Source organism: Anomaloglossus baeobatrachus, chromosome 5, assembly GCF_048569485.1.
Source record: "Anomaloglossus baeobatrachus isolate aAnoBae1 chromosome 5, aAnoBae1.hap1, whole genome shotgun sequence".
Classification (NCBI taxonomy): domain Eukaryota; kingdom Metazoa; phylum Chordata; class Amphibia; order Anura; family Aromobatidae; genus Anomaloglossus; species Anomaloglossus baeobatrachus.
The window spans coordinates 443,702,936-443,847,114 of record NC_134357.1 but is presented as its reverse complement, the minus strand read 5'-3'; the positions used below and the strand labels follow the sequence as shown (position 1 = coordinate 443,847,114).

Below are 144,179 nucleotides of genomic sequence, written 5' to 3'. Positions count from 1 at the left end.
CCTGCACCCTGCACTCCCAAACATCTCACCAAAAACCCCAGAGGCCGGGGCTGTCCCTCCCAGTATTGAGACTGACACCTTGCTGCTCCACATCATCTGCCCCGGTACTCCTTCCAGCAGCAGCGGTACTCACATTAACGCAACCCAAAGGTGGCGTCACAAACTTCTCCCCTGTAAATAATCCCCTTTCAAGGATCGGAGTGTTTTGCCGGACCCTTCGAGCCACGACCACCCTGGATCCGAGCACTCCGGTCTGCGTCGGGGCGACACAATGGCATCCTGTAGATGCCATACTGTTGGCAACCCCTTTTGTACCCGACCCTAGCCCAGCCCCCAGTGGGGAAGGGGCAACCCATGTGTGTATGTGGTTGTGTATGATGAAACTGGCACCAACCTCCTTTGGATCCATGATCAGCACCACACCCTAAGTGGAGTGCAGTACCCTGTGGCGACCTGAGCCTCAGGGGCGCCACAGATACAATGATACATAAAGTTAACCTAAACAGGGTAAACAGTCAAGTAAGATATCAAATATACAACTGCACAGTAAAACAAAGAAAAAGGCAGCAGATGGGCGGGAAATGCTTTTGCCATACCTTCTGGTCGGAGAAAGTCCTCCTTCCTAACAGTAATAAAAACCCCAGCACACAAATGGACAGCCCAATACCATCAATATAAATATAGATAATAAAAACTCCGGGAGTTGAGGGTCCTCCCTTCCTTCAGTCATGTGTCCCCTTCACTTAGTACTCCGTGCAGTTCAGTCTTGTTGGTGACATCAGATCTTCCTTCATGATGACTAATATTGAAATAAACTTGAATAAACAGTGATTTCATTTGATCAAGACTTTTTCAGAAGTTTGCAGAACCTAAATTATCCAATCACCCAACAGAATTGATCAGTGGAATGGTTTGTCCCCCAAATATGTTAGTAAGGTTGATTTTGAGGCGACCTCTGAAGATGAGATCAGTTTTAAGGCCTCTGAACGCTTCCAAATACTTTGGGTGAGTGGATATCGGTGGTTTATTACCCAACGTAGATGAAGTCAAGAAAGACTTAAAAAAGTTAGGCCACGTACCTGTGACGCCCTGGACCCCAGGGGTCACAGGTAACAACACCTACCACATCACACCCACACCCCCATTCCTTGTGAGGACACACCCATCACCCGAAAGGGTGACCTGATGCCTCCCTCAGGGCTAGTAGAGCACACCAGGTGAGCGGAGTCAGGCAGAAAGGCACGCCCACCTAGGAGACTACTGTCCTGAAGCAGGAAACAAACAGAGTTCTTTTAGGAGAGGCGTTGAAAGGAGGAGGTAGGAGAGGAGGTGGAAAAGTGAAGGAGTAAAGCTGTCAGGGACCCGGGTTGGAGCCTGGGACCCCCGAAAACGTCAGGCAGGCAGACGGTGGTGGCCGCCTGCAGGAGTACCGGTGTAACGACCGGCGGAACCGTAGGGACCGGGCCAGGGTTGGAGCCCGCCGGACCTGAACCGGGGAGTCAACAGTTATCCAGAGCACCAGTAACCGGGTACTCAGACCACGTCCTAGCTTAGAAGCCACTGAGTTTAGGCAAATTCACTGATTGTGTGACGCCCTGGACTAGCCAGGTAGTCACAGACATAACGACACACACACCCCCTCCCCTGGACAGTTCACAACAGTCAAACAAAACCCTTGTTGCCTCCCTCCAGGGTCTGATGTCCACACCAGGTGGGGCGGAGCCAGGCGGTTGGCCCCACCCACCGAGCAGTTCACAGGCCTGGAGGCGGGAAAAGTAGTTAGTTAAGTCTGGAGGTGAAAGTGAGAGGACCAGAAACTGCAAGTGTATGGGTTGGAGCCCAGGCACTGACAGCAAGGTTTGCAGACGGTGGTGGCCGTCTGCAGGAGTTAGCTGATCTCTGCGGAACCGTAGGACCGGGGTTGGCCGGTGGCCCACCGGTACCGAACCGGGGAGCGGAGTGAAGTTAAGCACACAGGCAGGGCCATCGGACCCCGACTAGGCTTGGAGCCGCCGACAACGGTCAAATCCGAGAGTGACTGGAACCCCAGGGGATTCCTAACACCCAAGTCCCGCTAGAAGGCAACAGTCCACACCGTGAGGATATACAGCCACCGCCACAGGCTAGAGATCCAAGGGCCAGCGAATGCGAGCAAAAGGGCTCCTACGGTACCAATACGCCGGGGAGCGGACTACCGTTGGGAAGCCATCGGAGTCGACACATTTTACACAGGTGCAGGGAAAGACAGCCACCATCACCTGTCTGGGGAGAGCAAAGACACTGCAGCCGGCTGAGGGACCCGTATATCCGGCCGTTTGCTTTACCAGAGACTTTGTGACTTTCTGTCTGAGTGAGTACAACAGTGCCATCCGGCACCGCGCCGCGCTGCCCCTTTAACCCTGCATCCCAGCTATCCAGCCTCCCCGCACAATCACCGGGCCCCGGGAACACCAACCCCTACCCACGGAGGGGACAACACCCTAGCTGCTCCCTACCATCGCTCCCGGGATCCCCGTCATCAGTAGCGGTGGTGCCATCATCACCACGTCCCGTGGGTGGCGTCACTAACTATCTCCCCAAACAAACCACCCCCTTTTCACTCACGGGTGAGGAGCACCGCTCGAGTCCCCGGGTCCGGCCCACCGCTCGAGCCGCCGAGCAACAGCAGCAGAAGCCCCGGACCTGAGCGTGGCAAGCGCGCCCCCTCCGCCCGCGACAATTGCAGTCTGGACCTCACGGGTTCATTCTCACCCAAAGTCCCTAAAGAAGGCAAAAGCCCACCGATATCGGGTGAGAGCCACCGCCAAGGGCCAAACATCCGATGGGCCAGCGCCTGCGGGCAACCGAGGGCTCTTCCAGCAGCTAAACGCCGGGGAGCGGGCTACCACTGCCCAGACAGGGGAGCCAACAACAAAGAAAGAGAAGGGGCAAGGGAAAGGGACCACCATCAGACTCACAAGGGACACAAGCAGCCGGCCCGAACTTTAGTTGACCAGTGAATTAATAGTGAGTACACCAGTGCCATCCGGGCACGGCACCGCACCGCAGCACAGCACCTTGCACCCCGACATCATCATCCGCCCCACCGGGCCCCGGGACACACCACCCCTACCCACAGAGTGGCTAACATCTAGGCTGCGGCCCCAACACCGTTCCCAGGAGCCCCCTTCACTCTCGCCGCAGCGGTGGTGCATCCCGTCACCACGACCCGTGGGTGGCGTCACGACTCATCCAGCGACAACGCGGCCCCCCTGGCTGCGAACCCCGTCCTACACCGCCAGCCTCCCCACTGCCTCCCCTTAACAGAGCAACGTGGCACCTGGTCCGGAGGCGCTCGAGCCACCGACAACCCGAGCCCGGACCTTGAGCGGCTCGGCCCAGCAGGGAGCAGCCGAGCCCGCCCAGGGCGGTACATACCTGACATCAATCTTTTCAAGGAGTCGGTGGAAGAACAACTGTGAGTAAAAAGATCCATAGGATGAATGAGGTATATACTGTAGAAATAAAAAGAAGGGGTAATAGTCTAAGGGGTACATTGCACGTTGCGACATCGCAGGTGCGATGTCGGTGGGGTCATGTCGAAAGTGACGCTCCCGACATCGTAGTGTGTAAATCCTAGATGATACGATTAACGAGCGCAAAAGCGTCGTGATCGTATCATCGGTGCAGGGTCGGAGAAAACCATAATTACGCTGCAGCGATGGTACGATGTTGTTCCTCGTTCCTGCGACAGCACACATCGCTGTGTGTAAAGCCGCAGGAACGAGGAACATCACCTTACCTGCCTCCAGCAGCTCACGCCGGCTATGCAGAAGGAAGGAGGTGGGCGGGATGTTTACGTCCCGCTCAGCTCCACCTCTCCGCTTCTATTGGTCGCCTGCCGTGTGACGTCACTGTGACGCCGCACAACCTGCCCCCTTAATAAGGAGGCGGATCGCCGGCCACAGTGAACTCGTAGGGGAGGTGAGTGCGTGTGAAGCTGCCGTAGCGATAATATTCGCTATGGCAGCTATCACTAGATATTGCACCTGCAACGGGGGCGGGGACTATCGCGCTCGGCATCGCAAGCATCGGCTTGCGATGTCGCAGCGTTCAAAGCCCGCCTTAGGTGAATGATACCCGTAATAATGATAAGGTAGAAGTATATGTAAAGTGGTGCCAGCTATAATAAATAAGCATGAATGAAAAATGAAATGCTTGACATTTAACATATTTAAAGTGGTGAAATGATTCACACATAGCAGAGAAAAGCATCTAAAATATTTACTTTAAACAATGTTACAGCATGGTCCAAGTGCATGGTAGCAACCAAAGTAAAGGGGGACTCCTAGTGCCGGACAAACCTGACACGCGTTTCACACAGCATGCTTCATCATTGGCTTTATAATTTGCTGCATATGACCTGTTATTAATGTGGAACTAAAATGGGAATTATTCCTTTCATTTTCTAAGGTTTGAAGGTAAAGGATGAAGAAGTGTGTCGGCCAGGGCTATGGGGTACTCGGTCCCGGGCCGTATATTTACGGGGGATGCTGTGTCACGGGTGTTTGCTGGCCGTTGCCCGGTTTCATGACCCTGGGTGCTTTTTAATGGGGAGTATTTACAGGGGAGATTAAAGTCATTGGTGTGATGCCACCTGGGTTGTGTTTAAGATGGTGGATCCGCCACTGCTGGGTTGGTTATCTCTAGGGCTGGTGGTAATGACAGCTATGGTGGTAGGCCCTCCACAGATAGGGCTGAGCCCGGGAGATGTATGATAGAGACTTTCGCCGAATAAGGGAGGCCACAACGGGGGTTGCAGTTTAACAGTTCTTTACTCACGGTTGGGCCCTTGGATGACTGGTTCAGATCCCTGTATTTCCAGTGCCAGTTTGATGACTCAGTTGCTCTGTCCCCGGGAGCCCTCAGAGTGGTTGGGTCCCCATAGCTTGAAGCAGGTTTGGGGGCCCCGACTGTCTTATGGCAGTTTCCTCGTCCGTACGGCGGGCAATGTGGACCCTGTAGGGCCGGTCAGTAGTTCCGATCCCTGATCCTCACTTTACTGCTGATGCCCCCGGATTTGTGGGTCAGTGAGGTCCATGAAGGTCCCCTCACTGTGCAGGTATTTGCCAGACCGTATGAAACTGACGCCTGACCTAGGGCCCTGTGCCCTGTCGGTTCTCTGGTCCCAGTGGTACTCGGGTGTACCTACCCTGGCGACCACTCTCCTGTGTCCCCGGGTCACCGTTACATGACCCAGCTCTAGGCACGTCTCTACTGCTTGACTCTCTACTCTTTACTGCATACAGTCCCCTCCCCTTTACTGCTCCGCCCTCTAGGTGGCCATCCCTTTGGTGTTTAACTAGCCAATTACCCCTGGTGTGTAGTGGAAACTGGGATTTTGGTGTGTGCTGATGTAGCGCCCCTGAAGCCATCAAGGTGCTACAAGGTTCTGCATCCCCACAAGGATGCGAAACCTACCCCCTAGGGCCCTGGGAGACTAGTGCAGGTAAACCAGAACCCAGGAAATCCCAATTTTCCCCAACAATCCCTCATACAATGGTGCAAAGCTAGGGTCGGACCAATGGATGGCCGCCTAGAGGTGGAGCCAGTCCAGTCCACTAGTTGACCAGGTGGCAGGGGCAGACTGTGGAGAGTAGTCAGACAGTAGAAGGAGAGGAGTGAAGGTGAACGTGAGGAGACGTTCTGACGCGGGGTTAACAGTAACCTGGTACCCAGGAGAGTAGTTGCCTTGTGGAGTACTCCTGGAACTACACACCGACGGGGTACAGGACCCTAGGACAGGAAAGAGCTCCAAGCCGACTTGTTAACACCTGCACAGCGAGGGGACCATCAAGGAACTCGCTGACCCTAAAAATCCGAAGACTCAGTAGCAAAGGGAGAACTGTGGACAGGACCAGAGACTCCAACCCCACAGGGTTCACGCTACCGTCAGGCGAATAGAAGTGGACAAACCACCAGACGGGGTCCCCCAGTTGCTCTACGCCACTGGGACACATTTACCAGATACAGGTGCAGGGGAAGAAGGTACCAGAGTACTAAACTGGCACTGGGACAAAGGGGACCTGGAGGTGAAACCAGACGGCCTTGGGTAACCAGTTACCACCAACCAGCAGTGAGTAAAAACTAGTTGCACTAAACCTCTGTGTGGACTACCTTCTTCCGGCGCCCGTCACATCATCCATCCTCTGGAGCCCGGCCCTGCTTGCGGAAGGCCTACCATCCAGGCTGCAATTAACACCAGCCCCAGTAGTGACGTTCTGCAGCGGCGGCTCCATATATATAGCCGCAACACCGCAAGCGGCGTCACGTATGAACATTACTTTAATCCCCTGTAAATACACCCCTATTACAAAAAGGGCCCAGGGCACGGAACTGGGCAACGGTGATCCCAGTGACATTCCCAAGATACACACTGCCCGGAACCGAGTACCCCATATCCCTGGGCACAACACTGATGTCACAGGCACTGGTGTTCTAGGTCCCTGGGGGTAGGCCCTGCATTCCGGTGAGGATGCAGTACCTGGTAGTGCCCTGAGTGGTTGTCTTGAAGCTAGTTATTTGAAAGAGGAAACTTTTAGTTTAGTAATGAAAATCTACCACCCCCGTGCCAGCAGCCGGGCTGCTCGGATCCGGATCCACGGTGGCTCGAGGGGTCTCCAGACGCGGGGGTCGTGTGGCCGCTCGAATAAAAAGGGAGGGGGAGAGTATTTACACCGGGCTGTTTGGTTAGAGTTCGTGACGCCACCCGTGGTGCGTAGTAAGATGAAGTACCACCGCTGCGATTGGGAGTACACGTGGCGATGGTGTGGGCAGCTAGGTGTTAAACCCCTTCACGGGTAGGGGGAATGCCCCGGGACTCGGTGATGTTGACGGGGAGGTGCCATTGGGACGGTAAGGGTCATTTTATGTACTCACTCAGTCCAATAACGCTGACACCGACAACTGTGGTAAACCAAAGTTCTTGACACCGCTGCCGCTGAGGGGGAGCACGCCTGGATCTCGTGCCCGTTGGTGTTGCCTGTTAGTCTGTGACTTTTGCCTTGGCACCTAGTTTTCTGTTTGATCCCTCTAGTGTGAAACTAATCGGGTCCCGCTCACCAGCAGGGCTAACTGGGTGAGCTTGCTCTCAGGGTTCACGCTTAGGATTTTCTGGACTATGTAGTGGGAAAGTCCTATCCCCCTCGTTGCGCTAGTACCCCGATTTTGGTGCGGGTGGAGAACGGATCTTGAAGGCTCCGTTCTCGTCGGGTAAATTGTCAGGACGCCTGAAGCTTCTTCCTGACCTAGGGTCCATGTACCCCGTCGTGCCCTGGCCCCTGCCCGGTGATGGCACAAGGCCACCGGCTGTCCTCCTCGACAGTCCGTGCCCCTTGTCACGATCCCCTGCGACCGGGGTCCAGCTCCTACCAGGCCCAGACCACCATCTGCCACCTAGTTGTTCCAAGGAGCCCAGCTCCTGACCTCCTCTCACTTTCACCTCCAACGCTACACTGGCCTACTTCTGACACTCCTGACCCCCCCCCCCTTAAGCAACCCCCCAAGTGGGCGACCCTATTCCACTCAGGCTGTCTACTGGTGTGTCTGGTGGGTGTGGTGCAGAGTGTTCCTAGGATTTTGATTAGCTTGTTCTTGGCAACACCAAAGGTTAGGGACCCGTAACCAAGGAGGAGATGGATACTGCACATTAGGGCAGATTGCACAATACCCTGTGAAGACCTGATAGGCCAGGGCGTCACAAAAACTTAGCTTGGCCTTTTACATACACAGACTACTTAAAGCGGTTGTCTTCTGGAACCAAGTTATCACCAAACTAAAGTATTTGGTTGATCATGTAGTGGGTGGGCCTACCCCCTACTAGTTTAACATAGTTACCCGGCATTGTGATTATTAAAAGTGTTGAATTTTATGTTTTTATGTGATGTGTTAGGGCACCCCCTAGTGGCCGGGTGGGACGGCTGTTGCCACCGGGGAGGAGGAGTCGGCCGGATATCTAGGCGAGGTCTGAATGTGTGTGGGAGAGAGATCCGGGTCAGCGGAGTGCGAGCATCTGCAGCGGCAAGTGTGATTGTGTGAGCGGAACATCAAGGGACACCAGAGGAGGAGGAGGTGGACGTAACCTCAGAGCCTATTCTGCCGGTGTGGGTCCGGTGTATGCTTGGCTGAATAGTGGGTGCCCGAAGGAAGTAGAGTACGGAGGGCATATCCCCACCCGAGGTGACGTTTGGTCAGAGTGTCCCCAGCTCCACTAATATTGCCGTGATCCGCTGACCGGAGTGGTTTTTTACCGGAGTGTCTGTCGAGCTGAGAGATCCGGGACAGCAGTGTGTGCACTTGGGCAGAGTGTGAGCGAAACAGCACGGGACACCGGAGATAAGGAGGTGGACGCAACCTCAGAGCCTATTCTGCCGGTGTGGGTCCGGTGTATGCTTGGCTGAATCGTGGGCGCCCGAAGGAAGTAGAGTACGGAAGGCATATCCCCACCCGAGGTGGCGTTTGGTCAGGGTGTCCCCAGCTCCACTGAAAGTCTACAACTGCCTGTTTCTTTACTGTCTGCTGTTCGGATTATTGGACTGTGCTGAATAAATGTTCTCTTTTATTGCATTCAACTCTTGCCTGAAGTCTTTTTGTGTAATGGAGAACGAAGACATTGACACACACTGTTTTAACTCTAAAGAAGTGATGAAGACAGGGATGAGCCTGCACCATAGTGCTGCCACGACTACACAGCCAGAGGCCTCCCTGCCTGGTCACTTCATGTGGCGTAGTCGGCAGGATACGAGTCCCTTGCCGGAGAACCAGGAGTCTGAAGACCAAGTAGTGCCTGAAGCACGGAATTCGGACTATGAAAGAAGATTCCCAGTCCCGTGGTGGGAAGAGAACCTAGTACCCGTAGCGTTGGACCGGGTACAAGATGGCGGCAAGGAGGCCGTTATCTGTGAGGAAGAGAAGGCGCGGAAAATTGGCGCCAAAAGAAGAGCCTGGGGCTGGCCGGCGCCGAAGAAAAAGGACAGAGTACTCCGCCCAAAGAGGGGAGGCGCCAGCTCCAGGGCATTAAAGACGAAGAAAAGGAAAAAGAAGTACCTCAGCGGAGGAGTCGAGATGATGCGCAAGGCTGGGGGTGGAGTTTGTTCAAGAGCGGGAAACGAAGACCCGCCTCCACTTCCTCCAGTCTCAGCGTCGACACCACCGCCATTACCAGCGATTCCGTTGAGAACCGAGATGGAGAACTTTGGGCAACCTGCGGAGTTGGCGACGACTATGGCCCTCATCAGTCTTGGCCGAGGCCGACCCCGGTTTGCCCCTGCTAACGAGGCCGCGATAGCGGATCTCCCCATTGGGCCGGGAGGCTCTACAAGACCGGACAAGGTCTCTTGGAAGACCTCATGGGACGCTCAAACCGGGAGCACCATTACAGAAGTGAAGGCGACCTATGCTACCCCGCCCATGCCAAGCCGTCCGGGGGTTGCTGTTTTCCCCTGGGACACCCCGCAGCTTAACGCCGCCGCCACACCATTTGTCCCGGTGCAGGAGTCGGCCGAAGAGTTAGCCGGGCGTCTAGAGGAGGACCACCTGGGCTTCTTCTGGGACCCAGTCATCGCCCCGCCGGAGAAGGCGCGCCCCAGTGTTCCGCCCCCGAAGCCTGATCCCGTCCGGGAACGGCTCCTGGCTGAGACCATAGTCCGGGAAATGCTGTCCGGTCCCGGTGGAGAGGATCTGGCCCAGCAGTTTGTGACCGGGGTGGTTGTTAAATTCAACCAGCAGGAGGGGTATGGATTCATCCGTGAAGTAGAGACCGGGGATGACTACTTCTACAACCGAGTTCACCTGGACGTAGAAGGACTCCCCAAGCGACTCCATACCCTGTGGCCGGGCGAGAAAGTCAGCTTCTTGCCGGACAAAGGTAGCCGCGGTCTGTTTGCGGTGTGTGTTTCCCGCATGCCCACCACCCGGGAAGCGGAGCAGTGGCAGGAGGAGATTGCGTGGGAGGAGCAGCAAGAGCGACGACAGAGCCGTACCAGACCGGCCGCGCCTCCTCAACCCCGGCGCGTACCGACGGCTGCCCCGGAAACAGAGGCAGAGCCAGCCCTCGATCCGGAGAGGCTTCCAACCGTGGTGGCGGTGACGCAAAATGTCAACAACAGACCAGTTTTCATGCTGGACGCGTCGCCCGCCGCACCACCACCGTCCCGGGCAGAGACGCCATCACCGCCAAGAGGTGCTGCAGCAGCTGTGCCGGAGGAGCCGTGCTACGCTCCGGTGTCTTTCAGGCGGATCCGCCGCCAGCCAGGACAATCTCTGGGGGCCTATATCCAGGCTCAAGCGGAAGAATGGAAGAGAGCCTGGCCCCCAGAGTAAGCTGTTCGCTCCAGCACCTGTGAAGACCGGAATTGTTGTAAACCGGCAGAAAGTTGCTTTTGTTGAAAAGTTTTACGGGCCTGTTGCCCTTCAGCAAAGACCGGGAGCGCTATTGAAGCCTCCGGGCACCTCCAGCAAAGACCGGGAGCGCTATTGAAGCCTCCGGGCGCACATCTAAGACCGGGAGCGCTATTGAAGCCTCCGGGCACCTACAGCAAAGACCGGGAGCGCTGTTGAGCCTCCGGGCGCTATCCAGAGACCGGGAGCGCTGTTGCGCCATCAAGCGCCCCTCAAGACCGGGAGCGCCGCTGAACTGGTGCCGCTGTTGAGGACTGAACCGAAAGGTTTTTATGTGTTTATGTGTTTAAGAGCCTTGCCGGGAGGCTCGGATTTTTAAGAGGGGAGGCATGTAGTGGGTGGGCCTACCCCCTACTAGTTTAACATAGTTACCCGGCATTGTGATTATTAAAAGTGTTGAATTTTATGTTTTTATGTGATGTGTTAGGGCACCCCCTAGTGGCCGGGTGGGACGGCTGTTGCCACCGGGGAGGAGGAGTCGGCCGGATATCTAGGCGAGGTCTGAATGTGTGTGGGAGAGAGATCCGGGTCAGCGGAGTGCGAGCATCTGCAGCGGCAAGTGTGATTGTGTGAGCGGAACATCAAGGGACACCAGAGGAGGAGGAGGTGGACGTAACCTCAGAGCCTATTCTGCCGGTGTGGGTCCGGTGTATGCTTGGCTGAATAGTGGGTGCCCGAAGGAAGTAGAGTACGGAGGGCATATCCCCACCCGAGGTGACGTTTGGTCAGAGTGTCCCCAGCTCCACTAATATTGCCGTGATCCGCTGACCGGAGTGGTTTTTTACCGGAGTGTCTGTCGAGCTGAGAGATCCGGGACAGCAGTGTGTGCACTTGGGCAGAGTGTGAGCGAAACAGCACGGGACACCGGAGATAAGGAGGTGGACGCAACCTCAGAGCCTATTCTGCCGGTGTGGGTCCGGTGTATGCTTGGCTGAATCGTGGGCGCCCGAAGGAAGTAGAGTACGGAAGGCATATCCCCACCCGAGGTGGCGTTTGGTCAGGGTGTCCCCAGCTCCACTGAAAGTCTACAACTGCCTGTTTCTTTACTGTCTGCTGTTCGGATTATTGGACTGTGCTGAATAAATGTTCTCTTTTATTGCATTCAACTCTTGCCTGAAGTCTTTTTGTGTAATGGAGAACGAAGACATTGACACACACTGTTTTAACTCTAAAGAAGTGATGAAGACAGGGATGAGCCTGCACCATAGTGCTGCCACGACTACACAGCCAGAGGCCTCCCTGCCTGGTCACTTCAATCTGACCACAGAGACCCGCACCCATTGTAATGGGTTTATCCCCTTTACAACGGAACGGGTATATGCATAGTCAACCACCACGTAATTTATTCTCTATGGAGCTGATCATGCCACTCGGCAGCCCATATGGAATTCATGGATCATGCACAAAGCCACTCCATTCTCCATGGGGATGAAAGTTCCCCACTCTGACAATTGTTTCAGATCGCAGTGGATGGACACCCGCCAAATTATAAAATATCATATTGATATGCAATCATTTGTCACCAGACAGCCCCCTTAATGGCAGTAGTACACCTGTAATAGTATATAATGACTAGAGAGATTAGAATTATTAGGAGCAGGATTTTAACCAACATTATTGTTCTTCTTCAAAAGCCATAGAATCCATCTTCTGTTTTATTAAATGTATAGAAAAGGTATTAATAGCGCGTCACAACTGCAAAAGTCTTCAACCCCAGGTGCTCCATAATTTGAGTCAAAGTAATCCACATTAGAAGAAAAGAGCCGGCACTTACGTAAGTCTTGTCTGAAAAATTCTTCACCTTAATTCCTGAAAGCAACATTACTGTAATGTGACTTAAAGTAAATAAAGGTGGAGATTTGTACATAGAAGAAGGGGAGACAGTTATTTTCTTCTTTTCTTCCTTGTTATGTTTGGCTGATCATTCTGTGGACATTACAGATAGTATCTGGTTGTAGATCATAACACGACTGAAGAGCTAATTATGACTGCCCCAACAGAGTTGGCTTTTCTGATGTCCGTCCAAGCCAGGGCATTATATATGGTTATGCCCTCAGGTCAGTAATGTGTTATATTACATACCTATAAAGAGATCCTATTCATTAATTTTTGACAACCAAAATGACACAAGTGCCTGATTATGTGTCGCCCAGGGACAAGGGGTACTCAGATCCGGGCCAAGGATCACTTCAGTAAGTATCACGGTGGCGTGACCCGGTCTGTGATCCCAGGCTCCACAGTAAGAAGGGGATTAGGTAAGGGAGATTGTCCGTGACGCCACCCGTGGTGTGCGGTGAGGTAACGGAGCACTGCCGCTGCCGGTTAATGCATCCCGGGGATGGTGGTGGGCAGCAAGGTGGTGATTTCCCTCCACGGGTAGGGTGTTGGTGTCCCGGGACCCCGGTGAGGTGGTGTAGAAATTGCCGGTTTCCGCAGCCTTCGGTATGCAGGGTGTTTAAGTCCCACACATGGTGCAGCAGCTCATGTTCTTTCCCTGCAGCCAGGTGCCTTTTTCTCCACTCTTTCTCTTTCTTTCCTCCTCAGCCGGGAACGGGGAGTCCCCTGCAGTGATCCGGGATCTCTTTCAATACCGGCGGGCCACTACCCTGCCCCGGTCACCTCAAGTCCCTTCCTCACTAACAGCCCTTTTGGAGCACGCTTCTGTAGCAGCCCGGGAGCTACAACTCCGGGCTCCTCTCCTCTCCCCACACACTCTGCTCCAGCCCCTCCCCTGCTGCTCTGTTTTGCTCTTACACTGGGGGGGGGGGGGTGTCTGTCCTGCTGCACTGGTTTGGGATCAGGTTACCAAGGAGGAGAATGACCTGCTCTTTGCTGGATTTCTGCAGGTCTGTGACACCCTGGTTTTGCCAGGGCGTCACACACCCCCTTGGTAAAACACAGCCCGTTCTCAGGCTGTCTGGGCACCGACATTTATTGTAACGGGAAAAAGAAAGTGCACACATTACAACTATACATTTTCCCACATCGGGAGGTACGTTTACTAAAACTTTAACTATCCTGCCACCCCCCCACCTGCTGTGCAGATGGCCTCCTCAGGGAACTTGAGGACGCTCAACAAGGGTGACAGTCCATAAAACAGTCAACTTTAAACTCGCGGGTAGCCGTCCATGCTCCGCTACCACTGCTGCTGCCGCCACTCCCAGTACGGGGCACGGGTTCCGTGCTCTGCCTCCTGCTTAGGAGCCAGGCCCACTCGGATGCCCTCGGTGCCGGCTTCAACCGGCCTCGCTAACTGCCGAGAGCCCCATTGCTCAGTGGCCTGCTCCTCCTCTCTGCAGGTGCACTCCGGCTGCTCCACAGCCAGGACGGGGTACCTGGGAGCGGCAGGCGCCGCATCTGAGGCAGACTTCCAATCGGGTGCCACCTCCGTTGCGGCCGGGCGGACTGCCGGAGCCGACATCATCACCGTTGCGGCCGGGCGGACTGCCGGAGCCGACGTCATCACCGTTGCAGCCGGGCGGACTGCCGGAGCCGACGTCATCACCGTTGCAGCCGGGCGGACTGCCGGAGCCGATGTCATCACCGTTGCGGCCGGGCGGACTGCCGGAGCTGATGTCATCACCGTTGCGGCCAGGTGGACTGCCAGAGCCGGGTGAGATGTCATCGGGGTTGCGGCTACTGCTTGTCCAGGAACGGAATTAGGCAAAGTCCTGGCGTCCCTGCCTTTACAGTCCTGGTCACATGAACTGCAGTCCCTTCCTACTCCTTCCCCTTGGTACTCGGGAGCAGTCTTTCTAGCAACTTTTAAAGTTTTCCTTTCGCTTCCGGTCCTCTGGAGCTTCCGCCCGCGTTTTCAGGGGGCGGAGCCTCTTTTTCACGCCCGCCGCTCGGGGAAGAAGGCGCCAAGCTGTTGTTTTTGGCGCCTAAAATGGCGGCTAAAATGTCGGACTTCGGGATTTTTCCTCAGCGGGATGCCGCTAACGGACGGGACAAGGCGCACTTCCACCGGTAAGTGGATGGGTTCGATCCTGTTCGTGACGCCAAAATGTGTCGCCCAGGGACAAGGGTACTCAGATCCGGGCCAAGGGTCACTTCAGTAAGTATCACAGTGGCGTGACCCGGTCTGTGATCCCAGGCTCCACAGTAAGAAGAGGATTAGGTAAGGGAGATTCCTCCACCGAGGAGTTAACAGTCCTGGAGGCGGGAAAGAAGGTCAGGGAGATAGTGGAAAGGAGTAGAGAGTGAGAGTCAGGGAAGTAGTAGTGGAGGAACTGACTGGCCGTGTCCGGGTACGTGGCCCGGGCACCTGACAGCAAGGTTGGCAGACGGTGGTGACGGTCTGCAGGAGAGGCAGATTGACGCACAACCGTAAGGACCGGGGATGGGCGGTGGCCCGCCGGTACCGGACCTGGGAGCGAAGAGAAGCCAGCACCATCCGGCAGGGCCTACGGACCCCGACCAGGCTAGGAGTCGCCGTTAAACCAGTCAAATCCGTCAGCTACGGGAACCTCCGGGGTTTCCCAGCAATAAAGACCCGACTGAAGGCAACCGTCCAAACCGTGAGGGAGATAAAGCTACCGCCAGAGCTAGAGCTCCCAGGGCCAGAGCCTGCGGGCAACAAAAGGGGCTCCCTTAGCCAACACACCGCTGGGGAGCGGGTTACCGGTGGGAAGCCATCGGGGCCAAGAACATAACACCGGTGCAGGGAGAGACCGTTACCGCCAACCGACCGGGAGTGACCGCCGCAGCTGTCTGTGGGACTCGTCCATCCAGCCGTTTGTTTTACAAGAGACTCCGTGTGCATTACTGGCTGAGTAAGTACCACCGTGCCATCTGGCACTGCACTGCCCCGCGACCCTGCACCTGGCCAGGCCCCGCAATCCACAAAACAGACAATATCTCCGGGCCCCGGGACTACCAAAATCCCCCTACCCACGGATGAGAGAGAAACATCCCAGCTGCTCCCTGTCATCGCTCCCGGGATCCCCGTACAGAGCAGCAGTGGTGCCCCAACCTCACCACACACCGTGGGTGGCGTCACGAACCGACATCCCAAACCCCAACAAACCACCCTTTTCACTCACGGGCGAGGAGCGCCGCTCGAGTCCCTGGATCCGGCCCACCGCTCGAGCCACCGAGCAGCAGCAGCGCCGGACCCGAGCGTGGTGAGCGCAGCGTCCCCTCCCCGCCCGCGACACATGTAGTTGGCCAAACACATCCCAAATGGCTTTACTCCCATTGAGGAGCGTGGGGACAGCCTTTAAATAGTTTTCTTACATGTGGCTTCAAATAAACTATTGTGCCGCCCCGACGCAAGCAGTCGGGCTGCTCAGATCTGGATCCGCGGTGTGGCTCCGGACCCGGGGGTCTCGCGGACACTTCAAATAAAAAGGGATTTTGGTTGTATGTGGGATTTTCTATATTGTCCGTGACGCCATCCACGGCGTGTGGTAAGATGGGGTACCACCGCTGCTATTAGGAAGCACCCGGGGCGTTGGAATGGCAACAAGTTGTTTTAACCCTCCGTGAGTAGGGGTGGATGTCCCGGGGCCCAGTGTTGCTGTGCTGAGGATGGTGGCTGCAGGGGCCGGCGCGCCCGGTCAGACCGTTGGATGTTAGTGTACTCACAGTCAAAGAAATCACACAAGTCCAGCGGTAAACCAAGGTGCCAGTGGCCGGCCGCCGCAGCCGGGTGTATTCTGGTCCCCCACCCGGGGTGATGGTCTGTGTCACTTTCCTCTGCATGGTTTAGTTCTCTTTGGACTTCCCATTGTGGAACACGGGAGTCTGCTCCCAGAACTACAGGTGGGAGCCTTGCCCGCAGACGCTGACCCGTGGGATCTAAAGAGGCCCTGGCGGATGCCCTATCCCCCGCGGTGGGCTGCTAGTCTGCTCTTTTGGGACTTTTGGTGGGACAGGACCTATAATCCTATGGGGAGATAAGGTATGCACACCAGTGACTATGGAAGGGGAATACATGGAATAGCAGAAACTGCTGTGTGAATACTGACATGAAAAATTCAATAGCTATTTGTAAGAATGAAATGTGAAAAATGGAACCTGCATTACTGCCATGAATATATGAATAAAGAGAAATTTAGCTACTGAATTGATCAATGCAGAAGAGCCCCAACACTACGCCAAAGTATTTCTCTACGTTGGGGTCCCTAGCTTGTGTGTCCTCTCATGCAGTTAAAAAACTTACCGTGTATGGGACGCTGAGACCCAGGCTATATATACGATGTGGATTGGCAATAGGTGTGTATGGGGAGGGTTCACAAACGAAAAACTACTAACATTAAGGAATAACGTTTGGAACTCCATTCTATGTCTGAACTGGGTGCAAAAAACCAAAAAAACATCACTATGGGGAGATAAGGTATGCACACCAGTGACTATGGAAGGGGAATACATGGAATAGCAGAAACTGCTGTGTGAATACTGACATGAAAAATTCAATAGCTATTTGTAAGAATGAAATGTGAAAAATGGAACCTGCATTACTGCCATGAATATATGAATAAAGAGAAATTTAGCTACTGAATTGATCAATGCAGAAGAGCCCCAACACTACGCCAAAGTATTTCTCTACGTTGGGGTCCCTAGCTTGTGTGTCCTCTCATGCAGTTAAAAAACTTACCGTGTATGGGACGCTGAGACCCAGGCTATATATACGATGTGGATTGGCAATAGGTGTGTATGGGGAGGGTTCACAAACGAAAAACTACTAACATTCCGTCCCATACACGGTAAGTTTTTTAACTGCATGAGAGGACACACAAGCTAGGGACCCCAACGTAGAGAAATACTTTGGCGTAGTGTTGGGGCTCTTCTGCATTGATCAATTCAGTAGCTAAATTTCTCTTTATTCATATATTCATGGCAGTAATGCAGGTTCCATTTTTCACATTTCATTCTTACAAATAGCTATTGAATTTTTCATGTCAGTATTCACACAGCAGTTTCTGCTATTCCATGTATTCCCCTTCCATAGTCACTGGTGTGCATACCTTATCTCCCCATAGTGATGTTTTTTTGGTTTTTTGCACCCAGTTCAGACATAGAATGGAGTTCCAAACGTTATTCCTTAATGTTAGTAGTTTTTCGTTTGTGAACCCTCCCCATACACACCTATTGCCAATCCACATCGTATATATAGCCTGGGTCTCAGCGTCCCATACACGGTAAGTTTTTTAACTGCATGAGAGGACACACAAGCTAGGGACCCCAACGTAGAGAAATACTTTGGCGTAGTGTTGGGGCTCTTCTGCATTGATCAATTCAGTAGCTAAATTTCTCTTTATTCATATATTCATGGCAGTAATGCAGGTTCCATTTTTCACATTTCATTCTTACAAATAGCTATTGAATTTTTCATGTCAGTATTCACACAGCAGTTTCTGCTATTCCATGTATTCCCCTTCCATAGTCACTGGTGTGCATACCTTATCTCCCCATAGTGATGTTTTTTTGTTTTTTTGCACCCAGTTCAGACATAGAATGGAGTTCCAAACGTTATTCCTTAATGTTAGTAGTTTTTCGTTTGTGAACCCTCCCCATACACACCTATTGCCAATCCACATCGTATATATAGCCTGGGTCTCAGCGTCCCATACACGGTAAGTTTTTTAACTGCATGAGAGGACACACAAGCTAGGGACCCCAACGTAGAGAAATACTTTGGCGTAGTGTTGGGGCTCTTCTGCATTGATCAATTCAGTAGCTAAATTTCTCTTTATTCATATATTCATGGCAGTAATGCAGGTTCCATTTTTCACATTTCATTCTTACAAATAGCTATTGAATTTTTCATGTCAGTATTCACACAGCAGTTTCTGCTATTCCATGTATTCCCCTTCCATAGTCACTGGTGTGCATACCTTATCTCCCCATAGTGATGTTTTTTTGTTTTTTTGCACCCAGTTCAGACATAGAATGGAGTTCCAAACGTTATTCCTTAAGGACCTATAATCCTGTCCTCAACTGGTGAATTGACAAAGCTGGTGGTTCCAGTCCTTGCTTCAGGGTCCAAGGTACCCCCTCTGTGCACGGTTTCCGGGTCGGTTCTCCAGTGTCTGTACCAGCGGGCTCATACCATTTTTCCGGTCCACCTCGGATCTCCAGCAGCCATCTTCCCGTCTCCTGACAGACAAGGACCACCGTCTGCCACCTAGCCAGCACGCCGGGGCTCCAACCCCGACGCCTTTCCTCTCTGGCTTCCACTTGAACTTCACTTTCTCCTCTCCTCTCTCAACTCCACTCCGCACTCAACTCTGAGCTCAACTCTGAGCTCAACTCTGAGCTCAACTCTGAGCTCAACTCTGAGCTCAACTCTGAGCTCAACTCTGAGCTCAACTCTGAGCTCAACTCTGAGCTCAACTCTGAACTCAACTCTGAACTCAACTCTGAACTCAACTCTGAACTCAACTCCTTTCCTTTCTCCCGCCCCGGGTTCTCTAGAGCCCTAGGTGGGTGTTTTCCTTTTGCCTGGTCCCGCCCACTGGTGTGCCTTTCCTACCCTGGTGGGGGTGACTAGGGTTTTGTCGGCTCGATGTAATCCTGTGAGGGAAGGTGTAGTGTGGGGGTCAACTTGTGTGTGACCACCTGGTGGCGCCAGGGCATCACACTATGATTTGCCTTTAATTCGAGGCAAGAAAATCGCATCACATATGAATTGCTCATGGACAACATTTTTCCAACTAAATGCAGACTCGCATTGCACTCGGACAGCGCTCGTACAACTCTCCGGCATGAGAATCAAACCGATTTGTCATACGCAAGTGTGACTTCAGCCTTACTAGAAGACCGGCCCGGAGGCATCTGCACCTCTACACCCCAGTCCAGCCCACCCCTGGTTCTGTGCAATGAACTGGTGAATTAAGCATGTCTACTATGTCAAATCTCAACAACAGAGTCAAAATCCCTTTATTTCTCACACATAAAGCAAGGCCTCATATAACAAAGGTTGTGATAATTTCGGTTTAGCCATTAAAGAGTTAGCTGTACAGGAATTTGGAGCTGCCTTGCAAAAAGATAAAACTGCAGCTTCTTTGACAAAAATATATTGAAATGATTCAGTGAAGAATCTTGGACATTTTAGATGGGGGAAGATGCCAAATCCTCGTCTTACATCCATCTGCAAAGCATTGATCTTTACGCTTGTAAGAAATTTTGAGGTTATGCCGATATTTTTATTATCCCACAGAGTTCAGAAACATTTAAAAATCCAAGATCCACAAACCTTGAAATGGAGGTCACCAGAGTTCATTTATTATGGTGAACTAACAGCAAAAACCTCCGTGTGGTCATTTGGGATTCTGCTATATGAGATCTTTACACTGGGACAAAGCCCATATACAGGTGAGAAAAATAATGTCTTATGCAGTAGATAAAGTCCAAAAAGTTGATAAATATGCATAACAACAAAAACCCTCACTGTGGCCTAATCCATTCCCGCCTTGATTATTGTAATTCTCTATTAATTGGCCTCCCCCTCACCAGTCCATCCTTAAAGCGCACCAATCACCAGGATTTTCCTATATAACCTAAAGTCAGTGCTATCTGGCTGATTCTACACATACCTTTAGGTGTCAGCTCGGATATATAGTTTTTGACATGCAAGCAAATAAAGTTTGTAAAATGTACAGCTTTTTGATTGACAGCAGCTGCCGAATAGCTAATAGCTGTGGTGGATTTTGATAATGATTCCAATCCCCTTGCCTGTCCGTCTTCCCCCTCTCTTTTATTTATGCTAATTCCATTATAGAAGCGTTTTACTAACATCTTCACTAAGATGGCGTCCGAGTTGGCGCCTGCCCATAGTGTTTATCTCTGGCGCCATCTTTGTGAAGATCGTGTGACCTCAGGTTACTCTTTCTTTGGTTGAGCCTAGAATGTATGGGTTCCTTCCTGGTTAGTGGGCTTGAAAGGCTTGGCTAGTGTGCGTGACCAGCTTGGTTGGTGAGCGTGGCGATGTTTCCTCCTGTCCACTATAATCATGCAAGGGGGGGGCTTCACCCCCTTGCACCCCCGCCACCTGGGGGTCTTACCTCCAGACCCCCGTTTCCATGCCCTCGCATCTTCTGTTCTTGTGACCGCGGGAGCAAGAGCAATGGAGACCACTCCCAGCAACATCTGATCGCACAGCAAAGGACGCAATCAGCTGGAGAGCAGACGCTGACACCAGACGCTGGAGACCAGAACAGAGGAACAAGCAACGCCAGCATGCCAGGACAGCAGCGGTCATCTCACCGTCCCGCATGCAGGATATATGAACATACCTGCAGAACGGAGAAATGAATGCTGCTGTCCTGGCACACTGTCAGATTGTTCCTCCGGTCTGGTCTGCAGTGTCTGGTCTCCAGCGGATCGCGTCCTGCGCTATGCGATCAGCCATTCCTGGGGGCACTTTCTATCTCTGTTGTGACCGCTCTCACGGTAGGGGCTGGGGGCATATACATCACAGTAGGGACTGGGAGCATATACATCACAGTAGGGGCTGGGGGCATATACATCACAGTAGGGACTGGGGGCATATACATCACAGGAGGGGATGGGGGAATATACATCACAGGAGGGGCTGGGGGCATATATATATCACAGGAGTGGCTTGGGGCATATACATCACAGGAGGGGCTTGGGGCATATACATCACAGGAGGGGCTGGGAACATATACATCATAGGGGGGGCTGGGAGCATATACCTCACAGGCGGGACTGGGGGCATATACCTCACAGGCGGGGCAGGGGGCATATACATCAAAAGAGGGGTTGGGAGCATACGCATCACAGGAGGGGTTGGGAGCATATACATCTCCCCAGCCCCTTGTGTGATGTATGTGCCACCAGTGTCTCCTGTGATGTATATACAGCAGTCCCAGCGTCTCCTATGTGATGTATATGCCCCCAGCCCCTCCAGAGATGTAAGTGTCTCCTGTCATTTACATACAGCAGTCCCTGTGTCTGTTATGTGATATATATGGTTTACCAATCTTATTATCACAAATATTTGACTGTACTCCAGACCGAGACATACCTGGGAAAGCAGATGTGAGACCGAACATGACAGCCACACCAAACAGAAGTAGTTCCAACCACCACAGTAGGGGTGAGTTAATTGTTTGACCAAATATAATAGGGTCATTTTCACATTGAAGATTTTGTGCAGCCCCCGAAGGTTAATAGAAATTTCCAAATGGCCCTCGGTGGAAAAACGGTTCCCCACCCCTGCATTAGATCATTGGCTGATCTTGTGATCAGCTCTTTTAGTTAATATTTATGCAAATCAAAAAAGATCCATGGAGCCTCTGTTAGGAGTCTTGACACAGCAAATTGCCAGATATCCCTCCGGGAAGGACCTAGCCAAGGAGTGGCTCTTTTTAGGAGACCACCATAACCACCATATTAAGTGGCCCTTTTAGTCGATATCAAATTCTTTGACGAGTTTAAAGATATGACAAGGGAAATACCAAGGCCAGGTATCCATCCACAGACAGCTGCTTCTAGGTGTTCCCCCTCATCAGTGTGGAGTAGCATTCTGGATAGCTGGGAGCAATGCCTAGTAGACCAGCAAGGCAAAACAATCACTGATCTCGGGGAGACCAGCCAGAGAAAACACTGCCGGCAGCCAACAAAGGCGCTCAACACAGTGAAATCCTAGGTGCATTGCCCCCTGGGAAGTATGCAAATTAAAAAAGGTCAGTGGAGCCTCTGTTAGGAGTCTCAACACAGAAAATAGCCAGATATCACTCCGAGAAGGACCTAGCCAAGGAGGGGCTCTTTTTAGGAAACCACCATAACCCCCATATTAAGTGGCCCTTTTAGTCAATATCAAACTCTTTGACGAGTTTAAAGATATGACAAGGAAAATACCAAGGCCAGATATCCATCCACAGACAGCTGTTTCGGGGTATTGCCCCTCATCAGTGTGGAGTAGGATTCTGGCTAGGTGGGAGCATTTAATCGCGCTGTTGTAGTGGGTGGGCCTACCCCCTACTAGTTTAACATAGTTACCTGGCATTGTGATTATTAAAAGTGTTGAATTATATGTTTTTATGTGATGTGTTAGGGCACCCCTAGTGGCCGGGTGGGACGGCTGTTGCCACCGGGGAGGAGGAGTCGGCCGGATATCTAGGCTAGGTCCGAATGTGTGTGGGGTAGAGAGATCCGGGTCAGCGGAGTGCGAGCATCTGCAGCGGCAAGTGCGATAGTGTGAGCGGACCATCAAGGGACACCGGAGAGGAGGAGGTGGACGTAACCTCAGAGCCTATTCTGCCGGTGTGGGTCCGGTGTATGCTTGGCTGAATAGTGGGTGCCCGAAGGAAGTAGAGTACGGAGGGCATATCCCCACCCGAGGTGACGTCTGGTCAGAGTGTCCCCAGCTCCACTAATATTGCCGTGATCCGCTGACCGGAGTGGCTTCTACCGGAGTGTCTGTCAAGCTGTGAGATCCGGGACAGCAGTGTGTGCACTTGGGCAGAGTGTGAGCGAAACAGCACGGGACACCGGAGATAAGGAGGTGGACGCAACCTCAGAGCCTATTCTGCCGGTGTGGGTCCGGTGTATGCTTGGCTGAATCGTGGGTGCCCGAAGGAAGTAGAGTACGGAGGGCATATCCCCACCCGAGGTGGCGTTTGGTCAGGGTGTCCCCAGCTCCACTGAAAGTCTGCAACTGCCCTGTTTCTTTACTGTCTGCTGTTCGGATTATTGGACTGTGCTGAATAAATGTTCTCTTTTATTGCATTCAACTCTTGCCTGAAGTCTATTTGTGTAATGGAGAACGAAGACACTAGCACACACTGTTTTAACCCTAAAGAAGTGATGAAGACAGGGATGTGCCTGCACCATAGGGCTGCCACGACTACACAGCCAGAGGCCTCCCTGCCTGGTCACTTCATGTGGCGTAGTCGGCAGGATCCGAGTCCTTTGCCGGAGAACCAGGAGTCTGAAGACCAAGTAGTGCCTGAAGCACGGAATTCGGACGATGAAAGAAGATTTCCAGTCCCATGGTGGGAGGAAGAAGTGCCCAAGGCGTTGGACCGGGTACAAGATGGCGGCAAGGAGGCCGTTATCTGTGAGGAAGAAAGGGCGCGAAAAGTAGGCGCCAAAAGAAGAGCCTGGGGCTGGCCGGCGCCGAAGAAAAAGGACAGAGTACTCCACCCAAAGAGGGGAGGCGCCAGCTCCAGGGCATTGAAGACTAAGAAAAGGAAAAAGAAGTACCTCGGCGGAGGAGTCGAGATGATGCGTGAGGCTGGGGGTGGAGTTTGTTCAAAAGCGGGAAACGAAGACCCGCCTCCACTTCCTCCAGTCTCAGCGTCGACACCACCGCCATTACCAGTGATTCCGTTGAGAACCGAGATGGAGAACTTTGGGCAACCTGCGGAGTTGGCGACGACTATGGCCCTCATCAGCCTTGGCCGAGGCCGACCCCGGTTCGCCCCCTGCTAGCGAGGCCGCGATAGCGGATCTCCCCATTGGGCCGGGAGGCTCTACGAGACCGGACAAGGTCTCTTGGAAGACTTCGTGGGACGCTCAAACCGGGAGCACCATTACGGAAGTGAAGGCGACCTATGCTACCCCGCCCATGTCAAGCCGTCCGGGGGTTGCTGTTTTCCCTTGGGACACCCCGCAGCTTAACGCCGCCGCCACACCATTTGTTCCGGTGCCGGAGTCAGCCGAAGAGTTAGCCGGGCGTCTAGAGGAGGACCACCTGGGCTTCTTCTGGGACCCAGTCATCGCCCCGCCGGAGAGGGCGCGTCCCAGTGTTCCGCCCCCGAAGCCTGATCCCGTCCGGGAACGGCTCCTGGCTGAGACCATAGTCCGGGAAATGCTGTCCCGGGCCCGGTGGAGAGGATCTGGCCCAGCAGTTCGTGACCGGGGTGGTTGTTAAATTCAACCAGCAGGAGGGGTATGGATTCATCCGTGAAGTAGAGGACCGGGGATGACTACTTTTACAACCGAGTTCACCTGGATGTAGAAGGACTCCCCAAGCGACTCCATACCCTGTGGCCGGGCGAGAAAGTCAGCTTCTTGCCGGACAAAGGCAGCCGCGGTCTGTTTGCGGTGTGTGTTTCCCGCATGCCCACCACCCGGGAAGCGGAGCAGTGGCAGGAGGAGATTGCGTGGGAGGAGCAGCAAGAGCGACGACAGAGCCGTACCAGACCGGCCGCGCCTCCTCAACCCCGGCGCGTACCGACGGCTGCCCCGGAAGCAGAGGCAGAGCCAGCCCTCGATCCGGAGAGGCTCCCAACTGTGGTGGCGGTGACGCAAAATGTCAACAACAGGCCAGTTTTCATGCTGGACGCGTCGCCCGCCGCACCACCACCGTCCCGGGCGGAGACGCCATCACCACCAAGAGGTGCAGCAGCAGCTGTGCCGGAGGAGCCGTGCTACGCTCCGGTGTCTTTCAGGCGGATCCGCCGCCAGCCAGGACAAACTCTGGGGGCCTATATCCAGGCTCAAGCGGAAGAGTGGAAGAGGGCCTGGCCCCCAGAGTAAGCTGTTCGCTCCAGCACCTGTGAAGACCGGGATGGTTGTAAACCGGCAGAAAGTTGCTTTTGTTGAAAAGTTTTACGGGCCTGTTGCCCTTCAGCAAAGACCGGGAGCGCTATTGAAGCCTCCGGGCACCTTCAGCAAAGACCGGGAGCGCTATTGAAGCCTCCGGGCACCTTCAGCAAAGACCGGGAGCGCTATTGAAGCCTCCGGGCACCTTCAGCAAAGACCGGGAGCGCTATTGAAGCCTCCGGGCGCACATCTAAGACCGGGAGCGCTGTTGAGCCTCCGGGCGCTATCCAGAGACCGGGAGCGCTGCTGCGCCATCAAGCGCCCCTTAAGACCGGGAGCGCCGCTGAACTGGTGCCGCTGTTGAGGACTGAACCGAAAGGTTTTTATGTGTTTATGTTTTTATGTGTTTAAGAGCCTTGCCGGGAGGCTCGGATTTTAAGAGGGGAGGCATGTAGTGGGTGGGCCTACCCCCTACTAGTTTAACATAGTTACCTGGCATTGTGATTATTAAAAGTGTTGAATTATATGTTTTTATGTGATGTGTTAGGGCACCCCTAGTGGCCGGGTGGGACGGCTGTTGCCACCGGGGAGGAGGAGTCGGCCGGATATCTAGGCTAGGTCCGAATGTGTGTGGGGTAGAGAGATCCGGGTCAGCGGAGTGCGAGCATCTGCAGCGGCAAGTGCGATAGTGTGAGCGGACCATCAAGGGACACCGGAGAGGAGGAGGTGGACGTAACCTCAGAGCCTATTCTGCCGGTGTGGGTCCGGTGTATGCTTGGCTGAATAGTGGGTGCCCGAAGGAAGTAGAGTACGGAGGGCATATCCCCACCCGAGGTGACGTCTGGTCAGAGTGTCCCCAGCTCCACTAATATTGCCGTGATCCGCTGACCGGAGTGGCTTCTACCGGAGTGTCTGTCAAGCTGTGAGATCCGGGACAGCAGTGTGTGCACTTGGGCAGAGTGTGAGCGAAACAGCACGGGACACCGGAGATAAGGAGGTGGACGCAACCTCAGAGCCTATTCTGCCGGTGTGGGTCCGGTGTATGCTTGGCTGAATCGTGGGTGCCCGAAGGAAGTAGAGTACGGAGGGCATATCCCCACCCGAGGTGGCGTTTGGTCAGGGTGTCCCCAGCTCCACTGAAAGTCTGCAACTGCCTGTTTCTTTACTGTCTGCTGTTCGGATTATTGGACTGTGCTGAATAAATGTTCTCTTTTATTGCATTCAACTCTTGCCTGAAGTCTATTTGTGTAATGGAGAACGAAGACCACTAGCACACACTGTTTTAACCCTAAAGAAGTGATGAAGACAGGGATGTGCCTGCACCATAGGGCTGCCACGACTACACAGCCAGAGGCCTCCCTGCCTGGTCACTTCACTGTCAATATTTGAGAGCGCGATCTAAGGAGTTTACAGGTGCGGTGACGCCTGTTAGCCCACATATCTGCTGTTCAAATCAGCAGACATGTGCGAGGATCACCACCAGCTCAGCAGCCAGCAGTGATTACCCCAGTATGTCCAAGGACGTACATTTACATCGTTGATTGTAAAGGGGTTAATAAAAGCCTATGGATGCATTTAAATATATGTTAGCATATGTTCCGGGTGATTTCTATTGTATACGTCTGACAGACTTCACAAATGTGAAAGCCCCCTTATTGTGGAGTGAGGGAGATCCTGTGATTGTGGAACCTGTAATTTGGAAACCTCCATGGTACGAAGATGCATTATGTCGCTGACTCATCATTGCTTTCTGCCAATTTTTTGTCGTTTTTGTATGCTTTGTGCCTTTTTTGTTTGCACCCATTTATTTTTCTATTTGTGCTTTTTTTTTTTAGCCTATTTTTTATGTACTCCCCTGTTGTTTGTTTGTTTTGCCGTTTGTAGGCACAGTCTAGCATTTTCAGAATGGTTTTGCCTGACTTATCAGCTATCAAGTAGCAAAATGTGGCGCAATTACAATCCTGCAACCCCCCCTCCCTGTTGTTGTTGCTACGATAGCTGGTCGGTGTTTTGCACACTTATAGTTGAAAGTTCCCACACTTTCAGACAGACAGACTTCTGAGGGAAAAGTTTGTTTATTTTGGCTGAATTGTACTTCACCTCTAAAGGCCGCTTTACACGCTGCGATATCGGTATCGATATCGCTAGCGTGGGTACCCGCCGCCATCTGTTGTGCGACATGGGCAAATCACTGCCCGTGCCGCACAACATCGCCCAGACCCGTCACACGTACTTACCTGCCCGGCGACGTCGCTGTGACCGGCGAACTGCCTCCTTTCTAAGGGGGCAGTTCGTTCAGCGTCACAGCGACGTCACAGCTGCGTCACTGAACCGCCGCCCAATAGAAGCGGAGGGGCGGAGATGAGCGGGACATAACATCCCGCCCACCTCCGTCCTTCCGCATTGTGGCCGGGAGGCAGGTAAGGAGAGCTTCCTCGTTCCTGCGGTGTCACACGGAGCGATGTGTGTTGCCGCAGGAACAAGGAACAACTTCGTTACTGCTGCAGTAACAATATTCGAGAATGGACCCCCATGTCGCCGATGAGCGATTTTGCACGTTTTTGCGACGATGCAAAATCGCTCATAGGTGTCACACGCAACGGCATCGCTAATGCGGCCGGATGTGCGTCACAAATTTCGTGACTCCAACAACTTCGCATTAGCGATGTCGCAGCGCGTAAAGCCCCCTTTAGGCAACTTATCCTTCTAGCGATAAGTTAGATATCCTCTCAAAATGGAGGATGTCAACACCCTCTTTTTGCTCTCAACTGCCGTCTTCCAACTGACTCTTTCCTTCACTGCGTAGATGGAGTTAGCTCCTCCCACTTGCAAGTGACTCATACAGCTGCATTCATTGGCTGACTTCACAGGGGATGCTTAACCCTCTGAGTGCTGACTGTCAGAAAGTTTCACAATATGCTACTGTGACACCCTGGACAAGCCAGGTAGTCACAGATATAGCCCCGCATAACACCAGTCCCCTCACTAGGTAACACCAGCCAACCACATAAAACCCTAGTCCCCTCCCTCAGGGATGGATGGACAGACCAGGGGGCGGAGCCAGGTGGTTGGACACTCCCACCGAGGAGTTCAGAGAGCCTGAGGCAGGAAACACAGTGGAGTTTAGTCTGGTAGTCAGTTGAGTAGAGTGAAGTGGAGGAGGCCAGGCCAGTAGGTCAGGCCTTTGACAGACTGACAGGTGCCAGGGTTGGAGCCCGGGCACCTTTGGCTAGGAGGCATACAGAGGCCTCTGTCTGCAGGAGCCGGGAAGACGGCTCAGTGGAACCGTGGTGGACTGGGACAGGGTAGTGGCCCGCCGGTACCGACCCGGGGAACCAACTCGGAAACCGGAGCACAAGAGGGGGCACTCAGACCCTGAAACGGAGGTCTAGAAACTACTTTACTGAGTTAATTAACTGATTGCAGTCTGGACTTTAGGTCCTTTCCCACCCAAAGTCACTCATAGAAGACAGCAGCCCAACGAGGGGGATAGAAAGCCACCGCCAAGGCTCAGAGATCCCACGGGTCAGCGTCTGCGGGCAAACGGGCTCTTCCGACATCTACAAGGCGGGGAGCGGACTCCTGACGCTGCAAGCGCAGGTAGTCCAACAACTCAAACAGGTGCAGGAGAAAGGCAGAGACCACCAACCGGGTGGGGGAACCCGACTGCAGCCAGCTGCGGGCACTGACCACCATCATCTTGGTTTACTAGAGACTCGAGTGTTTCATTTTAATAGTGAGTACACCAGTGCCCTCCGGCCGCCCATCTCCCTGCACCGCCAAAGCACCCCCAACGGGTCCCGGGGCCACCATCCCTGCCCACGGAGGGGTTAACAACAACTTGCTGCATACCATCTCCCCCGGGTGCCTCGTAACTGCAGCGGTGGTGTTCACCTTCACCACATCCCTTGGGTGGTGTCACTAACTTAAAACACGGCTCCGGCCGTACACCTACGTCCACAAACCGCCAACCCCCTTTTTTTCGGAGTGACCACAGGACCCCGGGTCCGGAGACCCTCGAGCCACCCACTAAAGGTCCGGACCCAAGCGGCTCGGTTGCAGCCGATCACGGGGCGGCACACTACAGTATACAATATACATAGAAAATTACAGCGTATGTGTGAAACATTCTATACTGCTCGTATCACATGGAGATGGCCACTTTGTAGGATACCACACCTGCATGAGATGAGGACACCGCACTTCAAGGGATTGAAGTGTGAGTAGAAGCTGCTTGTACCTCACATTTCTGCTCGCATCATGAAGCAGCAAAGATACAGAGCGACGACTCGTATCTTGAAAAATTCATAACTTGGTGCACTCTTAAGTCAAGGTATTACTGAACCAACATATCACCTAAAAGCAACAAATTATTGGATAATCTAAAAAAATTACAATCTTTATTGAAAAAATACAATAATTTACCGTATTTTTCGTATTATAAGACACTTTTCCCTCCAAAACTTTGGGAAGAAAATGATGGGTGCGTCTTAAAATCTGAATGTAGCTTACCAGGGGATTGTGCAGAGGGGTCAAAGGAGGCAGGGAGATGCTCCGTGCAAAGCACTGTGCTGCCGGCGCTGCTGGTATGTGCGACGCTGATCTGTGCATCGGGCAGTGCCGCTCTGTTCTGTTTGGAGCCGCTCTGTTCTGTTTGGAGCCGCTCCATTCTGCTCTGTGCACGGCTGCTCTGTCCTGCTCGGCTGCTCTGTGCACGGCTGCTCCCTCATGCTCGGCTGCTCGGTGCACGGCTGCTCTGTCCGGCTCGGCTGCTCTGTGCACGGCTGCTCCCTCCTGCTCGGCTGCTCGGTGCACGGCTGCTCCGTCCTGCTCGGCTAATCTCTGTGCACGGCTGCTCCGTCCTGCTCGGTGCACGGCTGCTCCCTCCTGCAAGGCTACTCTGTGCACGGCTGCTCCGTCCTGCTCGGCTGCTCGGTGCACGGCTGCTCCGTCCTGCAAGGCTCCTCCGTTCTGCTCGGCTGCTCCATCACCAGCCCCGCACAGAGCATAGCGGCAGCGCCATCCCAGCACAGAGCAGAGCGGCGTCGCCGGCCCCGCACAGAGCAGAGCGACACCGGCCCCGCACAGAGCAGAGCGACACCGGCCCCGCGCAGAGCAGAGCGTTACCGGCCCCGCACAGAGCAGAGCGGCGTTGCCGGCCCTGCACAGAGCAGAGCGGCGTTGCCGGCCCCGCGCAGAGCGGAGTCGCCGGCCCCGCACAGTGCAGAGCAACAGCGGCCCCGCACAGAGCAGAGTGACAGCAGCCCCGCACAGAGCAGAGTGACAGCGGCCCCGCACAGAGCAGAGCGGAGTCGCCGGCCCCGCACAGAGCAGAGTGACAGCGGCCCCGCACAGAGCAGAGTGACAGCGGCCCCGCACAGAGCAGAGTGACAGCAGCCCCGCACAGAGCAGAGTGACAGCGGCCCCGCACAGAGCAGAGCGGCGTCGCCGGCCCCGCACAGAGCAGAGTGACAGCGGCCCCGCACAGAGCAGAGTGACAGCGGTTCCGCACAGAGCAGAGTGACAGCGGCCCCGCACAGAGCAGAGTGACAGCGGCCCCGCACAGAGCAGAGTGACAGCGGCCCCGCACAGAGCAGAGTGACAGCGGCCCCGCACAGAGCAGAGTGACAGCGGCCCCGCACAGAGCAGAGTGACAGCGGCCCCGCACAGAGCAGAGTGACAGCGGCCCCGCACAGAGCAGAGTGACAGCGGCCCCGCACAGAGCAGAGTGACAGCGGCCCCGCACAGAGCAGAGTGACAGCGGCCCCGCACAGAGCAGAGTGACAGCGGCCCCGCACAGAGCAGAGTGACAGTGGCCCCGCACAGAGCAGAGCGACAGCGTCCCCGCACAGAGCAGAGCGACAGCGGCCCCGCACAGAGCAGAGCGACAGCGGCCCCGCACAGAGCAGAGCGACACCGGCCCCGCACAGAGCAAAGCGACGTCACCTGCCCGGCACAGAGCAGAGTGACAGCGGCCCCGCACAGAGCAGAGTGACAGCGGCCCCGCACAGAGCAGAGTGACAGCGGCCCCGCACAGAGCAGAGTGACAGCGGCCCCGCAAAGAGCAGAGCGACACCGGCCCCGCACAGAGCAGAGCGACAGCAGCCCCACACAGAGCAGAGTGACAGCGGCCCCGCACAGAGAAGAGTGACAGCGGCCTCGCACAGAGCAGAGTGACAGCGGCCCCGCACAGAGCAGAGTGACAGCAGCCCCGCACAGAGCAGAGTGACAGCGGCCCCGCACAGAGCAGAGCGGCGTCGCCGGCCCCGCACAGAGCAGAGTGACAGCGGCCCCGCACAGAGCAGAGTGACAGCGGTTCCGCACAGAGCAGAGTGACAGTGGCCCCGCACAGAGCAGAGTGACAGCGGCCCCGCACAGAGCAGAGTGACAGCGGCCCCGCACAGAGCAGAGTGACAGCGGCCCCGCACAGAGCAGAGTGACAGCGGCCCCGCACAGAGCAGAGTGACAGCGGCCCCGCACAGAGCAGAGTGACAGCGGCCCCGCACAGAGCAGAGTGACAGCGGCCCCGCACAGAGCAGAGTGACAGCGGCCCCGCACAGAGCAGAGTGACAGCGGCCCCGCACAGAGCAGAGCGGCGTCGCCGGCCCCGCACAGACCAGAGTGACAGCGGCCCCGCACAGAGCAGAGTGACAGCGGTTCCGCACAGAGCAGAGTGACAGTGGCCCCGCACAGAGCAGAGCGACAGCGTCCCCGCACAGAGCAGAGCGACAGCGGCCCCGCACAGAGCAGAGCGACAGCGGCCCCGCACAGAGCAGAGCGACAGCGGCCCCGCACAGAGCAAAGCGACGTCACCTGCCCGGCACAGAGCAGAGTGACAGCGGCCCCGCACAGAGCAGAGTGACAGCGGCCCCGCACAGAGCAGAGTGACAGCGGCCCCGCACAGAGCAGAGTGACAGCGGCCCCGCAAAGAGCAGAGCGACACCGGCCCCGCACAGAGCAGAGCGACAGCAGCCCCACACAGAGCAGAGTGACAGCGGCCCCGCACAGAGAAGAGTGACAGCGGCCTCGCACAGAGCAGAGTGACAGCGGCCCCGCAAAGAGCAGAGCGACACCGGCCCCGCACAGAGCAGAGCGACACCGGCCCCGCACAGAGCACAGCGGCGTCGCTGGCCCCGCACGGAGCAGAGTGACAGTGGCCCCGCACAGAGCAGAGCGGCGTCGCCGGCCCCGTACAGAGCAGAGAGACACCGGCCCCGCACACAGCAGCACCCACAGTGAGTATCTGGGTCCCCCTCTATTATACTACTTGCAGTACTCCAGTACCGCCCCTGCCACCTGTGACCCCCGCTCCTCTGAAGGCTCCCCTCCTTGGTAAGACACCACCAGATTATAAACAGACCCCATATTTTTTTTACCTTTTTTCCCTCCGAATTTGGAGTGCGTCTTATAATCCGGTGCGTCTTATAAAACGAAAAATACGGTACATTAAAACTGCCAAAAGGGCAAAAACAAGTAACAGTATATAAGACAAGAATCTACACATAAAAAAGAAGAGAAGTTTAAAGATAAGTACCATATTTTTAGTTTTAAAAGACGCACCCCAAATTTAGAGGAGGAAATTAGGAAAAAATAGTTTTTAATGTTAAAATGAGCGTCTATCTTATAATTGTAGTGCGTCTTATAAGATCTCATCAGCGGAAACGGCTCAGGAGGGTCAGTGGACAGAGGGTCGGCAATACTGCGGGCTCGGGGATGTCGTGGCAGCAGGCACCATTTATCTGCCAGCGGACTGCAGGCTCCATTGAATCGCCCGAGACGAGACTGACTTCAAGAAAATGGCTGCGGAGCCTGTGCGTGCAGATAGGACTCCGTGGCCAATTTCTTGAAGTTCATCACATACATCTGCGCACACGCTGATTCCGCGGCCATTTTCTTGAAGGCCATTGTGTCAACCGTGGGTGATTCAATGGAGCCGCAGCCTGCTGTCAGATCAATGGCCCCCACCTCATCGCCGACCCTCTGTCCTGTGACCCTCCTGAGCCTCCTGCAGTGACACCCCCACCTCTGAGCCCTCATTATCGCCGACCCTTCCTCCTGTGACTCCGCTCCACCAACAAGCCATATCCAGATTATAAGACGCAACCCCATTTTACCCCAGTTTTGGGGGGAAAAGTGCGTCTTATAATCCAGAAAATACAGTAGTTCATTTGGGCAAAAATGCAGCAACAAAGAACATGGGAAAACCCACCACAGTATTGAGAAGAGTAAATCAATGGAGAAAGAGCTAAAAAGCATGGCATAGATGGCATAAATGAGAATATTTTGTAGGAAAGGAGCAAGGGTTAAAAGTAGGAAAAATCTCGTATGATACAACTAGCAATATAAGGCTATAATATATATATAGATATATATATCTATATATATATAATTGCCTTATTCTGTCTGTCTATCTGTCTATCTGTCTATCTGTCTGTCTGTCTGTCTGTCTGTCTGTCTTGCTCCAAAATTGTGTCCTTACGGTGACACAAAGCTGATTGGCCGCTGGGCTCGCCATGGCCCCGCCCCCCGCACAGATTGGCCGCTCGCCCAGGCTGCGCCCCCACATGGATTGGCCGGCCGCTCGCCCAGGCTCCGCCCCCCCCACAGATTGGCCTCTCGCCCCGGCACCCTGCAGGCATTGGCAACTCGCCCACGCCCCGCCCCCCTCACGCAATGCACGCTAGCTCTGGCCCCGCCCCCCCACGCATTCCCCGAACCGACACGGTCAGTGAGCCACGACTACCAGGTGAGTACTGTACCCCTGGGAGCCGACATCAGCGTACGCCGCCAAACCAGCCGACACATACCCTCGCATTGCTGGGGCTGGCCGGCGTATGCTGGTGTGGGCTCCCGTGCGAGCGGGGGACGAGATGCGCTGATAACCATGGTAGCATAGTTACCAGCGCATCAAGGTCCTGCAGCGGCGGAAAATACACACACGCACACACATAACAGCACACACACATACACACACTCATCACATCACACTCGCTCTCACACACACACACCTCACACACACACACACCTCACACACACACACCTCACACACACATCACATCGCATCCACATACTCACAACATCCTGGGATATCGCTTGCTTCTCGGCGGCGATATTGTGCTGTGAGCTTTCAGGACCTGCCGGAGGAGCACATGGCCAGAAGCATGTGGTATCTCCGGATGTTGTGAGTATAAGCGCGTATGTGCAATATCGTCAATGTGTGTGTGCGTGAGTGTATGCGATCGGGTGTGTGTGAGTGTATGCGATCGGGTGTGTGTGAGTGTATGCGATCGGGTGTGTGTGAGTGTATGCGATCGGGTGTGTGTGAGTGTATGCGATCGGGTGTGAGTGAGTGTATGCGATCGGGTCTGTGAGTGTCGGCAGAGGAGCATGGCGTGCTGGAGGAGGCTGGGAGGAGAGAGGCTGATCCTGGGGAAGGCTGGGATGGGTAGGCTGAGAGAAGGGAGGCTGATGCTGGGGGAGGCTGAGGCTGGGGTAGGCTGGGAGGAGAGAGGCTGATGCTGGGGACGGAAAAGGCTGATGCTGGGAGGAGAGAGGCTGATGCTGGGGGAGGCTGAGGCTGGGGTAGGCTGGGAGGAGAGAGGCTGATGCTGGGAGGAGAGAGGCTGATGCTGGGAGGAGAGAGGCTGATGCTGGGGGAGGCTGAGGCTGGGGTAGGCTGGGAGGAGAGAGGCTGATGCTGGGAAGAGAGAGGCTGATGCTGGGAGGAGAGAGGCTGATGCTGGGAGGAGAGAGGCTGATGCTGGGAGGAGAGAGGCTGATGCTGGGGGAGGCTGAGGCTGGGGTAGGCTGGGAGGAGAGAGGCTGATGCTGGGAGGAGAGAGGCTGATGCTGGGAGGAGAGAGACTGATGCTGGGGGAGGCTGAGGCTGGGGTAGGCTGGGAGGGGAGAGGCTGATGCTGGGAGGAGAGAGGCTGATGCTGGGAGGAGAGAGGCTGATGCTGGGGACAGAAAAGGCTGATGCTGGGAGGAGAGAGGCTGATGCTGGGAAGAGAGAGGCTGATGCTGGGATGAGAGAGGCTGATGCTGGGATGAGAGAGGCTGATGCTGGGGACAGAGAGGCTGATGCTGGGGACAGAGAGGCTGATGCTGCGGGTAGAGAGGCTGATGCTGGGAGGAGAGAGGCTGATGCTGCGGGCAGAGAGGCTGATGCTGCGGGTAGAGAGGCTGATGCTGGTGCAGCATGGGGGATGGAGCACGATTGGGGGTGCGCAGCATGGGGGATGGAGCACGTTTGGGAGTGCGCAGCATGGCGGATGGAGCACGTTTGGGAGTGCGCAGCATGGCGGATGGAGCACGTTTGGGAGTGCGCAGCATGGCGGATGGAGCACGTTTGGGAGTGCGCAGCATGGCGGATGGAGCACGTTTGGGAGTGCGCAGCATGGCGGATGGAGCACGTTTGGGAGTGCGCAGCATGGCGGATGGAGCACGTTTGGGAGTGCGCAGCATGGCGGATGGAGCACGTTTGGGAGCGCGCAGCATGGCGGATGGAGCACGTTTGGGAGTGCGCAGCATGGCAGATGGAGTACGTTTGGGAGTGCGCAGCATGGCGGATGGAGCGCGTTTGGGAGTGCGCAGCATGGCGGATGGAGCGCGTTTGGGAGTGCGCAGCATGACGGATGGACCACGTTTGGGAGTGTGCAGCATGGCGGATGGAGCACGTTTGGGAGTGCGCAGCATGGCGGATGGAGCACGTTTGGGAGTGCGCAGCATTGCGGTTGGAGCACGTTTGGGAGTGCGCAGCATGGGGGATGCAGCACGATGGGGAGTGCGGAGTATGGCGGATGGAGCACGTTTGGGAGTGCGCAGCATGGCGGATGGAGCACGTTTGGGAGTGTGCAGCATGGCGGATGGACCACGTTTGGGAGTGCGCAGCATGGCGGATGGAGCACGTTTGGGAGTGCGCAGCATGGCGGATGGAGCACGTTTGGGAGTGCGCAGCATGGGAGATGGAGCACGATGGGGGGTGCGCAGCATAGGGGATGGAGCATGATGGGGAGTGCACTGCATGGGGGATGGAGCACGATGGGGAGTGCGGAGTATGGCGGATGGAGCACGTTTGGGAGTGCGCAGCATGGCGGATGGAGCATGTTTGGGAGTGCGCAGCATGGTGGATGGAGCACGTTTGAGAGTGCGCAGCATGGCGGATGGAGCACGTTTGGGAGTGAACAGCATGGGAGATGGAGCACGATGGGGGGGTGCGCAGCATAGGGGATGGAGCACGATGGGGAGTGCGCTGCATGGGGGATGGAGCACGATGGGGAGTGCGCTGCATGGGGGATGGAGCACGATGGGAAGTGCACACCTCCCCCCAACACACACACACACGCGCGCGCACTGCACAACACACCACACACACACACTGGGAACCACAAACAACTGCCCTACACAGACAAACACACACACAGACAACGCTGCACACACACAACACCCAACACACAAACACCGCGGCACACATAAATATACGCACATACCGCACAACACACACATTGCACAAAACATACCTCCCCCAAAACACACCACACACACACACACCGCGCAACACGCACACACACAACGCTACAGGCACACAGCGCTCCACAAACAACGCAACACACATACAACACCGCTCTCACCCCCCGTCACACCCAGACAACACCCAGAACATGTACAGCGCCCTACACAAACACTTGATAACTACACACAACAACATCTATATATATATATATATATATATATATAACAAAAATCATACATGAACTACACAATACGTAAATTCTAGAATACCCGATGCGTAGAATCGGGCCACCTTCTAGTATATATATAATTGTTTTATTCTGTCTGTCTGTCTGTCTGTCTGTCTTGCTCCAAAATTGTGTCCTTACGGTGACACAAAGCTGATTGGCCGCTGGGCTCGCCATGGCCCCGCCCCCCCCCCCCCGCACGGATTGGCCGCTCGCCCCGGCCCTCCGCACGCATCGCCAGACATAACCTTGCGCTGCTGGGATCGTGACGGAGCCGGTGAACGCTGGTAACCATTATACACATCGGGTAACTAAGGTCCCTTAGTTACCCGATGTGTATCATAGTTACCAGTGTACACCGGCTCCGTCACGATCCCAGCAGCGCCAGACATACCCTTGCGATGCTGGGATCGTGACGGAGCCGGTGAACGCTGGTAACCATTATACACATCGGGTAACTAAGGTCCCTTAGTTACCCGATGTGTATCATAGTTACCAGTGTACACCGGCTCCGTCACGATCCCAGCAGCACCAGACATAACCTTGCGATGCTCTAATCGTGACGGAGCCGGTGAACGCTAGTAACCATTATACACATCGGGTAACTAAGGTCCCTTGGTTACCCGATGTGTATCATAGTTACCAGTGTACACCGGCTCCGTCACGATCCCAGCAGCACCAGACATAACCCTGCGATGCTGGGATCGTGACGGAGCCGGTGAACGCTGGTAACCATTATACACATCGGGTAACTAAGGTCCCTAAGTTACCCGATGTGTATCATAGTTACCAGCGTACACCGGCTCCCGGTACACATGTGCAGGGAGCCGGCATTATACTCCTCTCCCCCCAGGACTACTACTCCTATTATAGTCCTCCTATTATACTCCTCTCTGAGTATAATAGGAGAACTATTATAGCATGGGGGATGGAGCACGATGGGGTGCGCAGCATGGGGGATGTAGCAGGATGGGGGGTGCGCAGCATGGGGGATGTAGCACGATGGGGAGTGCGCAGCATGGGGGATGTAGCACGATGGGGAGTGCGCAGCATGGGGGATGGAGCACGATGGGGAGTGTGCAGCATGGGGGATGGAGCACGATGGGGGGTGCGCAGCATGGGGGATGGAGCACAATGGGGGGTGCGCAGCATGGGGGATGGAGCACGATGGGGGTGCGCAACATGGGGAATGGAGCACGATGGGGAGTGCGCAGCATGGAGGATGGAGCACAATGGGGAGTGCACAGCATGAGGGATGGAGCACGATGGGGAGTGCGCAGCATGGGGGATGGAGCACAATGGGGGTGCGCAGCATGGGGGATGGAGCACGATGGGGGGTGTGCAGCATGGGGGATGTAGCACGATGGGGAGTGCGCAGCATGGGGGATGGAGCACGATGGGGGGTGCGCAGCATGGGGGATGGAGCACAATGGGGGGTGCGCAGCATGGGGGATGGAGCACGATGGGGAGTGCGCAGCATGGAGGATGGAGCACGATGGGGAGTGCGCAGCATGGGGGATGGAGCACGATGGGGAGTGCGCAGCATGGGGGATGGAGCACGATGGGGGGGTGCGCAGCATCGGGGATGGAGCACGATAGGGGAATGCGCAGCATAGGGGATGGAGCACGATGGGGGGTGGGCAGCATGGGGGATGGAGCACGATGGGGGTGCGCAGCATGGGGGATGGAGCACGATGGGGGGTGCGCAGCATGGGGGATGGAGCACGATGGGGGGTGCGCAGCATGGGGGATGGAGCACGATGGGGAGTGTGCAGAATGGGGGATGGAGCACGATGGGGGGTGCGCAGCATGGGAGATGGAGCACGATGGGGGGTGCGCAGCATGGGGGATGGAGCACGATGGGGAGTGCGCAGCATGGAGGATGGAGCACGATGGGGAGTGCGCAGCATGGGGGATGGAGCACGATGGGGAGTGCGCAGCATGGGGGATGGAGCACGATGGGGGGTGCGCAGCATCGGGGATGGAGCACGATAGGGGAATGCGCAGCATAGGGGATGGAGCACGATGGGGGATGGGCAGCATGGGGGATGGAGCACGATGGGTGCGCAGCATGGGGGATGGGGCACGATGGGGGGTGCACACCTCCCCCCAACACACACACAACACACCACACACACACTGGGAACCGCAAACACCGCCCTACACAGACACCCACTCACACAGACAACGCCGCACACACACAACACCCAACACACAAACACCGCGGCATACATAAATATACGCACATACCGCACAACACACACATTGCACAAAACATACCTCCCCCAAAACACACCACACCCACACAAACCGCGCAACACACACACACAACGCTACAGACACACAGCGCTCCACAAACAACGCAACACACGCAACACACATACAACACCGCTCTCACCCAGACAACACCCAGAACATGTACAGCGCCCTACACAAACACTTGGTAACTATACACAACAACATCTATATATATATATATAACAAAAATCATACATGAACTACACAATACGTAAATTCTAGAATACCCGATGCGTAGAATCGGGCCACCTTCTAGTATATAATATCCATATAAATCCGGACCTAATGAATATCTCCGGCTCAATTAAGACTAAAGTACGAATAGATCCACCATCCAAGTGACTGAGACAGAGCCATATTATCCCACACACTGTGTGATCAGCTCTGGCACTATGCTTCGGATGGATCTAGGTTGTTTTTAATCTCATCAGAAGGCATTCACTGGATCAAAATGGGAAATCTGTCTAGATACAGTCGATGAAATAAGTATTGAACACATCACCAATTTTGGAAGTAAATATATTTCTAAAGGTGCTATTGGCATAAATTTTTCTTCGGACGTTGGTAACAACTAGTGATGGGTGAATAGTAACTATTCATGTTTGGATTATACTTACCGAATACTGAGTACTAGTACAGAATTCACGACAAAAAATGCTCGGGTTTCCCATTGACTTGCATTACCGTAGGTTCGTTATTCGTAACGAATACCAGAATAGTACTGTTCCTTACGAATAATCTGAACATGAATAGTTACTATTCGCCTATCACTAGTAACAACCCATCCAATTCACACAGGCAATGAATTCAAACCATAGACGTCCATAAATTTAGTGTGTGTAATAATGAAAAATGACACAGGGAAAAAGTATTGAACACACTTACTGAAATGAAATACTTCATTCAAAAGCCTTTGCTGGTGATGACATCTTCAAGACGTCTCCTGTATGGCGAAACTAGTGTCATGTATTGCTCAGGTGTAATTTTGACCCATTCTTCCACACAAACACTCTTCAGATCATGAAGGTCCCATGGACTCCTTCTATGAACGCTGAGCTTTAGTACCTTTTTATAAATTTTCTATTGGATTCAGGTCAGGTGATTGGCTGGGCCATTCCAGCAGCTTTATTGTCTCTGAGATTTTGTGCAGAAAAATATGTACACATGTGAATTGCCCCAAAGGCTATAATAGGTACGAGCTTTATTAGTGACACGGACAGAACTCACAGGTGAAAAATCGACGTCTGGATAAGTTCTTGGAGGCAGAATCTTCTGGCACAGCTCCCGATGGCAAACAGAGGGTACAGGAGTTGTCACCAAGCAACAAGACACAGAAGGGCCTGATTGCTTCTTATGACTTGATATAAAAGAGAATGGTTTATAATACATAATCGTAGCGCCCCTGAAGCCATCAGGGAGCTACAAGGTTCTGCATCCCCACCAGGATGCAGGGCTTACCGCCAGGGTCCCAGAAGACCAGTGCCGGTAACAACAAAAACATTCCAGTTAATCCCTGTTTTACCCCCAAATTCCCCATAGACTGGTGGCAGACTAGGGTTGGACCTAATGGATGGCCACTTAGAGGTGGAGCTGATCCAGTCCACTAGATGACCAGGTGGGAGCGGCAGACAGTGGACAGTCAGACAAGACAGTGGAGTGGAATGGAGAGAGTCGTCTGTGACGTACGGACGGAGAGAGCGAGTGAAGCACTAACAGGAGTGTGACGGTGACCTGAGGGCCCAGGCGTTTGCTTGCCGGTGGAGTACAGTGGCGTGCTTCTGGAGCCATAGCATCAACGGGGTACAGAATCCTAGGTCAGGCAAACTCTCCAGGCAGACCTAATAAAATCTGCACAGTGAGGGTGTTACAAATCGGTGGCTCCATAGCCGCAAGCAGCTTGCTGCGGTTCCAGTTGTGCCCAGGAGCCGGCTGCCGTTTTTGGCCGTGCCTCGGGTTGTCCAGCTGGCTGCTTCCGCCTCCATGTCTAAAGGCTGCTTTACACGAGAGGATCTATCGTGCGATAGATTGTTGGGGTCACGGATTTTGTGACGCACTTCCAGCATCGCATGCGACGTCGGGCAGTGTGACACCTCCGAGCGATGCAGTATCGCTCACAAATCGTGAGTTGTGTACTCGTCGCTCGGTTTTATAATCTCGTTTAATTTAATTGTTCATCGTTCCCGGGGTAGCACACGCCACTCTGTGTGACACCCCGGGAACGCTGGACAGCAGCTTACCTGCGTCACGCGGTCGCCGCCGGCAATGCGGAAGGAACGAGGTGGGCGGGATGTTTACGTCACGGTCATTTCCGCCTCTCCGCTTCTATTGGCCGGCTGCCGCGTGACGTCGCTATGACGCCGAACATCCCTCCCACTCCAGGAAGTGGATGTTTGCCGCCCACAACGACGTCGCACAGAAGGTAAGTGCGTGTGATGACGCTTTAACGTTTTTGTGTGACACGGGCAGCGATTTGCCCGTGACGAAAAAAGGACGGGGGCGGATACGATCGATTGTGAAATTGCACAATCGGTCGTACCGTGTAAAGCAGCCTTTAGTGTGGAGAGGCGGCTAGTACGCATGCACTCGCCGATTTACTCCAGCCAGAGCCTAAGTCCAGTATTTCGCCTAGTGAGCATGCTCAGCCATTTCTGAGGCTAAGTCCTCGGTTCAGGCTGCTGAGCATGCTCCTACACTTAGTACGAAAAGCCTCTTTGCACAGGTACTTGGACATCGTGCCATGTCTAAGTCCTGTGTTGATAGTCTGATTTCTGAGACTGTTGTTCAGGCTGCTGAGCATGCTCCGGCACTTAGTGCATCAGTGGCTAGGTCCGGTAAGGACCTCACTGGGCATGTCCGTGAGGTGACAGGCTCTGATAGGCCGACACATATCAGGTGTCCTGATGATGTGGCCACTCCGGGCTGGATTGCGGAGGCCCGCCCCTATGACACGGCACCTCACCATTGGTCGTCAGACGATGACTGGTGAGGTGTTTGGGGCGTGGCAGACATGAGGTCATCAGTGATGTGGCGGTTCCGGATAGGCCGCTGGTGATGTCGCTGATGACCTGGCACTCCACTATTGGACCCTGGAGGTGCCATTGTGGTCCACCCTGGGTTTGGGGCGGACCCAGGTTATTAAAGGGGCTGGAGACAACATTGAGGTGCGCAGTCTTCTCATATGCTTGTTGTGAGCACACCTCCATGTATAGAGCCCATTGCGGCATAAGCCTTTGTTTGGAAGCGGTAGGTAGGGTTAGGCGTCCGGTGCTTGTCATGCCAAGACACCCGTGGCTCAGAACATTAGGGTCAGGCGCCAGGCTTCTGTGACGCCCTGGCACAGCCAGGTTGTCACAGAAAGAGTTAATCCTCCTTGGTAATCTGATCTCACACCGGTGCAGCAAGACAAACCACATCCCCCAGGGTAAGAGAAAAGCAGAGCAGAGGGGAGGGGCTGGAGCAGAGTGTGTGGGGAGGAGACAGAAGAGGAGCCTGGAGTTGTAGCTCCCAGGCTGATAGTGAAGCGTGCTCCGAGAGGGCCGGGACAGGCTGTAGTGAGGAAGGGGCCAGAGGTAGCCGGAGCAGGGCGGTAGCCCCTCGGTACCTGGGTACCCGGATCACTACAGGGGAGTGGATTCCCCGTTCCTGGCTGAGGAGAAAGAGGAAGAGAGTGGAGAGAAAAGCACCTGGCTGCAGGGAAAGAACAACAAGGGCTGCTGCACCGTGTGTGGGACACTAACACCCTCGTACCGAAGGCTGCAGACACCGGCAATTCCTAGTTTACCAGTGACTCCGTGTGACTTACTTGTGAGTACGCCCGTGCCCTCGGGCACCGCACCACAGTACTGCGCCCTGCTCCCTGCTTACCCCATCACCGGGCCCCGGGACAACCAACCCCCTACCCACGGAGGGGAGAAATAACATCTAGCTGCTCCATACCATCGCTCCCGGGATCCCCGTCCAAAGCAGCGGTGGTGTTCCAACCTCACCACAACCGTGGGTGGCGTCACGGACAATTTCCCTTACCAAATCCCCTTTTACTGTGGAGCCTGGGATCACAGACCGGGTCACGCCACCGTGATACCCACAGAAGTGACCTCGTGGCCTGGATCTGAGTACCCCTGGTCCCTGGGCGACACATTTGGCGTCACGAACAGGATCGAACCCATCCAGTTACCTGGAGGAAGTGCGCCTTGTTCTGGACTGTCAGCGGTGATCCGCTGCAAAATTTTTAAAGTCGCCATCTTTGCCGCCATTTTGGGCGCGAAAATCTCCCGCCCAGCACCTTCTTCCCCAAGCGTTGGGCGCGAAAAAGAGGCTCCGCCCCCCTGAGAACACGGGCGGAAGTGAAGCTCCGGAGGACCGGAAGCGAAAGGGAAACTTTAAAAGTTGCTGGAAGGACTGCTCCCGAGTACCAAGGGGGAGCAGGAAGAAGGAACCGCAGTTTATGTGACTAGGACTGTAAAGGCAGGGACGCCAGGACTCTGCCAGCATTTGGTTCCTGGAGAGGCCGCCGCAGCGATGCACCGACCCGTTACCCCTGTTACCGGTAGCGGAGCCCGCAGCGCCTGTTGGGGAGGACCCAGACCTGGGGTCCCCAGGCCTCACCTTTGTCACCGCCCTGCCACCGGCCCCGGCAGTCCGCCCGGCCGTGACGGAGATGACGACGGCTCCGGCAGTCCGCCCGGCCGCAACGGCAGCGAAGTACCGGTCCCGTTGACCAATCTGGAACCGTTCCTGGACTGGGGTCAAGGGGTGCTGCCCACTTCCTAGGGGCAGCACCAAGGCTAGGTTGTTTGGGTGGGTGACTAAAGGACCCGTTACGTTGCCATTATTAAAAGTGTTATTTGTTGTCGCAACGTTGAAGCAATGTACATCCCGCTGTGGGAAGATTGAAAATGCATGTGTGAAAATGTTTAAAATGTTTTATTCTTTTCCCAGTTTAATAAATGTTGGTGGCCAGACGGCCCGAGGACGGGCCGTGTTTTACCAAGGGGGTGTGTGACGCCCTGGCACAGCCAGGTTGTCACAGAAAGAGTTAATCCTCCTTGGTAATCTGATCTCACACCGGTGCAGCAAGACAAACCACATCCCCCAGGGTAAGAGAAAAGCAGAGCAGAGGGAGGGGCTGGAGCAGAGAGTGTGTGGAGAGGAGACAGAAGAGGAGCCTGGAGTTGTAGCTCCCAGGCTGATAGTGAAGCGTGCTCCGAGAGGGCCGGGACAGGCTGTAGTGAGGAAGGGGCCAGAGGTAGCCGGAGCAGGGCGGCAGCCCCTCGGTACCTGGGTACCCGGATCACTACAGGGGAGTGGATTCCCCGTTCCCGGCTGAGGAGAAAGAGGAAGAGAGTGGAGAGAAAGGCACCTGGATGCAGGGAAAGAACAACAAGGGCTGCTGCACCGTGTGTGGGACACTAACACCCCCGTACCGAAGGCTGTGGACACCGGCAATTCCTAGTTTACCAGTGACTCCGTGTGACTTACTTGTGAGTACGCCCGTGCCCTCGGGCACCGCACCACAGCACTGCGCCCTGCTCCCTGCTTACCCCATCACCGGGCCCCGGGACAACCAACCCCCTACCCACGGAGGGGAGAAATAACATCTAGCTGCTCCATACCATCGCTCCTGGGATCCCCGTCCAAAGCAGCGGTGGTGTTACAACCTCACCACAACCGTGGGTGGCGTCACGGACAATTTCCCTTACCAAATCCCCTTTTACTGTGGAGCCTGGGATCACAGACCGGGTCACGCCACCGTGATACCCACAGAAGTGACCTCGTGGCCCGGATCTGAGTACCCCTGGTCCCTGGGCGACACACTTCCACCTCCTACCATCCAGTCCTGCTAGTGCAGCTCAGTGGAGTTAACTGAGCTGTGGCTGCTGCGCCACCTGTCCAGTTGTGCCTCCTATGCACATGGACAGCGTACCCCAGGACCCCTGTGGCATTAACAGGGAGTTCCTGGGCTGGGTGTGTGGACCCTGTTCCCCTCATATCGGCTTCCCAGTCAACGCTACCAGTGTGACCACTTGCCTGACGTGTCCTGAACACACGTGGCCAGTTGAGAGCCCTGGTGGCCAGAAACTCTAATCGGGGGACCGCTCGCTCTGACGTGTCATACACATGTGGCCAACAGGGCGCTTTCGCGGCAATCTTCCAGTTAACGATACCTGGTCACCACCCAGCCTGACGTATTCCCTGCACACGTGGTCGGTGTAGCGCCATAGGTACACTGAAATGCTAACTGGGTTGTCGTCTGGTCTGACGTGTCCCTACACACATGACCGGTTCCCAGGTCTCCTGGGTTATCTCAGAGCCACCCAGCTCTGTATTCTCCGCCTAACCTTCGGGTTGCCAGCAGCTCCTTTGTCATCTGAAGCAAGGTGGGCCCCGACTGGCGATTGGGATATTTACAGTACCACCTTATCCTGATCTGCCAGTCCCCCTGTAACAGAAGGGTCTATCAAGGACCTCACTGACCATGAAGTTTGGGACTCAGTAGCAACGGGAGAACCGGGGAACAGGACCAGAGACTCTGACCCCACAGGGTTCATGCTACCGTCATATGGACTACCGTTCAGAGACTACCAGGAGGGGACCCACAGACACTCCAAGCCACGGGGGCTCACCAACCAAAGACAGGTGCAGGGGAAAGAAGCCACCAGGTCACTAAACTGGCACTGAAACGAAGGGGACCAGCGGTCAAAACCAGCCTTTCACGGGTGACCAGTTTCCATCTGACTGTAAGTAAAGGAACCAGTTACACTGGATCCCCTTGTGTGGCCTACCTTCTTTCAACACCCGTCTACATCACCTATCCTCTGGGGCCTGGCCCTGCTTGCGGAGGGCCTAACATCCAGGCTGCCACCAACATCAGCCCCAGTAATGAGAACTGTGCAGCGGCGGCTCCATCTACATAGCCACAACCCGTAAGTGGCGTCACGATATAAACTTTTATTTAACATCCCCTGTAAATATACCTCTTTTAAAAAGCGTCCCCAGGGACACGTAACCGGGCAATGGCCACCAAGTGACATTTCCCCAGCATTACACCGCCCGGGACCGCATATAACTGGGCGACACATAATGATATTTATACGTAATGTGACAGTTTTCAGGATTGTGCTGCTTCTAGGGGATTTCCTTCCTCGTTCACAAATGTAGGTGAACTTCTCTCACTTGCCTCCTCCCTTGTGACTGAGGTGCGCTACTGCTAATAGTAAAAGCAATGAGGAAGTAAAAGGTAATAATTCCACCGTCCGGACGCAGCAATCACTGCACATTGTCACCTGGGACATTTACATATTTTATCCGACCTTCTTTCTTCTGCTAACCTTAAACTTCCACACCCAGCTTATAATAATTCCTGAACTGGAAAGTCCTGGCTGGTAAGCAGTCTCTACTCTTCTGACTTAGTACATGTGAGCTTGTTGAGTCCACTGTACAACATGGGCGAACTCAACCAACCGACCAATAGGTACGTAAGTCAATGGGACTTTAAAGGAGCTAGCCGCAAGGAGCTGAGCTTCAAGGCCGGAGATCGTTTCCAAGCTCTGGACAAAAGTGGGGACTGGTGGATGATGGAAAAGCTGCGAGCAGATGGCACCAAGACTGGCGAGAAGGGGTTCGTGCCATATAATTACATGGCAGAAGAAGGAACGGTGGAAGAACAGCTGTAAGTAGTCCAATATTACTGGTTTATCACAGAGTAATCTGACATGGTACACTTTTATTGCCAGACTATAGATGACGAGATGCAGCAGAGCTGAGATGATTGATTTTACAACAGGTTGGATGCAAAAAATAGATTAGACAAATTCAGCTCTGCTACATCTATAGAAAACATACACATTGGTCTCATGTAAACACATGCATTCAATCAGCCCATAGTTCATTTTTAGGAGAGTGCAAAATAATAACCTGTCTGCTTCGCTGAGGTTAAAGGTCATCTTAATTGTGAGCCTAAACGAGTGGAGCCCTCAGAGATTAGTTAATCAACACACAAAGTGGAATTTTGTATGGATAAATCAATGCTCTTTTGAACTTTGGATCACAATGTTTCAGTTATTGTACCATATGGACTACCCTAATACATCATCTACATATGCGTATATCGAAGAGGTTTTTTATAGCCTTGAGATTGAGGGTCAAGATGAGACTAATAGGATATGAGCATTAGAGTTGAGCGCGGTTCGTGGTTCGTGGTTCTCCAGTTCGCGGCTCGAGTGATTTTGGGGCATGTTCTAGATCGAACTAGAACTCGAGCTTTTTGCAAAAGCTCGGTAGTTCTAGAAACGTTCGAGAACGGTTCTAGCAGCCAAAAAACAGCTAAATCATAGCTTGGTTTCTGCTGTAATAGTGTAAGTCACTCTGTGAATCAAACTATTATCACATTTCAGTGTATAGTGTGCGTGAACAGCGCCTTCAGATCACTGCTGTTTCTATAATGGCGATCGCCATTTTTTTTTTTTTTTTTTCTTGTCTTCCTTCCCTAAGCGCGCGCGTCTTGTGGGGCGGGCCAGCATGTCAGCCAATCCCAGACACACACACAGCTAAGTGGACTTTGAGCCAGAGAAGCAACGGCATGTGTGATAGGATCTGCATGTCACATGTCCCTGCATTATAAAACCGGACATTTTCTTCACGGACGCCATTATCTGCCTTCTGCGTCTTTGGTGTCAGACATCACTGTCGCAGCTCCGTCTTCCTGAGTCCTATAGCCGATACAGCTGTATGCGCTGCATACACAGCGTTAGACAGCTTAGGGAGAGCACTTTATAGCAGTCCTTTTAAGGGCTCCAACCGGCAGGGTCAGAGAGCCATAGGTGACAGGTCCTGCAAACAGCAACAGCGTCTGTGTAGCCCAGGTCAGGGATTTCCTCCCTGCATTTCACCATTAGGAGGGAATAGAAAGGCAGGCTTCCATTCCTCTACCCAGAGCACCACAATCCTGCCACTGTACCCTCTTGTCCTCTGCACACTCCAACTGATAACTAAGCCATTATACTAGCAAACACTCAGTGTACCTAGTGGCATCCTATACGTGGCTATTGGACTTTGCTATAGTCCCACTAGTGCAAAGACATTTGCAGAGCGCGTCTGCCTGCATTGCACACTACAACTCATTCTAACCAAGCCATTATACTAGCAAACACTCAGTGTACCTAGTGGCATCCTATACGTGGCTATTGGACTTTGCTATAGTCCCACTAGTGCAAAGACATTTGCAGAGCGCGTCTGCCTGCGTTGCACACTACAACTCATTCTAACCAAGCCATTATACTAGCAAACACTCAGTGTACCTAGTGGCATCCTATACGTGGCTATTGGACTTTGCTATAGTCCCACTAGTGCAAAGACATTTGCAGAGCGCGTCTGCCTGCGTTGCACACTACAACTCATTCTAACCAAGCCATTATACTAGCAAACACTCAGTGTACCTAGTGGCATCCTATACGTGGCTATTGGACTTTGCTATAGTCCCACTAGTGCAAAGACATTTGCAGAGCGCGTCTGCCTGCGTTGCACACTACAACTCATTCTAACCAAGCCATTATACTAGCAAACACTCAGTGTACCTAGTGGCATCCTATACGTGGCTATTGGACTTTGCTATAGTCCCACTAGTGCAAAGACATTTGCAGAGCGCGTCTGCCTGCGTTGCACACTACAACTCATTCTAACCAAGCCATTATACTAGCAAACACTCAGTGTACCTAGTGGCATCCTATACGTGGCTATTGGACTTTGCTATAGTCCCACTAGTGCAAAGACATTTGCAGAGCGCGTCTGCCTGCGTTGCACACTACAACTCATTCTAACCAAGCCATTATACTAGCAAACACTCAGTGTACCTAGTGGCATCCTATACGTGGCTATTGGACTTTGCTATAGTCCCACTAGTGCAAAGACATTTGCAGAGCGCGTCTGCCTGCGTTGCACACTACAACTCATTCTAACCAAGCCATTATACTAGCAAACACTCAGTGTACCTAGTGGCATCCTATACGTGGCTATTGGACTTTGCTATAGTCCCACTAGTGCAAAGACATTTGCAGAGCGCGTCTGCCTGCGTTGCACACTACAACTCATTCTAACCAAGCCATTATACTAGCAAACACTCAGTGTACCTAGTGGCATCCTATACGTGGCTATTGGACTTTGCTATAGTCCCACTAGTGCAAAGACATTTGCAGAGCGCGTCTGCCTGCGTTGCACACTACAACTCATTCTAACCAAGCCATTATACTAGCAAACACTCAGTGTACCTAGTGGCATCCTATACGTGGCTATTGGACTTTGCTATAGTCCCACTAGTGCAAAGACATTTGCAGAGCGCGTCTGCCTGCGTTGCACACTACAACTCATTCTAACCAAGCCATTATACTAGCAAACACTCAGTGTACCTAGTGGCATCCTATACGTGGCTATTGGACTTTGCTATAGTCCCACTAGTGCAAAGACATTTGCAGAGCGCGTCTGCCTGCGTTGCACACTACAACTCATTCTAACCAAGCCATTATACTAGCAAACACTCAGTGTACCTAGTGGCATCCTATACGTGGCTATTGGACTTTGCTATAGTCCCACTAGTGCAAAGACATTTGCAGAGCGCGTCTGCCTGCGTTGCACACTACAACTCATTCTAACCAAGCCATTATACTAGCAAACACTCAGTGTACCTAGTGGCATCCTATACGTGGCTATTGGACTTTGCTATAGTCCCACTAGTGCAAAGACATTTGCAGAGCGCGTCTGCCTGCGTTGCACACTACAACTCATTCTAACCAAGCCATTATACTAGCAAACACTCAGTGTACCTAGTGGCATCCTATACGTGGCTATTGGACTTTGCTATAGTCCCACTAGTGCAAAGACATTTGCAGAGCGCGTCTGCCTGCGTTGCACACTACAACTCATTCTAACCAAGCCATTATACTAGCAAACACTCAGTGTACCTAGTGGCATCCTATACGTGGCTATTGGACTTTGCTATAGTCCCACTAGTGCAAAGACATTTGCAGAGCGCGTCTGCCTGCGTTGCACACTACAACTCATTCTAACCAAGCCATTATACTAGCAAACACTCAGTGTACCTAGTGGCATCCTATACGTGGCTATTGGACTTTGCTATAGTCCCACTAGTGCAAAGACATTTGCAGCACGTCTGCCTGCGTTGCACACTCCAACTAATTATAACTAAGTTGCATTGTCAGGGATATTTATTCTTTATTATTCTGCTGTTAATAAAGCTAGACCACCACTGCAATCTTCACCACCTCTCAATTTTTACTACCACATTTTCAGTCCACAATCTTGTCGCAATCAACATGAGTGGCAAAATGACAGATGCTGGTGGAAAGGGGAAGAGGCGTGGTGGAAAAGGCAAAAAAGGTTTTGTCCGTGGGGAAGGTGGCAAAGCTCCATTATCATCTGCTGAAGATAGACCATCTACCAGCAAAAGTAAGATGTCTACTACTTACCGTGGACAATCCGATGTGCTCCCTTTTTTACGGACACGAACAACAGGAAGAAAGGTAGATGATGGGCAAAAAAGGAAAATGCTTGAATGGATCTCAAGTGGTCCAACAAGTGCCCTCTCAGCCACTTCAAGTACCGCATCCAAAAAACACCAGTCCTCTGAGTTGTCATCCCAATCACACTTGATTTCTCCCAGCTCTGAAGTCTCCATCAGCCCTGCACAGTATGGTGGAACTGAGATGGCTGAGTCTGCAGAGCTGTTCAGTCACACTATAGCCTGGGAATCAGAGGTCTGCTCCCAAGCTACAGTGAGTACAGAACAGGAAATGGTCTGCAGTGATGCCCAGAACCTTTGTGACTCAGATTCAGGCCGTGAGGACCAAGTTTCTGAGCATAATGTTGACCCTTTGTCACAAACTGTAACACCTGTGGTTATAGACAATGAGGAACATACTGATGAAGATGAGACGCAGATACCCGATTGGGATGACAACTTAAATATTCCGTCAGGGCAAGAAGAGGCTCGGTCTGAGGGGGAGGGGAGTGCAAACACAACAATTGATGATGACGTTCTAGATCCCACCTACTGTCAACCCCCAGTCAGGCACTCGAGGAGGTCAACAGAGGCGGTGGAGGAGGATGCAACCGACGACGAAGTTACCTTGCGCCTTCCTGGACAGAGTCGGAGCACTGGTAGCACGTCTACAACTGCATCCTCAGCCACCACTCTGCCTATGAGCATTATTCGGGGTGGATCAACAGGTCGCATGGCCTCTAAGCCTTGCCTAGCCTGGTCCTTTTTTCACATCGAAAAAGATCGCCCAACTCATGTGATATGTAACATTTGTCATGATTCTCTTAGTAGAGGTCAAAAGCTCAGCAGTTTGACAACTTCTTCCATGAATCGTCACATGAATAAATATCATAAGTCCCGGTGGGAAGCTCACCGTGCTGCAATGCGGCCTAGCGGAGCGAACCATCCACCGCCCGCCCCTTCCACTGCATCCGCGCGCTCTTCATCTTCTAGGACTGTGGGGACAGCTGCCACACCTGTTTTTCCACGCAAAACTTCCACCACTGTAACCGCAACAGGCAGTTTGCTTGTAAGGTCGTCAGTTGGTTTGGAAGGGGAAACAAGTGAGTGTGTACAGCTCTCTCAGACATCGATAGCACCAACGTTGGATGAAGGCAACATCATGTCTCCGCCTGCACTTTCCTCACAAACCTGCATTTTTCCAGGGACACCCTACTCAACACCGTCTACACACAGCAGCCAGATCTCTGTCCCTCAGATGTGGTCAAATAAAAGGCCACTTCCTCCGACCCATGACAAAGCTAAGAGGTTGACTCTATCCCTCTGTAAGCTGTTGGCTACCGAAATGCTGCCTTTCCGCCTAGTGGACACACAGGATTTTAGAGACCTTATGTCTGTCGCTGTGCCCCAGTACCAGATGCCTAGTCGCCACTACTTCTCTAAGAAAGGTGTGCCCGCGCTACACCAGCATGTCGCACACAACATCACCGCTTCCTTGAGAAACTCTGTGTGTGAACGGGTGCATTTCACCACCGATACTTGGACCAGTAAGCATGGACAGGGACGTTACATGTCGCTGACTGGGCACTGGGTAACTATGGTGATAGATGGTGAAGGGTCTGCTGCACAAGTCTTGCCGTCCCCACGACTTGTGTGTCAATCCTCTGTCTGTCCAAGTTCCGCCACTGCTTCTGCATCCTCCACCTCATCTGGGTCCTCCACCTCCGCCCCAAGCCTGCCTGGTCAGGCCACCCGCGTTCTCACTGCGCAGAAGGAATCACGCACCCCTCATTACTATGCTGGCAGCAGAGCGCAACGGCATCAGGCGGTCTTTAGCTTGACATGTCTTGGTAATAAGAGTCACACAGCTGAGGAGTTGTGGTCAGCTTTGCGGTCCGAGTTTAATAAATGGTTGTCTCCACTCAAACTGCAGCCTGGTAAGGCCGTGTGCGACAATGCTGCAAACCTGGGTGCGGCACTTCGCCTGGGCAAGGTGACACACGTACCTTGTATGGCTCACGTGTTGAACCTTGTCGTGCAGCAATTTTTAACACACTATCCCGGCCTAGATGGCCTTCTGAACAGGGCACGAAAACTGTCAGCTCACTTCCGCCGTTCAAGCGCCGCAGCAGAGCGACTTGCATCGCTCCAGAAGTCTTTCGGCCTGCCGGTTCATCGCCTGAAATGCGATGTGGCGACACGCTGGAATTCAACTCTCCACATGTTACAGCGACTGTGGCAGCACCGCAGAGCCCTGGTGCAATACGTCATGACGTATTGCCTGGGCCAACGAGATGCAGAGGTGGGGCAGATCACCCTGATGGAGTGGTCTCAGATCAAGGACCTATGCACCCTTCTGCACAGTTTCGACATGGCGACGAATATGTTTAGCGCTGACAATGCCATTATCAGCATGACGATTCCAGTCATTTACATGCTGGAGCACACGCTAAACACTATTCGGAGTCAGGGGGTGGGACAACATGAAGGGGAGGAACTACAGGAGGATTCATATGCGCAAGGGACAACAACATCACCAAGGTCCAGACGTTCATCATCACCAACGCAGCAGGCATGGGACCATGGGGGACAGGGATCGACAAGGGCGCATAGTAGCAGGCGAAATGTTGAGCAAGGTGCAGGAGAACATGAAGAAATGGAGGACGAACTGTCCATGGACATGGAAGACTCAGCGGATGAGGGAGACCTTGGTCAAATTTCAGTTGAAAGAGGTTGGGGTCAGATGTCAGAGGAAGAAAGAACGGGTAGCACCTCTATGCCACAAACACAGCATGGACTTGGTCCGCATGGCTGCGCAAGACACATGAGTGCCTTTTTGTTGCACTACCTCCAACATGACAGTCGTATTGTCAAAATTAGAAGTGATGATGACTACTGGATTGCCACACTATTAGATCCCCGGTACAAGTCCAAATTTTGTGACATAATTCCAGCCATAGAAAGGGACGCACGTATGCAGGAGTATCAGCAGAAGCTGTTACTAGATCTTAGCTCGGCTTTTCCACCAAACAACCGTGCAGGTGCAGGGAGTGAATCTCCCAGTTGTAACTTGACAAACATGGGACGGTCTCGTCATCTTCAACAGTCTACCCGTACCAGTAGGACCTTTTCTGGTGCCGGTAACAGCAATTTTATGGAATCTTTTCATAATTTTTTTAGACCCTCTTTTGCAAGGCCACCAGAGACAACAAGTCTGACACATAGTCAACGGCTGGAGAGGATGATACAGGAGTATCTCCAAATGAACATCGATGCCATGACTGTGCAACTGGAGCCTTGCTCCTTTTGGGCTTCAAACCTACAAAAATGGCCAGAGCTCGCAACTTACGCCTTGGAGATTTTGTCGTGTCCAGCTGCCAGCGTTGTCTTTGAACGTGTATTCAGTGCTGCTGGGTGTGTGCTGACAGATAAGCGCACGCGTCTGTCCAGTGACAATGTGGACAGACTGACGTTCATCAAAATGAACAAGTCATGGATCCAGAAGGAATTTACTACCCCTGTGTCATCCTGGGGAGAGTAAATGCTTGTGGATTTGGAATGTGCTTGATGCAAATCAAAACATCCTGTTTGCAACTAGGGCCCAAGTGCTGCCACTGATGGGGTGGGTGTCTGTGTGGCCCAATTTTTGGAAAAAAGGGAGACTCCGCTTGGAGTAACCCTTGCTTGCTGTGTTTTTAAAAGAAGCCAAGATGAACAGAGCTGGGATCAGGAAAGACTTTGCTACCTACCCCGGTGTCATCCTGTGGACGGCTAAGAATAGCGTATTTTTGAATGTGCTTGATGCAAATCAAAACATCCTGTTTGCAACTAGGGCCCAAGTGCTGCCACTGATGGGGTGGGTGTCTGTGTGGCCCAATTTTTGGAAAAAAGGGAGACTCCGCTTGGAGTAACCCTTGCTTGCTGTGTTTTTAAAAGAAGCCAAGATGAACAGAGCTGGGATCAGGAAAGACTTTGCTACCTACCCCGGTGTCATCCTGGGGACGGCTAAGAATAGCGTATTTTTGAATGTGCTTGATGCAAATCAAAACATCCTGTTTGCAACTAGGGCCCAAGTGCTGCCACTGATGGGGTGGGTGTCTGTGTGGCCCAATTTTTGGAAAAAAGGGAGACTCCGCTTGGAGTAACCCTTGCTTACATTGTTTTTAAAAGAAGCCAAGATGAACAAGTCATGGGTCAGCAAAGACTTTGCTACCTACCCCGGTGTCATCCTGTGGACGGCTAAGAATAGCGTATTTTTGAATGTGCTTGATGCAAATCAAAACATCCTGTTTGCAACTAGGGCCCAAGTGCTGCCACTGATGGGGTGGGTGTCTGTGTGGCCCAATTTTTGGAAAAAAGGGAGACTCCGCTTGGAGTAACCCTTGCTTACATTGTTTTTAAAAGAAGCCAAGATGAACAAGTCATGGGTCAGCAAAGACTTTGCTACCTACCCCGGTGTCATCCTGGGGACGGCTAAGAATAGCGTATTTTTGAATGTGCTTGATGCAAATCAAAACATCCTGTTTGCAACTAGGGCCCAAGTGCTGCCACTGATGGGGTGGGTGTCTGTGTGGCCCAATTTTTGGAAAAAAGGGAGACTCCGCTTGGAGTAACCCTTGCTTGCTGTGTTTTTAAAAGAAGCCAAGATGAACAGAGCTGGGATCAGGAAAGACTTTGCTACCTACCCCGGTGTCATCCTGGGGACGGTTAAGAATAGCGTATTTTTGAATGTGCTTGATGCAAATCTAGCTGTGAAGTGTACAACTGGGGCCCAAGTGCTGCCACTGAAGGGGTGGGTGTGTGTGGGGCCCAATTTTTGGAAAAAAGGGAGACTCCGCTTGGAGTAACCCTTGCTTGCTGTGTTTTTAAAAGAAGCCAAGATGAACAGAGCTGGGATCAGGAAAGACTTTGCTACCTACCCCGGTGTCATCCTGGGGACGGATAAGAATGGCGTATTTTTGAATGTGCTTGATGCAAATCTAGCTGTGAAGTGTACAACTGGGGCACAACTGCTGCCACTGAAGGGGTGGGTGTGTGGGGCCCAATTTTTGGAAAAAAGGGAGACTCCGCTTGGAGTCACCTTGCGGTGTTTTACATGACTTTAGAAGGGCGTGCCATGCCTATATCTGTGTGTCCTCCTCTTTTTCCTTGTCCAGCTGTTTTGTTTTCGCATGAGTACATGTCCTTGTCACTTTCCCATGTGTTTGTGTTGTGTTGTGAGTTGTTTGTCACCTTTTGGACACCTTTGAGGGTGTTTTCTAGGTGTTTTACTGTGTTTGTGATTGCCTGCCATTGTTTCCTATGGGCTCGAGTTCGGTTCGTCGAACGTTCGACGAGCCGAACTCGAGCCAGACCCCCCGTTCGGCGAACCGCCTCGAGCCGAACCGGGACCGGTTCGCTCATCTCTAATGAGCATACACAGATTTATTTTTTTTTGGTGCACAGAAACTATGAGCTTTCACATGGAAACCTATTCAGAAAATGCTCCTTTGGGTATATGCACTCATCTTTAGAGACGCCCGCGAAAATGCGGACTTTTCCAAAGTGAAAATGCTGCAGGAAAACTCCGGTGGGTCTTAACCGGCATTTTTGCTCTGTTCTTTCAAATATATAAACTCTGATTCATCAAGACCGATGTTGTTAACGTCAGTCCTGATGAGGGGGTTACGCTGGAGTCAGAAACACCCGATTCATTAGGAGGCAGAAGCCTTTTTACGACCAAAGGGCTTCCTGAAGAAGAGCACCGCATTGACATTTTTACATTATTGTGCCTCAGGTTTATTTCTTCAGTCAGGTTCAAGGTGGAATGTGCCGGAAAATGACATCATGTGCACATACTCTTGGAGTTATGGAGGAACTTTTTGTTACTTGAAACTTTTTGGGTTTTTTTCCAAACCTTTTGATTAGAGCGTGACTACTTTGAAAGCAGATTCCATTAGAAACCACTTTAGATAAGTGACAAGCTTTTTTCCCCCCACAAGTTTTTAAAAAAGGAAAAAAAAATGATCAAAACACTGAACATATGAAAAGTACAGAGGTTTCACAAAAGAAATGAACAGGAAGAGTCTTTTAAGCAATTTTTTTGGCGATTTTTGGACCTGATACACTCCAAAGAAACTCCTCAAAGGACTCACATACCTCATGAATCTCCATACATAGCATGTAATGAGACAGCCCAAGGTCAAGATCTTCCCAGTTGTCTGGCAATGTACTAAAACAGTGTTCCTCAACTCCAGTCTTCATGGCCCACCAACACATCCTGTTTTCAGGATGTCCCTAGTATCGCATGGGTGATAGATTTTCAGGATTTCATCAATATTGCACAGGGAATATTTCCCTCACCTGTGCAACAGTAAGAAAATCTGGAAAACCTGATCTATTGGTGGGCCATGAGGACTGGAGATGAGGAACACTGTTCTAAAAGGAAATAAAATATTCTAGTAGGGTATGAAGAACAGATCCCTTATTGGAAGAGGTCACTATTTTATGTTATAGGGTTGAGGGGTGTGAGTGATATGCTGGATGATGAGATCAGGTCAGACTCTGGAGACCAAAGGACCGGGGAGTTTAAATTCACATGCCTCATCCTGTTCTTCCCTGACATCTGTCATTGGGGGAATCAAGAGTCCACCGTGTGCATGCTAGAGCATTGGAAGCGATGTGCTAATGACTCTCTGCTGTAAGCGTCAGCCGAGGGTCATGCAACTATGATCCGAACTTGCAATTGGGGCACAGCTGCGGAGAAGAGGGATGGAACACTTTCTTCCCATTTCTTCCCCGGCCTGTCTCTGCATACATCGTACTGCAGTCGGATGACATTCGAGTGCAGTGCGATGTTTCACACGCCCCCATAGACTTGTATTGTGGAAGGTGAGCTGAGAATCGCTGCCATGAGAAATCAATTGCAGATGGACACTGCCCCATAGTTTTGTACTGGTGCGAGTTCAGGCCGATAGTTTATCAGACTGTACTTGTCCATGCAAAACACAAGTGGAACCGAACCCTCAGATGAATGTCAGGATCTGCCCAAATCAGTGCGTTCAGCTGACATATAAAGCGTGTGATCATCTGTGCCTGTGCAATGCTTTAGTGACCCTATGGAAGCACTACAGGAGCAAGAACAGTTGGTTAGTGGATCAAAGAAAGGGCTAGCTTACACCAGCATAGAACTTGGACCAGTGCAATGCGGAAAAAAAAGGGATTGCTCTCGGACTAATGTTATTCATTGAGGCAGTGCAGATCTACTATTTTTTTCTCAGCTGTATTGAGGCTCAGGAATAAAAATCCCAGCATGCTGTGTGGTGCCCCAACCGGCCTCTGATGTGACAGGGCTGGTGCATGGTGGCCAAGTGTTGAACTGGCCTGACCGGGCGGGTGCGCCAGTCTTTTTATGGGGTTAAAAATAATCTAAGGAAAAATAAATAATCAGTTTGTGATGCTAGTTCGGTTATTTGGCCTGGGTATGGCTGGGCACTGCGGAAGGTCCCCAGGAGTTAGGTGGTGATGAACAGTGCCAGAGGGATGGCTCCTGGGGAAGTTGGAGAAGGCATGGTGAAGCAGGGAATAATAAGAATAAGAATAATAATAGACAGGACAGTGAGTTTTATCTTTTACTGAAGCTCTGTAGACAATTCTAGAAGATTTCATACAGCTCACACTAGGATGGCAGTCTGACCTGCCTGATGGGAGTTCAGTTTCTCTGCTGTGATGTAGTGTAGTCTTCCCGCTGCTAATTCCCTTCTTTGGAAAAGGTTTCTTGGAGTCCAGGAACTCCAAGAAAGACAAGTACCAGATCTGTGATCCCCTCCAGTGAGCAGGCAACTCGAATCCTATTGGAACACTTAAGGGGGCTTTACACGCTGCGATATCGTTAATGAATTATCGTCGGGGTCACTAAAAATCGTTCTCTGTTTATTAGCGATGTTGTTCCTCGTTCCTGCGGCAGCACACATCGCTGTGTGTGACACCGCAGGAACGACGAACATCTCCTTACCTGCCTCCACCGGCAATGCGGAAGGAAGGAGGTGGGCGGGATGTTACGTCCCGCTCATCTCCGCCCCTCCGCTTCTATTGGACGCCTGCCGTGTGACGTCGCTATGACGCCGCACAAACCGCCCCCCTTAGAAAGGAGGCAAATCGCCGGCCAGAGCGTCGTCGCAGGGCAGGTAACTGCGTGTGACTGGGGTAAGCGAGGTTGTTTGGCACGGGCAGCGATTTTCCCGTGTCGCACAGCCGACGGGGGCGGGTACGATCGCTTGCGATCTCGCTAGGGAGATCGCAGCGTGTAAAGTACCCTTTATTTTTGCTTGGAGCAGTTTCTAGATTCTATGCCGCTGCTGGGCAATGTACTTTACTGCTCCTTATAAAAAAGATCCACGCAGTCTCTCAGTTTGCCACAAACCCTGAAAGAGAGGGTGGCCTATGGACTGATACCCCGCCTCATTCAGCTAGTCCCTTCAGAGGGCTCAAAGAACCTCTTTCATGGACTATCTCCATTTTACACTCCTGAATTCTTGCTTTCTAAGCACCACCCCTCTCCTTCTAGGGAACGTACATGACTCGCCCACCCCAGGGCTATGGGACACCCGGTGCCGGGCCGGACTAGTCCGGTGGTAGTCAGTGGTGGCTGGGCCCGGCTCCGTGGCCCTGGTGGGTGTCAGTAGAATTTGTGGCTTGGTGAATAAAGTTTGTGTTCGTGACGCCACCTGTGGTATGCGGCTAATAAGCCGCCGCTGCTGTATGAGGCCTCCGGGGGATGATATGGCAGCAATGGTAGTACTACTCCCCACAGGTGGAGCAATTCCCCGGGGCACAGTTAGTGCTTGTAAGTGTCTATGCAGCAGAAATAACAGAGACCACTCCAAGGGTGCAGTTCAAGTTCTTTACTCACAGTTCTGCAGGGACCCTCGGGCTGCTGGGACCACTGTCAGGGACCTCCGCCGTTTCTGGGTGATTCTGAGAGTGAATGCCGGTGCCCTCCTCTTAGTGTCTCTTTCTTCTGCTGTCTCCCTTAGCCTTGCCTATGTTAGGGTGGACCTGGCTTGGCCTCCACTACAGCCTCCAGGCTGGGGGGTCACCTGTCGGCTGATTACCCCTTTTCTGAAGGTCTGCTATGGGTTCTGGCCCTGGGAGTTTACAACGTTCCCTGGGCCTCGGTTTTTACTGTTTGGAGATTGTCTTTGCACTCCTCCAGTCTCTAGGGACCGTCCCCTGTCGCAGCTTAATCACTCCACCGATGTTAATGTGGAACAGGCCACCGCAGCCTGCAACTACCCGTGGCGCCTCTAGGCCCTCTCTTCGGTACCTAACAAGGACTGCTCGTGGTACCTCCAGGACTACCCGTGGCCCTGCGACTCCTTCTGTCTCCTACGTGGTGTCACCTGGACCTCTGGGTCCCAGGATCTTCACCAGGAAGCGTCTCCTTCTGGTTCTCTGCTCCTGTCTGACTTGGAGCTTTCTTTCCTTCTTTCTTGTCTTTCTTTCCTACTCCTTGCCTGCCTCCAGCAGGCCTCCTCCTCCCTCCTTTCTCTCGTTCTTCTTCTCCAACTACATGCTCACTCTCTCACTCCCTGAGGTAAACTGACTAAACTTGACCTTCCTCTCTGTGTCTGCTCTCTGGTGGCTCCTCCCACCTCCCCAGTTGCTAAGCTACCACCCTATGGGAGCAGGGATGGGTCTTACAGCCCCTCTCAGCTTGCAGCATGGGAGGGTTGCCTGCCACTTTCCCTGGTCCCAGTATGTACCTAACAATGGGTGTAGTGTGGATTTACCAGGGGACCGGAGTTCACTCTCTTCCTCTCCCAGAATGGGGCATCACACCGCTAATGGGGTGCAATGACCTGTGGCGACGGAAGCCTCAGGGGCGCCACATACACAAGCCCTAATATCAGGTAAAATGCACAAACCACCGTAAAGGATTGGAGGAAATATGTGTATGCAGTTTACAGCAAAGAAACCAAACCTCAGCAAAGCTGGCAATACATATTGAAATATCACACATGCAGCCATTCTTTGTGGTTATTCAGAGAGGGTGCCATAGTCACGTAAATCGGACGAGACTTGCCAAAGGAAGTGTATATGTAGCGCCCCACTGGGCAGGTGGTTAACCTACTCGTTACTGGGCGTTTCGCGTCGGGTCAGGCGATGTCACGGGTGGCCTTGCCCAGTTCCGTTGCCCCAAGGCGTACAGTAAATGGTAGGGGAAGCGGGGTATTTGGGAGAGTTTGTCATGACGCCACCTGTGGATTGTGGCCAGTAGTAGCCGCCGCTGCAGAATTCCTCCCCGGGGCAGGTTTTAAGGCAACTGGGATGGTGTCGCTCCCCACAAGCAGAGCGGGCTCCGGGTGGATGAAGAGGGAAGGAAATGGCGGTTGGCGCCTAAGCGCTGGGCGGCGATGTCAGTAAGGACAAGCCAACACAGTCTCTGTGGGTTTAAGGTGCAGTTTACTCACAGCTTCAGTCATCAACCCAGTAGTACTGGTCACTGTCGTAATGGGCTCAGGTCGATCCCGGATCCGTGGGAGGTCAGAACTGGTCTGGTAGTCTGTGGGCCCTTCCTCACTGCGCTTTTTAGTGCGGGTCCCTGTGGCTTGAAGCACTTAGAGTCCCTTCCGTAGTAGGTAGTGTACCGTTCCCTATGCCAGTAGTGTGGATCCCCTTGAGTCTGACCGTGATCGAGGCCCCCAAATCCTTGGTGCCACTTGGCTCTGGAAACTCGTGTGGTCAGAGAAGCATGGAACTCCTCCGTCTGGCAGAATCTGGTGATGCAACGTGGAATTGCACCCTGAACTGCACTGGCCCCAGGAGAACTGACACGGTATCTCCACAGCGACCGTTAAGCACCTATGTCCCACAAGAGCTACCGGGAAAGACGTCTGCTCGCTGTCACTCCTGCTGGAGGACTCCAGTAAAACTGTCTGTGTGTGACTCCTAGCTCCCCCGGGTGGCCGCTCCTCCCTCTACCCAGGTCCTAAGCTAGTGGATTGGGGTCCCTCTTGTGATGGCATCCTGTAAATGCCACACTGTTGGCAACCTCTTTTGTACCCGACAATAGCCCAGTCCCCATTGGGGAAGGAGCAACCCATGTGTGTATGAGGTTGTGTATGATGAAACTGGCACATACCTCCCTTTGATCCATGATCAGTACTACACCCTAAGTGGAGTGCAGTACCCTGTGGCGACCAGAGCCTCAGGGGCGCCACATATGGGTGCGGGAAAAAAAAGGTTCTCACAAGGACCATCCATATGCCGTCCAATTTTTACAGATACATTACCATTCTGTAGCATAGAACGCTGTAAGTGGTCCTGTAAAAGACTGCATAATAACAAATGCTGAGGGGAAAAAAACGCACGTCAGACGGATTCTAGGCGAGAAAAAAAAAATTACGCACTCATATAGGACTCGCATGACATGTGGGATACCAAACGGATTTCACTCATCCAACTTTTCTGGATGAGAATGGGACAGATTTTTCTACGCCGATGTGAGCGACCTCATACAAGTTGGATTCTTCCAGAATATCAGTCTGGTTACAACTTTCTGAGAGGAGCACTATAAATATAGAGTCCAACTCCACAATAATTAAGATGGAAGAAAGTAATCTCCTTGTTGCTCCATAAATACCAAGAGATTTTTGAGGGTTGTAGAAGACATATTGTATGGTTCTAGGGGTGAAGGAATCAAATTGTACCCAAACCTTAGCTTTAGGCTGTGTTCATACAACGAGCTTTTGACGTTGCATGTTTTCACTGCATCAAAAACGCAGCATCTGACAGTTCCAAAAAAATAAAACCGTTCTGCATCCCCAAATAAAACATACATGTGTAGACAGGTCCAAGCTGCTATGACTACACGAAACACAAACAAAAGAATACAGCAGCAATCTGTAAGCGCTAATATATATGCAAACATAAAATATATGAAATTTAAACTGCATTTATGCTGTATGGAATATAGTTGAAAAAATGAAGATACTTAGCGCATAAATTGGCTAATTCATGTGTGCCCATTAACCACAGCAAGGCATCCTTTCTTTGATGGGACTCTATCCTAATTTCATGCCTCTCCTGGACTAAAAGTCAACACATTTATGGGCAGGTAGGATCGGACACTAATTAAAACCTCACCCTGGGGATGATGGGAGTAGAGCAGTCAGAATAGGAGACTGTCTATACCTCCAATATATACTGTACTACAAAAAACTAAACGGCATCTTCAAATAAAACATAGCAAGTGTGAACAGGTGCCAGCTGCTATAACTACATGAAACACAAACAAAAGAATACAGCAGCACCATGTAAGCACAAATGTATAAGCAAACATAGAATATATGAAATCTAAACTGCATTAATGCTTCCTTTTTACTAAGTGTAAACTGACTTGTGGTCTATTTTTCATATTCCCAACATGTCAGCGTCTCTTACGGGTACTCCTGAGTTTTTTGTGCAGATTTTCTGCATAGACTTCCATCTGATATGGAAATTCTGTAGGTTAAAAGCGCACGTGTTTTTAGTGCATTTCGACGGCGGAAACACATGTAATCCGCACATGACTGAATCAATTAGGCTTTGTCAGAGCCAAATACCAGGAGGTATCAGAAACAAAGCAGCATTATTTAAAGCATGGCACAGCAACAAAAGACAAATGCAGAGTTATACATGTGATAAAAATGCACGTAAAAAACTAAAGTAACCTGATTTACACAATAGGTGCAGAAATTCTGCAACATCAAATGCTCACCAAAAGCTCCTAACGAGAACTAAAAAAACACCAAAAAACTGAGCTGTAACAAATGTTCAATAAACATGCAACATTACAAGCATGTGAATTGCAGCCTCAAGACTAGAAAAAAAACAAGGAGAAAAATTGTAGTAAAAATACCCTGACTATAAATAAATAAATTGCAAGTGCTTAATAACAGGGTACTTAGTATATACATTTTTGCAAAAAGGTAAGAAGCTGTCCCACCTCGTCACGGTGTACCCATCTGAGACAGTCCCTAACCTACTAAAGTTAAAAACATATTCTGTACCTGACTTGTGTCATGTCAAAACTTCAATATGAATGGTAAAGTGGTCAGCTGGGTATTTTTACTACAATTTTTCTCCTTGGTTTTTAACGAGAACTAAGCCTTGGGCTCACAAGTTGCCTTCAGATAATATTTTCCATATCAACAAGGATGTAGTATGAAAAAATCCAAGTCTGTTTCATATGTCTTTCCCTGCAATCTTAAACCACAGGCTATAAATTCTATGAGGAAACTCACAAATCAGACAAAGCTCGGGTCAAATGAGTCGCTCACTGATCCTCCCGTGATTGTGATTGCAAATTAGGAGGATGTGGTGTATAGTTTTCCTCCTTTATAAACCTGGGGACACCGGGAGGTAAGAGATTCACGGGTCTCCGATCCAACCACCCAGCACCACTGACCTGGATGCCCGGATCAGAGCCCTTTGAATGGATTCTCTCATCTCTAGTCCCAACCATCCTGGATATAGTGGGACAGTCCAGGATTTGGGTTTATGCTCTGCAGTCTGAGGTGTCTGCTGAATGTCCCTTTCTACCACTGCCCGTCTAACAGTTCCTCCTGCCAGGGTACAAAGAAATGGCAAATGGGTGTGGCTAGGTGGTGTGGTCAAAAATTATGCACAGCATGATTTCTCCAAATCTCTGACAGGGGCATTTAACAAGTGCTGACTGGAAGCCCGTCACTAGTCTCTCCCATCAGCGTTCCCATTATATGATCACGGGCGCCGACGGGTTGTCCTGCCAGCCAGGGATCAGCTGATGACCTGTGTATCTGTCATCACGATCCTCCTGTGAACGCCAGCTGTGAGCCGCCATTCATAGGAGATTGTGAGTTTTGTTATACAGAGTGGTGCTGATGCTGATGCCGATGCTAACGCACTGCTCTGTAAAGCAGAAGTGATTGGATGCTCACAGCTTCAAGTATTAACTACTGTAAAAAGTAAACAAAAGTTTTAAAAACATTAAAAATGTACAAAAGTCCAAATCACCTCCCCATTGGCTCCATTTAAAATAAATGTAAAAAATACATATATTTGGTAGGTTCAAGTTCAAAAATATCCAATGAATCAAAATATTAAATAAATTAATCCAATTTGTAACTGGCATAACAAAAAAAAATCAAAACACCAAAATTATGTTTTTTTGGTCACTGCAACATTACAATAAAATGTAGTAAAAGGCAATAAAAATATTGTTTCTACACCCAAATGGTATCAATGTAAGCTCATGGCGCAAACACTAAGCCACAGATCCTGAAAAATGAAAAAGCTACGGGTCTCGGAAAAAACAAAATTCTTTTCTTTATACATTTCTGATTTTTTTTTTCCACTTTTTATTTTTGAAAGAAGATTTTTAAACAAGTTTTACATTAAAACAGAAACAATTATACATGTAAAGGAAACATTTCCCAGGTATGCAGTTAGATACATTGTGTGACACACAAATTAGAAATCAGGCGAAGGAGGAGTGGCTTCACGACGCACTTCGGACTCGGAAAGGGGAAAGAAATCCACATCACAACTATGGGGACTCAGGATACGTGCTCGTCTTCTCTTGGTCTAGTGTATAATATGAATACCCACTGCAGGAAATACCTATTCAGTCTCAAATCTGGAAAGTGTTTCCAAAGTCATCCCACAGAGACCATGTCTTTATAAATCCGTCCATTGTATTGTGGAGCTGTACCGTCAACCTCTCCATATTTCTAACATCCTTTATCCGAGCATAGAGGTCTGAGATTGACGGCGGAGCTACCCTCATCCAGAAGAGTGATATTAGACATTTGGCAGCCGTGAGAATATGTAGGAGAAGCTTTAATTCAGGTTTGCTTAAAGACGACGGGAGGGCATTTAGTAAATACACCACCGGGTCCCTACTCACATTTCTACCTACTAATCTACCCATCAGGGATTCCACCTCCTCCCAGAAACCACTGATAGCTGGGCATGTCCAGAATATATGGTATAAGGATGCTCCCCCAAGTCCACATCTCCAACATACATCTGGGTAGGTGCGGTTGAACTTATTCAGAAGCTCTGGGGTGTGGTACCATGTCATAAGGACCTTGACTTGAATCTCCTTATAGAGAGTACTGACTGAGGACCGAAATGTCCTAGTCCATATCCCCGACCAGAGTGCTTCTGATAGAGGTCGCCCGACCCAGCCCTCCCATCTCTTCATGTATGTGTGCTTCACTGTCTCTGGAGAATTCCCACTTGACAATATGTTATAAATGGCTGAAATTAAACCCTTGGTTGAAGTGCGCCCCGAGCAGAGGGTCTCAAATGCCGAAGGGCGACATAACGTCATCTGCCCCCTAATTTCTGAGAAGAAATGTGTTATCTGTTGGTATGAGAAATAGAGGTAGAGAGGTAATTTGTATTGGTGTCGTAGGTCTGAGAATGGCTTTAATTTTAGCGTGACTAGGTTAACTATATCACGGAAACAATACAGGCCCACCCTTGCCCACTGCCCCACTACCCCCGGGCTCATGCCCTCCGTCAAGTGTGGAGTGAACAGGAAGGGAGTCAGTAGAGAAGACTGTGTCGCCAGTTGGAACTTTATCCTACACTGCCGGCACAGCTCCCTTATGAATGCCATTGGGCCCAGAAGGTCTCTAGAAGGAGTTTCACTAGGGCGACTCCAGATTAGAGAGCTTGGGTGGAAAGGTGCCATCCAAAGCTTCTCGATCTCTGTCCATTTATTATATGCTGGCAGGGTCATCCATGAGGCCAGGGTACGCAAGTGAGAAGCATAATAATAAAGTATAAGATTCGGGCACGACAGACCCCCTCTTGTACGCGGTGCTCACAAGACTGAGTCTGGTATGCGATGCCTCCCCGAGTGCCAGATGAATTGCATAAGTATTGACTGGACTTTTTTCAACACTCCCATGGGAACTCGTACCGGAAGTGTTTCGAACAGATACAGAAATTTTGGGATTATTGACATTTTAATTGTGGCTATTTTGCCTAAAAAGGAGATCTGTAGGGATGCCCACTTCTTTCAGCTATTTTCAACGTCTCGAATCAGGGGTGGGAAGTTTGTCTGATATATTGTATTATAACTGGGGGTTATTTTAACTCCTAAATATCGCAGGAAGTCCGAACGCCAGGAGTACTTAAAGTTTTGTTTTAGGGACCGCACTTTAGCTTCCGGAATGTTGATGGGTAATGCCTCCGTTTTATCTGAGTTAAGTTTATATCCCGAATACCTAGCATACTGGGCTAAGACTCCATGCAAGTTTGGAAGGGAGATAACGGGGTTAGTCAGGGACAACAAGACATCGTCCGCAAATAGGGCCACCTTGAAGGATTTTTCCCGAACCCTGACCCCCATAATATCTGGATTAAGCCGGATTTGTGCTGCCAGTGGCTCAATGCTAAGAACATATAGGAGAGGGGACAATGGGCATCCCTGCCTAGTTCCATTTCGGATTGGAAGGGATTCTGAATGAGCGTGAGGGAGGCGAATTGTCGCCGCTGGACACGAGTATAAGCCTCTTAATGCAGAGATAAATGGCCCTGACAGTCCAAAATGGCCCAACACAGAGAACATGAAGGACCAGTCCAGCCTGTTGAAGGCCTTCTCCGCGTCCAAGCTCAAAAGAAGAGCCTCCACTCCTTCCCTATTCGCCACCTCCACCAAATCCAGGATTCTGCGAGTGTTGTCTCCCGCCTGACGATAGCGAACAAATTCTACTTGGTCTTTATGGACCAAGTGCGGGAGCCAGTTATTTAGACGTTCGGCCAAGAGTTTAGTGAATATCTTGAGATCAGAGTTTAAGAGGCTAATCGGGCGGTAGCTCGCACAGTCCATCGGGTCCTTACCGGCTTTGGGAATAATGGTTATATAAGAATGTAGAAATGTATGTGGGATGTCCACACCCTCCATGAACAAATTGAAGAGGTGTGTTAGGTGAGATGACAGCTCCTCTACAAAGGTCTTATAGTATAGGTAGGTGAACCCATCGGGACCCGGGGCTTTATGGCTCGGTAAGTCTTTGATAACTTGGTGTATTTCGTCTGGGAGTATTTTCCGATTGAGTTCATCCAATGCCTCCTGGGATAGTTTTGGGAGGTGACAGGTGGTCAGGTAGTCATTCACTATTTTTGCTCTGTCTGGTTGGGGCATTGGAAATGGCGAAGGGAGAGAGTATAAAGATGTGTAATAAGCATGAAACAATTGGGCCATTTTTGTGGGGTCATATTGAGGGATACCTGAAGTGTCTTTTATCGCACAGGGGGCAGTAGTTATCGTTTGATCTCTAAGCTTTCTGGCTAACATTGTATGCGGTTTGTTCCCGTATTTGTAGTATTTCTGGCGGGAGTACCGGAGGAGTTTCTCTATGTGACCCTGCATAATCTCTTTTAATTTAGATCTCAAGTCTATCACTTTTTTCAGGCGAGTCTTAGAGGGACGGGTACGGAGATGTTCCTCTGCTACGCGTAAGTCCTTTTCATATTGGCGATAGAGCTGTTGGGAGTCCCTTTTAAGCTTAGAAGAAAGGGCTATGCACTCCCCCCTAATGACTGCCTTGTGGGCTTCCCATATCAGCGAGAAGGATGGAGGTGACTGAAGGTTTTCTGTAAAGTAATTCAGTATGGCCCGGCGGAGAGATTCTCGAGAAGAAATTTTGGTTAATAAAGATTCATTAAGCCTCCAGTGGGTTCTTTTTAGAGGGGCCGTCATCAGGCCCAGGGATATCGATATGGGGGCATGGTCCGACCAGGTGATGCTACCAATCCAAGCCTGCTGAAGTGTTCTTAGTGTGGGGATATTTCCAAAGAAGTAGTCTATTCGACTATGTGAATTATGTGGGTGTGAGAAGAAAGTGTATTGTCTTGCTGTTGGGTTATCTATTCTCCAGTGGTCATACAATTGGTGTTTGCGGATCAGTCTGCGGAAACCTGTAGATAATTGTGATGGTGTATGTAAGCTTGCGGGGCGTGAGGGTGCATGCAATCTATCAGCATTCTCCGAAAACACCATATTAAAGTCCCTCCCTATAATGTGTATGGCCCCCCGATCTGATGGGAGGCGTGATAGAACAGATGAAACAAATTTACTCTGATTGACATTGGGGGCATAGAGATTACATAGGATTAGCCGTCTCCCATTTAAAGTACCCTGGACAATCAGGAAGAGACCCAATGGATCTGCCTCCCACTTGCTCACTTGAAATGGGCAAGTGTGAGAAATCAAAATGGCCACCCCTGCTTTCTTTTTTGAGTTCGTGGCTGAAAAGGATTGGGGAAACCAATGGCGGGTAAAGTTAAAAGAACCTTTATCTGTAAAGTGTGTTTCTTGCAGGAACACCACTGCCGCCCTTGACCTCCGCATCTCCTGGAGGACCAGCCTCCTCTTCACATCAGAGTTCAACCCCTTAACATTAAGGCTCATTAACTTAGCCATCCCGTGACCTCCAGAGTGCTAGAGAGAAGGCTAGTTTCTGAGACTTTAGTTTAGTGTGTGTGATAGGCGTTCCCCCTGAACCCTTCTGTGATAAAGCGTGTATACTTTGATAAATTGCATACCTGTGGATCTTACCAAGACATAAAATAACAAACACAAACATAACTATGTTCAACTATAAAATAGGAATTTTCGATTATGAGATAAGTGTATGGCAGTCAACACGAGCCGTCCACTATCCCAATACCAGAGTCGACTTATATTTACTCAAAATAGAGAGTATCACATTGGATATAACCTGCACTGTAGACTAAAGTGCGAACAGATTAGTACAACTCTGTCAGTGGGTGGGTGGCAAAACTCCACAAATCTGACACACTGGCCCCAACTCTCCCCCCCCTGGATTTTTTAAAGAGGAGAAATCACAAGATATAGAGAACTATATAGTTAGACCCATTAGGAAGAAGTAAATTCTACAGGTAACCGTAAGTTCCCAGGAAAGCACAGTCAAGTAGGTTCTTCTTCCCTCGAACTCCTGGATCGTCGTTTGCGCAATGTAGTGGCCGGCTGCCAGGTCTGAGGAAGTGGCGGCAACTGCTGGAGCATAGTCCAGTCTGGTAGATCTGGAACAGGAAGGTTAAAGGCCTGACAGAAAGGCTCAAGATCGGCGGGGGTCCGGAGGCTGGCTAGCGTCTCTCCTCGCCGTGCGGTGAGGCTAAACGGGAACCCCCATGTGTAAAGAATGTTGTTGTCCTTCAGAGACGACAGTAGTGGGCGGAGGGCCTTCCGCTGCTGGAGTGTTATCCACGAGAGGTCTTGGAATAACTGGATTTTGGTACCTCGGTACATCACTTGTTTTGGCGGTCGTGCTTTAAACATTATTTCTTCTTTAAGTTGAAAGTCAATGATATGACAAATAATATCTCTTGGGTTCCCTTTCAAATTTTTAGGGCGTAGGGCCCTATGCGCTCTATCCATGGGAATTGGTTTGTCAGGCGGCCGCTGCAGAAGTGAGTTGAATATAGTCTGCAAAATTGTTATAACATCCTCCTTCGCTGGGGACTCGGGTACACCTCTGACCCTTATATTATGGCGTCTGCCTCTATTGTCCAGATCCTCGATATGACGCTGCAGCTCCCTTATAACATCAGCTTGAGAGGAGCTTTGGGACTGAAGGTGATGGATGGTTGTTCTAGCCTCACTATGATCGTTCTCCAGCTGATTGATTCTTTTAGAGATGGAAACGACGTCCTGCCGGACCGCCGCTATTTTAGATCTGCAGGTGTCTTTAACCTCAGAAATGAGTGTTTGGAAATCTTTCTTGGTGGTGACTGTTGGACATGCTCCCACCACTCCACAGGGAAGCACATAGGCTGCATGGTGGAAGGTCTGGCCATTGCCCTCTCCTGGGCCTTCTTCCTGGTGTTATCTGCACCCGGAGGATCAGAGGGGGACTCCGGGCTCTGCAGTCCCAGGCCTCTGGTTAATTTGTGGGGTCTTTGGGGCCTAGAAGTGAGGGTCTCATTTTGCAATGTTGGTGGTTCCAGTGGAGAAGACAGGCAGTAATTTCCTGCCATTGTTGCATTGTCCCATAGGGGCTGGGGGACTCCAGCATTCTGTAGGACCTCATATGTGTCCTCCAAAGCCTCCCTGCCACCTCCTAGCAGATCCCCTGATCCCTCAGGGCCACTGCTCCCTAATCTCAGCTCCTCTGCGTCCCACTCTGTGCCTCCCGCTCCTCTCAGCGTAGCGTCCACGTGGGTTGCCGGGCTCCAGCCGCCACGCTCCAGTACTTCCAGGGGGGGAGGGGCGGCATCTCCACCGCTACTCCCGCCCGGCTTCCAGAGCTCACCTCTAGGGAGAACGGTAGTCGCTCACCTGGCCTGGTGCATCGGGGGTGCTCAGGATCCTCCAGCTCACCGCGTTCTCGTTCCTGCAGGGCTGCAGGTGAGTTACCGCGCGTCTTCCCCGCCGCCGCCATCTTGACCGCGAGGGAGGCCTCCATCCCGCCAGCACTCACGGGTCCCCGCTTCACACTCCGTCTTCCTCCTGCATCATGTGCAGGTGGTCCCCGTGTGGTCTCCTCCACATTCACCGCCGCTGCAGTCGGGCGAGGGGAGAGATGATGAGTCACCCCTTCTGTTCGGGCCTCCTCCTGCTCCTGCTCCCCCTGCAGCTCCCTTGTCAAAAAGGAGTCCAGGGTGAGTGATGCTGGGGTCCCAGGGTCTTTAGGATTCTTTGGGGGTTTCTTTTTCCCCATTTTGGATCCTCCAGGCTTGTTTAAATGTGCTTTTCGTAATCCCGTGTGGAGGAGCTCAGCACCTAGGCGTCCTGTCTCATGGAGTTCCAGACACGCCCCCCATTTCTGATTTTTTATTTTTTATTATTATTATTATTATTATTATTATAGCGTTAGTTATTCCATAGCACTTTACATGTGAAAGGGGTATACATAATAGGGACAAGTACAGTAATCATAAACAATACAAGGCACAGACTGTTACAGAAGGGGAGAGGTCCCTGCCCGTGAGGGCTCACAGTCTACAGGGGATGGGTCAAGGTACAATAGCTGAGGGTAGAGCTGGTCATGCAGCGCTATATCAGACTGAGGGTTACGGCAGGTTGTAGGCTTGTCGGAAGAGGTGGGTCTTCAGGTTCCTTTTGAAGCTTGTCAAGGTAGGCGAGAGACTGATATGTTGTGGCAGAGCATTCCAGAGTATGGGGGATGCACGGGAGACATCTTGGATGCAATGATGGGAAGAAGAGATGACAGGGAAGTAGAGGAGGAGATCTTGTGAGGATCGAAGGTTACGTGCAGGTAAGTTCCGGGAGACTAGGTCACAGATGTAGGGAGAAGACAAGTTATGTATGGCTTTGTAGGTCATGGTTATGGTTTTGAACTGGAGTCGTTGGGCAATGAGAAGCCAGTGAAGGGATTGGCAAAGAGGAGAGGTCGGGGAGTAGCGTGGGGACAGGTGGATTAGTCGGGCAACATAGTTTAGAATAGATTGTAGGAGTGCGAGTCTGTTAGAATGGAGGCCACAGAGCAGGAGGGTGCAATAATCCAGGCGGGAGATAATAAGGGCATGTAGTAGGGTTTTTGCAGTTTCTTGGGATAGGAATGTATGGATACGGGAAATATTTTTAAGTTGGAGGCAGCAGGAGGTGAAGAAGGCTTGGATGTGTAGCTCGAAAAAAAATATTTTTCACCACTTAAAAAATATATTTATGAACTTGCACTGACCTAGGGAATCATACTATCAGGTCAGTGTCGCGGGCGGAGGAGGGGACGCTGCGCTCTCCCACTGCTCGGGTCCGGCTACTGCTGCCGCTGCTCGGTGGTGGCTCGAGCGGTGGGCCGGATCCCGGGGACTCGAGCGGCGCTCCTCGCCCGTGAGTGAAAAGGGTGGGGATTGATTGTGGGGATTGGATATTGTCCGTGACGCCACCCACGGTTGTGGTGATATTGGTGACACCACCGCTGCTCTGTACGGGGATCCCGGAAGCGATGACTGGGAGCAGACTGGATGTTAGTTCTCCCCTCCGTGGGTAGAGGGTTGGTTGTCCCGGGGCCCGGTGATGGGGTAGGGGTGGATGGCAGGCGGGTTACGGGGCCTGGCGAGGTGCAGGGTCGCGGGGGCAGAGCTGTGCCGCACGGCACGGTGGTACTCACTCAGCCAATGATGAGGACACAATTCTCGGTAAAACACACGGCTGGATGGACGGGTCCCACAGACGGCTGCGGTGTTTCTCCTCCCGGCAGGTTGATGGTGACTGCCTTTCCCTGCACCTGTGTAACGTGTACGGTTCCAATGGGTTCCCACCGGTAACCCGCTCCCCAGCTTGGATGGGTGCTGAAGGAGCCCCTTTTGCCCGCAGGCTCTGGCCCTGGGAACTTTAGCCTTGGCGGTGACTGTGTTTCCCTCTCTCGGTTGGACTGTTGCCTTCTGATGGGACTTGGCTGCTGGGAAACCCAGGAGGTTCCCTTCGCTAACGGATTTGGCAAATTCACGGCGACTCCTAGCCTTGCCGGGGTCCGTAAGCCCCTGCCGGATGGTGCTGGCTTCTCTTTGCGTACCGGTCCGGTACCGCCGGGCCACTGCCCGTCCACGGTCCTTACGGTTAGCTCCAATAGGCCACTCCTGCAGACAGTCACCACCGTCTGCCAACCTTGCTGATCTGTCCGGGCCTCACACCCGGACCAACTTCAGGCTGCTTACTGCCACTTTCCTCCTTTCACTTCCACTTCCAAAACTAATCTCTCCTGCCTCTCTTCCCGCCTCCAGGACTGTGAACTCCTCAGTGGGCAGGGCCAACCGCCTGGCCCACCCCCTGGTGTGAACACCAGCCCCTGGAGGAAGGCAACAAGGGTTTGTGTCTGACTTCGGTGTGCCTGACCGGGAGTGTGGGGTGTGTAGGTGTTGTGCTGTAACGACCTGGCTTGTCCAGGGCGCCACATCAGTATTACCATATCATGAACGCGGGAAATAAAAAAACAAAAAGCCATTGTGACATTGCACTTTTTTTTGCAATCTCACCACAATTGAATTATTTTTCCCATTTTCCGGTACAATATGAGGCAGAATGAACAGTGTCATTTAAAAGTACAACTCATCTAAAAAAAAAAAAAGTCCTCATATGGCTATATTGACGGGGAAAAAAAAGCCTCATGGCTCTTGGAAGAATGGGAGGAAAAAAACTAAAAGGTGATAGGGTTAAAGTCTATGAGCACAGTATCGCCCTTAAGATATAAGACCTTCCGAAAATGCTCCATGGGAAAGAAATACTGGCATTTCTTAAAACCACTGCAGGCGTTTACACATACGGGACCTGTGACAGGGAGAAAAGCAGAAAAGCTGGACACGTAGATGGCACCAAAGACGACTGGTTGGATTACTCCACCAAGTACAGACGATTTATTGTGATCCAGTCTACAATAACAATGCCGACGGCCTTCACATGATAATTGTCGCCTCATTACTTTCTCCCAAATTACAGTACTTCATGTTGTGTCTGCAGCTAAGTTTCTTCAAGACCTTATAGAATTTCTGGGGAATTTCTGGCTGACTAAGCCAATTTATCTTGCACTTTGTTCTCAGTTTACAGATCACAACTAGAGCAAAAGTTCCAGCCGTTTTATAGCTCAGTTATTAATATTAATCTAAGCCACTTCTGTCTCCGATGACCTCAAGGACGTGTTTCCTCCATTGTTCCATCTCCTCCAGGCTCCTTGCTTGTCACCATCCCTCTTGTTACCATCCTTCCTCTGTCTTTTTGCCCACTTGCTCTTCCTTGTCAATTGTTGTCTTCTCCATTCAGTGGGGCGTTCTCATAACACATCCGAAATATAAGGTGTCATTTCGGTAATGTCTGAAGATGGCATCAGTTGTGGAAGGAGTATTCTTCAATGGAGAATGGTAACAAAGACTTTGTCTAGGATAGTTATTAGAATCTCCAACTAGGACGAGAATCAAGGTCTACACATAAGGGGTAAATTCTTTGGGGTTACCTCTCAATATAATAGAATTATATGGAGTACAAGCACCATCACAACAGTGTGATGAACAAAAAACAAAACGACAGCTCACATATAGAATGCTTGTGGAGCACGGAAAACCACTCTAACCAGCGATGGAAGTCCACTAGTAAAAAAGATCCAGCTCCCAACGATAAAACTGAAGTGCTTTATTGAAAAACTAAAATACAAAACCACAAGACAAAACAATAGTGAAAATATATTAGATGAAGTCCATGATGATGTGAATGCTAAAGTCCATGACGGACAACAAGCTACGCATTTCAGGTACTTCTGCATCCTTTGTCAGAGCTTAAGTAGGAGCTTCTTAAACGTGTAGCTTGTTGTTCCTCATGGACTTTGGCATTCACATCATCATGGACTTCATCTAATATTTTTTCCCTATTTTTTTGTCTTGTGTAAAAGATGGATCTTTTTACTATCACAGCAGTGTACTCCACAGTCTTGGTGGAGATGGTTGGTGCGGTCTCCAAATGGTGGAGGACATGTTCTCTTTTTAACCATATGTTCCCCACAGGCAGTGTTCAGGTACATTACTAAGCACCTTCTACATTTTCTAGCAGGGCATAGCAAATACAATGTTTTTTAGATCTGGTTTCTTTCTCTTCAGCCCTAAATTGCTCTCATATGACGGGACGGATTATTTCACTATAATGGGAGACTATTGTGACAGAACTAAGCATATTATCCGGAGAATGTATATATTGTTTAAAGCAGGTGTATACGGTTGGGTGTCACAATGTGAGATGGAACTTAAAAAAATTGTAAGAAATCAGGTGTGAACGAATATTATCTGTTCTTTGCATTGGTTGTCATCATGTTTGTGCATCAGATAATTTTATGATAAATTGACTCTCACTGCCCCGGAGCTCCATGTAATGGATCCTAGCAGTCTGATCTCATCATATATTGCACCATGACCTCACCAGGGCAATAATATATGCCCAGAATTAACTTCTAACTCTATTATATGGTCCCTACAGATGGTTTTTCGGAGACCTGTCGAGGACAGAGGCTGTTTCACTCCTTATGAAGGAAGGAAATACTGTTGGATCCTTCCTGGTTCGTGTTAGTGACAAGCATGGCTTTGTGTACGCTCTGTCAGGTAAATCAGCCTTATATGTAGAGGTCTCTTGCAATATAGCTTTGATAGTGACTGAGCCTGTCAATCAGCTTTCATAGAGTCTTTAATAGCAAATATATTTAGATATATAATACAATACCTATCCTCTAATGATCCTGTATTATACTCCAGAGCTGGACTCACCATTCTGCTGGTGGAGTCCCTGTGTACATAATGTGCCTTGTGAAAGTATTCGGCCCCCTTGAATTTTGAAACCTTTTCCCTCATTTCAGGCTTCAAACATGAAAATAAAAATTTTAATGTTATGGTGAAGAATCAACAACAAGTGGGACACAATTGTGAAGTTGAACAAAATGTATTCCTTATTTTAAACTTTTTAAAAAAATAAATAACTGAAAATTGGGGTGTGCAATATTATTCATCCCATTTAAGTTAATACTTTGTAGCACCACGTTTTGCTGCGATTACAGCTGCAAGTCGCTCGCGGCATGTCACTATCAGTTTTGCACATCAAGAGACTGAAATTCCTGCCCATTCTTCCTTTGCAAACAGCTCGAGCTGAGTGAGGTTGGATGGAGAGCGTTTGTGAACAGCAGTTTTCAGCTCTTTCCACAGATTCTCGATTAGATTCAGGTCTGGACTGTGACTTGGCCATTTTAACACCTGGATACGTTTATTTGTGAACCACTCCATTGGAGATTTTGCTTTATGTTTGGGATCATTGTCTTCTTGGAAGACAAATCTCCGTCCCAGTCTCAGGTCTTTTGCAGACTCCAACAGGTTTTCTTCAAGAATGGTCCTGTATTTGGCTCCATCCATCTTCCCATCAATTTTAACCATTTTCCCTGTCCCTGCTGATGAAAAGCAGGCCCAAACCATGATGCTGCCACAACCATGTTTGACAGTGGGGATGGTCTGTTTAGGGTGATGAGCTGTGTTGATTTTACGCCAAACATATCGTTTGGCATTGTGCCCAAATAGTTCGATTTTGGTTTCATCTGACCAGAGCACCTTCTTCCATCTTCCACATGTTTGGTGTGTCTCCAAGGTGGCTTGTGGCAAACGTTAAACAACATTTTTTATGGATATCGTTGAGAAATGGCTTTCTTCTTGCCACTCTTCCATAAAGGCCAGATTTGGGCAGTGTACGACTGATTGTTGTCCTATGGACAGACTCTCCCACCTCAGCTGTAGATCTCTACAGTTCATCCAGAGTGATCATGGGCCTGTTGGCTGCATCTCTGATAAGTCTTCTCCTTTTTGAGATTAAATATTTGGATGGATCGCCGGCTCTTGGTAGATTTGCAGAGGTATGATACTCCTCCTATTTCAATATGATCACTTGCACAGTGCTCCTTGGGAGCCCATAATCTCGTGCCCGCGGTAATAGGTAACGTGGATGATATGGCCAGCGCTAGCGCATAACAGTGGAGGCAGAGGGAAAAGCGCGGGCACGAGATTATGGGCGGGTACTTGGATGACGCTGGTGATGACATTCCAGCGCCGCCCATAATCTTGCGCCTGCACAATAACCTCACCAGCGCTCGCAATTTGCACAATGCTAGGTGGGCATGCGCGAGACTTCAGGAGCACTGCGTTACATGAGGGTGGCGGCCTCATGTATGTAGATTAACAATGGGGGATGGCGAACAGCGGCAGGAGGGGGAATAACGGACGAAAAACAGCCCGCCCCAGTGGCCAGAAAACATCATTAGCATACCAAAAGGTAAGATTTTATAAAGTGTTTATTTAGGTCTGAAAGGGGGGCCAGTAGCAAGATGAACCTTTCTAGAATGCAGCCCAGGAGCTGCAGAAGGGGATTCTTTTAGTTTATTTGCGAAAATTCTGGTGACAGGTTCCCTTTAATATTGTGAATGCAGCTCTGGAGTAAGATTGGATCTATTATATAGGATTAACACAGATGCATTGTATGAGCACAGTGAGAGCTTTTTGCACTAAGATGTTTAAGCAGCCCCCACAGTATGAGGTATATAAAGTAACTGGGAATCTTTACATTCCAGCGCGGGCTCAGAACATTGTAAGACACTTCAAGATCCTTAAGGACGAACATGGACAATATCACGTGAACTCCTCCAGCTTCTTTCCAGATTTGAATAAACTAATTGAATATTACAAAGTGAAGTCAGTAGCAAAGGGTCTGATGCTGACAGTTCCTTGTCTGAAGGTGAGTGGCCACTAGGTGGCGCATTATTTGGAAAGCAAAACCTGATCTTCGTTTCTTTCTTCTCAGTAATGGGGTTATAGTTAGGAATCAGAGTCGAATGGAAAATATTCCACCGCCTCAACATAATTAAATCTATAATAGCAACATTTTTGATGCTTGCAGCCCTCATTGGTGCTCACATACTGCTACAAATATAAAATGCGTGGCTCAAACGCAGGGGCTGCTATTTTCTGAGAACATGATAGTGAAACAGTTCAACATCTGAAAAATGATAACACCATGAGTTTACATGTAATTAAAGGGATTGGACTAACGGGCCACTTTATTAGAGGTGCCTGAATGAGAGACACCATAAAAAAGAGTTTGTGCCACCTGAGACTTTACCAATTACTCATTCATTGCTCTAGACCACCAGGGACATTACCATTTACACCTTCATTAATCTGGACCACCAGGGACTTTATCATTTACTCCATCATTGCTCTAGACTGCCAGGAAGTTTTCAATTTTTCCCCTTTATTGCTCAAGACCAGAATGGACATTACAATTTACACCTTCATTGATCAGGACCACCAGGGACTTTACCATTTACTCATTCATAGCTCTAGACCACCAGTGACCTTATTATTTTTCCCTTCATTGCTCTGGAACACCAGGAACATTACCATTTACACCTTCATTGCTCTAGACCACCAGGAACTTTAACCATTTTTCCTTTTCATTGCTCTAGACCAGAAGGAACATTACCATTTATCCCTTCATTGATCTGGACCACCAGGGACTTTACCATTTACCCTACATTGCTCTCTATCCATCAGGGAATTTAATATTTGTCCCTCCATGCTTTAGACTTTACTATTTAGTGTCACAAATCAGTCAGTCACTGTCCCATAAGGACGCTGTGAGTGACAGATCAGCCACCCAATAGATGGCAGGGTCATGCTGGGCTGTCAAGATTCTAAATGACAGCAAAGCCGCCCAATCTGGGACTGCAATGGGCTGGGCCGTTCCCATGAAAACTGAGGATTGCTTTGCAGTGTTATCAGGGGCTGGGTCTGCTGGTCTTCCTCCTTTAGGATGACTACCTGGCTATTTAGCTGGATGGCAGTGGTCAGATTGCTGCCAGTTGTCGTTTTAGGCTTGGTGGTGTCTGTCCCAGATGGGCGGCGAGGTGCGGTGGTAGTTGTGACAGATGCAGCCGGTTTGCTGCAATGCAGCCTTGCAACAGTTCTCTGCACCACATCCACCCGTCTAGTGCAGGGGAAGGGTTGCTGAGGCTTGTGCAGCGGGGCACTCCATCTTCAGGACCGCCAGTTGCAGCAGGTCCCAAGTGCCCTCAAACACCACACACTGACAGACTTTTCTGAACAAAAATATCTGTTTACTTGTAACATCTCGCCAGCGGCTGATGGCACCGAAGTGCGGGGTGGCGGCTCCGGCAATGACAAGGATGACACAGGGGGCTGCGGTTCAAAGTTCCGTTTACTCACAGTTCTTAAGGTGCCCCAGAGGTGCCGCTCTCCGCCGTCATTGATGGACTCCAGCTGGTCCCGGGTGAATCAAAGGCAATCATCGGTGTCTGTGGAAATGTGAGAGACCTTCCTCCTTACGCTGACACATGGTTCCCCATAGCCTGAAGCAATTTGGAGACCCAGCTGTCGGTGTTAAGTGTCTCGTCCGTATGCAGGTGACGCGGGTCCTCGCCATGGGGTCTAACCGTAGCCCTGACCCCGGATCCTATATGTCACTGTGCTCCGGGAAAGTGGGTAGTGGACGATGGGACATGAAATCCCCATCCCCTGCAGATTTGTTGGAGTCCTTGAAGGTGTCCCCAACCGAGGGTCCTGCACCAAGACTTGCACTATGGGAACAGTTAGGCTCGACCTCAGCTACCATCTCCTCTTGTCCCAAGATTTCCACCGGCTGCCTGTCTCTCGCCCTCTTTCAGTCTCATTCCTGCAGACTTAGTGCGGTGTTGTGGCCCCTGGCCCTGGGACTATCTCCACGTATCTCACGTCCCAGGGCCAGCCTGTTAAACGTTGCTCCCTCAAGGCTATATGCTCTGTTCTCTGTCCTGAGCTGTTCTGTCACTAAAAGAGAAACTGTTTGTCTTACTACTCACTGAAAGCAGCCCCCTCCTCAGGAATGACTCAGCAGTAAAGTGGCAGAAACCAGTGATTAACCTCTTCTCACCTGGGAGAGAATTACAACTTAAACAAAATGCAATACTCTGTGGCGACTGAAGCCTCAGGGGCGCCACAGGCACATCGCTTTTTAGTTACAGGGACATCATTCTTAATAAATACCATCCTTTGGACATATGCTCCGGCTTTTCTCTTCAATCGTTGCTATTAGTGACCGGAGTCACTCTTAATTTGTACATTTTGCCGGTCGTCCGCTTCCCTGGTACTCGGCCCACGTTAAGGTCTCTAAGCTCCTCATCCTCCCCTTCAGCTTCACTATCCACAGCATAATCAACAGTCTTTCAGTCAGTCAGGTCCTACTCTTCTCTCAAGAGCCCACTGATCAATGGGATTCATCGGGATCAGGTATCCGACAGGGAATGGCCACCACCCGGGTTCAACCCAGAAGGTCACACCAAATTGAAGTTATTGGGGTTTTCCTCGACACGCCTCTCACAGACGCAGCCTCTTCTTCTCCCTCAGGGACTTTCCTCACCAAATGACTCCTTAACCGCTTTTTCAAACTAAGCCCCTCCCCTTCACTAACTCCCTCTAGCCCGGGAGTAACAGGGAAGCAGCTTACACATTGTGGCCACCTAGTGGCCATTTAAACACATTACACCGATGTGAAGCCCCGCATGTGCAGTGTCGGTGCATTACCTTCAGGGACTCCACTCGGCTGGATCTTGTCACTGGTAGGGAAATCTTCTGTTTTGATTGTCGTGACGCCACTCTCAGAATTGCGGTCAGTGGGGACCGCCACTGCAGATTAAGGGATGCCTGGGGCTGATGGTGGGTGCAGTCGGTTGTAATGGCCTCCTGAGAGTGAGGCAAGCCCCAGGGCCCTGTGTAGGTGTGTAGAACCACAAGGCGCAGAATAACTCCACACAAGCTAAATGTCTTTCAGGGGTTTTACTCACTTCAGATGGCAGGGTGAGTAACCCGGGCGTAGCTGGGATGAACCAGGCTGGAACCAGGTATCCTTCAGGCTGACTTCTGATGGTGACTACCAACTCGCCTTCCTTAGCCCTTAGTGGTTTGGGGTAACCCCGACTTTTAGTCCCTATGGGGGTCACCCAGGGAAGTTGCTGAAGCCTCTCTCCCCTTCGTTTGCCGTTTGCTTGTTGCCTGGGCCAGATCACTCCAGCTGCTTGCCTCCTGTGAACTATGGGCTCTAACTGTGGCTACGTGGCTGCGGCTTTTAGGTGTTGTGGTGTGGGCTTTGAGGGCCCCACACCGGCAGGTTTAGCAGGGAAAGGTGGATCTATCCCCGCTCCGGGATCTGCCGCCCGTTTGGGCCTGGTACTCCCTAGCAGTCTCCTTACTTCCCACTCTGTGCTCTCTCTCTAGCTGGAGATGGGTTTCGGGTAGCACTACCAGGTGACCGTTCTCCCCCGTCGGTAGCCACTGCGCGGACGCTGTCAGACTACAGCAGCCCAGGGGAAGGGGTCAGCTCTCCTCGGAGCTCCCTGGACTCTGCTCTGAACCGGCTCACATCTGGGACCTTCACTGCTGCTCCTGTCAGAGCTTCACTTTCCTGCTCCTCACTCCTCCACACTCTGCTGCAGACTCTTTACTCCTCCTTCTCTTTTCCCTTTTGTGCCTGCCTACGCCACCTAGCAACCAGACTCTCTTACCACACCCCTTGAGAGGAGATGGAGGCTTTTGGCCCCCTCCACTATTCCAGTGGAGGTGAAGGCTTTTCCCCCTCCTGGGATCCCCAGGGGTCCTCTCATAGGTACATGTGTGAGACCTGATCACTATGCGCCTGTGTAGTCACACCTCGGTCAGCCTTCTGGATTACCTGTATTGTACTGTCCCCAGCATGGGTGCAGTACTCAGTGGTGCCTGACCAGGTCAGGGGCGCCACATTCCCCCTTAGTTATCACCAGCACGTCCTCGGGCTGCAAGACAACATTTTAAAATGCATAAAACATTAAAAGATGAAAAACATTTAAAAGCACCAGGTACCATACATCACCACCCTCCACCCACAAGTCCGTTAACCCACCCAAAACCCTCTCACGTTGGCCGCGCCTTCAGCCACTTCTGGCAGGATGTAGAGGCGGCTTTCATGGGCTGGTGGTTTCAGGGTATACCTGGCCTGGTGGATCCGCGCCTTCAGCCTCTTCTGGCAGGATGTAGAGGCGGCCTCCACAGTTGGTGCTGACCAGGTACCCTCTTTGTGGTGGAGAGCCAGGCCCCATAAACAGGCATGCTCTCTGGTTGCAGGTGAGCCAAGGCCCTATATACGGACGTGCTCCCTGGTTGCAGACGAGCCAAGCCCCTAAACAGGCTGACTCTGGTGGTGGTGGTGCCCTCTGGTGTAACTATTTACACTGCGAGAGTTTGTGGCTATAGCCAGTTCATAGCCTTAAGGTTTATTTCTCACAATAGTTTATGTGGGCACATACTTAAACTTGAGAACGTTGCAAAACTTCAAAACTGGTAACTTGCTGTATTTCTTATGTTATTTACATGGATTCCTCCTCACCAGGGCTTGGGCCTGTAGGGCTGCGGCACCTGCTGCTTTCTCGGCCTTTTTCTTCATCTTGGTCATCAATGGGTTCCTTTTCTTTTCTTTCCTCTGTATCTTCTGTATCTGTTTCTTTCTCTGTATCTGTTTCTTTCTCTGTATCTGTTTCTTTATCTTGTAACATGGGATGGCTGTGGGGTTTGCTGGAATCCTCTTGGGGGTGTGCGGAGGGAGCATGTACTGATCCACCATCTCCTGTGGGAACTTGGCCTCCAGGTCAGCCTTCAGCTGCCAGTATGCGGAGTCTTCACCTATCAGGGATTTCCTTGCAGGGACCTCCTTGGACTGGGGAGCGATGTCTGCTCTGGCCTTGCAGGCCGGGGTAAACAATGGTACGTCTGTCTTTTCTTGGCGGGCCGCGCCTGACATGGCGGCGGCCTGGTCTTGGCGGGCCGCGCCCTGCATGGCGGCGGCCTGGTCTTGGCGGGCCGCGCCTGGCATGGCGGCGGCCTGGATCAGCGTCGCTGTTGCAGCTGGCGTCTTAGCGGGCATCGCTACTATGGCCGGTTCTTGGCGGGCCGGGCAGGGCATCGCTGCGGCGGCCTGGATTGGCGTCGCTGTCGTGGCTTGGATCGGCGTCGCAGCTGCGATGGGATCTTTGCAGGCTGGGCCGGGCGTCGCTGCAGCGATCTGGGCTTGGCGGGCCGCACCTGGCGTGGCTGCGGCCTGGTTCAGCACCTCGCCTGCGGCGTGGATGAGCGTCGCTGCTGCGGTGGGGTCTTGGCGGGCCGGGCCTAGCAAGGCGGCGGCCTGGGTCAGCGTCACACCTGCGGCGCGGATGAGGGTCGCGGTGGCAGCCGGTTCTTTACGGGCCAAGCAGGGCATCGCTGCGGCGGCCTGGGCTTGGCGGGCCGCACCTGGAGTGGCTGCGGCCTGCTTCAGCGTCGCCGCGCCGGACGCCTCTTCAGGGGCCGCGGGCATGGCAGCAGGGATCGGGGCACTCGCGCTGGCAGGGGCAACACTGGACTCACCCATCGTTGGCAGCATCGGGGTCTGAGTCGTCACCGCCCGGTCTGGCACTCGGCGCGCGGCTCTCTCTTCATAGGCCTGAACCGCCGCGGTCATTCCCAGGAACTCCGCACGTCCCTCTCTGATCTGCCTTCCGACCCTGGCCTCCAGTTGATCGCAGAACTCGGCAAGCTCCCGACACCACCAGGCAGCGGAGCCTGGCTCTGGGTCTCTGTGTTCAGACGCCATTTCCTCTGCGCCTTCTTCTGCACGATTTCCCAGCAGCGGACTCGTCGCTGCCTCCAGTAGCAGGCTCTTCAGTTTCTGCTCTGCCTCTTCCAGCAGCAGGCTTCTGGCTCCCTTTCTGTCCCGACGTCTCTGAACGCCTCCGCTCTCTTCACTTGCGAGGTCAGGACTCTGCAGGGGATCTCTGGGTAGCCACACCTCTTCATGGGCGGTAACTTCTCCCAGCGCGGGCTGCTGTTGTTTTTCAGCGCGCTTTTCATGGTGGCAATATGGCGGCGCTTCCAATTTTTCAAGCGGACCGCCCAGGCACATGGTCACCTGTCTGAACAGGTCTAGTCCTTATCCTGTTCGTGACGCCAGATGTGAAGCCCCGCATGTGCAGTGTCGGTGCATTACCTTCAGGGACTCCACTCGGCTGGATCTTGTCACTGGTAGGGAAATCTTCTGTTTTGATTGTCGTGACGCCACTCTCAGAATTGCGGTCAGTGGGGACCGCCACTGCAGATTAAGGGATGCCTGGGGCTGATGGTGGGTGCAGTCGGTTGTAATGGCCTCCTGAGAGTGAGGCAAGCCCCAGGGCCCTGTGTAGGTGTGTAGAACCACAAGGCGCAGAATAACTCCACACAAGCTAAATGTCTTTCAGGGGTTTTACTCACTTCAGATGGCAGGGTGAGTAACCCGGGCGTAGCTGGGATGAACCAGGCTGGAACCAGGTATCCTTCAGGCTGACTTCTGATGGTGACTACCAACTCGCCTTCCTTAGCCCTTAGTGGTTTGGGGTAACCCCGACTTTTAGTCCCTATGGGGGTCACCCAGGGAAGTTGCTGAAGCCTCTCTCCCCTTCGTTTGCCGTTTGCTTGTTGCCTGGGCCAGATCACTCCAGCTGCTTGCCTCCTGTGAACTATGGGCCCTAACTGTGGCTACGTGGCTGCGGCTTTTAGGTGTTGTGGTGTGGGCTTTGAGGGCCCCACACCGGCAGGTTTAGCAGGGAAAGGTGGATCTATCCCCGCTCCGGGATCTGCCGCCCGTTTGGGCCTGGTACTCCCTAGCAGTCTCCTTACTTCCCACTCTGTGCTCTCTCTCTAGCTGGAGATGGGTTTCGGGTAGCACTACCAGGTGACCGTTCTCCCCCGTCGGTAGCCACTGCGCGGACGCTGTCAGACTACAGCAGCCCAGGGGAAGGGGTCAGCTCTCCTCGGAGCTCCCTGGACTCTGCTCTGAACCGGCTCACATCTGGGACCTTCACTGCTGCTCCTGTCAGAGCTTCACTTTCCTGCTCCTCACTCCTCCACACTCTGCTGCAGACTCTTTACTCCTCCTTCTCTTTTCCCTTTTGTGCCTGCCTACGCCACCTAGCAACCAGACTCTCTTACCACACCCCTTGAGAGGAGATGGAGGCTTTTGGCCCCCTCCACTATTCCAGTGGAGGTGAAGGCTTTTCCCCCTCCTGGGATCCCCAGGGGTCCTCTCATAGGTACATGTGTGAGACCTGATCACTATGCGCCTGTGTAGTCACACCTCGGTCAGCCTTCTGGATTACCTGTATTGTACTGTCCCCAGCATGGGTGCAGTACTCAGTGGTGCCTGACCAGGTCAGGGGCGCCACACCATAACATAAACTTTAGACATTACGTTTTATACACAGTAGACACGCAGGTGGGGGGCGGCCAAGCCTTACGCACCCTTAAATCCTGTGCTAAGCCTGTGCTAAGCCTCTGATCTGTTATTACCTCGCTTCTGACTACTCGTTTGCCTAGCCCCTTTGTCTTGATCCGTTACATGGAATTTTGACTTTAGACCATGACCTGACTACGCGTCTGTCTTACCCTTTTTGGTTATTACAAGCCCACCTGGTATCTGACCATGAGTAGTGACTGGCATCACATTTACCCCTTAATTGCTCAAGACCACAAGGGACTTTATATTTTACGTCTTGATTGCTTCAGGCCACCAGGATTTTTAGCTTTTACCTGGTGGTGTAACTACAGTCTGATGGGCCCCGGTGCAGAGTTTGAGCCTGGGCCCCCCCTCCCCCCTTGTCAGATGTATGGGCCATTGTAGTATTCTAAATCCTATAAAGACATACAAGTTACCCCCCCTCCCCATTTTATTGTGTAGTAATGTCCCCCATCCTGGGCCTCTTACTGGTAAATATGTCCACATCATGGCCCCAACCTGGTGTATGACCCCATCATGGCTATATACATGGACATATGACCAGGGTACATATGTCCACTATCATGGCCCCATCCAGGTATATATATCCCCATCATGACCCCATCATGATATATCTCCCAATCATGGCCCCATCCAGGTGTATGACCCCGATCATGGATATAGCCTGGTATATATGTCCCCACCCTGGTATATATGTCCCCATCATTGCCCATCCTTGTATATACAGTATATAGCGCCATCACGGCCTATCTTGGTATATATGGCCCCATCATGGCCCCATCCTAGTATATAGCCACCCATCCTGGTATTTAGCACTCTATCCTGGTATATAGCCCTTCATCCTGGTATATAGCCTCCATCCTGGTATATAGCCACCTATCCTGGTATATAGCCCCCTCATCCTGGTATATAGTCCCTATCATGCTATATAGCCAACTACCCCACCGCACACAGTGAAAAAAATTAACTGTACTATGTGTTCACTTTCATAATGAGGCATATGGAATTTTGTATAGAGTGCTAGGATGGATGTATAGATTGATATATGTACAGACAGACAGGATGGATGGATAGATAGGATGTACAGATAGACAGACAGAATACACAGACAGACAGATAGTATAGATAGACAGACAGTTTAGACGGACAGATAGTATAGAATCAAATAAACAAAAAAATGTCAGCCTGCCATTCACCATACGACCTTTTCATCCAGGTGCACGGAAAGAAGGAATGAAAGACAGTCCACCTCCACAGGAAAATCCAAAAACAAAGAAGGAATTCCAGCACCTGCAGTCCAATCTTCAATTTAAATAAAACATCCTTTTATTGTAAACATGTTAAAATATACATGTATAGATAGAAAATCCTATAGATTGTATTACTATACATGTATATTTTAACATGTTTCCAATAAAAGGATGTTTTATTTAAATTGAAGTTTGGACTGCAGGTGCTGGAATTCTTTCTTTGTAGACAGATAGTAAACTGTAGACAGACAATATACTGTAGACAGACAGACAGTATATGTGCCACCCCCACGTCAGCAGCCGGGCTGCTCGGATCCGGATCCGCGGTGGCTCGAGGGGCGTCCGGCCCCGGGTGTTGGGGTCGTGCACCCACTCAAATAAAAAGGGGGGTATTTACATGGGGCTGTATGGTTAAAGTTCGTGATGCCACCCGTGGTGTGTGGTAAAGTGGAGTACCACCGCTGCAGCTGGGAGTACCCGGTAGCGATGGAGTGGGCAGCTTGGTGTTTAACCCCTCCACGGGTAGGGGGTATGCCCCGGGACTCGGTGATGGTGACCGAGACGTGCCGTTGGGGAGGTAAGGGTCATGTGCGTACTCACTCATTTCATAAAGCTGACACCGACAACTTGATAAACCAAAGTTCTGGACACCGCTGCCACTGAGGGAAGCATGTTTGGGTCCCGTTCCCGCTGGTGTTGCCTGATGATCTGTGACCTTTCCCTTGGCACACTGTTCTCTTCTTAGTTGGCCCCTATAGCTTGAAACTAGTCGGGTCCCGCTCCCCAGTCTGGCTAACTGAGAAAGCTTGCTCTCAGGGTTCACGCTTGGGATTTCCTGGACCGTTTTAGTGGAAAGTCCTATTGCCCTCATTGCGCTATTACCCTGATTTTGGAGCGGGTAGAGAGCGGACCTTGAAGGCTCCATTCTCATCGGGTCAATTGTCAGGTTGCCTGAAGCTACTCCCTGACCTAGGGTCCACGTATCCCGTCGTACCCTGGTCCCAACCCGGTATGGTACAAGGCCGCCGGCTGTCCTCCTCGACAATACCGTGCCCATTGTCATGATCCCCTGCGACCGGGGGTCCAGCTACTACTAGGCCCAGACCACCATCTGTTACCTAGTACTTCCAAGGAGCCCAGTTCCTGACCTCCTCTCACTTCCTGTCTCTGACTCTCACTCTGACTCGTGACACTCCTGACCTACCCCTAACCAACTCTCCCAAGTGGGCGACCCTATTCCACTCAGGCCGTCCACTGGTGTGTCTGGTGGGTGTGGTGCAGAGTGTTCCTAGGATTTTAATAAGCTGCTACAGTATACTGTGGACAGATAGTATACACAGACAGACAGTATTCACAGACAGACAGTATAGACAGACAGACAGTATAGACAGACAGACAGTATTCACAGACAGATAGTATAGATAGACACAGTATTGACAGACAGTATACTGTAGACAGACAGTATACCCAAACAGTATAGACAGACAGTAGACACAGACAGACAGTATACACAGACAGACAGTATACACAGACAGATAGTATACACAGACAGATAGTATACACAGACAGACAGTATACAGAGACAGATAGTATACAGAGACAGTCAGCTACATATTGCACACTATACAAGACACATCTTATACATAACACATACAGACAGCACATAATACAAGATTCACATTATACTCACCTCTTTCTTGACCTCCTGGAGTTCAGAGGGTCTTTTGAAGCAGCTTCTTCGGCCGCAGCAGTGCAGGTGCCCCTCCCCTCTCTGTGTGGTGAAGATAGGAGCAGACAAAACGCAGCGGAGGGAAGGGCGCCCTGTGCTGAAGCCTGTGCACCGCAGTAGCAGCCAGTGAAAGTGAACTGCTGCTCCCTGCAGCGCCCCATCTGCCATCTGCCGGAAGGGGCCCTGTGTGACTGGTGGCCATGGTACTCACCTACCCTGTGCTCCCCCGGCTTCCTCCTGCGATGCTGGACACTGACCAACCTGTACGCGGCTCAGCGCATGACGTTAATGTCATGCGCGGCCACTTACAGCAGCGTTAGCTATCAGCATATTCTCTGCTTCTCATACCCAGAATCCTGTGTGTGGGGAGCAATATCCATGGCCTTAATCGACGGCTAACACATCACAGTACAGGGACCCGATGGATCTCTGTGCTGCAATGTATTAAACTTGGATGCACAGCCTCTGACACACATCTAACTGAATCAGGAATTGAGGCCAGTGGGCTCCCTGCACCCCTGGGCCCGGTCGCAGTTGCGACCTCTGCAACCGCGGTCATTACGCCCCTGCTTTTACCCCATTGCTATTTAGACATTGTATCACAGAATTAATTGGACACATTTTGTGGGCCTATTTTAGCAGTAGAAAACCAGTGACTAGAACTAATTTGGCACCTTTTTTGTTATCTGTGCAGGATGAGCCCACAGCTAGTGAGTTGAACCTACTTCCGGCTGACGAGTGGGAGAGACCCCGCGAGGAATTCCATCTGGGAAATAAGCTGGGATCAGGGAACTTTTCTGAGGTTTTTGAGGGATTCTGGCTTGGAAGAGTCCAAATTAAAGTGGCAATTAAGACAATTAATCAAGGTGAGTAATAGTCATGGATGATTTCAAGGGGATAGATACTTTTCGGTGACTACTTTTTGAAATATTGTTTCTAAATATAACCCCCAACTATAGTTTGCTTGATGTCATTGTCCAAATGAATTTGGTTTAGTTCCCGCCAACAGGTAGCTCTCGAAAAGGAGGTCACTACTGTCCATCTGCACTCAATATATGGTATCTGCTGTTCAACCCAGTTAATGCTATTTCAACAACTGGCCACTAGGAGGCAGCATATACACATAACATGGAAAGAGCTTGGAGTCTCGTCATGCATGACCTCAAGTATGTGGAGCGCTGAGTGAATATTCAGGTTAAACCTCTCAACTACCCAGACAACAATACACCAAATGTACCATGAGCTGAATACATGAATCATTCATTGTAGCTCTTAAAGGAAAAGTGTTACCATTTTATCTGCATTATATATTGTGTGCAAAATTGATTGCACCCTCTAGTGTAGAAAGCAATTTGACCTAGCACACACAGCACGTAATACGGACCAGGTGGAATGCGATAAAAAATTGCATTCCACTTGGACCAATATTACTCTATGGGGCCGCTCCCATGAGCGATTATTTTCTCAGCCCTAATTGGACCGAGAAAACAGTCGCAGCATGTTGTGAGTGCAATGCGAGCTTGTTTCACTCGTACCCATTCAAGTCTATGGGGAGAGAGAAACATCGCATTGCACTCGTGTTACACCGGTGTAACGCGAGAGCAGTACGATTCTCGCATCAGCCGGCAACGGAGAAGATCGGGAGGTAAATCCCTCCTCTCCTCTGCAGCACTAGCTCTCCCCTCCACAGCGTCGACTTTCCCCTCCGCAACTGTGGTCTGATCACACGATCGGACCAAAGTCGCATGACACTCGGCTCTTGCTGCCAGCGTTAGCCGAGTGTCATGCCGGCGTCACACGGTACGATATATTGGGCGATATGCCATCGGGGGTCACGACGTTAGTGACGCACATCTGGCATCGTTCGATATATCGTAGCGTGTGACACCTCCGAACGACTGTGAACGAGCAAAAATACTCATGTTATCGTTGCTCGTTGACACGTCGTTCATTTTCAAAATGTCGGTCCTCCTGTGCTCCGGAGGTTCATCGTTTCCGTGGCAGCACACATCTTTCCGTGTGACACCCCGGGAACGACGAACACAGCTTACCTGCATCCCGCTCATCTCCGCTCCTCTGCTTCTATTGGGTGGCCGCTGTGTTACTTCGCTGTGACGCCGAACGTCCCTCCCCCTTCAGGAAGAGGATGTTCGCCGCCCACAGCGACATCGTCCCGGAGGTAAGTGCGTGTGACAGGGGTTAACGACTCTGTGCGCCACGGGCAACTAATTGCCCATAAAGCACAACCGACGGGGGCGGGTGCGATCGCTCGTGCGATCGCACGATAGATCGTCACACGGGACGCCAGCATCATGCGAGGACTCACACATAACCCCGTGTGGCCTCAGCCTTCAAGGTATTATACTGTAAAATTACTGTTTAAAAGTTAAAGTGGCTGTCTGATGATAACGTGGGGGTCCGAGCGCTAGGATCCGTACCGATCAGCAGACCAGGAACTTTTATCCCCAATGGAACACTGTTATCCCCACTACAAAATGGAGCAGCAGAACCGACCACAGCTCCATTCATTCTCAATGAGGCTGCTCGGCATTCAGACCCATGCACTCCTGCTCCAATGTCATGGGAATAAAAGTGCCCCGTTCTGCTGTTTGGTGCAGTTTAGTGATAAGCGAGCACTACAGAAAGATCTTCCAGAAAAATACTCAAGTTCTCCATTGACTTCCATTATATTCGGTGCTCGAGTCCTAGGCATCTGAGCACCAACTGCTCATTATAAGTAGCGAGCACCTGAGCATGATAGTGCTCACTCATCACTAACCGCTACGAGTACAGAGCACCCGAGGATATTACTGCTCTCTTATCACTAACCGTTATGCGTTCAGAGCACCCGTTTATAGTAGCGCTCGCTCATCACTAACTTTACGAGTACAGAGCACTTGAGCATGGTAGTGCTCATTCATCATTAACCATTATGAGTATCAAGCACCTGAACATAGTAGTGCTCGCTCATCACTAGTTACAAGTACCGAGCATGTTAGTCCTTGCTCATCACTAACCGTTACGAGTACAGAGCACCCGAGCATAGTAGTGCTCACTTATCACTAACCGCTACGAGTACAGAGCACCCAAGCATGGTAGTGCTCGCTCATCACTAACCGTTACGAGTACAGAGCACCCAAGCATGGTAGTGCTCGCTCATCACTAACCGTTGTGAGTATTGAGCACTTGAGCATGGTAGTGCTCGCTCATCAGTAGTTACAAATACTGAGCACCTAAGCATGGTAGTGCTCGCTTATCCCTAGTTACAAGTACCGAACACCCGAGCATGGTAGTACTCACCCATCACTAGTGGAATTCCCAATTCACATGCCCTACGATCAATAAGTTGTCACCTAGCTTGTGGAAAGGTGATAAAGAATGTATTCAGTGAAAACAAATTATCATCCAGAAAGAATAAATTAGCATTCTCTTCAGCTCAAGTACCTGTGAGCTGTGTGTGGACATTTTAAGTTACATAAAGACGTCCCATGCCTAAGAAAACAAACGGAATAAGATTCAGATACATGGAGAGAGCTGTGAATACTATATAAATGTGAGCGGGCGGCTGGGGGCTACATACAGTTTTCCTTTGTCACCAGAATGGTTGATTTTAGTGCAGCACTCAAGGGTGTACATGTAAAGAGGCGGATGGAGAGAGGGGCACGCTCGATTGGTCACATCCACTGTATATGGCTAAAATCTTTGCAAACATGAAGGTGGGATGTTGGCATAAAGTCCATGGAATGGGCAAAGGGGGAATAAACCTTGAGCCCATCTGTACTTGCTATCCACCATGCACCATGATGGCCCTTCTTACTCCATGCGCTCCTCTTCATTTGCAGTTTCTCTTTTCACCACTATGAGCACTATGAATCCAACAGCACAAGGTCTAATTCTTGCAATCCTTTTCTTCTTCTCAATATCCTCAGATGTGACCACTCAGGAAACCTTTATAAGGGAAACGTCATTTCTGAAGAGTCTCCGGCATCGTAATTTGTTGTCTCTGTACGCGGTGTGTTCAGTGGGAAACCCCTATTATATCATCACTGAGCACCTGTCTAAGGGGGACCTGCTGAACTTTCTGCGAGGTGAGTTCTGCCCATGATGGATATTACTATGCAGCCTTGTTTTGCATTTCAAGCTCCTTGGGTGTCCGATTGCCCTGTGGGTGCTTAAGGGTGCTTTACACGCTGCGACATCGCTAGCAATATATCGTCGGGGTCACGTCGTTAGTGACACACATCCGGCGCCGGTAGCGACATCGCAGCGTGTGACACCAAGGAACGACGATCAACGATCGCAAAATCGTTCAAAAACGGTGCTCGTTGACACGTCGCTCCTTTCCTTAATATCACTACTGCCACAGGTACAATGTTGTTCCTCATTCCTGCGGCATCACACATCACTATGTGTGTCACCGCAGGAATGACGAACATCTCCTTACCTGCGTCCACCGGCAATGCGGAAGGAAGTAAGTGGGCGGGATGTTATGTCCCGCTCATCTCCGCCCCTCCGCTTCTATTGGCCGTCCGCTTAGTGACGCCGCAGTGACGTCGCAATGAGGCCGAACGCACCTCCCCCTTGAGGGAGGGATTGTTCGGCGGTCACAGTGACGTCGCTGGCAAGGTATGTGCGTGTGACACTGCTGTAGCGATAATGTTCGCTACGGCAGCGAGCACCAAATGTCGCCCGAACGACGGGGGTGGGTGCTATCGCGCTTGACATTGCTAGCGATGTCGCAGTGTGTAAAGCACCTTTTAGACCTTAAAGGGAACCTGTCACCAAGTTTTTCCCTTATGAACTGTGGCCACCACCAGTGAGCCCTTATATACAGCATTCTAGAATGTTGTATATAATAGCCCAGGCCGGGCTGTAGAACGTAAGAAACACGCTTATTATGCTCACTTAGGGGGCAGTCCAGTCCAATGGGTGTTGCTGCTATCGGTCCGGCGCCTCCTCCATCTTGTGAGATTGCCGTCCTTCTGCTCAGCCCCGTGTGTATGACGCTTCCTGCGTCATTCACAGAGAGATCTACATTGCACTCCTGCGCATGCACACTTTGATCTGCCCTGCTGATGTCAGATTAAAGTATTGTAGTGCGCATGCGCAGGTGGTCTTTGATCCTTTTCTCGTGCTTGTGCATGCGCATTACAGCACTTCAGGCAGATCAAAGTGCGCAAGCGCAGGAGTGCAATGGAGGCCTATCTGTGAATGACACAGAATGTATCATCCACACTGGGCTGGACAGAATGACGGCGATCACAAGAAGAGAGGAGGTGCCGAATCGAGAGCAGCGACTCCCATCAGACCGGACCGCCCCCTAGGTGAGTATTATAAAGAGGGCTTTTTTACGTTCTACAGAATGGCCTGGACACATATAGGGTATTCTAGGATGCTGTACATAAGAGCTCACTGATGGTGGCTGCAGCTCATAAGGGAAAAACCTGGTGACACGTTCCCTCTGATTTTGGAATATCTCTCTACATGTAGTCAATGAGAGATAAAGTAGGGATGAAACGTGTAAGCAGGGAAATGTCTATGCATGTGGCTGACCAAATCAAAGGCTCCTAGATGCACATGCTCTGGCCGCTCCGCGCTCCCAGCTATGTCTATGCTAACTATTGCGGAAATGTTCAGCTTTTACAATGCTGCTCTGAAGTACAAATTGCAGCTTTATTATCACTAAGCCGGCGAGATGCATGAAATTCTGACTGACAAATAGTAAAGAGGACTTGTCGTAAATACACCTTTTTTTACCTGGTGTAAATGCCGCCATTCTCCTGAATCCGGAGCGGTTGTTCTTTTGCTCCTGCGCTTCTCCTTTGCTGAGATATGGCCCCTTCTCCCCAGTATTGTGTATAAATTTACTCTTTTTATCCAACTGGTTGTGGCTACACACAGATAGGAGTTGAGGGACACTCCCACTGGGCTAAAAAGTTTATATTTATGTAAAGACACCATATTTGAGCATTGGAGAAGCTCAGGAACAAAAGAAAACCAATATCAGATTCAGGAGAACAGCGACATTCACACCAGGTATACGATGTACGTATTTCTGGCATGTGCCATTATGCATCTTACCATATTGACTGTATCCACAGGTGAAGAAGGGAACCGGCTAAATGTTGACGGGCTCCTGGATATAGCGGGGCAGATCGTGGATGGGATGCATTATCTGGAGACCAAAAATTGTGTCCATCGTGATTTGGCTGCCAGGAATATCCTCATTGGACAAAACAACATTTGTAAGATCGCAGACTTTGGCTTGGCAAGATTTATTAAGGTAAGAAAAGATCAACACGATCAGCTGACCCCATATTCAACTCATTCTCAGTGACCAATAGGAGAATAACAAAAAAAAAGTGTGTTTACCTGTTTCTCACACAAGGGGGAGCCCACTACACCACACTTCGCTACATGCAGATGTATACAGTTACCAAAGAGGTAAATTGAAGGCATACTAACCTATGTGTAGCCAGGGTCTTATTATTTAACCCCTTCACGACCTGCCGATTTTGCGCTTTCCTTTTTTTTTTCGCCATTCTTCTTCCGAGACATGTAACTTTTTTTTTTCCAGTCAATCAGGTCATGTGAGAACTCGTTTTTTGCGGAAAAAGCTGTACTTTTAAATGAAACTATGAGTTTTACCATATAGTGTACTGGAAAACGGCAACAAAATTTCAAATATGGAAAAATTGCTATAGTTTGTGGGATATTTTATTCACCGCGTTCACTATATGGTACAACTAATGTGTTGGTGTGATGCCTCAGGTCGGTGCGAGTTCGTAGACACCAAACATGTATAGGTTTACTTCTATCTAAGGGGTTAAAAAAATCAGAAGTTTGTCCGAAAAAAGTGGTGTATGTTTTGCGCCATTTTCCACAACCCATAGCATTCTCATTTTTCGAGATCTATGGTCGGTGATGGCTTATTTTTTGCGTCTCGGGCTGCTGTTTTTAACGGTACCATTTTTGCGCCAATGCTACGTTTTGATCGCCTGTTAATGCATTTTGCACAAAATATGCGGCGACCAAAAAAGTTAATTTTGAGGTTTGGAATTTTTTTTGCCGCTACAGCGTTTACCGATCAAATTAATAGATTTTATATTTTGATAGATCGGGCATTTCTGAACGCGGCGATACCAAATGTGTATATATTTTTTATTTTTTTAACCCTTTAATTTTCAATGAGGTGAAAGGAGAGTGATTTTAGGTTTTTTTATTTTTTTTTTTTATTTTTCAAAACTCTTTTTTTTTTTATTTTCCTAGTAACAGTAGGGGACTATATGGATCAGCAGCCTGATCGCTCATTCATTTCTCCCGATCAGAGCAGCACCGCTCAGACCGGAAGAAATGATCATCTCCTGTAAGCTTCAGTACTCGGCTGCTTCTTACAGGACCTTAGTCATGTGAGCTACAGGAGTCACCACATAACCCTGTGCTACCATGACAACCACCGGATCCACGTGATCACGTCACGTGACTTCCGGTATCGGCCTGTGAGTACAGATCTACCGCGATCGCCGTTAATATGGCACTATCACATCTTGACAGCTCTATTTAAGGGGTTAACAGGTATGGGTGGATAGCTATTCCACTCATACCTTCTAGGCACACATGTCAGCTGCACAAATGAGCTGACATGTGCGCGGACTCCCGCCTGCAGCAGCAGGTGGGGCTTAACACTATGACTGCTAGGACGTAACTCTACAGTCTGTGGTCGTTATGGGGTTAAATGGAATCTGTCAGCAGGTTTTTGCTACCTCATCTGAGAGCAGTATAATGTAGGCAAAGAACTAATAAAATCCAATAATGTATCATTTATATTAGTGAGTGCAGCCATTATGACACAATCAGAGTTTTTAGATTTAGCTATGCAGCAGATCTGGAAAAGCTATCCCCACCCACACCAGGCTCTGTATATACAATGTCTATAGGCAGTGAGCTGCTAATCACTGCACGGGGCATGCTGGACTAGCTGTCCTTTACCTGACCTAGTCCAGCAATGATAATGTACTGAAGCTAAAACATACATTACAGGAAAATAACAGGACACAGTGTGATAAGAGACATATCACTGAAATTTGTGTTAAACCTCTGTAGCATGCGGTCTACAGATTACATAGCAAAATCCTGCTGACCGATTCCCTTTAATTCTATCATATGACCAGAAGAAGGAGATTTGAAGTGATATAGTTGTAATTAGTAATTGTTTCTTCTCAGGATGAAATGTATGTATCCCACTCTAAGGAAGTACCTTATAGATGGACAGCGCCAGAGGCATTGGCCTATGGCAAGTACACCCTGAAGTCAGATGTTTGGTCCTATGGAGTTTTATTATATGAGATCATGTCCAGGGGAATAATCCCATACACAGGTAATTGTGGCATTGCAGTGTTTCTGACAGTCTATCTTCATTTATGTAGTAATAAGGACCAGTTAGGTCCACAAATATTTGGACAGTGACACAAGTTTTGTTATTTTAGCTGTTTACAAAAACATGTTCAGAAATACAATTATATATATAATATGGGCTGAAAGTGCACACTCCCAGCTGCAATATGAGCATTTTCACATCCAAATCGGAGAAAGGGTTTAGGAAACATAGCTCTGTAATGCATAGCCTCCTCTTTTTAAAGGGACAAAAAGTAATTGGACAAGGGACTCTAAGGGCTGCAATTAACTCTGAAGGCGTCTCCCTCGTTAACCTGTAATCAATGAAGTAGTTAAAAGGTCTGGGGTTGATTACAGGTGTGTGTTTTTGCATTTGGAAGCTGTTGCTGTGACCAGACAACATGCGGTCTAAGGAACTCTCAATTGAGGTGAAGCAGAACATCCTGAGGCTGAAAAAAAAGAAAAAATCCATCAGAGAGATAGCAGACATGCTTGGAGTAGCAAAATCAACAGTCGGGTACATTCTGAGAAAAAAGGAATTGACTGGTGAGCTTGGGAACTCAAAAAGGCCTGGGCATCCACGGATGACAACAGTGGTGGATGATCGCCGCATACTTTCTTTGGTGAAGAAGAACCCGTTCACAACATCAACTGAAGTCCAGAACACTCTCAGTGACATAGGTGTATCTGTCTCTAAGTCAACAGTAAAGAGAAGACTCCATGAAAGTAAATACAAAGGGTTCACATCTAGATACAAACCATTCATCAATTCCAAAAACAGACAGGCCAGAGTTAAATTTGCTGAAAAACACCTCATGAAGCCAGCTCAGTTCTGGAAAAGTATTCTATGGACAGATGAGACAAAGATCAACCTGTACCAGAATGATGGGAAGAAAAAAGTTTGGAGAAGAAAGGGAACGGCACATGATCCAAGGCACACCACATCCTCTGTAAAACATGGTGGAGGCAACGTGATGGCATGGGCATGCATGGCTTTCAATGGCACTGGGTCACTTGTGTTTATTGATGACATAACAGCAGACAAGAGTAGCCGGATGAATTTTGAAGTGTACCGGGATATACTTTCAGCCCAGATTCAGCCAAATGCCGCAAAGTTGATCGGTCGGCGCTTCATAGTACAGATGGACAATGACCCCAAGCATACAGCCAAAGCTACCCAGGAGTTCATGAGTGCAAAAAAGTGGAACATTCTGCAATGGCCAAGTCAATCACCAGATCTTAACCCAATTGAGCATGCATTTCACTTGCTCAAATCCAGACTTAAGACGGAAAGACCCACAAACAAGCAAGACCTGAAGGCTGCGGCTGTAAAGGCCTGGCAAAGCATTAAGAAGGAGGAAACCCAGCGTTTGGTGATGTCCATGGGTTCCAGACTTAAGGCAGGGATTGCCTCCAAAGGATTTGCAACAAAATATTGAAAATAAAAATATTTTGTTTGGGTTTGGTTTATTTGTCCAATTACTTTTGACCTCCTAAAATGTGGAGTGTTTGTAAAGAAATGTGTACAATTCCTACAATTTCTATCAGATATTTTTGTTCAAACCTTCAAATTAAACGTTACAATCTGCACTTGAATTCTGTTGTAGAGGTTTCATTTCAAATCCAATGTGGTGGCATGCAGAGCCCAACTCGCGAAAATTGTGTCACTGTCCAAATATTTCTGGACCTAACTGTATATATATAAACCAACAACAGAAAGAGGAATTAAAATCCTCCAAAAGCTAAGCAAAAACTCACAGACTAATGGCAGAAGATGTAAACTGCCCAGGCCAAAAAGACTAATGCACTGCCTGGATGCAGCAAGAACGCCATTAAATTCCACCTCTTCCGACAAGCCTACAACCTGCCATATCCCTCAGTCTGATAAAGCGCCGCACAATCAGCTCTACCCTCACCTACTGTATCCTCACCCATCCCATTTACATTGTGAGCCCTCGCGGGCAGGGACCTCTATCCTCCTGTACCAGTCTGTGTCTTGTATTGTTTATGATTATTGTACTTGTCCCTATTATCTATACCCCTTTCACATGTAAAGCGCCATGGAATTGATGCCGCTATAATAATAATAAATAATAATAATAATAATAAATGGAGACATCACAGGTGCAATGGGAGATGGTAAAATTGCACACCTGTAGCTTTCACAGTATCTGTTAAGCAGCCTATTAGTTACGCCGATAACAGTAGATGCAAGCGGGCTGCACCAGTACTATATATGTGCTCCATGCAGGGACAGCGAGTATAATATGCAAGGCCTAACATTAAGAGGCCTGGCTGCATCCTGTATAAAATATTCTGTGCAAAAGAATAAATAAATATATGAGGTATTGGTAGGTAATATGGCCATAGGACGGAAGCCCACAATCCACGTCACAGATCCTCATTTTTGTGAGTCCCTACAGTAATATATCATATATGTGTGTGTGTGTGTGTATTTATATATATATATATATATATATATATATATATATAACAACAACAAAAAGAGGAATACAAATCCTCCAAAAGCTAAGCAAAAAACCTCCATTTGTGAACAGTGACTTATGCAAGCCACAAGTGTGCAAATTTACCATCTCCCTTTGCACCTGTGATGTCTCCATTTAATGGCGTTCTTGCTGCATCCTGGCAGTGCATTTTTCTTTTTGGCCTGGGCACTTTACATCTTCTGCCATTAGTCTGTGAGTTTTTGCTTCGCTTTTGGAGGATTTTAATTCCTCTTTTTGTTGTTGTTTTTTATATTTACATACTTTCTATACATGTTGTCCTACTCCAAGCTGTATAGGCTTGAGAGCCAACTACCAATTAAGTAAATCAGGTGATGTGCCTCTCTGTAATGAGGAGGGGTGTGGTGTAATGACATCAACACCCTATATAAGGTGTGCTTAATTATTGGGCAACTTCCTTTCCTTTGGCAAAATGGGTCAGAAGAGAGATTTGATGGGCTCTGAAAAGTCCAAAATTGTGAGATGTCTTGCAGAGGGATGCAACAGTCTTGAAATTGTCAAACTTTTGAAGCGTGAGCACCAAACAATCAAGCGTTTCATGGCAAATAGCCAACAGGGTCGCAAAAAGCGTGTTGGGCAAAAAAGGCGCAAAATAACCGTCCATGAATTGAGGAAAATCAAGCGTGAAGCTGCCAAGATGCCATTTGCCACCAGTTTGGCCATATTTCAGAGCTGCAACGTTACTGGAGTATCAAAAAGCACAAGGTGTGCCATACTCAGGGACATGGCCAATGTAAAGGAAGGCTGAAAAACCACCACCTTTGAACAAGAAACACAAGATAAAATGTCAAGACTGGGCCAAGAAATATCTTAAAACTGATTTTTCAAAGGTTTTATGGACTGATGAAATGAGTGACTCTTGATGGATGGGCCAGATGGATGGGCCAGAGGCTGGATCAGTAAGGGCAGAGAGCTCTACTCTGACTCAGACGCCAGCAAGGTGGAATTTGGGGTACTGGTATGGGCTGGTATCATCAAAGATGAACTTGTGGGACCTTTTTGGGTTGAGGATGGAGTGAAGCTCAACTCCCAGATCTACTGCCAGTTTCTGGAAGACAACTTCTCCAAGCAGTGGTACAGGAAGAAGTCGGTATCGTTCAAGAAAAACATGATTTTCATGCAGGACAATGCTCCATCACATGCATCCAACTATTCCACAGCGTGGCTGGGCAGTAAAGGTCTAAAAGATGAAAAAATAAGGACATGGCCCCCTTGTTCACCTGATCTGAACCCCATAGAGAACCTGTGGTCCCTCATAAAATGTAAGCTCTACAGGGAGAGAAAACAGTACACCTCTCGGAACAGTGTCTGGGAGGCTGTGGTGGCTGCTGCACGCAATGTTGATCGTAAACAGATCAAGCAACTGACAGAATCTATGGATGGTAGGCTGTTGAGTGTCATCATAAAGAAAGGTGGCTATATTGGTCACTAATTTGTTTGGGTTTTGTTTTTGCATGTCAGAAATGTTTATTTCTAAATTTTGTGCAGTTATATTGGTTTACCTGGTGAAAATAAACAAGTGAGATGGGAATATATTTGGTTTTCATTAAGTTGCCTAATAATTCTGCACAGTAATAGTTATCTGCAAAAACAAATATCCTCCGAAGATAGCCAAATCTAAAAAACCCTCTCCAACTTCCAAAAATATTAAGCTTTGATATTTATGAGTCTTTTGGGTTGATTGAGAACATAGTTGTTGATCACTAATAAAAAAAATCCTCTAAAATACAACTTGCCTAATAATTCTGCACACTGTGTAGTGATATGGGGCATGCTGGTGTAACCTGGGTATATTCTGTATATAATTATATATGTACAGCTGGTATAAGTTATACATCTTCTGCATATAGTGATATGGAGCATGCTGGTATCACCTGGGTATATTCTGTATATAATTATATATGTACAGTTTAGTCCTCATTGCTAATTTGTTGGGTTTTTTTCCGTAGGTATCGCAAACTCAGAATTGCTTAGATACCTCAAACAAGGGAAACGCCTGGAAGCCCCACAAAACTGCTCCGATAAAATATACAAAGTTATGATGGATTGCTGGCAAGAAAATCCCCTAAAGAGACCGATGTTTAGTCACCTGAAGATCTCTATAGACAACCTGGCAAACTATGAGCCTTCCGAGGATTCAATCAAGCCTCCTAAAGCAAAGGGATGGATTGCAAAACTGAAAAAGCCGGTCAAGTAATGAGCCTTGTGCTGCCAACTATGCAGCGACGGCAGACATGAGGCCTCGAATGATGCAGACTGTAACTTATAACCAACATGCAGCAAATGGTTACATGACTGATGCCAGCAGAGTAACTCTAATGTATCTCATATGGCCAAGGTAGAAGGAAAGTCTACTCACACTGACATGTTCCTGAGGCAGTTGATCTCGACTTAAGGCCTTCTTCCTTTGTAATGTTCCGTGCAGCAAAGCAAACTCTTAGATGGACTGTACAATAAAATAAATCCAGTAGTTCCCGGGACTGTATCTTATATTATTTATCTCAGTTTTCACCAGACTTCCAAAGCAGAACAGATGAAGCTTATCCAAAACCATTAAAGATGGATACACATTGGAGAATTGGTGGGTACAAGTGGTCTTGGCAGCACTTAGTACAGCAATTCCACCCATTTTTGACCCCCATTAGTGAATCCTGACTTAAAGGTAGGAGTCTTCTTCTCAGGATCCAGGGTGGCTAATACTTCATCTCCACTGTGAAGACGTGGCAATTTGAACACTTGTTAAAAGGTTTTTCCACAGATTATAACTGATTTTTATTGACCAAGGCCCATTTATCAGTACAAATTGTCTGAAGCAGAATACACTTTTAAAGTCCATGATCGACTTATCAGAATATTGTGCAGTGGTGAGTACCTTCCACCTCCATGTAATAGCACTTGGCCTAATGGTGGGCTAATAGTGGGATCTTTTAATAGTCTCGTAAGTTGCGTCTGCTCCGACTAGTTCACCTTTATCTCCGTTGTCCTAATGGTTTGAATCAATAGGAGTTCATGACCTCATATGCATCTTACCACAATGTAATGACATAACGAGTCTACTAATGAGAAGTGGCATCGGTGGTGCGCAGAGAGGAGGTGTGTACTATGATCCATGGTCCTAATGGTTTGGATCAATAGAACCCCACAACCTTATGTGCATCTTACCACAATGTAATGACATTGGTGGTGCTGCAGATAGGAGGTATGCGCTGCTCTGATGGTCAAGGACAATCGATGTGGCCACCGGAACAGGGTCCTACAAATGTTTTGTGCAGTCTACTTCCGTAGACTGTAAGCCTGTGGGGGCAGGGTTCTCTCCCCCTCTGCACTAGTCTGTCTCCATTCATTTATTGTATTTGTGTACTATATATGTGTACTAGATATGTGTAATATACAGTATATGTAAACCCTGAGTTGTTACATGTAGAGCACCTTAGAATTAATGGTGCTTTAGAAACAAATAATAATAACTCCAATAGTGTGGACCTGTGTGGGGTCCTCACATTTCTAATATACAAGTGTTTTACATGTAAGTACTAATTATATAGGGTGCTATTGTAGAGTGTCTGCTTCTGTTACTTCTATTTGTGTTCAGTATTTACCACGGTAGAGCAAAATATGTGTCTATACAATGTTTTATGTAGTTTATCATCTGTCAATAAAGCTCCTGTATTCAAAAAGAATTGTACTGCGATGATTTCATATTATAGCAAAAGTGATGACAAGTTATGTGCCATGAGTTATGCTAAAGAAATCCATGTTTTTCTTAATATGTAAATGAGCTGTTAAGATCTAGGGGCCGGATACTGATCTCCAGACATTGTTGTTAATAAAAGGGGCGTTACCACTGTGAGACATGTAATGACTGACAGTCTGCTCACCTGGTCTACATGTCTCACACTGGTAACTCCCACTTTCATTTACAATAATGTCTGGAGACAGATTCTCAGGGAGATCAGTGTCTGGTCCATAGATCTTAACAGCTGATTGGATCACAAATATCAATGTAACATTTTATTCAGCACTCTATGACCTACATCGCCATGTAGACAGGTTAGGTGGGTGATCCTACTGACAGTTTTCCTTTAACTCCAGGGAAACTGGGCAATCATGGCTGTTTTTGCTCCTATTGAAATGTATAAGTAAGAATGTGTGTGCGTGTGTATACGTACTGTATGTGTGTGTGTGTGTGTGTGTGTATGTATATATGGTATAGTGTAGTGGTTAAGTGCACTGCCTCCCACTGGGGTTCAAATCCCTGCCCTGCCATGTGGAAAAATAAATATAAATAAAATAAAATATATTACCATACACCTTAGGAAAAAGCCTCCTAACACTATAATACCTACCTTCTGGTGGCTGTTATAGCGTAGTGGTTAAGCGCACATCCACCAGTGTACCAGTAGGGGTCCTTCGGCAAGACCCCTAATACTATAATGCCTACCTCAATAAACATGAGAGTGTCACGAACAAAGAGAGTCATGCCGGCTCGGACGTCGCCCGGATTAACAAGGTACGCGTCAGATGTTGAGGAACCACGACAACCTGATGATAAATGGACTACTGGAACAAACCATAAATGGACAAGGGAAGAGAACCTGGATCTGATAAAATGCTACTACAACAGCAGACCAAATGAGGGAAGATACATAAAGCGTATGAGGAAACTATGGATGGATACAAGATCTGAATGTCTGAATTGACTGAGAAACAACTCGTCACCCAACGCTTCAATGTCATAAAGAGAAAGCTATTATCACAACTTGAGATAGATCAACTTCACTGCATGTCTACACCACAGGAAGATTTGGAAGAATAAGATGTGTAACCCACTGAAAATCCTGATCCAATCCTTCAACTAGAGGGTACAACAGCTGATCTGAAACACAAAATCATAGAGAAACTAAATACCATGAACCCCAGTGACCGATTGCCAAGGCTCAGCTGAGAAATATCACCAGAAAGTATGCTAGAAGATGCCAATAGAGCACTTGCATCAATACCTACCACCACCATAACACAAACTAATAACCTGATCTATCCCACAGCCTCAGTAATCCTGGAAATGCTTGGCTATACCAACAAGAACAACAGAAGCGCGTGCCCACAATGGAAAAGAAGACAGGAGGCAAAAATCAAGGTGACACGAAGAGAAGTCAGCCAACTAAAGGTCCAGTCACACTAAGCAACTTACCAGCGATCCCAACAACGATAGGGATCGCTGGTAAGTTGCTAGGAGGTTGCTGGTGAGATGTCACACTGCGACGCTCCAGCGATCCCACCAGCAACCTGACCTGGCAGGGATCGCTGGAGCGTGGCTACACGAGTTGCTGGTGAGCTCACCAGCAACCAGTGACCAGCCCCCAGCGCCGCGTGGAAGATGCTGCGCTTGGTAACTAAGGTAAATATCGGGTAACCAACCCGATATTTACCTTGGTTACCAGCGCACGCAGCTACACGTGCAGAGAGCAGGGAGCAGCGCACACTGAGCGCTGGCTCCCTGCTCTCCTAGTAACAGCACACATCGGGTTAATTACCTGATGTGTGCTGCAGCTAAATGTGCACAGAGCAAGGAGCAGCGCACAATGCTTAGCGCTGGCTCCTTGCTCTCCTAGCTACAGCACACATCGGGTTAATTACCTGATGTGTGCTGCAGCTAAATGTGCACAGAGCAGGAAGCAGCGCACACTGCTTAGTGCTGGCTCCTTGCTCTCCTAGCTGCAGGACACATCGGGTTAATTAACCCGATGTGTCCTGCAGCTACATGTGCACAGAGCAGGAGCCGGCACTGACAGTGAGAGCGGCAGAGGCTGGTAACAAAGGTAAATATCGGGTAACCAAGGACAGGGCTTCTTGGTTACCCGATGTTTACATTGGTTACCAGCCTCCGCAGAAGCCGGCTCCTGCTGCCTGCACATTTAGTTGTTGCTGTCTCGCTGTCACACACAGCGATCTGTGCTTCACAGCAGGACAGCAACAACTAAAAAAATGGCCCAGGACATTCAGCAACAACCAACGACCTCACAGCAGGGGCCAGGTTGTTGCTGGATGTCACACACAGCAACATCGCTAGCAACGTCACAAAAGTTGTTCGTTAGCAGCGATGTTGCTAGCGATGTTGCTTTGTGTGACGGGGCCTTTAGTGTGACGGGGCCTTAACAGAAACACAGAAGGGTGTAAAGATAAAGAATAAGACCAAGCTGTACAAGTACAAAGGCCTGACTCCATCTGAAGCCCTAGAGACTGCAAAACAAAGGCTTACAGCACTGGCTGCAAGACTAGGGAGATACACTAGAGAAGCTGAGGCCAAGAGGATAAATGCCCTGTTCTCCAAAGAACCATCCAAGGTGTATTCCCAGCTGCAGAGTAACCGCACAGTAGCAGCAATTCCACCGATAGCAGAGACTGAGCAATACTGGAGGGACATATGGGAGAAGGAAAAAAACACACAACACCGGTGCAAAGTGGCTGCAAGCTCTGAGAATGAGACACAATAACCACCCAGAACAAGGACCAGTCACCATCACAGAAGTAGACATCCAAGAGCGCGTCAAGAACATGAAGCGCTGGACAGCACCTGGCCCAGACATGATCCACACCTACTGGCTAAAGAAATTAACAGCAGTACATGAACGGCTGGCAAAACAGATGAACCAACTGCTAGAAGCAGGCCACCACCCAGCTTGGCTAACACAAGGAAGAACAGTGCTGATCTTGAAGGACCCTCGTAAAGGAACAATTCCATCCAACTACCGCCCAATAACCTGCCTTACAACGACATGGAAACTTCTGTCAGGCATCATAGCCACCAAGCTACAGAACCATATGAATCAGTACATGAATCCAGCTCAGAAAGGCACTGGGAACAACACCAGAGGCTCTAAGCACCAGCTGCTAGTGGATAGAGCAGTCTCTCAAGACTCAAGATCGAGACAGACCACAGCCTGGATTGACTATAGGAAAGCTTATGACTCAATGCCACCCACATGGATCTGTGAATGCTTGGCTCTCTACAATGTCAACAGGAAATTAAGAACCTTCCTCAGCAACTCAATGGGGCTATGGAGGACAACACTGGAAGTCAACTCAAGGCAACTAGCACAAGTGTCCATCAAATGTGGCATTTACCAAGGTGATGCACTATCCCAATTGCAGTTCTGCATAGGCTTAAACCCCCTCAATCAGATAATAACAGGGTCTGGCTATGGATACAAGTTCAAGAGTGGAAGCATCATCAGCCACCTACTTTACATGGATGACATCAAGCTGTATGCAAAAATGAATGAGACATCAGTTCACTGATCCACCTGACCAGGATATACAGTGAAGACATCGGGATGTCCTTCGGACTGGAGAAGTGTGGCCGGCTAATCATAAAGATAGGCAAGGTAGTAAAGACTTTAGGAGCAAAACTACCGGCAGGGAACATAGCAGATGTACAAACCTGCAACAAATACCTTGGCATCCCATAGGGATACGGTAACCATGATGAGGAGGCAAGGAAAGCAGCAACATCCAAATACCATCAAAGGGTAAGACAGGTCCTAAAGAGCCAGCTCAATGGGAAGAATAAGATCCGCGCCATCAATACATACGCTCTGCCAGTTATCAGATACCCTGTTGGCATAGTTTGCTGGCCAAAAGAAGAAATGGAAGCTGCAGATGTGAAAACCCGGAAGCTCCTTACAATGCATGGTGGTCTCCACCCCAAGTCAAACACCCAAAGATTGTATACCAACAGAAAGGAGGGTGGTCGTGGTCGAGGCTTGATAGGTGTCCAAGCCACCATCATGGATGAAACAAGAAGTATCCAGGAATACATCAGAAAAATGGCACCAAAAGATGAAATGCTGAGGGAGAGCCTAAGACAGCAACAACAACAGTAAGGAAAAACAAGAACATGAAGTGCCATGGCAAGACAAGCCGCTGCATGGGATGTACCATAGACAGATAATGGAGGTGGCTGACTTGAAGAAATCCTACCAATGGCTGGATAAAGCTGGACTCCAGGACAGCACAGAGGCACTAATCATAGCAGCACAAGAGCAGGCGCTAAGTACCAGATCGATAGAAGCAGGGAATAACTGGAGAAGATGTGGAAGGTGAAGGTAACAGTGATTCCAGTGGTGATAGGAGCACTTGGAGCAGTGACCCCCTAAGCTGCAAAAATGGCTGCAACAGATCCCAGGAGCAACATCTGAACTCTCTGTCCAGAAAAGCGCAGTGCTGGGAACAACTAAGATCCTGCTCAGAACCCTCAAACTCCCAGGCCTCTGGTAGAGGACCCGAGAATGAGGAAGGACAAATAACCACCCACAGGGGTGAGAAGGTCGTTTTTTTATTTCACTGCTCAAAAAATAAAGGGAACACTTAAACAACACAATGTAACTCCAAGTCAGTCACACTTCTGTGAAATCAACCTGCCCAGTTATGAAGCAACACTGATTGTGACTCAATTTTTCCTGCTGTTCTACAAATGGAATAGACAACAGGTAGAAATGATAGGCAATTAGCAAGACAACCCTTATAAAGGAGATGGTGACCACAGACTATTTCTCTGTTCTTATACTTTTTGGCTGTTGGTTTGGTCCAGGGGTGGGATTCAAATTTTTAACAACAGGTAAACCCCACCCAGTTTAAAACCACACCCATTCTGTAACCATACCCATTTTGTTAGCCACACCCATTTACACGCACCTTCCTCAACCAAAAAATACAAGTAATTTAAAGTAAAATCTCCTTCCCCTTCTTCCCCTCCTGTACCTTCACTCTCCTGTCCAGCACCAGATGTTCCAGTCACTGTCAGTCATATTGTATTACATTTTTAAAAATTATTACTAAAGGAGCCCTGCTAAAATTGGAACGGATGACCTTCCCCATAAAGATCTCATCCCATGTGGTCTCTTTCCCCTACAGATCACATCCCATGTGGTCTCTTTCTCCATACAGATCCCATCTCATTATGGCCTCTTTCCCCTGAAGATCCCATCCCATTATAGCCTCTTTCCCCTGCAGATCCCATTCCATTATGGCCTCTTTCCCCTGCAGATCCCATCAAGGCTTCTTTTCCCAGTAGATCTTATCCCATGTGCTCCTTTTTCCCTGCAGATCCTGTCCCATATGGCTCCTTTTCCCATATACTGTAGATCCCATCTTATGTGGATCTTTTTCCCATATAGCTCCCATCTATGCAGCCTCCTCTCCCCATATAGCTCCCATCTTATGTGGCCTCCTCTCACCATATAGCTCCCATCTTATATGGCTTCCTCTCCCCATATAGCTCCCATCTATGCAGCTCCTCTCTCCATATAGTTCCCATATATGCAGCCTCCTCTCCCCATATAGCTCCCATCTTATGTGGCCTCCTGTCCCAATATAGCTCCCATCTTATGTGGCCTCCACTCCCCATATAGCTCCCATCTTATGTGGCCTCCTCTCCCCATATAGCTCCCATCTTATGTGGCCTCCTGTCCCAATATAGCTCCCATCTTATGTGGCCTCCACTCCCCATATAGCTCCCATCTTATGTGGCCTCCTCTCCCCATATAGCTCCCATCTTATCTGGCCTCCTGTCCCAATATAGCTCCCATCTTATGTGGCCTCCTCTCCCCATATAGCTCCCATCTATGCAGCCTCCTCTCTCCATATAGCTCCCATCTTATGTGGCCTCCACTCCCCATATAGTTCCCATCTTATGCGGGCTCCAATCCCCATATAGCTCACATCTTATGTGGCCTCCTCTCCCCATATAGCTCCCATCTATGCAGCCTCCTCACCCCATATAGTTCCCATCTTATGTGGCCTCCTCTCCCCATATAGTTCCCATCTTATGTGGCCTTCTCTCCCCATATAGCTCCCATCTTATGTGGCCTCCTCTCCTCATATAGCTCCCATCTTATGTGGCCTCCTCTCCCCATATGGCTCCCATCTTATGTGGCCTCCTCTCCTCATATAGCTCCCATCTTATGTGGCCTCCTCTCCCCATATAGCTCCCATCTTATGTGGCCTCCATTCCCCATATGGCTCCCATCTTATGTGGCCTCCTCTCCTCATATAGTTCCCATCTTATGTGGCCTCCTCTTCCCATATAGCTCTCATCTTATGTGGCCTCCACTGCCCATATAGTTCCCATCTTATGTGGCTTCCTCTCCCCATATAGTTCCTATCTTATGTGGCCTCCTCTCCCCATATAGCTACCATCTTATGTGGCTTCCTCTCCCCATATAGCTCCCATCTTATGTGGCCTCCTCTCCCCATATAGTTCCCATCTTATGCGGCCTCCACTCCCCATATAGCTCCAATCTAATGTGGCCTCCTCTCCCCATATAGCTCCCATCTTATGTGGCCTCCTCTCCCCAAATAGCTCCCATCTTATGTGGCATCCTCTCCCCATATAGTTCCCATCTTATGCGGCCTCCACTCCCCATATAACTCCCATCTTATGCGGCCTCCAGTCCCCATATAGCTCTCATCTTATGTGGCCTCCTCTCCCCATATAGCTCCCATCTTATGTGGCCTCCTCTCCCCATATAGCTCCCATCTTATGTGGCCTCCTCTCCCCATATAGCTCCCATCTTATGTGGCCTCATGTCCCCATAAAGCTCCTATCTTATGTGGCCTCCTCTCCCAATATAGTTCCCATCTTTATGCAGCCCCTCTCCCCATATAGTTCCCATCTTTATGCGGCCCCTCTCCCTGCATCTTCAGCTCACTGAGCGCTTACCTGCTCCAAGCACCGGTGGTCTCTTCTCTGTCTTCCTCCGCGGCACTCTCTAAGCACTCTGACGCTGACAGACGGCAGTAGGAGCAGCTACCTCCTCACACTGCCGTGAGCTCTCTGCAGTGTCAGCGCATCGCTGCACGCCGGGTCAGGGAGCAGACAGGCTCCACTGAACCCAGGAGTGCGGGTCGTACGGAGGTATGAGGATTCATTTGTGTTAGTGTCTTAAAGACACTAACACAAGTGAATACAGGGAACCGGATCGCCAGAGCCGTTTCTTGTCGGTTCAGGGAACCGGCTGCTATTTTAACAACCTCACAGAACCGGCTGAATCCCACCCCTGGTTTGGTCCCTTTAACATTTTGTCATTGCTCTCACCCCTAGAGGTAGCATGAGGTGGTGTTTACAACCCACAGAAGTTGCTCAGGTAGTGCAGCTCATCCAGGATGTCACATCAATGGGACCTGTGTTAAGAAGGTTAGCAGAGTTTGTCAGCACAGTGTTCAGAGCATGGAGCAGATACCAGGAGACAGGCCAGTACACCAGGAGATGTGGAGGGGGCCGTAGGAAGACAACAATCCAGCAGCAGGACCGCTATCTCCTCCTTTGTGTAAGGAGGACCAGGAGGAGCAGTGCCAGAGCCCTGAAAAATGACTCAAAAAATGCTCAAACTGTCATAAACAAACATCATGAGGGTGTAAGGGGTGGGCAGACCCCTTACAAAGAGGTGCAGTGTTTCCCCCTGAAAATACCCCCACTGGGGTAGACAAAGCTGTTGATGTTTTATGTTGATGTTTTATTGTAATTGCACTGTATAGCTGGGGTTCCCCTAGTGGCCGGGTGGGACAGCTGTCCCCATAGAAACTGTGCAGGAGGGAGGAGGAGCCGGCAGCTTAGGGGAAAGGGAGAAGTGTGTGTGTGTGTGTGAGAGAGGCAGTTGATTCCGGGACGGGGGGAGAAGGAACAGCCAGGGGCAGAGTGTGGAGCTGAGTGGGCAGAAAGAAAGAAAGAAAGAAGGGAAGAAGAGAAGAAGTGTCCTCAAGGGTGAAGCAGAATTGGTGTGGGTCCAGTCTGTGTTAGCCGGAGTGGGAGCCTAGGTGAAGTGGAGTAGCCGGGCACATCCCCACTAGAGGAGACGACAAGGAAAGATTTCCCCGGACAGGAATTGTGACCGTGCGCTGCAAAATCCGTGCATTGAGCTGTCTGTGAAACTCTGTGCAATAAAGATGTCGTTTGGTTTATCTGATCCCTGCCTGAAGAGTCTTCCTGCGGCTGAAAGTATGCTCTTTTACACCACACTCTGCCCCACAGAACAATCCCCTGTCCCAAAAGTGACGGCGGAGCCGGGGGTAAGCCTGATAGAAAAAGGGGCCACGACTACAATCCCCGAGGCACCCCTGGCACCCCGTTACATGTGGCGTAGTCGGCAGGATCCGAATTATATGCAAGGGGTCCCGATTCAAGAAGATGGAGACCAAGTGGTGCCTAGGGCACAGGATCCGGATTATTGGCGAAGGGTCCCGATTCCATGGTGGGAAGAAGAAGTGGTGCCTAAGGCGTTGGACCGGGCACAAGATGGCGGCAAGATGGCCGCCGTCTTCATGAACACAGTGAGAGCGCGAAGAATTGGCGCCAAAAGAAAAGCCTGGGGCTGGCCGGTGAAGAAAAAGAAGTGCGGAGTGCGCCGCTCAAAGAGGGGAGGTGCTGGCCCCAGGATGCTGATGAAGACATGTGAAGTGGGATGCCGGGGCCTATTTGCGGTAGGAGTGACCCGGATGCCCACTGCACAAGAGGCCGCACAGTGGCAGCAAGAGATCGAATGGGAAGAGTGCCAATACCGGAGGCGTATCCAGCAGAGACCGGTGCTGGCTGAGATTTCCCGGCCGAGAAACACGCTGGCGGTGTCGCCAGAAGTCATGACAGGACTGAGTGCTGACCCAGAAAAGGGGACACCGACGGTGTTAGCGATCCACCAGAGCATGGTCACACACCCGGTGATCGTCGTGGGTAGTCCCCAGCTGTCCCGTTCAGTCACCCCGTCAGATCCCTTAGGAGAACATCTGCTGCCTCATCAGGAGCATGCCCAGGTGTTGTAGGGAGGTCATACAGGCACATGGAGGCCACACACAATACTGAGCCTCATTTTCTTGTCTTGAGGCATTACCACTGAAGTTGGATCAGCCAATAATTTGATTTTCCACTTTGATCTTGACTATTATTCCAAATGCAAACAATGCGATATTAGTTTTGATTTACATTGATAATTTTTATGTTTTGTACTTATCGCATTCCATAGAGTTTCAGAATTTCCAATAGAGACTGATGAAGTTGGGACAGCCTTTATTGCAGTGTCCTGGGAAACTAGGGTCAGAAAAGGGATCAGTTTTTAGATCGGAGGCAAAACCAAAATAAGTGAAAGTGTGAAACATTTCCAAAGGAACCAAATAACTGGAGCTTCTATTTGCTTTAACTTAGAAACAGCCATGCAGAAATCACGGCGATACCCCAGGATGGAAAATCTGCAATTAGATACCTAAGGTTAAACTAGGAAAGGACTCTGGCCGGAATCCCAGGATCTGCGGCTATGCAAAACTTATATTCTAGATGTTCTTTCACAGTCCCTCTCAGTCATCCCTAAATATCACTCGCCCTCCGCCTGTCATGACTTTCCCAGCCGCTCCCGGTTCTAACCTGCGTATGAGGACTCAGAATAGGAACTAGGACAAAGTTCAGCCGTTCTCGGTGCCAACCAGGGACAGGCTGCACCCAGGGCCCGGCCCACTAAGCTGCGCTCACTGTTGTGTATGCTGGCGAGTTACTTTTTAACATCAAGCAGGAGGATCCGGAGGAAATTGAACATTTTGTTTCCAAACATTTCCAAGAAGTGCAAAAACAGATAAAGTGTGCGTTGGCCGGTGAATACAGACCGCTATTACGGAGGACATCATCACGATGCTAACAGTCTTGGTTGCCAACCGTCCAGAAATTTCAGGACAGTCTGTAAAAATAGGGCAAAAGGGGTGCAGAATATCTGCACGGTTTCTACATACAAATCGAGCCAGTTTCACAAATTTGGATCATGATGTACAAAACAGTCTTATTTGTACATAATATATTGGTTTGACGCGATTTCGACTTCTCTATTTAGATCATTTTTGGGTTTTTGCTTTAAGAGTAATTACACTTACGGTAATTTGTCATAAATCACTACTACAAATAAAAATAAGAAACTTAACATATTTCTTTAAGAAGATATATTACAATTTCCTACACGAATCATTCACTCTCAAAAGCTGCTCAAATCTGTCTACAGCTCTGCTGGAAGGACACAGAAGGGTTCACAAGAGAACAGATGAGGCTTCCAGTGATGAGGGCCTGCAGAGGGGAAACTGCTACAATTAGCAGGACACAACTGATATACAGTAAGGCTAGGTTCGCACACTGCGTCTTTTTGACACTGCGTTTTTGTGCGTTTTTGGCCGCTAAAAACGCACAAAAACGCACCTGCGCCGTTTTTGCCGCGATTTGGTGCGTTTTTGGCTGCGTTTTGCTGCGTTTTTGATCTCTGCGTTTTGCTGCGTTTTTCCAATGCATTGCATGGGCGGAAAACGCAGAAAAACGCAGGAAAGAACTGACATGTCCATTTTTTTGTTTTTAACTCAAAAACGCAGGTAAAAAAAACAGATGTGTGCGGACAGCAAAAATGAAAACTCATAGACTTTGCTGGGGAAGCAAAGTCCTGCAGTTTTGAGGCCAAAAACGCACCCGAAAAACGCGCAAAAACGCTGCGAAAAACGCACTGTGCGCACATAGCCTAATAGCTAGAAATAATCTTATTCCTCATTTACACAATGCAACTAATAAAAAGTTACCTTAAAGAGAACCGGTCACATGGAAAAATGCTATTATCCTGCAGATATGGGGTTAATCTGCAGGGTAATAGCAGATATGGGGTTAATAGCATTCTGAACTTGTCCGGCAACTGCACATTACACCCTGCTGCCAGGAGGAATTCCTCCCGGCAGCATTTCTGGTTTCAGTAATGGGGGCAGCGCCGATGCAGATTCAGTCTCCACTCTGTGTATAGCGAATAGCAGCTGGTCCCGCCCTCCTCACTGACTGACAGCTTCCTCTAATGCTGAGTGGTTGTAAGTCAGTGCAGGGGTGTGGTTACAGCTGAGGCTCTCCATACACAAAGCAGTGACTGACCACGCACTGGCACTGCCCCTGTGACTGAAATGCTGCCAGGGGGATTAAAGTTAATTTTCTCCCAGCAGGAGGGTTCAAAGTCCAGGCACCAAACAGGTTCAGAATGCTATTACCCTGCAGATTAACACCATATCTGCAGGTTAAAAGCTTTTTTTTCTACGTGACAGTTTACCTTTAAAGTGCAGCTGCTCTTTAAATGTCTACAGGTACATGCCCACGATCAGGAGCCACAGTGGGTTCTGACCTGCGGGGCCGCAAGTCTCCTACGCAGGAGAACGCAGGAGACTGCAGCTGCCTGTGCCCACGATCAGTGTTCAGGGAGCTGCGGTCTCTCGTTTGTGTTCTCCCTCAGGAGGACGCTTGCGACTCCGCGGCAAAGAATTGACATGCTTGTGTGGCGCCCCTGACCTGGTCAGGCACCACTGAGTGCTGCACCCATGCTGGGGGCAGTGCAATACAGGTAATCCAGAAGGGTGACCGAGGTGTGACTACACAGGCGCATAGTAATCAGGTCTCACACATGTACCTTTGGGAGGACTTCTGAGAGCTTCCAGGAGGGGGCATGGCCTCCATGTCCACTCAAGGGGTGTGGTGGAGAGCCTGGTTGCTAGGTGACATATGCAGGCACCGTGAGGAAAGAGGAAGAAGGAGGAACAAGAGTATGAAGTAGAGAGTTGAGGAGTGAGGAGTCGGGAAGTGGAGCTCAGAGAGAGCAGACGTGCAGAACCCACGAGTGAGCCAGTTAGTGAGTGCAGCTCAGGGAGAGCAGTCGCATGCAGCAGACCCTGGAGTCTGTCACATGCTGACAGCGTACGCGCAGTGACTACCGACGGGGAAGATCGGTCACCTGGTAGTGCTGCCCGAAATCCACCCAAGGCTAGAGAGAGCAAAGGGGTGACAGAGTAAGGGGACTGCCAGGGAGGTACCAGGCCCGAAAAGGGTAACAGGTCCCAGTGCAGAGATAGATCCAGCTTTCTTCTGCCAAATCTGCCGGTGTGGGGCCCTTAAAGCTCACACCATACCACCACAGAGTCCGCAGCCACGTAGCAAAGAGTGGGCCCACAGGGGGCAAGCAGCCGGAGTGACCTGGTCCAGGCTACAAGCAAACAGGCCGAAACGAGGGGAGCAGCAACTTCCCTGGGTGACGGCCGTAGGGACTATAGGGACTACAAGTCGGGGTCACCACAAACACAAAAGGGCTAAGGAAGGCGAGTTGGTAGTCACCCTCATCAGCCAGCCGGAAGGATATCTGGTTCCAGCCTGGTTCATCCCAGCTATGCCCGGGTTACTCACCCTGCCACCTAATGTGAGTAAAACTCCTGAAATACATTCTGCTTGTGCGTGTGAGTCATTCTGCGACTTGTCGTGCCACACACTTACACAGGGCCCTGGGGCTTGCCTCACTCTCGGGAGGCCACTACATCTGACTGCACCCACCATCAGCCTCAGGCACCCCTTAATCTGCAGTGGCGGTCACCTTGACCGCAATACCGAGAGTGGCGTCACGACAATCCTAAGAAGACATCTTACCTGTGACCAGACCGTCCCGCCACGTGGAGTCCCTGAAGGTAATGCACCGACACAACACCAGTGGGGCTTCACACTTGCAGTTCAGATTTCTATAAATCCCATCCACTGTGCTTATACTGTAAAACGCAGCATTTTGGAGGCAGCGAAAACACTTTGCATCCAAAACGCTACAAACACTGATCGTGGGCACGCACCCTAAGGGTTTGTTTCCATTACACAATCTCAGGGACTTAAGGCCCTGTCACACACAGAGATAAATCTGCGGCAGATCTGTGGTTGCAGTGAAATTGTGGACAATCAGTGCCAGGTTTGTGGCTGTGTACAAATGGAACAATATGTCCATGATTTCACTGCAACCACAAATCTGCCAAAGATTTATCTCTGTGTGTGACAGGGCCTTAAGTGTCCACTGTGAAACTACTTGTTTGCTGATTGGCGGTCGCTTGTTTTCCTGGGAAGACCAATGTACAGTTGCGCACTAAGTGATTTGTAATAGATGGCTCAGTGTGCATAGGCTGCCATTGCTGTCGGCTGCGCAGGTCCTGTTTCCACAGGATAATATGGGGAGAATGATCATTTTTTTCAGCCAGTCAAAAGATAATTTCACCTGATGAACAAGGGTTTTTTTTCTTTTGTGGGATGATTGGACGCTTACAACACTCACGAGGAACACTCTTATCCTGATGACTGAGAAGTATAAGGTTCGTGCACACGATCGTATGTTCGGTACTACTGCCATCTGACCAAACGTCGTACCACACTCAGACCATCGGTATTGTATGGGGCCATGCACATATTCCTCAGGCTAAGCCAGGATGAGGAAAAGATGGCAGCATGCCCAAGTTAGATCGCACTCGGCCAAGCAAGCCAATGAGCCCATTGATAATATCGGACTTTACTTAGGTGACATCCAAGTGCAGACCGATTTTCATGGACTTGCAGAATGGAGAAGATGAAGACAAATGTTTTCTCCATCTTCTCCTCATCCAAGAAAATATGACCATACTCTGATTAAAAGAGTGTGATTTTCTTTTGGATGAGAGGATATGTGCTGGTTCCTGTGTTCTCTATGAGGGTGCTGCTAACAGACTATTCAGTTTTGAGATTCGAGTGGTTGGATCCTTCTCTCCTCCGGCATCATCTGCCGGCAACTCAAGATGCCCCCGTACATATTAGACTGTCGTCTGATCCTGCTGATATTGGGGACCTGCATCTCAGTATAGACCGCCATTCTCCTGACCCAAAACACAACCGCCTCATAGGCATTGGAGACCTGTTGCCTGTCCATACATGACAGTCATTACTCAGATGTTGAAAGTCAAATGTGTGAAGTTGGCCTAAAAGTATGTGATTACATGCTCCAATGTCAGATTGCTCCTGAGGGTCCATTCCTTGAAAACCTTTTGAAAAATGAGTATACTACACAAATCCCCAGTTCTCCATCCCCTGGTTGTAGCTTCATTTAATATATCAAACAGCTAATCAGGTGAGGGTGATAATGCTAACCTCCTGCCACCAGGTGTCTGGTTTTGCACACATGGGACTGCTCTACATGAACCAATGTTCTGCAAACTGTCTGTTTCTGCATGCTGGAAGTTGTAGCACTTGGGAAGCCACAAGTCGGAGACCCCTGGGTTTCATAACTCAGGCTGGAGGCAGCATGTGGAGATGCATGTACAAGGCATGGACCTGTTATATATAGAGACGAGCGAATCATAGCTGGAAGGGGAGAATACATTTGGGGAGCTGCCAGAGGACAGCGGCAGCTGCATGACCAGCTCCACAGAGGTCAATGAGTGCGACATGACGACATCGGGGTCTTCACTATTATATCATATTAATATATTTAGGATGAATAGAAGTTGATAAAAGATGAAATCTTGGGGGAAAAGAGAAGAAAGTGGGAGCTGATCTCATACACATTGGTTGTCAGCCACAAGTCCCCATATCCTGACTGGCAAATTCATTTTAGCTCGAGAATTTGCCAAGCTTGGTGTGATATTTTGGAAGGTATCTTGGTGAGGAAACATACAGAGACAGCAAATGTTACCAAATGCAATGGCGGATAGCAAAATCATGTTGCAATTGGCTAATCAATTATGTTTGGCCATAACCATGGGCCCGTATCCTTATATATATATATATATATATATATACATATATATATATGTATATATATATATATATATATCTACAGTTAGGTCCAGAAATCTTTGGACAGTGACACAATTTTCGCGAGTTGGGCTCTGCATGCCACCACATTGGATTTGAAATGAAACCTCTACAACAGAATTCAAGTGCAGATTGTAACGTTTAATTTGCTTTAATTTACTTAGAGACAGATACACCTACTTCACTGAGAGTGTTCTGGACTTCAGTTAATGTGAACGGGTTTTTCTTCACCAAAGAAAGTATGCGGCGATCATCCACCACTGTTGTCATCCGTGGACGCCCAGGCCTTTTTGAGTTCCCAAGCTCACCAGTCAATTCCTTTTTTCTCAGAATGTACCCGACTGTTGATTTTGCTACTCCAAGCATGTCTGCTATCACTCTGATGGATTTTTTCTTTTTTTTCAGCCTCAGGATGTTCTGCTTCACCTCAATTGAGAGTTCCTTAGACCGCATGTTGTCTGGTCACAGCAACAGCTTCCAAATGCAAAACCACACACCTGTAATCAACCCCAGACCTTTTAACTACTTCATTGATTACAGGTTAATGAGGGAGACGCCTTCAGAGTTAATTGCAGCCCTTAGAGTCCCTTGTCCAATTACTTTTGGTCCCTTGAAAAAGAGGAGGTTATGCATTACAGAGCTATGATTCCTAAACCTTTTCTCCGATTTGGATGTGAAAACTCTCATATTGCAGCAGGGAGTGTGCACTTTCAGCCCATATTATATATATAATTGTATTTCTGAACATGTTTTTGTAAACAGCTAAAATAACAAAACTTGTGTCACTGTCCAAATATTTCTGGACCTAACTGTATATATATATATATATATATATATATACTAGAAGGTGGCCCGATTCTACGCATCGGGTATTCTAGAATTTACGTATTGTGTAGTTCATGTATGATTTTTGTTATATATATATATATATAGATGTTGTTGTGTGTAGTTACCAAGTGTTTGTGTAGGGCGCTGTACATGTTCTGGGTGTTGTCTGGGTGTGACGGGGGGTGAGAGTGGTGTTGTATGTGTGCTGCGTGTGTTGCGTTGTTTGTGGAGCGCTGTGTGTCTGTAGCGTTGTGTGTGTGTTGTGCGGTTTGTGTGGGTGTGGTGTGTTTTGGGGGGAGGTATGTTTTGTGCAATGTGTGTGTGTTGCGTGGTATGTGCGTATATTTATGTATGCCGCGGTGTTTGTGTGTTGGGTGTTGTGTGTGTGCAGCGTTGTCTGTGTGTGTGGGTGTCTGTGTACGGCGGTGTTTGTGGTTCCCAGTGTGTGTGTGGTGTGTTGTGTGTGTGTGTTGGGGGGAGGTGTGCACCTCCCATCGTGCTCCATCCCCCATGCTGCGCACCCCCCATCGTGCTCCATCCGCCATGCTGCGCACTCCCAAACGTGCTCCATCCGCCATGCTGCGCACTCCCAAACATGGTCCATCCGCCATGCTGCGCACTCCCAAACGTGCTCCATCCGCCATGCTGCGCACTCCCAAATGTGCTCCATCCGCCATGCTGCGCACTCCCAAACATGCTCCATCCGCCATGCTGCGCACTCCCAAACGTGCTCCATCCGCCATGCTGCTCACTCCCAAACGTGCTCCATCCGCCATGCTGCGCACTCCCAAACATGCTCCATCCGCCATGCTGCGCACTCCCAAACGTGGTCCATCCGCCATGCTGCGCAGTCCCAAACGTGCTCCATCCGCCATGCTGCGCACTCCCAAACGTGCACCATCCGCCATGCTGCGCACTCCCAAACGTGTTCCATCCGCCATGCTGCGCACTCCCAAACGTGCTCCATCCGCCATGCTGCGCACTCCCAAACATGCTCCATCCGCCATGCTGCGCACTCCCAAACGTGATCCATCCGCCATGCTGCGCAGTCCCAAACGTGCTCCATCCGCCATGCTGCGCACTCCCAAACGTGCTCCATCCCCCATGCTGCGCACCCCCCATCGTGCTCCCAGCCTCCCCCAGCATCAGCCTCCCCCTCCCAGCCTCCCCCAGCATCAACCTCCCCCAGCATCAGCCTCTCTCCTCCCAGCCTCCCCCAGCATCAGCCTCCCCCAGCATCAGCCTCTCTCCTCCCAGCCTCCCTCCTCCCAGCCTCCCCCAGCATCAGCCTCCCCCAGCATCAGCCTCTCTCCTTCCAGCCTCCCCCAGCATCAGCCTCCCCCAGCATCAGCCTCTCTCCTCCCAGCCTCCCCCAGCATCAGCCTCCCTCCTCCCAGCCTCCCTCCTCCCAGCCTCCCCCAGCATCAGCCTCCCCCAGCATCAGCGTCTCTCCTTCCAGCCTCCCCCAGCATCAGCCTCCCCCAGCATCAGCCTCTCTCCTCCCAGCCTCCCCCAGCATCAGCCTCCCCCTCCCAGCCTCCCCCAGCATCAGCCTCCCCCAGCAGCAGCCTCTCTCCTCCCAGCCTCCCCCAGCATCAGCCTCTCTCCTTCCAGCCTCCCCCAGCATCAGCCTCCCCCTCCCAGCCTTCCCCAGGATCAGCCTCTCTCCTCCCAGCCTCCCCCTCCCAGCCTCCCCCAGCATCAGCCTCCCCCAGCATTAGCCTCTCTCCTTCCAGCCTCCCCCAGCATCAGCCTCCCCCAGCATCAGCCTCTGTCCTCCCAGCTTCCCCCAGCATCAGCCTCCCTCCTCCCAGCCTTCCTCCTCCCAGCCTCCCCCAGCATCAGCCTCCCCCAGCATCAGCCTCTCTCCTTCCAGCCTCCCCCAGCATCAGCCTCTCTCCTCCCAGCCTCCCCCAGCATCAGCCTCCCCCTCCCAGCCTCCCCCAGCATCAGCCTCCCCCAGCAGCAGCCTCTCTCCTCCCAGCCTCCCCCAGCATCAGCCTCCCCCTCCCAGCCTTCCCCAGGATCAGCCTCTCTTCTCCCAGCCTCTCTCCTCCCAGCCTCCCTCCTCCCAGCCTCCCCCTCCCAGCCTCCCTCAGCATCAGCCTTCCCCTCCCAGCCTCCCTCAGCATCAGCCTTCCCCAGCATCAGCCTCTCTCCTCCCAGCCTCCCCCAGCATCAGCCTCTCTCCTTCCAGCCTCCCCCAGCATCAGCCTCCCCCTCCCAGCCTTCCCCAGGATCAGCCTCTCTCCTCCCAGCCTCCCCCTCCCAGCCTCCCTCAGCATCAGCCTTCCCCTCCCAGTCTCCCCCAGCATCAGCCTCCCCCTCCCAGCCTTCCCCAAGATCAGCCTCTCTCCTCCCAGCCTCCTCCAGCACGCCGTGCTCCTCTGCCGACACTCACAGATCCGATCGCATACACTCATACACACCCGATCACATACACTCACACACACCCAATCGCATACACTCACACACACCCAATCGCATACACTCACACACACCCAATCGCATACACTCACACACACACACACTGACGATATCGCACATCCACGCTTACACTCACAACATCCGGAGATACCACATGCTTCTGGCCATGTGATCCTCCGGCAGGTCCTGGAAGGTCACAACAGCACAGTATCGAGGCCGAGAAGCAAGCGATATCTCCGGATGCTGAGTATGTGGATGCGATGTGATGTGTGTGTGAGGTGTGTGTGAGAGTGAGTGTGAGCCGGTGTACACTGGTAACTATGATACACATCGGGTAACCAAGGGACCTTAGTTACCCGATGTGTATAATGGTTACCAGCGTTCACGGCCTCCGTCAAGATCCCAGCATCGCAAGGTTATGTCTGGCGCTGCTGGGATCGTGACGGAGCCGGTGTACACTGGTAACTATGATACACATCGGGTAACCAAGGGACCTTAGTTACCCGATGTGTATAATGGTTACCAGCGTTCACGGGCTCCGTCAAGATCCCAGCATCGCAAGGTTATGTCTGCGATATCCCAGGATGTTGTGAGTGTGTGGATGTGATGTGTGAGGTGTGTGTGAGAGTGAGTGTGATCTGATGTGTGTGTGTGTGTGTACTCACCTGGGAGTCGGAGCTCCGTGTCAGTTGGGCCAGAGCGAGCGTGCATTGCGTGAGGGGGGCGGGGCCTGCAGAGAGCCGGGGCGAGAGGCCAATCCGTGTGGGGGGCGGGGCCATGGCGAGCCTAGCGGCCAATCAGCTTTGTGTCACCGTAAGGACACAATTTTGGAGCATGACAGACAGACAGACAGACAGAATAAGGCAATTATATATATAGATGTGTGTGTGTGTGTGTGTGTGTATGTGTGTGTATATGTAATATACAGTCCTGCTCACCATTATTGGCACCCATTCATTTTTTTCATAGACTGTGCAATATCTTTAGAAATAAATGGAAATGTTCCAAAGTTATATCCTCAGGACTTTTTAATTAGCTGTTCGCAGTAATAGGACAATAAAACATTGCTTCTCTACTTACATGTTGCAACTTCAAAGAAGTAGAATAAACAGCAGGTGCAGCAATATAGGCCTCCCTTAATTAATATTTGGTTGCACAGCCATTGGCATTGATGACAGCTTCCAAACGTTTCTTGTAGCCATCTATAAGCTTCTTGCACTTCTCAGCAAGTATTTTCTCCCTCTCTCCCTTTGCCCCTTTGCAGTTTGCTCAAGCTCTAGAATGTTTGCAGGGTTCTTTTTCAGCTCACCCCAAAGATTTTCAATGGGATTGAGGTCAGGACTCATTGCTGGTCATTTTAAAACAGTCCATTTTTCCTTTTTCAACCATTCCTGTGTACTTTTGGATGTGTGCTTTGGGTCATTGTCTTGCTGGAGGACCAATGATCTTCGACTCAAACCAAGCTTTCTTACACTGGGTAGGATATTTCACTCTAAAATCTCTTGATAGTTCTCTGATTTCATGATTCCTGTAATACAGTCAAGGCCTCCAGTACCAAACGCAGCAAAGCAACCCCACAGAATTATGGATCCTCCACCATGCTTCACTGTTGATAGGGTGTTCTTCTACTTAACCCCTTATCGACCACAGGCAGTAAAATTACGTCCTAGCGGTTATAGTGTTAATCCCACCCGGTTGCCGTGTGCCTAGCAGGCATGAGCAAATCTGCGATCTGCCAGTACCTGTTAACGCCTTAAATGGCACTGTCGACAGCGTCATTATAATCATGGTCGTGGTTAAAGTTTACTCACCCCCCAAAACCGGAAGTTACGTGGATCTAATGTTGACATGGTAGCAAAGGGTCATGTGATGACTCCTGTAGCTCACATGACTCACTTCCTGTTTCACCTGGCTGAGAGCTGTGTGAGATAGGAGATCAGCATATCTGGTGTTCACAGCTGTGTAGCTGTGATCATCAAATATGGAAGTGTGACGCCCTGGCCTATCAGGTCGTCGCAGGGTATTGTGCAATCTGCCCTTCTGCACAGTATCCACTCCTCCTTGGTTACGGGTCCCGGCCCTTTGGTGTTGCTAACAGCTTAGCCAATCAAAATCCTAGAAACACTTTACACTAGACCCACCAGCCACACCATTGGGGGCCTGAAGGGAATAGGGCTGCCCATTTGGGGTGGTTGGTAAGGGTAAAGTGGAAAAAGTGACAGTTGAGCTGGAGTTTAGGAGTTGAGCAGAGGAGTTGAGCAAGAGAGGAGAGTGGAGGAAGGAGACTGAGGTGACTCTCTGAGAGGGAGAGGCAACCGGCCTGGAGCAGGGCTCCTGTAGTTAATAGGTGGCAGACGTTGGTCTGGGCCTGGTAGGAGCTGGAACCTCGGTCGCAGGGGATTGTGTCAAGGGGCACGGACTGCTGAGAAGGGCAGTCGGCGGCCTTGAGCTATCACCGGGCAGGGGTCAGGGCACGACGGGGTACGTTCACCCTAGGCCGGAAAGTAGCTTCACGCATTCCGTTAATTTACCCGACGGGGGTGAAGACTTCAAGTTTCATCCCCAACCCGCTCCAAAATCGGGGTACTAGCGCACCGATGGGATAGGACTTTCCCAATACAGTCCAAAGAAATCCTACGTGTGAACCCTGAGAGCAAGCTCACTCCGTTAGCCATGCGGGTGAGCGGGACCTGAAGAGTTTTATGCCCGATGGTCCAGATAGAGACAGAGGTGCCAAGGAAAGGGTCACAGGCTAACAGCAACACCAAGGGCACGGACCCAAGCGTGCTCCCTACAAGCTGGTGCTCAGAATTCTGGTTTACAAGCTGTCGGTGTTGTTATTCCTGGACTGAGTGAGTAAACTGAAAACCCCTGTGCCTACCCCCAACAGCACCCCAAGCACCATCCATCCAACGGGCCCCGGGACACAAACTCCCTACAGAAGAGCGAACTGGGCGTCAGGTTCAGAAGAGCGATCAGACTGCTGATCCTTATAGCAGTACAGAAATTTCATGCGTGCCAATAACGAGGAGCAGAACTGTATGCACAATGTCTACATCAAGATATTTGTTCACTAAGATAAAATGTCATAAGTTTTGTGCTGTAGAGTTTGGCAGGATCACACCTTCATGGGGACGCTTTGTTCAGGAACGAGACAAAGAGCAAAGTCTAGAGTCAGAGGGCCCAGTGTGATGCCAGCCAAGAAATGTTAGCCTTCAAGTGAACCTGTCAGGGGCAATATGCACTCATAACCACGAGCAGTTCAGGGTGAATATTGCTATTCCCTGCCTAACCGTCCCTGTATATGTGACGCCCTGGCCCGGCCAGGTAGTCACAGATAGACCCACGCACAACACCAGTCCCCTAACAAGGTGTCAGAAGCCAAACCATTAAACCCTAGTCACCTCCCTCAGTGCTTGATAGGCGCACCAGGGGTCGGAGCCAGGTGGTTGGACACGCCCACCGAGGAGTTCAGAGAGCCTGAGGCAGGAAAAAGAAAGGAGTTTGTTTTGAGACTTGAGTGGAGGAGGTCAGGCCTGTGTGACAGGCCTGTAGCAGACTGACAGGTGCCAGGGTAGGAGCCCGGGCACCTTTGGCTAGGAGGCATACGGAGGTCTCTGTCTGCAGGAGCCGGGAAGACTGCTCGGTGGAACCGAGGTGGACTGGGACAGGGTAGTGGCCCGCCGGTACCGACCCGGGGAACCGACTGGAAACCGGAGCACAAAGGGGGGTACTCAGACCCTGAAGCTAGGTCCAGAAGCCACTGGGGGCTAGCTAATTAGCTGATTGTGGCCAGGACTATAGGTCCTTTCCCAAACAAAGTCCCGACTCAAGACAACAGCCCAACGAGGGGGATAGAAAGCCACCGCCACAGCAGAGAGATCCCACGGGCCAGCGTCTGCGGGCAAAGGGCTCTTCCGACATCTACAAGCCGGGGAGCGGACTCCTGTATTGCAAGTTCAGGTAGTCCATCATCACAAACAGGTGCAGGAGAAAGGCAGAGACCACCAACCGGGTGGGGGACCAGACTGCAGCCGGCTGCGGGCACCGACCACTATCACCTTGGTTTACCAGAGACTTGTGTGTGTTTCTAATCGTGAGTACACCAGTGCCCTCCGGCCGCCCATCTCCCTGCACCGCCCAACTACTCCACCAACGGGTGCCAGGGCCACCATCCCTACCCACGGAGGGGTTAACAACTTGCTGCGCAACATCTCCCCCGGGTGCCCCGTAAACCGCAGCGGTGGTGTCCACCTTCACCACATCCCGTGGGTGGCGTCACAAACTTAACCACGGCTCCGGCCGTACACCTACGTCCCCTAAACCGCCAGCCCCTTTCAGATTGAAGTGACCACAGGGCCCCCGGGTCCGGAGGCGCTCGAGCCACCCACCAGCGAGCCTGGATCCGAGCGGCTCGGCTGCGGCCGAGCACGGGGCGGTACACATCCACTAGCATAGATACAGGGATCTTTAGAAAAAAGTATTTCTAAAGATCCCATATGATCTGCTAATGAGGCCAGCGACTAGTCCTAATGATGTTAGTTCCCCTGGCTAGTCGGCCCACATAGCACAATAGCACGCCCCTGTGGGTGTACTTTCATGTTAATGAATGTTCAGTGTCAGTGGATGATTTCACTCACCTCTCCGCTACCATCACGTCCAACTCCTGGATTTCGGCCCAGTGCGCATGATCTCGGACTTTCGGTCATGCACATTGCACAGGTTTGAAGCCTGGACGCGTAAACCAAACTTTACAGTGCGCATGAACCAAAATCCAAGAGTTGGACGCAATGGCAGCAGAGGGGTGAGCGCAACCATCCTCAGACGCTGTGCATTCGTTAGCATGTTAGTTCACCCCCAGGGGTGTGATTACACGCTAATGGGGCCAACTAGCCAGGTGAACTAATGCCCTTGCGACTAGTCGCTAGCCTCATTAGCATATCATATATAATCTTTAGAAATGCTTTTTCTAATGATCTCTTTATTTATACTAGTGTATACAGGGACAGTTAGGTGGTGATTAGCAATATACACCCATAACTGCTCGTGGTTCTGGGTGCCTATTGCACCTGATAGGGTCCCTTTAAAAAAGATTTGAGAAACCCAATAGCCATGTATTTTTGTAAAACAGTAATATAACAAGTATTGCCTAAAGTCATAAATACATAGCGCAGTCCTGAATTGTAGGTCCCCAAGGGCAAGGTCCTAGAGAAATTTTTGCAGCAACCAGAATAAATCAGGGAAAGGTCCATTAGTACACTCTTCTTCCCATTTTAGGATACATTTGGATAATATATGGACCACCTTTAGCTATGGACATTGGCTAATACTGTAGGAGTGACCCTGTAATGTGACAATATAGGTTTACTGACTTCACTACTAGGCTCTTGGCAAACAATCCTGACCAGTGGTGGACACAGACAGAAGAGGGCTCCTGTGCAAGCTCACAGCTCAACATAAACACACATTTCCCGATGCTTTGTAATTGTAAATGGGCCACCTTATCTCTAGGATGCCTTTGTCACTGCACAGGTTCCACCATTGATTTGTTCGCCCCCGATCTGGATAATTCCGATATTTTATAGGTCTAGGAGTTAACAAAACATAGTGAAGCTCAAAAATGTCCGGCATCACAACACCTGCTGAGACACGTGCACAACCGGCGAGTATGGTGCAACTGTACTATAGTATTGACTAGAATGGGACACATTCTTGACACCTGCTAATAGTGCACACAGCCCACCAGGTGGGTAAGTCATTAGCGACAGACTACCCATTTGAAGAGATAAGTGAATAGGATAGCTCCAGTCTTGTGCTGGTTTCTATAGTGGGCACTATGGAGGAATGCTGTCCAGCAATGACAGGAGTACATTCAGGGGCTTATTGACAAGTCTCTAAGGTGGTACCGACACTGCAATTCTTTGAGTTGTGGGGTAGTTGATTTAGGAATAAAGGAAAAGCTCTGATCTATACCAGAAAACAGCCACATGTCCTATATTGTCTCATGGATAACGCTTGGTCTTTAGTGTCATGAGTAGCCAGTACAGTAATCACCAGGACAGAATCCACTGCACATGCATTGTCCGATGGGTACATTGGATGCTCTGAAACAATGATAGGCTCCAAAAGAAAATCCCAACTTGAGCCAAACATTTCTTTGGAAGGTCTATTTTTATGGAACGATTTATGCTTTGGCTTAGACAGTCGTCACTTTCTTGAAGTTTGCTGGGTGCCGCTGCTTCATCATGGTGCTATAGAAGTAAATAGGGTGACATTGTGACACCTATACAACTGCAACAAGCAAAAAATAAAAATAACTATATAGGTTAAAGTTGGATTTTTTCCAGCTTGCTCGTCATAGTGGGACTTTTATAACTCTTCAATGTAGCGATACCAAGTGAACTTCAGTAGAGGGATTGCTGTGGTGACCAAGGTCATTGTGTAACCCTAGCCTAATACATAACCCCTCAGGCTTTATTCAGGATACGCACTGCAGGGCATCCTGAATATAGCCTGGAGGATTAAGAAACTCCAGTTAAGGGGTGCTTCACACATAGTGAGATCGCTACCGAAATCGCTGCTACGTCACGATTTTGGTGATGCAACAGTGACCTCATTAGCGATCTCGCTGTGTGTGACACTGAGCAGCGATCTGGCCCCTGCTGTGAGATCGCTGCTCGTTACACACAGCCCTGGTTCGTTTTCTTCAAAGGCGCTCTCCCGCTGTGACGCACACATCGCTGTGTGTGACAGCGAGAGAGCGACAAATGAAGCGAGCAGGGAGCAGGAGCCGGCATCTGGCAGCCTGTGGTAAGCTGTAACCAAGATAAACATCGGGTAACCAAGGGAAGACCTTTCCCTGGTTACCCGATTTTTATCTTCGTTACCAGCCTCCGCCGCTCTCGCTGCCAGTGCCGGCTCCTGCTCTCTGCACATGTAGCTGCAGTACACATCGGTTAATTAACCCGATGTGTACTGTAGCTAGGAGAGCAAGGAGCCAGCGCTAAGAAGTGTGCGTGGCTCCCTGCTCTCTGCACATGTAGCGATGTTATGATCGCTGCTGCGTCGCTGTGTTTGACAGCTAAGCAGCGATCATAACAGCGACTTACAAGGTCGCTGTTACGTCACAAAAAATGGTGACGTAACAGCAACGTCGTTGTCGCTAAGTGTCCCTTGAAGGTCACAGAACTTGCAGTTATCAAAAGTAGTCACCAAGGACATATTTTCCCCCCTCGCATTCGTAAACATGACCCATTTTGATATTAACTACACAAACAAGGGAAAAACCCTCAGCCAAAAGCCTATGAAGGCTGCCAGGTATTAGAAAGTCCATGTTTAGTGGACAGACACGGCACAGAGGGTCACACTATGTTATAAGCACGTGACACCCACCTTAACCCTATAAGCAGAAAGGTAGGTTTATGTGCAGATTTGCAGTTAGGCTGGCCTCAAATAAACACAGGGGGGACACAAGAATTGCCACTATACAGTGTCTGTGTGTGTGGTGGTGGGGGGTAAGGGTGTGAGGGAGAACTTTGCACGGGGGGGGGGGGGGGGGGGCATCCCAACAGTTTTAATATTTTGGGGATAATATTCCTATGGGATGGAGGCAACTGTTCCTGTAGAGCTAGAAGGGATCTGCCACATTCTGCAGGGATCCTGGCTTAAAAAAGTAATAGCAGCAATGGATGGAATGGAAAAAAAAAAAAAAAATGGCAAAAAAAATATATATATAAAATGTAAAGTTGAATTCAAGATAGCGGCTTTGCAGATGGCCGCCACCCGGCCTCAAATGTTTGGCCCCTCCCGTATACTAATATGCCACAAACAGGAAGGTGATATCAGCAACCACTTCCATTTTATCAGGGTATATCCATACTTATGGCCCACCCTGTATTTTTATTTTTTTTTTTTTATAAATTATTAGTACAACAGCATTTTATATTCACGGTGTGGCAGTTTTATTTGTCTCTTATGTGGTATTCATGGTATATTGGTTTTTGCACAGTAGTCAATAAAAGAAAAAAGTGGCAATATTCAAATTGTGGTAGTAATACCATACTTGTTCAGAAGTGTTTATGCTCGTTTGAGTTGTAGATGCTCAGGTCCAAGTTTTCCCCGGGGGTCCATAGGACTTTAGATACATCACCACTTCATGTCACGACACGCTAGTGTCGGTTGCGGGGGCGCAGACCACGGCCAGTGGGGAGCTACTCAAGACGCTCTGATCCGGGATCATGACTGTGGCTCGAGTGGCAGCCGGATCCAGGGTTCGTGCAGCAGCCCATCGCCCACAACGTAATAAAAGGGGGTATTTACAGGGGAGAGAGTTTGTCAGTGACGCCAGCTGTAGGTCGCGGTGAGTTTTTGGTGACACTGCCGCTGCCTTTGTATGGGGCACCCGGGGCTGATGGAGCAGGGAAGCAGGATGGTATCCCCTCCACGGGTAGGGGGGGGGTGTTGTCTCGGGGCCCAGGTGTAGGTGGAGTGCAGTGCTGGGGCGCCATCTGCAGGCGGGACCGGATGACACCGGTGTACTCACTGTTGTTGAATAAACCACACAAAGTCCAAATAGTAAACCAAGTGCCGGATACCGGTAGCCTCCGGAAGGGTGTGCTCGGGTCCCGCACACCGGTTGACAGGACAGGGGGCCCGTCCTACTGCACTTCAGTGTTTTGTCTTATGTGTTGACTATTCCGCATGAAAACGGGAAAAGTCCACCCCCGGTGTCTTTGCTGTGAGAGCTGTTGCCTGCAAGATCTGTCCCTTGGGATTTTTGCAGGGACTTACAGACACCCTATCCTCCGCGTTAGAGTAAGACGGAAGCCCATCTGGGCTCACTAGTGGGACAAGACGTGTAATCTTGTCCGCTGCTGGCTAATTGACAAGGGGCTTGAAGCTGTCCTCGCCCTAGGGTCCAGGCACCCCAACTGTGCACGGCCTCCGGACCGGATTCCCGCTGTCGGCACCCTCGGGCTACAACCCTGCCCCGTCCACTTTAGGTCTCCCGTGACCGAATCTCCGTCACCTGTGGCCCTGCCGCCTGCCACCTAGTCAGCTCAGGTAGTCCGGGAGCTACAACCCCCGACTACCACTTCACCCCTCTCACTTCTACTGTTGTGTTCCCTCCCCCGACACCTCAGAACCCCTACGTGGGCGTCACCTTCTGCCTGGCCCTGTCCACTGGTGTGTTCCTATTGTCCTTGGGGGGGGGGGGGGGTGACTAGGCTTTGTGGCTGGTGTTTGTACCTGTGTGTGGGTTGTGTTGGTAATCAAGGAGGAGAGAGTCCTGCATCTGAAAGATGGATGCAGTCTCTTGTGACAACCTGGTTTTGGCAGGGCGTCACACTAGGAAATTAGGTGTAATCCAGCCATGTTCACTTCCGTATTGGGAGATTAGTAGGACCGGTGACCTCACATCTACAGATCATGTGCTCCAGAGGAAGGACTGAGCATCCGTCAGGTTCCAGTGACTAGAACAGGAGCCAATGAATATCTGTAGACATACCAAATCTGATGCAGCAGTTTGTTGGGCTGGATTGCCCCCTTTAAAGTTTAGCAACACCCTCTAAATTAATGAAACCAGCAGACCACATTTTGATTCATAGGCCGCCCCTCTTTATTTCAGAAGTACAAATAAAATCCATGACATGGTAAGGCAGGGAACCAAACAATTATGAATGTTTCAGTGTTAACAATGTAATAAAAATATCAATTAAAAAAAATATTGACATTAAAAAACAAAAAGGATTTGTGACTAATACTATGGGAAGGGCAGCCTGTGGGTTGGGGGGTGGGGGTCTGGGCTCCGCCACCCAGCGTCTTCCCGGTGAGGAGGGGGAATGCATGGAGAGATCAGGCTTAGGCGCTGGAGTCAGTCTTGGACTCAGTACCATTGTTTTTCCTCACCGGCTCCTGAGCCAGGCCGCAGGGGAAAAGGCCATTGGTCATGCGGAAGCTTCCTGAGCTGCAAGACGAGAGAAGATAAAAGAAAAAAAAACAGTTAGCGACAATGATGAGATCTTAGCAATTTTTATGATGTTAAGATTCCTCTCCTTCCCAGCCCATTGATTGGGAACCAGTCACAAATAGATTACTGAAGAATTTTGAGTGATCTAATAGTCTGAAATTAAGTGAACAGTGCAAAATCTGGATACTCTACCCAATCCTTGTAGACTGTAAGGTCTTCTCAATTGCTGCCGGTTGTGATCTGAATGATCAAAATAGGGGGTCACTGATGTGGTCAAACTACCTTTAGTCATGACACTGGGCCACTACTTACACAGTGATGTATGGTCAACCAATGTGGTAATCACCTTCTTTGTTGGCCAAATTGAGGTCAACATTTGACAACCAACCATAGCACACAGATTGTGGGCGGTTCAAGTTAATTTTTTGGGTTCGGACAAGCTTAGTTTAATGTGTGTCGACACCTGTAGTATTTTTTTTTTTTTTTTTTTAAAGAATTCTATAAAAGTCAATGGTAGTGCAAACACCAAGATAGGCAAGAGACCATCTTGATGTGGTGCTTAGTAGTAACAGTCATACCTATAAATTGATGTACACCGAATATAAAAGCAACACTTGTTTTTGCTTCCAATTTTCATGAGTTGAACTCAAAGATCTACAACTTTTTCTATGTACAAAAAAGGCCTTTTTTATCTCTCAAATATTGTTTACAAATGCATCCAAGTCTGTGTCAGTGAGCACCTTACAGCCATTGTAGAGGAGAGGACCAACAGTCAACAAACAACCTGATCAACTCTATGCGAAAGAAATGTGTACCGCGAGAGCACGTCACAATAGACACTTTCTTTTTTAACATTCACAGCGCACCATGAATTTTGTCTTTTCATAGCTTTATACAACAAAATTCAAGCATGAAGGAGTTGATGAATTGGATGTAAAGTCTATTCATTGAAGACATTTTAACAGTGAACTGAGAATGATCAGTTGGGGGGGTGGGGGGTTCTCTGGTGAAGATATATCTCGTCGGATTTGGATAGATCAATGAAAAAGGCAGAATAAGTTTACCAACTCAAAAGTAACTGGTATGTCCATAGTAAGGCAATCTACAGGCTAGAAGCTACTTCAGTTGTGCGCTAGATCAAACATTCCTTACATAACATTTTATAGCACGTACAATTAAACGTTTCACAACAAATTCGTCACAACGAACCAGTTTGTACATAGTATTACCCATCTGTAATATTCGATGAGTAACTCACTAGAGGCAATTTGTCACCCAATTAGAATGACGAGAACACAAGAAACGTGAGCAGACTCATCACACTCCAGACAGGAAGACCAGAGACACAGGATGTCATCAGCCTATATGTTCCCAGTTACTAGTAATATGCATACAAGTAGATACAAGATACTCACTTCTCGGGTGATTCCGAAACAGTGGTCATGACGGGATGAGGTGGTTTACCAAAGAAGAAGCTGGCCCACCAGTGACCAGGATCAGACTTCGGAAGACCTGTGGGACAAGCAGAACATTGAGATTTATCATAAAAACACAAGAAACTTTAGATGAAAAATCTCTGAACCTTCAGCATTTGAGCTGAATTTGATAACAGTAAAACGTTCATGAAGAACCTTAACAATGGTGATACCAAACATGGCCACTGTAAAAGGAGAGGGGACAATTTAAGTGATCAGGGTTTGCCTCTAATCAAATCAGTATGGAGCATGTCCATACCTCCTATCCAAAGATTCATATAGTGGAAAGAGAACAAAAAAAAAATCTAAAAAAAAAAAACTTTTGAGGAGGTCCATAGTGGTCCAGTAAGTGACTTATTCTTGGCCAGAATACAGAAATTTTTTTGCAGCCTTCAAGCCTGAAGGTTCAGGTATTGCAGGTAAATATGGTATATAGCCGCACCCGGCCATAAAAGTACTAAATGCCAATACCAAGAGCCTTATATCAGATGGTTACACAAAGTAGACTAATATAAGGCTCATGAACCAAGATTATCAGCAGTTAAAGGAGCAGGTCAAGGAAACGTACCTGGGTGGTGAGGGATGACCTCTCCAGAGTAGTCCACACTCCCACATGAGCTGTTACTAGAGGTGGATCCCAGGCGCCCTGTAAGAACAAGCCAAAAGTCAGCCCCACAATAATATTTACCAACGACCTAGAACTCAGAAGACGACAGATGGTCCCGAGATTACCCAGCGCTGGTTAATAAGTGACTGGGAATCAGTGAACTAAGATGTGCAAAACACATGAGGGGCCTACAGATACATAGGTCAAGTTCAGGCTCAGACTGGGCCTCCCTTTCACTAAAGTTAGTAGGCCCGATTCATTAATACGTCATTATGCACACTAGTCTTAATGTAGGGACGTGCAGGAGTACGATCTGCCATCCATCACTGGCGTGCACCTATCAGAGGCATTACCGTACTTTAGTCAGGGCACTGTCCACTGAGTAAAACCACACACTGTCAGGCGAAATAGGTTCGGGAAACACTAAAATCTAAAGTTTTTGGACAACTTCAAGTAGCGCAAACGTTTTCCAGCATTTCAAAGTGATTTAGGAAAGAAATCTGGGAAACCCATTGAGGAATCAGTGTGGTTAAGCACAATCTTACTTCTAACATCTCCCCATAGTTATCTATAGAAACTTGTAACAATTTTTTACTGCATATTTCATCCAAAAGTTGGGAATATGTAAATAATCTGTGTGGCTATGATGAGAACAGCGGACCTGGTGGCAAACGGCCACATTATGTTGTGTGGAGTGTCAGCCACCTCGTGTGGTCTCGCCTTTAATAAATACTTGATAAAAACTGGCATCAGCCCCTACACCACATTGATGAAAAAATACTAACACCTCTAAATGCAGCTTTGGATGTAACCAGAGCATAGAACAAGTCAATATCTATTAGGACTTGCTTTTAATCCTCCTGGATAAGGACTCCAGCCATGAGGAGTTACATGACGATACTTACTGCGATAATAATCATGGGTTGCGACCAGTGAACCGCTGGATGGAATGGCTGCCATGTTTCAAACCTTGCTCAACTTAAGATGATGTAAACCCTGGAAGATAATGAGAAGAGGTACGGAGATTACAATGGGATAGAAACACTAGTGCACACGTGATATATATGGTTATAAGAGGAAAAGTCATGGGCTCCAAACCGCCACACTCTGTTGGCACCACCATGGTTTCTGGAGACATGTTCTTGGCAGGCACCATGGCTCAGAGGTGAAGACCCCAATAGTTACAACCACCTAGCTCATACATTAGGCTTATAGCCAGTATTGTATCTCATGGAGGGGTCTTTACCAGCTCCTAGTTCACCCACCTGACACCAAAGCCAAACCATCCCAAGAAAGTCCTGTCTGTTCATGGAATGTTTGTCTAAGGCAAGGAGTTCAGTTTTCTCTTAGAAAAATCAGTGTTGGCTGTGAACACATGTCAATGATGGGGAGAGGAAGGGGTTAACCCTTTAGAGCTAAAATAAACATTGGAACTAAAAAAAAAAAAAGTCTGAGAGGGTCATTGGGTTTATAGTCATAGGGAGAGGTGGGGGTTGTGGGAAGGCTGTGAGGAACACATTACACAGCACATACCAGAATGGAGGAGTCTGCGGATCTGTGCAGGAGGTTCCACCCCTCCCCCACCTCTAACTACACTGATGGGGGGTATTCACACACTACAGGCTACAGCTCAGATTGGTCAGAATTAGGACATCTTCACATATCCAGTAATCAGCCATTAGAATGGATCCAGCAGGGATCCGCTGGCAAAACATTGTGTAATGACAATTTTTTTGTCCATTTTTAAATAACTAATTTCAGCTGGATGCTTTTAACATTGGAGTCTATGGAAAATGGACGCGTGAACGATTGGCTATTAAAGGGGCCTGATTAGTTCTTTAAATTCACTATTCCTATAAGGTGGGTACAAGTAAATAATTGATTCGGCAAATTTACATAGGTCTTTCTGGCTGTAGCTGCAAAAGCCTAAAAGGGGGGGGGGGTGTTTACTGCGAGTTGTCAGTTTGCGATGCGTTTTCTAAAATATATATATATAATTATGCATGTAACATTGCAGCTTTCTTTCAGAAATCGGCACCATTCCTGGCCATGGGTTGTGCGATGCATTCCAGCTCCGCTCCATTCACTTTAATAGAATACAGCTACAAAACAAGACAACCCGTGGGCAGGAGCGGAGCGGTTTCTGAATGAATGCTGCAATGGTTTCTCCCTTTAATTATATTTTATTCACATGCTGTGGTTTTGCCATAATTGTTCAGAACCTATAAAAATTGCTAAGAATTGTGTCAAAAACCAAGACATCACACAAAAAACAAACACTAGTACTGTCAGAATTAGAAAAAACAGCGCCTCCCCTGTCTACAGGTTATGGGTGGTATTGCAGCCCTGCATTATTCACTTACAGCTGAGCTCTAAGCAGATTTCCATTTTCAGTCTCTTCTCCAAAACCCAAGTGAACAATCTGGAATGGTTTGGGCTCATTCAGACGCCCAATTTTTCCAAATACAAGATAAAAGGACATTTTTTTTTCTTATTAGACATTAGACTTTGAGCAAAGTGTGGACAGAGTGTCATTGGTTTTTCTTGTATGTGGAGATATACAGTAGTTTCTCCACCTTTTTTTCCCTGATACAAATCAGATGGCACTCAGCGGTCAGCCTTGGGTCAAAATAGGACATGGCTCTACAATTTTCCGCGGAAACGTGAATGGTCTCAGACTGTCACAGGTACGAGTGCTATCTGGCGAAAACCACAGATGGGACTTGTACATGAAAAAATAGACATCTGAATGAGGCCCTACACTGTTCTCCGATAAACAAAATACTGACAAAATACTGACTGTCCAGTTTCACCCCAAAGATCCTGCTCATTCATGGATCAGTTCTGTTGGGGCCACCACTTACGAGTCAACAGCTGCACATTTTTCTTGCGGAGATCATGTGACACTGTAAATATTGTCTGTTGATTTAAACAATATAGCAGTGTCTTACAATCTCCACTCATGGACTCAATGGTCCTTCTTCCCTACATTGCAACCATATTCAGATCTGCAGAACATCTGATTAAATTGTCACAAGGTGTTCAGTCCTAGTCTGAGGTCTAGGTTGGTCTTCAGACCTGTATACACAAAGTGTCCTTATATTGACCCAATTTGCAGCCCCAACATTGAGGTCTGACCTTTTGGGTCAATGAGAAGAACCTCTAACCAGAGGACATCCACTAATGGTAAGTGGTTTCTCTGGAAAGTCTCTAGTGGACTCAATTCTACCCTATTCTTATTGAGGTCAGATATCACCAGAGCCAAACCTATAGTTACACGTGTAGCACTTTTATTGACCTCACAAGAAGCATGGAAAGTATCTGCAGGTCCAGACCAAGTGGATCTGTGACAGCAAGAACCTTTGCCATGTGGTCACCTCTAACTACAGCTTCCTATGAGTTATGTCCATGCAGGGTACCATCTGGGTGGAGAATAGAGACCACGAGTTTGGCAACTATGGGACCAAGCCTTGGTGTACTATTCTTTTGCTGGTTAATAAATTGTCGAGACAGTATTGTGATATATGGGCATGGACCCAAGTCAGTCTTTGTACATCAGTCATGTCATCTGGGATATTTTAATCACCCACACGACCCTCTTGCTCTACCAGTTGACTATGGATCCATAGATTTTCGATTGCATCTCATGTCTCTAGTCTTCTACAGATGAGAGACCTCGGATCATGGTGAATTCTGTCACCATGATGGATCCTCCTCCACAGGAGTTCTTTGGATTTTTTCGGTGAGGTCCTGTTACCCTAGACCTAGTCCAAATTTGGAATATGGAGTTTTTATTAAATGTCGCTCAAAGTAGACCATTGTTTTGTTGTTGGTAAAGACGAATAATCTTACGCTGCGATTACAATGAGTGGACATATGGACAGCGGGATGAGCTGTCACCTGGCTGCCTAATACCTGCACACAATGCTCCGTAACAATGACCACTTACATAACAGGTCATCTATTACTCCTCATACACATAAGGGGATTATATGATAAGACGTCCACTGGACACACAGGTGATTGACCCAACCAGCCTCCGCCTTAGACATGCACCATCAAAGCCTGGACTGCAGAGCTTGCAATCTACATGCAGTTCCATATCTGAAATGACATATCAGACACAGAAGCAAAGTCCTAGCTGTTAGGTATAGTAACGACACATTTGCAGTGCTTTGTTTGGTTGTTTTTTTTACATAGGACTGCAGATTAACCTACTGTATTATCTCCAAATTGACATTGGCTCTGCTTTATCTATGTACTGATGCATTTTGCATAATTGTAATAAAAAGGAGACAGGAAAGGGTTAGGGGATGATTAAGGCTCTCTCTACTGTTAAGAAACTGGTCTGAACTGGCTAAACCACATCCTCCCCCCCCCTTCCTGCACCTTCCTCCTCCCCCATAAGAACGGCTCTCTGCTATGGGAAAAACAAACTGCAGGCAGAACAAAGACTGCTGCTGAAACTCAGCCTACAAGTATACAGAGCTGTGTGTGCCCATTTGCCTCAAGAGCTGACAATCTAGGGCAAGAAGAAGGCTGTTCTGCACCATTCATCACAGACATATTAAAGGATCCCCATAATGAGGGGGCGAGGATGGGTAAGGGTCATTGTGGGGGCTAATTCGGATAATAACTATACGGTATATACCCACCATGGCAGCAACCAATGATGAATTTGTCATCCATGATTTTTTTGTCGGATAAAATAAACATTGTTTTATTATTGCTACAATTATCCCATTGTATCAAATCTGATCAGTTATTATACAGTCCCCCCCCCCATCATCTTCAGTATTCGGAGCCATTTGTGATGTTGTCCTTCCTCCATAGTTGGAACCTCGTATCTTCTGACCATAGGGCCAATGTGTCACCCAGGCTCACCCCTGACCTCCTGCCTCCTCAATGTATCCAAAACCCTTCACAAAGAAACTCAACCATAAATGCAGAAGAAAAGCCTAAAAGCCCAAGATCCATTATCTCCTTCTTGACCATCAATAAGTTTATAATGATTGTTTTGTATGGCACTAACATTCTATAACATTCTATAACGTCCTCTCTCCTCCTATACCAGTCTGTCTTGTACTGTTAATGATTGTTGTACGTATACCCTCTTTCACTTGTAAAGCGCCATGGAATAAATGGCGCTATAATAATAAATAATAATAATAATAACAGTGTACAAGAAGTCCTAATGGGTTAGGATCCAGAAGAACATATCTTTGTACCGTGTTAGCCAGAAGATAGAAAAAGTCAATAGTACAATATATATGTAGTTAATATTGCTAAACCAAGACAAAAAGAATAAAGACGCCCACCATGTTACCCCATTTACCTGTATTCCGACTGGATATGTCCTCAGGAGCCTGGCTCTAGGGGTTAGACGCTAGGCAACGGGGCCCATTTGAGGAGGAGAAGCTGGGACTTGTCTCCACGACCAGAGATTTGATCACTGAAGTTATGCTGCCAAAGCAGACGTGGAGCCGGCTTATATAGAGCGGTGGGAGGGCACAGCAGCGAAGAGGAGGAGTGAGGCTCTGTGACTGGCAGAAGGGCTGATCATGTGCAGTACTGCTGCTGGGCTCATGCATCCCAGCCTGGCACCCTTAGGTGGCCCATCTTGTAATGTAACTGATCCTATGGGGACAAATCACTGCTGAGTCAATATATCTGCAGCAGTCATGTATGATATTATCTGCTACATCCATCATCTGCGCTACTTATATCATCAGGTCTCATTCATTATTGCGTTCGTAGATTTTTTTGGGGGAGGGGGTTTATTGGATTTTTTAGTGTTTTGCTTGCACATATTAATTTTTCCATTTCTGGTTTTTTTTTTGTCTTTTTTTTTTTGCAAATGTTCGCCCGTGGTTTGGTGTTTCTAAATGCTTTTAGCTGATCCATCCATTGCAACTTTTTAAAAAGTCACAACATTTTTGCGCAAAATGTAAACTCCAGTCCGTTCAGGAGGGATTTTGTTTTGCCAGTTACTTTGGCGCGATTTGTCCCCCATTTTGCTCACTGAGTGACCTTTTTTTTGCCCTAAAAAGCAGCAAAATAGGTCAACGAATAATAATAGAGAATTTTTGAGTTTGCACAAAATTCATTTTAACAAAAAGCAACCAAAAACCACAGGACAAAAAAGGGACTTAGAAAAGCAGGGACTTTCTTTACACCTTTTTTTTGGTTGGTCGCTCCCTATTATTTTCCATTTGCATCTTTTGTGAAGCTTATTTTTTTTTTTTTTTTTTTTTTTTTAGGGTTTCCACATTTTTTTTTCACCTGATTCATCAATTGTCGTTTTGAAAACTCACAAAATTTGTCATAAATGTACTCTGGTCCTACCTAGAGCGATTTTATGTGTACCAAGTAGTAAATCTTGCTTTATTTTGCAAACTGTGCAACTTTTTACAATAAAAAAAGTCACAAAAAAGTGTTAAAAAAAAATAAAGACCATTTTTGACTTTGCGCAAAATCCATAGACTATGTGAACCATTTTTTTAGGCATAAGTCCATCTATTTCAGCCTATTCTTCTGAAATGTTGACCCAGAGGAAGGCAAAAGCTTTTTTTTTTTAATTGAGAGACAAATCCCCTCCCCATTTAGAAATCTGGCAATCCCTGGACCAGGGCCCCATCTCTAGAAATCTATACTGCCAACCTGTCAAATTATTACACTCAATAAATTGCTCCAGGTCCCTTTTTGAACTCGTTTAGTGGATTCACAATGATAAATTCCTCCAGCAGAGAATCACTGCTATTAGGCTCTGTGCCCACGTGTGCGTATTGCATGCAGTTACGCTGCGATCTGCACCACAGCGTAACTGCATGCGTCCTGCGGCCCCAGCACAATCTATGAAGATTATGCATTATCCATGCCCACGTGGCGTTTTAGAACGCAGCGGTTTGCATGCTGTCAAATCGCTGCGTTCGGCTATGTGCCCACGTGTGTGCGCTCCGCACAGCAGCGTAACGTCACTGCATGTTCGCTTCAGAGCGCAGCTGAAAAGCTCCGTTCTGAAACTTTGGTGACTGCAGAATTCGTGCGCTCTGGATGCTGCCTCTCCCTATAGACAGAATGGAGACAGCATGCAAAGCACACGAAAGAAGTGACATGTTGCTTTTTAGAACATAGCTATTTGGCAGCATGCAAATCGCTGTTCTAAAATGCAACGTGGGCATGGATAATGCATAATCTCCATAGATTGTGCAGGGGACGCAGGACGCATGCAGTTACGCTGTGGTGCAGATCGCTGCGTAACTGCATGCAATACACACACGTGGGCAGAATCCCCTTATATGTTTGATTCGAAACCTTCTTTCTTCTAGACATAGTGGATGCCCCCTTTGTAAAGTTATAGTGCTGGGTAGAAATATATCAAGGAAGATTTCTCCACATTGACTTTTGACTGATGCATGTAAGAAATATACTGAGAAAGCCAGCACCGCACTACTATGAAAGTAATCCACCCACCCTTAGCTCTACTATATCTTGTTATATACTGGTGCCAAGAACTGTACACAATACATCATGTATGGTCTGATTCTGCCTCAGGTTCACTTCACAGGCCAGTATTGTTACTTCACACAGTTCTCAAGTTCCCATTTCATGCCCTCAGATCCCAGGTAGATACTTGTCTTAGCCCAAATCCCATCCTCCAGAACTCTGTTTCGTCCATCCCCGGCTCTACTCCCAAGAGTACTGGCCCTTTTTACCCACTGGCTGCTCCCTAAACACCTAATCACCCCATTACTTACAGGGGAAACTGTGTTAAGTCTAAAACACCTCCCAAATGAACTGTCCAACATACACCCCGTCCCCAGGCATCCAGAACTCAAGACCTCCACCACAGCTCCTCAAGGGTCCCCACTGAGCTGGCTTCTATTACAGTCATGACTGGAAGCAGCAGGCCCCTTGCAGGGTCTGAGCTTAGCACAGTTTACTCTTCTTGGTTGATATTATCTCCATAGACACAGCAGATTCCCCAGAGCTGACCCCACCCTGGCTGACACCACACTCAGCCAACCTCTTCTATGGACCCCCTCCCTTGTCATAAACTAACAAGTAGCATCTGTGTTAGCTTGTGCACGCCAGTAAAAACCAGTCCTCGCTTAGCAAAGGAGACAAATTGCTCCTCTCCAGCATCTCCCCTGAGTACACCTGGTGACCATCTGCACAAATCTCCTCAGGCCCCATGTTGCAACTTCTATCTTTCTGTCCACCAGTATTTGCTTGAATGGGCAAGTTGTTCCCAGCCTCTGGTCCCCTATCGAAACCAGTGTTTGAGCCCCCTGGCATTCACCCGAGTACAATTCTCCCAGGTGGACAATCTTCAGTCATACCACGTTCCCCGAACATAAGACCTAACCCAAAAATAAGCCCTGCTAGCATTTTTGGGGCTTTTTTGAGTATGCTTACAATACGAGGGGCTGCTGATAAGTCTTTGACTTTGTGATCTTTTTTGTTTCTATGTTAACGAATGTTACATCTCATGAAAGCCTTATGTGTCTAATATATATTTTCAAAATTTTGTGTTTGTTGCTTATGGCAACAATGTTCTACGCACACGGGAAAACAAAATGGCGGAGTCTAATGTGATATTCACAGCAACTGAGAGCAGAGGAGTGATAAAATTCTTGTTTCTGCAAGGAAAGTCCACGAAGGATATTCATGGTGAAATGTCACAGACATTGGGGATCAATGCCCTTCATATTCCACAGTTAAGAACTGGGTTGCCAAATTTAAAACGGGCCACTTTAGTACCAATGATGAGGAACGTCCTGGACGACCAAGAGTGGTGGTTGTTCCGGAGATCGTCGATGGTGTGCATAACCTCATACTGGAGAATCGAAGAAATTCACCTAAAGCAATAGCAGACATCATGGGTATTTCCCGTGAACGTGTTTGTGTCATTATCCATGAACATGTGGATATGAGGAAGCTATCTGTAAAGTGGGTCCCCAAATGTTTGACAACAGATCAGAGAAGCATGCAAGTGAAAACTTCCCGGTCCATTTGTCAGCGTTTCCGCACTGATAAGAACCTCCTGGATCGACTGGTTACTATGGATGAGACCTTGATTTATTTGTATGACCCTGAAAACAAGGAGCAGTCAAAAGAGTGGAAGCACAGTTGTTCTCCTTGTCCAAAAAAGTTCAGGGTGCAAAAATCAGCAAACTAAGATGATGGTGTCTGTGTTCTGGGATAAGGAGGGCATACTGCTAGTGAACTACCTTCAAAAGGGTTCCACCATCAATGCAAGGTGTTACATTGAACTTTTGGACTAAATGAAAGCAGCTTTGAAGGCCAAAATGCTCTGTCAAAAAGGCAAGCTGTCCAAAGAAATCTTGTTTCTGCAAGACAACGCCTCTGCTCACACTGCACAAGCAACCACGGCAAAACTGGCAGAGCTGGGCTTCCATCTAGTTGACCACCCACCTTATTCACCAGATCTAGCCCCTTATGACTATCATCTGTTTCCAAACCTGAAGAAACATCTCAAGGAGGCCCGGAGGCTGCATATTTGAGACCCCTGCCTAGATATACACTGTGTGCAGAATTATTAGGCAAATGAGTATTTTGATCACATGATAATTTTTCAACACGTTGTCCTACTCCAAGCTGTATAGGCTTGAGAGCCAACTACCAATTAAGTAAATCAGGTGATGTGCATCTCTGTAATGAGGAGGGGTGTGCTGTAATGACATCAACATCCTATATAAGGTGTGCTTAATTATTGGGCAACTTCCTTTCCTTTGGCAAAATGGGTCAGAAGAGAGATTTGACGGTCTCTGAAAAGTCCAAAATTGTGAGATGTCTTGCAGAGGGATGCAGCAGTCTTGAAATTGACAAACTTTTGAAGCGTGATCACCGAACAATCAAGCGTTTCATGGCAAATAGCCAACAGGGTCGCAAGAAGCGTGTTGGACAAAAAAGGTGCAAAATAACTGCTCATGAATTGAGGAAAATCAAGCATGAAGCTGCCAAGATGCCATTTGCCACCAGTTTGGCTATGTTTCAGAGCTGCAACGTTACTGGAGTATCAAAAAGCACAAGGTGTGCCATACTCAGGGACATGGCCAAGGTAAGGAAGGCTGAAAAACGACCACCTTTGAACAAGAAACATAAGATAAAATGTCAAGACTGGGCCAAGAAATATCTTAAGACTGATTTTTCAAAGGTTTTATGGACTGATGAAATGAGAGTGACTCTTGATGGGCCAGAAGCTGGATCAGTAAAGGGCAGAGAGCTCCACTCCGACTCAGATGCCAGCAAGGTGGAGGTGGGGCAAAGGTATGGGCTGGTATCATCAAAAAACTTGTGGGACCTTTTCGGGTTGAGGATGGAGTGAAGCTCAACTCCCAGACCCACTGCCAGTTTCTGGAAGACAACTTCTTCAAGCAGTGGTACAGGAAGAAGTCAGTATCGTTGAAGAAAAAACATGATCTTCATGCAGGACAATGCTCCATCACATGCATCCAACTACTCCACAGCGTGGCTGGCCTGTAAAGGTCTAAAAGATGAAAAAATAATGACATGGCCCCCTTGTTCACCTGATCTGAACTCCATAGAGAAGCTGTGGTCCCTCATGTAAGATCTACAGGGAGGGAAAACTGTACATCTCTCGGAACAGTGTCTGGGAGGCTGTGGTAGTTGCTGCACGCAATGTTGATCGTAAACAGATCAAGCAACTGACAGAATCTATGGATGGTAGCCTGTTGAGTGTCATCATAAAGAAAGGTGGCTATATTGGTCACTAATTTTTTGGGGTTTTGTTTTTGCATGTCAGAAATGTTTATTTCTAAATTTTGTGCAGGTATATTGGTTTACCTGGTGAAAATAAACAAGTGAGATGGGAATATATTTGGTTTTTATTAAGTTGCCTAATAATTCTGCACAGTAATAGTTACCTGCACAAACAGATATCCTCCTAAAGCCCGCTTTATACGCTGCAATGTATCTTACAATGTGTCGGCGGGGTCACGCCGTAAGTGACGCACATCCGGCATCGTAAGGTATATTGCAGTGTGTAACAGCTACTTGCGATTGAACGGTAAAACA

General features: G+C 49.7%; 2 protein-coding genes across 3 annotated transcripts; one reads left to right on the top strand and one right to left on the bottom strand.

Moving 5' to 3' along the window:
* The first annotated feature begins 46,310 nt into the window (after positions 1-46,310).
* Positions 46,311-102,841, top strand: PTK6 (protein tyrosine kinase 6). The gene is made up of 8 exons (XM_075347790.1): positions 46,311-46,608; positions 75,410-75,531; positions 77,532-77,695; positions 88,959-89,130; positions 92,194-92,352; positions 94,366-94,547; positions 96,488-96,641; positions 101,133-102,841. The coding sequence occupies exons 1-8, from the start codon at positions 46,382-46,384 to the stop codon at positions 101,378-101,380; spliced, it is 1,428 nt and encodes a 475-aa protein (XP_075203905.1). The 5' UTR covers positions 46,311-46,381; the 3' UTR covers positions 101,381-102,841.
* A 27,820-nt stretch (positions 102,842-130,661) lies between these two features.
* PPDPF (pancreatic progenitor cell differentiation and proliferation factor) lies at positions 130,662-138,596 on the bottom strand. Of its 2 annotated transcripts, XM_075350447.1 has the most exons (6): positions 138,454-138,596; positions 134,024-134,114; positions 133,080-133,157; positions 132,452-132,548; positions 131,229-131,276; positions 130,662-131,033 (listed from the first exon to the last, which is right to left on the bottom strand). In XM_075350447.1, exons 2-6 carry the CDS (start codon positions 134,076-134,078, stop codon positions 130,928-130,930), a joined length of 384 nt encoding a protein of 127 aa, XP_075206562.1. In that variant the 5' UTR covers positions 134,079-134,114; positions 138,454-138,596; the 3' UTR covers positions 130,662-130,927. The 2 variants fall into 2 exon arrangements, with proteins under 2 accessions (XP_075206562.1, XP_075206563.1); XM_075350448.1 differs by lacking the exon at positions 131,229-131,276 and having other exon boundaries at positions 138,454-138,591.
* Between the last annotated feature and the right edge of the window lie 5,583 nt (positions 138,597-144,179).

Bases quoted from the DNA above. Each gene is read 5' to 3' on its own strand.
- PTK6 (XM_075347790.1), top strand. From the start codon at position 46,382: ATGGGCGAACTCAACCAACCGACCAATAGGTACGTAAGTCAATGGGAC. The intron at 46,609-75,409 runs GTAAGTAGTCCA...TGGTCCCTACAG, and splicing joins GGAACGGTGGAAGAACAGCT to ATGGTTTTTCGGAGACCTGT. The intron at 75,532-77,531 runs GTAAATCAGCCT...TTTACATTCCAG, and splicing joins CTTTGTGTACGCTCTGTCAG to CGCGGGCTCAGAACATTGTA.
- PPDPF (XM_075350447.1), bottom strand. From the start codon at position 134,078: ATGGCAGCCATTCCATCCAGCGGTTCACTGGTCGCAACCCATGATTAT. The intron at 132,549-133,079 runs GTACGTTTCCTT...CTTGTCCCACAG, and splicing joins GGTCATCCCTCACCACCCAG to GTCTTCCGAAGTCTGATCCT. The intron at 131,277-132,451 runs GTGAGTATCTTG...TTGATCATTCAG, and splicing joins GTTTCGGAATCACCCGAGAA to ATCACAACCGGCAGCAATTG.